The sequence below is a fragment of the Mixophyes fleayi genome, chromosome 2 (assembly GCF_038048845.1).
Source record: "Mixophyes fleayi isolate aMixFle1 chromosome 2, aMixFle1.hap1, whole genome shotgun sequence".
Lineage (NCBI taxonomy): Eukaryota > Metazoa > Chordata > Amphibia > Anura > Limnodynastidae > Mixophyes > Mixophyes fleayi.
The window spans coordinates 362559991-362681886 of record NC_134403.1 but is presented as its reverse complement, the minus strand read 5'-3'; the positions used below and the strand labels follow the sequence as shown (position 1 = coordinate 362681886).

Below are 121896 nucleotides of genomic sequence, written 5' to 3'. Positions count from 1 at the left end.
TGACAAATGTTGTATCTCTCGTTTATGAGACAAATCATCTTCAGCCATAGCATAAATTTAAAGTTTATCATCATTTATTTATATAGCGCCACTAATTCCACAGCGCTGTACAGAGAACTCATTCACATCAGTCCCTGCCCCATTGGAGTTTACAGTCTAAATTCCCTACTATAGACATACACTCACACACAGACAGACAGACAGAGAGGGAGACAGACAGAGAGGGAGAGACTAGGGTCAATTTTGATAGTAGCCAATTAGCCTACCGGTATGTTTTTGGAGTGTGGGAGGAAACCGGAGCACCCGGAGGAAACCCACGCAAACACGGGGAGAACATACAAACTCCACACACAAAGTTTTAAGGGGTTAACAAAAGTTATTATACTCTATGGGACAAAGAGGGGTTTAATGGAAAAAATTAAAAATTATGAACCATACTTCAGCCATATTGTGAAATAAGTTATATTCTTAAATGTAGCTTAAAATGCGCAATATTGAATATTACTGTTAAGGACTTTTGTGACAGCGATCACTATGCGATGGGGACTGACATATAGGCAATGCAAGAAAATCACAAGTTTTATCATCTAAGTCTGAAAACTTTTGCCCTCTGTGACATGAAACTAGCTCATGGATTTTTACACTTTGTATAGGAATGCATAATACTGGAAATACCATATAAGTACAAGTTGGCCATAGAAATCTGTGATTTACATCTGATGAACATCTAAGCTGTATTATACTCATCATGGGGCTGATGCAGAGTAAGTACTATGTAAGGCTGGTGTTGCATATCGTGCATGAAATCGTTCTTTGAATGCCCGTGCACAGTGGATGCATGCATAGCACTCATGCAGATGTGGATGTTTCTGCCACTTATGTCACCTGTGTCTGGATAGGTGGAACGGGGGAAGTCTACTGTAGTAACTGTGAATAGATGCAGATCGAGAAACGGGAAAAAGACGCAAACACGCCTGAGAAAGTTATTTATGGGTGGTTAGGTATGATAGCGGATGATGATTACATTCTCCATCACTTGCAAATTACTTGTGATTGGCTGTTTGCGATTGCACCAATGATGCAGATTATTGTTTTGTTTTTTTGTACATGAGATGGGGAGTGTTTCTGCTATATTCAAGAGTTGTTTTTTTTACATTTTATAGATGCCTAATGGCGAATGTGTTTGTTGCACATAAAGCAATTAAATAAAAAAAATGGGTATAAATGAATCATAAGTAAAAGCTCCACCAAGTATTCACCAGATGTATTACACGTTAATACTTTTACTCTCCATGTAAAAACCATTATATCCAGCACTGGCTTATATCATTGTGTTGAAGCCCCATCTAGTGGCCATCTGTTATATCACTTCCTAAAGACATGCTTTCAGTTTTATATTACAGATGTTCACTGACCCCCGTGTTTTGGTTTTGGTTTTTCGATCTGTTTTAACTTCGTGCTTTATTTTTGGTTTTGGCAAAACCACCGTTGCTTGTTTTGGATCTGGTCTTATTTTGGAAAATTGCTAAAATATGCTAAAATCACCCAATTTGGCTCTTTTTTTGTTCCTACATTATTATTAACCTCATTAACACTAATTTTCAATCATTTCCAATAAATTTTGAACACCTCACAGGTCACAATATTGTTTTCATCCACTTTCCACCAAAGACTGCAGTAAGCTGGCTGGATACTAAGCGAAGGAGCAACGGCACAAACACATGGCAGTTCAAAGCATATCTAGGAAACATTGCCATACAGCAGTGGCAGAAAAGAAATGTGGTGCAAGATGGAATTGTCGTTGGGCCATCCCACCCACCCATATGTTAAAAATGTTTTACAAACTCACACAGAAACAGGAGGGGTAGCAAATACAGTTTAACAAACTAAGCACTTCAGTGATAAGGAATGACACTTTTTGTGGCTGAAGTGCTTGGTATGTTTGAGCCCCAACAAAACAAGCTACAATGGGCTTAAGGCAGCTAAGCTAACAGTGCTGTCATTGAACTGTAAGACTACAGCGAGCTGTCTGGTTACTAATCGAAAGAGCAACGTTACAAACACACGGCAGTTCCTAGCACATGTAGGAAACATTGTCACACAGCAGTGGCAGAAAAGAAAAGTGGTGCAAGATGGGGTTCTCCTTGGGAACTCCCACCCACCCTTACGTTGGATTGACATAATATGATTGATGGGCAGCAGAGTAGACAAGGTTATAAAGTTGACAATATAATGACCTTGAAAGTATTATTAGGACATCAAGTGCAATGTAGACAAAGTTTATTAGGTTGACAATTCCAGTGTAGACAGTATTATCCATAACTCTATCCCTAGACCTGTCCCTATTCCTATCCTTACATCCCTGTCCCTAGACCTGTCCTTAACCATATCCCTAGCCCTATAAAAAATACTGTACACATTTGAATAGTCTACCTAATCATACTGTCCACCATGTGAATTTGGCGACCTAATAAAACAGTTCAGACCTTAATTTTCGACAATTATACAAGCTGATAGACCAAGCCCAAAATGTCAAACAGTGCAAGATGGAATTGTCCTTGGGAAATATGTTAAAAAGGTTTAACAAACTCACACAGAAACAGGAGGGGTATCAGGTACAGTTTAACAAGCCAATGAACTCTAAGACTGATGGCTTTTCACTCTTCCTCAACCCTCTGAAGAATATAAAGAGTACAATTCCACCTTGTTAACACCTCTTGCTCAAGTTGGTGTCAGGGCAAATTATATTGTTCTTGTAGCTGCTTCAATCTAATCGTCAGAGCAACAGCACAAACACACGGCAGTTCATAGCAATTCTAGGTAACAATGCCACACAGCAGTGGCAGAAAAGTAAAGTGGTACAAGATGAAATTGTCCTTGGGCCCTCACCACCCACCCTTGTGTTGGATCTCAAAAAGAACATGCACACTTTAACAAACCAAGCACTTCAGTGACAAGGAATGCCATTTTTGTGGAGAAAGTGCTTGGCTTGTTTGGCCCCCCCACAAAACAATCTAACAATGGGCTTAAGGCACCTGAGTTAACAGTGCTGTTAATGAACTCTACAGTAGCAAGATGTTCTTGTCATTATCCTCAGCCTCATCCTCACTCTCATCAGTGTGTACATCACCCTTGCACAATAAATGGACTACACCATTACAGAAGTCTCTGTACTTTGATGTAATTGCCGGAAAAGGCCTTCTTCTTGGAATTTGTAGTTCATTTTGATGAACATCATCTTTTCCACATTTTTAGGAAGTAGTCTCCTACGTCGATCGCTGACAAGGTTCCCGGTTGTGCTGAAAACTCTTTCCGAGGACACATTGGAGGGTGGGCAGCTTAGGTATTGCAAAGAGAACTTGTACATGGGTCTCCAAATTGTCTTTTTTTCCTCCGATTATGCAAAGGGTCTGTGTGACGTGTTTATTTGTACACTGTCATTAAAATAATATTTGACCCTCCTTTGGATGTTGATAGTAGGATAAGGTGGAGTTACGGCAGAGGTGTCACGTTTTTTGGTCAATTCTTGTAGACCAGACCAGATGTAAAAATGTCGTTCTGAGTCGCCTGCATCATCCCTGGGTCTCTTGGGAAAGTTAAGTTATTTCCAAGCAGCAGTTGTCTGAGAAACTGAAGGAGGAGACGTTGTCGGGTTATGTGCCACTTGAGCTATCATCTTGCTCAACAGGAGCTTCTTGCATCTCTTGAGATCTGGGTCAGTTGAAAACAAAGAGAAGACATAGCTCTTAAACCTAGGATCAAGCACAGTCGCCAAAATATAGTAATCAGATTTCAAGACAAGTTTCGAAGACAAGTTTAATTAAGGGAATCACTTGGCTCAAGCTAGCAATGTCTGAACTCACTTCACAGGTGACTTCTTTGAATGGTTCAGCACCTTGCACAACACAGAAAGTACTGCGCTGGACTAAAATACATTCCCCCTCCTTTCCCAATGTCATGGCTTGTGGAGTAAGCGTGGATGGCTTTCGCTGTTCCTCCATCCTCAGATTCATATAAAGGGTGGAATTTCACCTTGTTACCACCTCTTGCTTCAGTTGGTGGCAGGGCAATTAAATTGTTCTTGTAACTGCTGCAATTTCCTACATGCTGTTGCAGAATGCCGGAAATGTCTTGAAATGTTACGTGCCACAGACAGCATCTCCTGCAGGTCCCTGTTATTTTTCAAAAAGCTCTGCACCACCAAGTTGATTGTGTGAGAAAAAAGGGAATGTGATGGAATTCACCCAGCTGTAATGCTCTCACAATATTGGTGGCATTATCAGAAATGACATATCCTGAGGATAATCCAAGTTGGATAAGCCATGTAGCAATGGCATCCCTTAGTTTTTGTAAGATCATCAGCTGTATGCCTCTTAGTGAAGCTGGTTATACACAGAGTAGCCTGCCTCTGAAAAATGTGACGTACTTGGCAACATGCTGCTGTTGTTAAGGCGAATCACCAACCCAGTGGGCTGTCACAGTCATATAATCTTTAATTTGCCCAGTTCCACTTGTCCACATATCTGTGGTTAAGTGAACAGTGGGTAGAATGGTATTTTGTAGCCCCTATAATTACATTTTTACAAACCTTCTGGTAGAGGTGAGGAATAGCTTTTCTAGTAAAATGCTGTTGTTATGGAATTTGGTAACGGGGACACAAGAACTCAATTACCTGTCTAAAACCAGCTGCATTAATAATGGATATTGTACGCAGATCTAATACTAGCGGTCACGAGCCGCGGCGGTTCTCACAGCTGCCGCGGCTCGCTTCCTATGCTCCCGGGCGTCCCGGCCGTCACCATGATGACCGGGACGTCAGTTCCGCCCAACTGCCGACCGTTGCCAAGGAACGGTCGGAGGCCTCTGCAGCGCGGCGCCCCGGAAGTATAGGAAGCCGGGCACGCACGCGCATTTGTGAGGCCAGTAATTAGCTGCAGCCTATGTTGAATTAACAGGCATTAGCCTGCAACTGTATTCCTCAGGGATAAGCCCTGATTGGCCTGTTGGTATGGCAGGCAATTAGTCTGCAGTTGTGTATCTCCCAGGGGCAAGCCCTGATTGGTCTATGTCTGTATTTAAGGCAGTGAGGTCTGCAGCCTCACTGCCGGTTATAGCTTCTGTTGCCAGTCTGCTGACCTGCTCTGTGCCTTGTTCCTGTCCGTTGAATATTCTGCTGATTAACCGTGTATGACCCTTTGCCTGGATTTGGACTCTGCCTGTGTTTCTCGTGACCTTGACCTCTGGCTTGTTTACCGACCTTCCTGTCTGCTCGTGACCCTTGACCTCGGCTTGTTTATTGGAATTGCTATCTGCTGCCGGCCCTTGATCTCTGCTTGGACTTCACTCCGTTTGCCTGGGTTCTTCCCAGCCGGTACACACTTCACGACCCTCTGTCAGTCTGCAGCCCACCTGTCCCCACCATCAGGGGCTCCAGTGAACACCTGATTGGCAGAGTAGACTCCGGGTTGTGTTGTGCCGGCTGGAGGCGTTCCTAACATTATAACCGCCCCAAAACATGTACCGGAGACGAGGTTGAAATGGATGGAAGCAGAACTAAACCGTCTCCGGCGCAAGCCCTAGCGGGCCCTGTTGAGTCCCTATACCAAATGATCCAGGGATTGTCTGAGCGTCTGTCCGTTCAGGAAGAAGCTGCAAAAACCTCACAATCCACTCCAGGTTCCACCTGCGAACCTAAAATGAATTTGCCGGATCGGTTCTCCGGAAATAGATCGCTGTTCAGGAATTTCAGGGAGAGCTGCAAGCTTTATTTTCGGTTGAGACCCCGCTCCTCCGGTTCAGAGCAGCAAAGAGTCGGGATTATCATTTCCCTCCTACAGGGTGACCCCCAGTCCTGGGCCTTTTCCTTGCCACAGACCAGTCCTGCCATGCAGTCAGTAGACGCTTTCTTCGAGGCATTAGGTCTACTATATGATGACCCGGATCGAATGGCCTCCGCTGAGCCTCATCTACGGGCCTTGAAACAAGCCCGGCGGTCGGCAGAGGAATACTGCGCTGAATTCCGTAGATGGTCACCTGAAAGTGGATGGAATGACCCTGCCTTACGCAGTCAGTTTCGCCTAGGTCTGTTGGAACAGATTAAAGATTCTTTGGTGCAATACCCGACTCCTACCTCATTGGAGGATCTGATGCACCTCGCCATTAAAATCGACAGGAGAATTAAGGAGCAAAAGTCTGCGAAGGAGGCATCTTATCTTCCATCTGCCTTGATTCCTGTTACCACGGATGGTGAGGAGCCTATGCAATTAGGAGCGTATCGTCTCTCCCCTGAGGAAAGAGACTGGAGACAATCACAAGGCCTATGTCTCTATTGTGGCACTAAGGGCCACTTCTCCCGTTCCTGCCCTAATAAGCCTGGAAAAGAGCATGCCTAGGGAATGAGGGGAAAGTTCACCTAGGTCTACAAATTGTTTCCCCAAAAAATGCTGTATTGATCCCTGCACAGCTCACGTTCAGTGCTGTTTCTGTGGACCTGTCGGCCTTCATTGACAGTGGAGCTGCGGGCAACTTCCTCGACATTGGGTTTGCCCGCTCTGCTGGAATTCCGATGGTAAAGCTCAAATCTGCCATTACTGTATGTGGCTTAGATGGGAGTCCATTGACTGGCGGCAAGATTAACTGGGAGACCCCGCTACTACAGTTGAACATTGGAACTCTCCATTCAGAGTCCATAATCTTCTTCCTTATCGAATGTCCGTCAGTTCCTTTGATCCTGGGCCACCCTTGGCTTTCCCATCATAACCCTGCCATGGATTGGGTAAAAGGAGAAATTGTCCAGTGGAGCTCTTATTGTACACAGTCTTGCTTGACACTGCCTCTGCGTGTGATTCAGTCTATTCTGGAGCAGCTTCCCTCACAATATCATGACTTCTGGGATGTGTTCTCCAAAAAGGCTGCTGATACTTTACCACCGCACCGTGACTTTGACTGTGCCATCAAGCTTATTCCTGGTTCTAAGTTACCCAAGGGTCGCTTGTACTCCCTCTCTGGTCCAGAGACCAAATCCATGCAGGAATACATTGATGAAAACCTGGAGAAAGGCTTCATTAGGCCATCCAAATCTCCAGTAGGAGCAGGATGCTTCTTTGTATCAAAAAAAGATGGAGGACTAAGACCCTGTATCGACTACCGAGGGCTGAATCTCATTACAGTCAAGAACACCTATCCCCTTCCTCTCATCTCCGTACTATTTGATCAACTAAGAGGTGCAACAATCTTCACAAAAATCGATCTTCGTGGTGCATATAACCTCATATGTATAAGAGCAGGTGATGAGTGGGAGATGGCATTCAATACGCTTTCTGGCCACTACGAATATCTGGTCATGCCGTTTGGTCTTAGTAACGCGCCTGCAGTATTCCAGGACCTGATTAATGAGGTGCTACGTGAGTTCCTTGGAAATTTCGTTGTTGTCTACTTGGACGACATCCTCATATATTCGGAGTCATTATCAGTACATCAGGGTCATATCAGACAAGTCCTACAAAAATTGCAAGAACACCATCTCTATGCTAAATTTGAAAAATGCGAATTTGAGGTTCAGAAGGTGTCCTTTCTAGGTTATATAATCTCCTCAGAAGGATTCTCCATGCACCCAACCAAGGTCCAAGCTATCCTGGACTGGGTACAACCGAATAACCTCAAGGCGGTCCAGAGATTCCTGGGATTCGCCAATTATTATAGAAGATTTATTTGCGGCTTTTCTGATATTGTGGCTCCTATTGTCACTTTGACTCACAAAGGAAGCGATCCAGCTAACTGGTCACCCAAGGCAATAACTGCATTTGAAACCCTGAAGAAAGCCTTTGTGTCTGCTCAGGTCCTTAGACATCCAGATCCTAAGGTACCGTTTATTCTTGAAGTTGATGCCTCTGACGTTGGTGCTGGTGCCATCTTGTCACAGAAAGATTTCCATACTCACCGCTTACATCCATGTGCCTACTTTTCCCGTCAGTTCTGTTCAGCGGAAACCAACTATGATGTGGAAAACCGAGAGCTGTTGGCAATCAAATGGGCCTTTGAGGAATGGCGACATTGGTTAGAAGGCGCTGCACACCAGATCTCTGTTATAACGGATCATAAGAATCTGCAGTATATACAGTCGGCCAAACGACTGAACCCCCGGCAGGCTCATTGGTCGCTGTTTTTCACCTGTTTTAACTTTGTAATCACCTACCGTACAGGTTCTAAAAATGTCCGGGCAGACGCCCTGTCCAGAAGCTTCCTGGCACACCATGCTCCAGTTACTAGTCCGGAGCCTTTTGTTCCCTTGTCTATGATCCATGCTGGGTTAACTCAAGACCTGAGTTGTGCCCTAAAAAAGGTTTCAAAGACTAGCTCCTGATAATACTCCAGTAGGATGCTTGTTTGTCCCAGTTAATCTAAGGAAAGCGGTCCTTGATGAAGCACACGATAATCAGACTGCTGGACATCCTGGAGTTTTCAAAACATTGGAAATCCTTTCCCGCACTGTATGGTGGCCATCTTTGTCTGCTGACGTCAAGAGTCACGTCCTCTCTTGTGAGGTTTGTGCCAGGAACAAAATTCCCAGGACTCGCCCGGTAGGTCAGTTGGTTCCATTGGCCATTCCTGCAAAACCTTGGACACATTTGTCCATGGACTTTATTGTTCAGTTGCCACCCTCTATGGGACACAATACCATTTGGGTCGTGGTAGACCGCTTCAGCAAAATGGCACACTTCATTCCACTAACCAGGCTTCCTACCGCTCGAGATCTGGCCATTCTCTTCATCCAACATATTTTACGTCTCCATGGACTTCCTTCTGATATCGTTTCTGATCGTGGTTCACAATTCATAGCACAATTCTGGAAATCCTTCTGTACCCTTCTCGGAATCAAGATCAGTCTGTCATCTTCATACCACCCTCAGTCTAATGGGCAAACTGAAAGGGTTAACCAGTCTCTTGAACAGTTCCTACGATGTTATACTTCAGAATTTCATGACAACTGGTTCTTTTTGCTGCCCTGGGCAGAGTTTGCCTACAATAACTCATCTCATTCATCTACTCAAACTTCCCCGTTCTACTGTAATTTCGGTTTTCATCCCAGGTCCAATTCTCTATATTCTCTCAAATCTGCTGGTATCCCGAAGATTCGTTCCACAGCCGCTGATCTCAAAGTAATCTGGAAGAAAGTTCAGTCCTCCTTAAAAAGGTCCTCATTGTCTGCTAAAAAAAATTCGGATCGCCACCGTACCACCTGCTCATTCAAAGTGGGCCAGAAAGTGGGGCTTTCTACTCGAAATATTAGGCTCAGACAGCCTTTTAAGAAGCTGGGGCCTAAATTTATTGGTCCGTTCATGATTACCAAGCAGATTAATCCGGTAGCCTTCAGATTGAAGATTCCTGGCTCACTAAGGATCCCCAACACATTTCATTGTTCTCTATTTAAGCCAGTATTATACCTGAATCAATCCCAGCCTTCAGGTTTTTCTGTGAGAAATAGGAACATACCACAAAAATTTGTTGTCCAGAAGATTCTAGTCTCTAAAAGAGTGCAGGGTCAGGTGAACATCCTAGTACAGTGGAAGAATCGTGGGCTAGAGGAGCAGTCCTGGGTCCCGCGAAGATGACTGTACGCTTCAAGACATTTGAAGGAATTTGTCCATAGATTTCCTAAGAAACCTGGGTGTCGGGGTTCCTTAACCCCTCCTCAAGGGGGGGGGTACTGTCACGAGCCACGGCGGTACTCACAGCTGCCGCGGCTCGCTTCCTATGTTCCCCGGCCTCCCGGCCATCACCATGATGACCGGGACGTCACTTCCGCCCAACTGCCGACCGTTGCCAAGGCGCCCCGGCAGTATAGGAAGCCGGGCGCGCACGCGCATTCGTGAGGCCAGTAATTAGCTGCAGCCTATGTTGAATTAACAGGCATTAGCCTGCAACTGTATTCCTCAGGGATAAGCCCTGATTGGCCTGTTGGTATGGCAGGCAATTAGTCTGCAGGTGTGTATCTCCCAGGGGCAAGCCCTGATTGGTCTATGTCTGTATTAAAGGCAGTGAGGTCTGCAGACTCACTGCCGGTTATAGCTTCTGTTGCCAGTCTGCTGACCTGCTCTGTGCCTTGTTCCTGTCCGTTGAATATTCTGCTGATTACCCGTGTATGACCCTTTGCCTGGATTTGGCCCCTGCCTGTGTTTCTCGTGACCTTGACCTCTGGCTTGTTTACCGAACTTCCCGTCTGCTCATGACCCTTGACCTCGGCTTGTTTATTGGAATTGCTATCTGCTGCCGGCCCTTGATCTCTGCTTGGACTTCACTCCGTTTGCCTGGGTTCTCCCCAGCCGGTACACACTTCACGACCCTCTGTCAGTCTGCAGCCCAGTCTGTCCCCACCATCAGGGGCTCCAGTGAACACCTGATTGGCAGAGTAGACTCCGGGTTGTGTTGTGCCGGCTGGAGGGGTTCCTAACACTAGCATAGTCGCTATGGCGTCTGTGATCTTGCTTTGTGACTGGGTGACAGCTTTCATACTTGCTTCCTCTTGCAAAGGATTGTTTAATAGTCAATTGTTGTAAACTACTAGTAGTCTTCTTATTGGTCTGCTTCTGGGATGAAGATCCACCCCCAGCAGCAGCAACATGGTGACTAACGTTAAAGAATTCTTCTGAGGAATCCAGGATAATGAAGGAGTCATCTAGCCTCAGAAACTTGGATGCAGGACTAACTTCTATCGCTAGAGAGGATATTGATGAGAACGGTGTTGTGGGTATAGATTGCAGCTGCTGGGATCTAGGCGAGAGAAGGGAGCTAGCTAATGCTGGAATGTTTTTATTTTTTTAGCATAAGTTTCTGTTTTTCGCAAAAGCTTCCCAAGAACTCTCTTCAATGGCGTAACATGGATGAGGTTCCTAGATGGTTAACGTCCCTACCACTACTCACTGTGGCTTTACAAATGCTACAAATGGCTATACATTGGGTAAAAATAATTCCACACATAAGAGGTGGATTTTTTGGTCTTATGCCCAGGCATGACAATGGCCTTCTTCTTTTCACTGGCAAGAACTGCTTCCACTGGTGCAGGACTTACACAAACAACCATCGTCATTAACATCCTCTTTAGTTCTGTCATCAGCTATACAAATATCCCCCTCATCCTGTTGCAATTCCAAAGTGGCATCCTCAATTTGTGTATCACCGACTATACTTGGGCTGCTCATCCACACATCTGCAGAAATGCTGAAAGGAGCCTTCTGTATGAGTACAGTATCAGAAAGTTAAGGCTTACACAGAGCACTCGTGGATAGACTCTCTGAATCTGAACATACAGTTTCTTCTAATGCCTGTTTTATTCCAGCTCGGCTTTAACACTTAAAAGTATTTGGGCACTACTTTTTGAGTCTGAATGACAAGGTCTTGCATTGTCATGACTGACTTTACAAGAAGATGCCCCACTGACAGTTGCAGAACTAGCTCTCACACAAAGAGGCATGATTCTTTCCTTACCACTGCGTGTGTAAAATGGCATGTTGTCAATTTTATGTTTTTCTGTAGTTAACTTTGCCTTGATTTCAGGTGTTTTTTTCTTTACCAAGGTAAAAGCTTTTTTTTACATTTTTGTTTCCCTGACTTAAAACCACTATGCACCTGAACATAGCTTTAGCAGATGACATAGAGGGATTACTATCATCATGACTGGTGCCAGCAGCTGCTTGGTGCTCCTGGTATTCTGTGGACTGATGTGAATCCAGATCGATGGCAAAGAGCAATGTGACTGGAGAGTGAAGAAAACTACTACCCCTGTTTCTGTGTGACCAATGGTACGGAGACTGGAGAGTGACAAGAACATTGTGGGTATATGGGTGTCTGGAATGCCAAATAGCAGGAGGTTGCAGTATTCAAGATGGGAGATGATGGGAAAATAGATAAGAGTTTGGGTAGCATGTTGGATAAGAAAAGGGCATATTCTGGTAATGTTTCTAAGGTGGAGTCAACAGGACTGGGAGAGAGTTTAAGACTGAGACTGAGAGAGAGAGGAATAAAGCAGAGGACAGAGTCAAGAGTGACACCAAGGTAGCAGGCTTGGAAGACTGAGGAAATTGTGGTGTTATTGAAAATATTTTGAGGGAAGGTGGTGAAATTCCTTCTCCCAGCAACAGAACAGATGCTCTAGAAAATAAAGCCTACGAACTCTGTCGAAGTCAGCCAGACACAAGCTTTCAAGTATCCATTTGGAACTTGAAAGGCTAAAAGAAATGTACAAAGATCCTGAAAATAGGTCTTGTTGCAATAATATAAGGATTCACATCATTCCTGAATATTCAGATCCCTCAGCTCTACCAAATTTTCTTACCAATCTCTTCTAACAAATCCACCCCGATGCTTCAGACATCAAGCTGATAATGGACAGAGCTCATAGAGTTTTCAGGCTAGGGCAAAATCCACAAGATGTCATTGTGAGACTTCATTATTTACATTATTGACAAGTCAAGATATCCCTATGTGGACTTCCAAAATGCCCAAATAGAAGTCTTCCAGTGTCTCACTCCTTCAATTCTAAAAAGGAGGGTCCTACAATCAATCACTAAGACTTTGACTAAATAATTTTGAGTTAAATTGGTGCTTCCCTTTCCAGTACTTAAGAGAGCACAGTGCTGTTTGCAAACACTGGAACAAGGCCAAACGCTCCTCTCCAAGCTGGATATCCTCCCAGAACCCTCTTCCCCTGACCCTCCTCCAGCCAAACCCCCTCCTCAGAATGGCAGAGCGCAGAATCCCACCCCATGATAAGCACTCAGTCTACCTGACAGACTAGACACCTCTCAAGCTTGCTCTTCCTGCTTGCCTTAGAAGTGTTCTTTTGACCTGTCATGGGAAGAAAACTTACTGCCTAACCTTATATGTTGAGTTCATAAATTAGACCACAGGGCTCCATTTGTGAACCATTCCTTCAGCAAAGCTTATCACTGTCTGGCTGATTTTATTCTAAGGCTCTGCTCACACCTATTTGGAAAACTCCAACATGAAGGATCATTTGCTTAAAGGTTCCCCATGTTTTCTTTTTGTTGTCTTTCATATTAGTTACATTATGCCTCTTGTTGTCTGGACAGTCTTAGTCCATAAGTTATGCTATTCAGAGTTAGTTGTCAACAATATTTACATGTGTTCTCCTTCCAACTTCATCTGGTGAGTGCCTACCATTGGACACGAACATCTTCTAATGATGCATTCCGCCACTGAGGAATTACAACTGTTTGGCAATATTTATCCTCAGGATTTACTTCTGCCCTGTCAGAAATGATTCAAGTTTGACATTAGTTATCAATATACTTTCATTGAACATTTCTCTGCTTAACTTTGAAGTTTAGTGGATTGCTTGCCCATAAATTACATTGTCCATGATTCACCACATTGTAGAACATCGTACTCTTGACATGTGTTTATTATTTTTTTATTATTTTTCCTTGACCTACTGGAATTTTGAATGTTAAGTGAAATTTAGATAAACAACAGAATGTTTCTCTCTTACAGATCTTCTCATAATAGTCTCCTTATTTGTTCCTCTCCCTCCCACCTCTGGCACAATCTAAACATGTGAACTCCCTACATTAGCTAGGTGCCTTTTGAGCAAGCTCATCAGGACCCAATCAAAAGACTACCTCAACCCCTAAGCACCCTTGTTTATTTTTGAATATTCATCACAATAAGTAATTACCAAGATCATGTCTTCCACAGTAAGGGTTCTGACTCCTCGGGGGTCTCCCACTAGATCCTCCATCCCCCCCCCCCCCTCACCCCAAGTCCAGGTTGATTCCTTCTAACATCACTTTCAGAACATCTAGTAATTATACTCCACCACCAGCAATTAGATGTCACTGAAGATCCCATCAATGTAAATGGGTCAAAATCCATTGCTGAGCTATTTCACACAAGATATGGCATGTAAAGGGACTTCCATCTGAAGATGAATCAGGTCGAATAAATCCAGTAAGACACCATTTCCAAAGCAGTTATACATACGGAAAATTGATAAGTATCACCGTGGCAGCCACTCTTGAAACCAGCCTAGCACTTGTCCTCCTTATGATCTCTTCACTCAGCTAGACATGACAAAAGGCCAGCTGAACACTTTACTCTCCATAAGGGCTACTTCTACCTTGAAAAAGTTGCAAAAGCACTTCTACAATAAAGTTGATAAAGCTGACACAATGCTTGCCAACACACTTCCACAGAAAAGAGCTCGCGGCCTGACTGGGGAGACCAGACGAGAAAACAGTAATTCACCTATTTATGATCTGAGAGACATTGCTAAAGAATTTTAAAATTATTATGACAACCTAACCTCCATCCAACCTCACCTAAAATTTCAGATAGGGCTGATTGATGGTACAACTAAAGCAACTAAACTTTTTGTCATTCTGTTTTGTTCTGTCATGGTAGCAAGATTGTTTTGTCTTTTAAAGCAACTAAACTGTTTAAAAACCTCCTCTGCTCCAGGCTCAGAGAGCCTCACCTCTTAACACAATAAGAAATTCTCTGCCATACTCCCACCAAAACTTACCGACCTATTTAATTACATCCTACAGGGGGCATCTTTTGACTCAGTGATCACCCCACTGGCATCGTCGCTATCTCAACTTGGGACAGACCACGCTTATTGCACCAATTACAGACCTAGCTTTCTATTAAACACACATCTAATATTTTTTGCATCTGGTTAAATGTCCATCTCCTCCCCCTTAATTCACGTTGCTTTGTCCCAGGCCACCAAGCCCCAGAGAATATTAAACAATCAATCTCCTTTACTCTATAACAGGAGAGAATTTCTCCCCTGTTAGCTCTGGCCCCTCATGGTTTGGTCATTATCACATACAGACTTTTCTGAAAAATTCCTCACTGGTATCTTGGTGCTGTATCGCACACCTTCCGCTACGATGTGGCAAATGGCGTTGCCTCAAGCTATTTTTAAAACACTAATGGCACAAGTCAAGGCTGTCCCCTTCCCCTCTTATTTTTGTTTTGGTCATTGAAACTATTGCATTAAGCTTCCTCTGTAATAATAACATTACCAGCATCCAATCAGGGAAACAAGAGCACAATATCACTCTATAAGCTGACGACATTCTGCTCGCTGCCACAAATCTCGCACCCGACACTTCTGATGACAATTGAGAACCACAACTTGCTCTCAAGGGAACAAAATCAACACCCAAAAGACATAGGACTTGGACTTTTACCTCATCCCCCAAATTAAATCCACCCAGAATCTCAGTTTCCATTTAGATAGCATGTCCAAAAATCTTAGAAATCTTGTTGTGCAAATAACAAAAAAATATCATTAAACTGGAGATCTCTTGGTTTGGACACAAACACCATTGAGATGACAACCTCCCAGATTCTTATACCTTTCTCAAGCACCCCCGATGATTTAAATGTACCATATTCCCACTCCCTTTATCTGCACCCAAAAAATGCCCTAGAATTTGCATAAAATTCTACACTGACCTTCCCAGGGTGATAAGATAGGTGACCCAAACTTCAAAATGTACTACCAACTGCTGCAGCTTGCCCAGTGTGTCCAATGGAATATTCCCCCCCCCCCCCCCACCCGATGAAAGTGTGGATCTCTATAGAAGTAAATCCTATCTAACTACCATCAACATTTCCCTTCTTCATATGGCTAAACCCTTCTGCCTGTTCCAATTTAGCAAAAGCCCACCCAGTGCTTATCCTCTCCTTGTAAATTTGGGATTGAATCAACAAGCTTTATGCTTATGCTCAAATCCACTAATCCCAATTACTGGTAATCCTGCCTTTATCTCGGGCCTTAGTTCCTCATTTTCCGCTCCATGGCTGGCGGGTGGTGTTAGATTTGATAATGATTTAAATTGCTAAACCTAGTCAAGCAGACATACAGATCTCACTGAATATCTACATAAACATTTTTATAGATTAGGAATTTCCATGTATCACATGGACGTTGGTGGTCATAACTGCAACAGTGGAAATGTCGGCAGGCTAAATGTAGACACTTCCATTATGCTGACAGCTTAACAATGTCTAGTTTGATTGGCGACGTGCACAGTGTAGCCAATCACAATGTCAACATTAAAAGACCAATGCTGGCGGTTCCACCAGTTATAGCCGGACCAGACGGCATTGGTCTTTTAATGTCAACATTCTGATTGGCGACATTGTGCATGTCGCCAATCACACTGTTGACATTGTTAACCTGTCAGTATAATGGAAGTTTCGGCATTTAGCATGCAAACATTTCCACTGTCGCAATCATGTACCCTACTCCGCATGGGCCCCATCTAAAGATAAGGCCCCTTATAATGTTTAAATCACTCTAAGAGTAAGGCCTCTACCCAGGGCCGGTGCTAGGGTTCATGGCGCCCTAGGCAAAATCGGCGCACTCTCCCCCCCCCCCCCCCGCAAAAATCGGCGCCCTCCTCCCCCCTCACCCCGTCTTTTCTTACCTTGTCTCACCACCACCGCCTCTCTGCTCCGTCTCCTCCCCTCCACTCACTGACACTAGTAAGTGGAGGGGAGGAGACGGAGCAGAGAGGCGGCGGTGGTGAGCAATAGCCTCTTCCCACCCTCCCCGTGCATCTGAATGCTGTGCGGCGGCCGTGACAGGTATGGTCAGCGGTCGCCGCACAGTTTTAAAATTAATTTCCAGTTCTGTGGCGCCCTACAGGCGCCCTCCAGAGCCCGGCGCACTAGGCAAGTGCCTAACCTTGCTTAATGGGAGCGCCGGGCCCGCCTCTACCTAAGGACTTATCTCCACTTTGTATTCAGAGTTGTCTTTACCTGTGTTCCCAACAGGGTTCCTCATGAACTGAAGTCTAGGAGCACACCTCTTCCAGCTCTAGAAGATTAAGGAAAATGCATATTGTCCCACTAGATTAAGCAAAATTATTCCCGATACTTCTGATAGATGCTGGATGTTTTGCCTATCAACAGGTTCTGTTCTTCGGGGAACTGGTCTGCATTGAAAAACTTGATATGTTCTGTCATGCAAATCAACCTTCCACTCATTCCAGTATTAATTGCTTCACTTAGACTCCGTTTATGACATACGCCAAATCTTGCATCACTTAATTTCAGCTACCACTTAGACAGCATATGGCAGTTATTTATCAATAACCTGGCAAAGTAATTTTTCAAGATCTGGAAATCCTAGTAATCATATAATAGCATTAAACTTGCTCTTTTCTTTATAACTATCCTCCATCACTTACATAACTGCTTTATTTAGCGACCTTCCCCCTGGGCCTCATCTCCCCCAATTCCTTTTTCTACCCCTTCTTGCCTTCAGTTCTCCAAAAACCCTGGTTGACATCTCCTAGTGACCTCTAAGCTCAAAGACTTGTTGTTATACTTTTGTTACTTTTGTTTTTTATGATAAGTATGTCATATATTTTCAAGATTATCATGGACCTATGTTATCAATTCAATCTTTTGTATGATTGTTTGACCTTGAATAAAATAAATTTAATAAAAAGTTCTACCAGTTTGTTTCTGTACCTGGTATCATAGAGCCTACAGTACAGCCAATATGAATTTTTACCTCTTAGAATTAGATCCACTAATTCTACCCTACCTTTCAAATAAACCCTAGCTAGAGGAAGGGGGATAAGTGGAAGCGGAGGCCGGTGCACTGAGCACCAAGTCTACCCACTTCAGCATAAACCCTGGGCCAAAGAAGGGCTGTTATTCTTTCAACTGTTTTATCTCTCCCCAATTGAACAGTGCGGGGGAGGTGTTAATATATGAATATACTGATTTTTTTCTATACAAAATTTAAGTTTGCAAAATAAAACAAGGGTACCTTCTACATCTCTTAATGACCATTCATAGCCATATGCTTTACCCAAGGCAGGAACTTCCCCATGAGCCACTCTGAGACGGGCACCAAATTTTAGCACCCATCTGACTTTCCCCTGAAATGGGACCAGTACCTGTAACAGGAGTAAAGACATCTGCAAAGGAGCAGTCCATCTGAGGAAAACTGGCATCAGAATGCTCCTTTTCTCCACCGCCCAAACGCCTTGCATTTCCCACTCCTGATCTAAATGACAGGTAGAGGACGCTGGAATACAGAAACCTGGGCACAGAGAAAAAAATCTTTCTTGCTCCTTTGTTTCTGAGGTTTGCTTTGGGCCGTTAAGGTCAATACAGGAGATATGCCAAGAGCCATATTAACAGAGGACTGGCCTGTTCTTCTCTTGCAGCTTTTTCTTGATGAGACCATGACAAGTCCATGCAGGAACATTGAGTTGGGGATGGTGTGCTGGATCACTCCATCCTATGGCCCGAGTAATTTGTTAGAATAATTGCACAGTGGTCATACAAGGGCCTCAGGCCTTTCAGGCATAGAAATAAAATCATCTCTGAAGCAATTCTGGGGTGAGAAAGACTGTCGAATATATCCGATTTGACCCTTTGATACTCACAAGCAACTTTGGCTGCCACGGCCTCTTAGGCCACGTGTGCATAGGCTACTGGCAGGGGTTCCAGGTGTGTTGTCCAGAAACTCTCATGACAGGCCTGGGTCGAGGCCACTCTCTCAAACACAGCCACGAAGACCTCAGTATTATCTCCCTCCTTATCTTCGGTATCAACGACATCATCTGGGAAAACAAAGTTCTGATCTTTCGCACACCTTCCTGAAGAGCTGCCCTCTCCTTCTGGAACAGCGTGAGATCCAGGTCTGTTTGGCCACAAACTTCCTCTGTGCCTGCTGTAGTACATGATGTAGTCACAAGCACCAATCTTATAACACTTTCTGGAGCAAAAGGAGATGTTGGACAATGTCTCCATGATGGTACTTTTGAGTCCTAGAGACCGGGAGGTGGGTGCAACATAAAGCTCCACTGTGGCCTACTCTGAGTTGCTAGGGATCCTAGGAGCCCCAGGGACGGTAAGGGCTGGCTGATTTTTGAATTTACAAACAATGTTTAATTGCCAGTTTGATAAATTAATAAATGAAATTGGAAATAATTGGCATACAGAATATCTAAGGCGTATGGCACTTAGAAATGATTCCTATGGGCAACGGACAGCCTCTCACGTGTCATATAGATAATAAGAACCTAGGACTGTCTCCAGATTGTTTGGGGGCTACAGAACCTAAAGAAGAAATCGCAAAGAACGAGGGGTGCTCAACATAGTGCATTATTTGATTTCTGAGTGGATTTGATTAGGAAGGTCCATGACGAGTCCTCAGATCTTGATCCTGGGTCTGCTGGATTCTTACCCCTGCATGTCAACGAATTAAAATCAGCTAATACCCCATTCATACTGGTGCAGTATGAATAGTCCAACCACAAAATCCCGGGTCTAAAATCCCGGGACTTAGACCCGGGATTTTGCGAGGGGTAGTTCCCGTGTTGGACCCCGCTCGCCTGCAGTATGAATGGTGCAACCCGTGTAATTCCCGGGTCTCACCATTCATACTGTAAAAAAAAAATTGTGAAGTAGACAAAAAAGATTTTAATTAATAAAAAATACATAAGAAATGTTTACTTAACTTATTTTCAGCCAGCGGTGTCTCCGGTGCGTTGTCGGCTGTCAGGGAAACCTCTGGGTACTAAAATGACGTCATTTCTAATGGACTAGAAATGACGTCATTTTAGTACCCAGAGATCCCCCTGACAGCCGGCAACGCACCGGAGACACCGCTGGCTGAAAATAAGTTAAGTACACATTTGTTTTGTATTTTTTAGTAATTAAAATCTTTTTTTTCACTAAAACCCGGGTCGGGCAGGTGCAGTATGAACCCGCTCGACCCGGGATTCTTGTTATCTTTACTGCCCTGTGCCCCGGCAATATCCCGGGTTAACAACCTGGGATATTGCCGGGGCAGCAGTATGAAAGTGGTATTAGTCTATCTATTCTTTAGTAGGCAGCCTCCCTATCTTTATTGAAAAACTTTTTACTATATTACAATTACTACATGTTGGCTGCCCCTTGTTATTTGTGATTTGTTAAATTATGGTATGAGAAAGTAACTTGTTTGCATTGGGCTTGGGGTATCATCGGAGCTCTTTATTAGTTAGTTGAATAAGCAATGCTTCACTATACTGCTGTTTAATACACAAAGGAAAAAGATTTAATAAAGCTTCAATTGGTGCAATTACTCGACCTCAAAGTTCAATACTGTCACACTACTGTGCTTGTAATGGAAAAAGAGCAAATGCATAGAAAAGAATTAGAGTATTTATTGATTACCTTAAATCACTGTTGTCTACATTTTAAATACCACTTGAGTGATTAAAGTTTTCATGGGACATCTCCTCTATTTTATGCATATAAATGAATCAGTTTGGAGTGATTACACGGCCGTGGGACGTCACCCTTACAGTTAAAAAAAAAGTTCAGCACGGTTTCCAGACACAATATTTAGTCAGTATGGAGAACGTCTTCACTAAATTTACATATAAACATACAAACTCGTAAACAAGCCTAAACTATTGGCGAGATCTTATATTGTACAAAATACCAGACGTATTAGAAAGTTAGATATTTCTTCACAAAATCCCTGTGGTTTGCAAATTCAAAAAAAAATAATAAAAAAAAGTCTTTTCTTTGTCAGTCCATAGAATATACAAGAATATTTGAGATCTGTCTTGCTCAAATCTTCACAGATCTCATTCCTTTGCGTTTCTGTTTTCTGTAGTCATTTTCTAGATTTTAAACGTTCAGCAAACATCTGATAGGAGTTTAAATTTTAATTTTTTGGTAGGCAGCCGTCGATTTGGATTTCCGCTGGCCATCCGCCGTATCGGTTCTTGGAATTGTCCGAGTGGATGATCTGCAGTGGACAAAACAGAAACAACATTTCAGATTTCCAATTGTTGTTATATACAGCAGGTGTAAGGTATACACACACTGTGTGGCCTGGTTGGTTAATTTGATAATCATATTGAAAATATTGTTGTCCCATATACAGGTTACAAAACAATGGTTAAATAGAATTTCTATTGTATCAGATTTGGGTAGAACAGAAAAACAAGTACTGCGATAACACCCCTCTCTGGGTTTACAGTGTTCCCGGGTTCGTTGGAAGTGTAGGCATTCACGGTTTATCAACGATCAACCGTGTGTGTTGACAGATTGCTCACAGATATAGTGGGATGCCATATGGTTGGGTTGCATTGGATATAATAGCGCAATATGTGGCTTTTCTTCTATGCTTGATCTACAAGACTTAACATGGTCATCCAGAGTTAGAGACGGGAATACAGAAGTACTCTATCTAACGCGAGTAAATGCCTGGTTTTACCACTAAACTGTTGATTCTTTTTGTTGGAAAAGTCTATAACCCTTTCAAGAGATGAAACTGATCATACATTTCTGCCTAATGGACAAAGTGACTCCTGACTCACTAGTCACTATGAACGTCCTGCAGGACCTGTGATAACTCCAGAGTATAGAAATGCTCAATGCATCCTCATGTACCAGATTTCAACAAATAATTGGATTCTGTTTAAGCTCTAGAGCAATGTCTTTATAAATTTTGACCCGACGTTCAATATACTACGGTGGCTCAGTGGTTAGCACTTCTGCCTCACAGCGCTGGGGTCGTGAGTTCAATTCCCAACCAAGGCCTTATCTGTGTGGAGTTTGTATGTTCTCCCTGTGTTTGCGTGGGTTTCCTCCGGGTGCTCTGGTTTCCTCCCACATTCCAAAAACATACTAGTAGGTTAATCGGCTGCTATCAAAATTGACCCTAGTCTCTCTGTGTGTGTGTGTTAGGGAATTTAGACCGTAAGCTCCAATGGGGCAGGGACTGATGTGAATGAGTTCTCTGTACAGTGCTGCGGAATCAGTGGCGCTACATAAATAAATGATGATGATGGATGATGATAAACTATTCTTATTCACTAGATCCTTCGTGTACTACATTTATTTTTAAAAAAAATAATTCCCATTTCCACCACTGTGTATATGTATGTGTGTATATGGCGATATGGCATACCACCGTATACCCCCCCATTTCCACCACTGTGTATATGTATGTGTGTATATGGCGGTATGGCATACCACCATATACCCCCCCATTTCCACCACTGTGTATATGTATGTGTGTATATGGCGGTATGGCATACCACCATATACCCCCCCATTTCCACCACTGTGTATATGTATGTGTGTATATGGCGATATGGCATACCACCGTATACCCCCCCATTTCCACCACTGTGTATATGTATGTGTGTATATGGTGGTATGGCATACCACCGTATACCCCCCCATTTCCACCACTGTGTATATGTATGTGTGTATATGGCGGTATGGCATACCACCATATACCCCCCCATTTCCACCACTGTGTATATGTATGTGTGTATATGGCGGTATGGCATACCACCATATACCCCCCCATTTCCATCACTGTGTATATGTATGTGTGTATATGGCGGTATGGCATACCACCGTATACCCCCCCATTTCCACCACTGTGTATAATGTATGTGTGTATATGGTGGTATGGCATACCACCGTATACCCCCCCATTTCCACCACTGTGTATATGTATGTGTGTATATGGCGATATGGCATACCACCGTATACCCCCCCATTTCCACCACTGTGTATAATGTATGTGTGTATATGGTGGTATGGCATACCACCGTATACCCCCCCATTTCCACCACTGTGTATATGTATGTGTGTATATGGCGGTATGGCATACCACCATATACCCCCCCATTTCCACCACTGTGTATATGTATGTGTGTATATGGCGGTATGGCATACCACCGTATACCCCCCCATTTCCACCACTGTGTATAATGTATGTGTGTATATGGTGGTATGGCATACCACCGTATACCCCCCCATTTCCACCACTGTGTATATGTATGTGTGTATATGGCGGTATGGCATACCACCATATACCCCCCCATTTCCACCACTGTGTATATGTATGTGTGTATATGGCGGTATGGCATACCACCATATACCCCCCCATTTCCATCACTGTGTATATGTATGTGTGTATATGGCGATATGGCATACCACCGTATACCCCCCCATTTCCACCACTGTGTATAATGTATGTGTGTATATGGTGGTATGGCATACCACCGTATACCCCCCCATTTCCACCACTGTGTATATGTATGTGTGTATATGGCGGTATGGCATACCACCATATACCCCCCCATTTCCACCACTGTGTATATGTATGTGTGTATATGGCGGTATGGCATACCACCATATACCCCCCCATTTCCATCACTGTGTATATGTATGTGTGTATATGGCGATATAGCATACCACCGTATACCCCCCCATTTCCACCACTGTGTATATGTATATATGGCGGTATGGCATACCACCGTATACCCCCCCATTTCCACCACTGTGTATATGTATGTGTGTATATGGTGGTATGGCATACCACCGTATACCAGCCCATTTCCACCACTGTGTATATGTATGTGTGTATATGGCGGTATGGCATATCACCGTATACCCCCCCATTTCCACCACTGTGTACATGTGTGTGTGTATATGGCGGTATGGCATACCACCGTATACCAGCCCACTTCTATCACTGTTTGGGTGTGTATGGTGGACCTAGTACTGTGGGTTTTTGAGTTCATGCTTTATTATCTACTTAACCACATTAAGATCAGAAGTAATTTATACTTCTGTGACCAGGACCATTGTAATGTTTTTGCTGCGTAGGCTTTGGTAACATGTTGAATATTATCTAGGGAAAGCTAGAAAAACAAAGTCACAAAATATACACTTTTCAATACGGTTTCCCAAGCGTTCAGGCAAAACAATCCCATAAAATTAATCTGGAAAGTATTTATCCTGAGAATAGAAATATCATACATATATCCATGTGATCAAGGTCTTAGGGAGTTTATACTGTAGTGTCATTAACAGGTATTGTCTTTAAAGTGAAACAAATAGGGGGGGGGCATAGAACGGTTACACAGTAATGCATTTATTATTATTATTTTTAAAGCATACCTTTTCTCTTTCAATATCTTCAGGAATGTTACCACCTTTAAGAGCCAGGAAAACCCACTGTGACCGGAATTTTACATTCTGAATTTCTTTACTACCGAGATCTTTCAGGGCCTTCTTTGCGGCATCATTTAATCTGTAACCACAAAGACCACTTTATATTACTTTATAAATAATGTAGCGCCCCATAAAATATAAGTAAATGGAAATGACACAAAATGAGATGAGATTTTAACTTTAAAATGAGACAGACGAAAACATTAATGCATTATTTTACATTTAGGTCATTTTAACGCTCAAATACACTTACATTTGCAATACCTACATATGCGTATTTGGGGAGGAATGGAATCCGAAATTCAGCTGAATATAAAATATTTTTTAATTCAGCCTTTATTGGCCCAAAAAGTCCCAAATTAACAGGTCAGGTCCAAGCAGTGGTAAAACAAAAAGTATAATTACAATTGCTAGTGACTATGTGCAGCAGTTGCAGGAGGGTCATGGGGACGAACATTTACTTTATTCCCATGTCCAAAAATTATCAGATTAGGATGAAAATTTACTATTGAGCCATAAGCCTAAAACTGGCAAAGGCAAAAAGAGGCAACTGTGCTCAGACAACCACATATTACTAAGCGGCAACTGTGCTCAGACAACCACATATTACTAAGCGGCAACTGTGCTCAGACAACCACATATTACTAAGCGGCAACTGTGCTCAGACAACCACATATTACTAAGCGGCAACTGTGCTCAGACAACCACATATTACTAAGCGGCAACTGTGCTCAGACAACCACATATTACTAAGAGGCAACTGTGCTCAGACAACCACATATTACTAAGCGGCAACTGTGCTCAGACAACCACATATTACTAAGAGGCAACTGTGCTCAGACAACCACATATTACTAAGAGGCAACTGTGCTCAGACAACCACATATTACTAAGAGGCAACTGTGCTCAGACAACCACATATTACTAAGCGGCAACTGTGCTTAGACAACCACATATTACTAAGAGGCAACTGTGCTCAGACAACCACATATTACTAAGCGGCAACTGTGCTTAGACAACCACATATTACTAAGCGGCAACTGTGCTCAGACAACCACATATTACTAAGCGGCAACTGTGCTCAGACAACCACATATTACTAAGAGGCAACTGTGCTCAGACAACCACATATTACTAAGAGGCAACTGTGCTCAGACAACCACATATTACTAAGCGGCAACTGTGCTTAGACAACCACATATTACTAAGAGGCAACTGTGCTCAGACAACCACATATTACTAAGAGGCAACTGTGCTCAGACAACCACATATTACTAAGAGGCAACTGTGCTCAGACAACCACATATTACTAAGCGCATTGTAGAAGAATAACAGCAATGCTTGTGCCAGTGGGAATAAAGCAAAGAGAAGTAGGCAGATGCACCTCCATTCAAAATATATATGTTTTTAGCTTCCATTCTGCAGGTATACAAACATAGAAAAGCTTTCCAAACGCGTCTGGAGAGCACTACTTCTCCCACCCCAAAGCAAACATTATAGACTTGTATAAAAGTGTAATTATGCTAGCTCTCCATCACCTACAGCTCTTTAAGCAAGTGCTTAGGGTCAGTCAAGGGCACCAAGGAATATCAGTGCTTATCAAACATATAAAAAGCTATCAATTGAGAGAAACACACAAAACCTGACAAACCAGATGGCAGTTCCAGAAATACAAATTAACATATTAATTGTACATTTAGTGCTTTCGCCCTGATAATAGAGTGTTACGTTGAGGCTGAATCTAATGACAAATGTGAAGTTCTCAGTAGGTCACGATGACTAAGTTCTCAGTCATCATCACTTAATGTTTATACCAGTCTTATGAGAAAACTCCAAACCAGTCACAGCTATCGCCACCAATCATCACTGTTGTGATTATTGGTGGAGATAGCAGGGATCTCAAGGGAAAAATTAATCAACACCACAAGCACCTCAGAGCTTATTTAGTAACATGATTTAGTGCACACAATCATACCTACTGAAAATTCGCTTTCATTTTAGAAACTGCACTAAAAAAAAAAATGGCAGATTCAATCCATGCTATGGGTTATATAATCACTGCACCATGCTTTACATAAACCCCCTTATGTGAAAAGATTTAAGCGACCCTTTCCAGAACACATGCGTCAGAAGACAGAGGGGAAAGTACAGTAGGTCTCATCCTAGAGCACTCTCACTAAACGTGCACTGGGCAAGAATGAGAGATGGACTGTCCAAATGTCAAGCTACAGGTTTTTTCACCAACACCTTTGTCATCATCTTCTCTCATCACCACTAGATTCAATGCTTTTAAAAAAAATCAGTGAAGTGTTGCCATGCTACCTTACATTTTCTCAGTTCGCACTAGAAATCCATTGTGTGTTTTGCTCATATACTCAACCACATTGTACATAGATTCATAAGCAATTACTAAGACACTGAATGCATATGAGCAATATCAAAGAAGATCTGAGTCCATTTTAACATATCATATTGTGCAAAATGATGGTACCATTATTCCTATGCTTGTAATACCGTCAACGAGTATATAGATAAAAAAAATTGATGACTATGAGAGCGGCCTGGTTTAAAAGAAGACTTATATTAAAATAGAAAACATTTTCAAAGACACTCACATCTAGACTGGTAAAAATAGCGAACACTCTGCATGTCCGTACTTCACTTTGACGTCAGAAAACAGAGCAACATTGAGATTTATGAATTTAAAGTGGCAACAGAATTCCAAGTAAAATTGTTAATTAGGTTAAATTATATAAAAGGAAAAATTATTGTATGGAAATAAAGGAAAAAAATATATGTGTGCCCCAACTTTAATGTAAAATTCTCTTATTTACTTTCTTTCTTACTTAGAGCTAGCTTATAATTCTCTGTTGTGAATATGGACATTTCAGTCTATCACCTAGATATTTTTTAAAACACTTTAGATTTTTTTTTAATAAGATTTTGATATTATATAGTTAAAAGATAAAATAGGTGAATATGATTCACAAAAGGAGGATTGATGAAGTATAGTTTTGGCATAATAATAATTAGTTTGATGAATTATTAATAATTTAGAGAAATATTATGGGTTCAAATACATTCATATATTTGATAAATGAATGGATAGTTGGATTTCATTTAAATTAATGCCACAAGCCTTTAGCAAGACATAGGTTTAACAAGATGTAAAGGTAAACATATGCTATTTGACCTCAAGATATAAGGTGCCTGGCTGTTTGTAAAATATGTTAAAGTTTAGTTATACTTGACTATATGTCATCTGGTTTCCATTATTACAAAAGTATTGTATGATTAATGACATTTGTAAGATGGCTGGATATCAGAGTATAAATACGTGTAAATTTGAATTGGAAGTCAGTCTCATGCAAACCTCATGATATTACAGATTCGGAAACAAAATATTAACTTTATAAAAACAGTAAGTACAAAAAATAAGAATGAGTGATGGTGAAAATCGGTGCCAACCTGGACGTAACATTCATATGCAGTCTGCTCCAGATCCTACAACCAGGACCAATAGAAGCTCCAAGCGCAGCAGTGCATCAAGCCTGACAACAGTGAAGCGGTGGTATATTGAGGCTTCAGCAAGAGTATGGAACAGCAGAAAACACTCTGCTTAACAGTCTAATTGGTCAAATCAGTGCCTGAAAATACGTAATGAGCTCCCTCATCTACCGCAACCCTGGCTGCACTGAAGAGGATGGTGGACTTGAAGTCTGAGAACCCGAAGACGCATGTGTGCAACAGATTCAGAGCACAGTGCTTCTCAGCTTCACGTTCCATGGCCTGGAATCCCTCAGGATGTGTTCTACCTGAGTGCGGAGCCGTCCGCGAGGATCCCATTCACCAAAAGACTTTCTTAATATACACAGCATGGCACGGATACAGGGACCTGTTATCTCACTAGAAAAAGCCAACCCCACAAACCTGCTATGACCGTGTTTAGCCAAGTTGAGAGGTATAAAGACATTTATGTATTTGTTTTTCCCAGCGTGTGTGCGCACAATTATATTTTGCCTGGTTAAATTTCAACCCTTTGCCATAAAACGTATCTAAGCAGGAGGTCAGGAGCAACAGAATCAGCATTATTCTCACTTTGCTACCACCAGGCAGCCAAATTGAGTCAGTCCTTTAAACAATGACATCCCCTCCAAGCTACACTGTAATGTCCAAGCCCTCTGCAATATGCAACAATGAGTTGTCAATTAAGTGAGCAAAATCCTTATACTTACTTTGTAGATGCATCATCGTGACTGGCAACCAAAATAATTGAACCGACTGGGATCTTGTTGATAAAGTCGACCATTGGTCCAGAGAATTCTGAGTACGGAACAGAATAGAAGGACAAGGCTTAGCGAAGGCTGCCATGCAGATATGCTACCTCCACATCTGTCCAAGAGACCAAACAGACTTACAGCACATGCACATTTCAATAAATTTGTGTATGTGTTTCAGCTGACTAATAAGGCTGCATTGTGTACATAACATTGTGTGGGCACATCTGACCTTTAATTATGGAAAACAAACTATAATTGTCACACTCAACAGTGACCACTCGGCAATTAGTTTTACTTGTACTACGCAAGTTGGACAACAAAAGCACACGGTTGATTGCCCGCTTCTTTGTTAGCAAATAATACCCATCGTGGTGACTACAGTGTTCATTGGGAAAAGTTATGTGCATTATAAGGAATAATGCCTCTCCCACACACCGTGAATTATATAGATATTAGAAGTCATCACAGATATCTGTGACCTGTATAAAAACATTTGACCTACAGCCCGGTGTTTTATATGGTTACAGAACTCCTAAGCAACTGCTAATATTCATGTCATTCACAGAACGGGGTATATAAGACCATATATTTATACCAGTAATAATGTGTGGGTACAAAATATACCCAGTACCACTCTTTGCACTGGCCAAACGACTTCATCCATTTATTATCACATATATACAGCTTCTCAACACAGCATATGTCATTTATTACATAGTGAATAGTGAATTTGAATAGAAGCACCAAGTCTTTACCTCCTTCGTACATGTCAAATGTTTTAGTTTCTGTGACTTCCATGGTCTTATCTAAAAAACACAAAAACACACAACAGTCAGAAGACAAAACATTGAAGGCATTTAGGACTAGCGGTAGAACGCTGAAGTGTAGATCACATTGAATGAATATCACATGTTACTGTATAATAAATCATCTCCATTATGTCACAGATCTCCCAATAAAATAGTAATATTTGACCAAGATCACCACCAAAATATATTCTAATGTTATCCTTCACTTATTATTATTACATAGCAATGTAAACGGAGGAGGACATTCAATGGCTTATCGAAACAGATGGTAGAGATGCTTCAAAAGAGCTGACAATCCAAACCTTCGGCTCGCCAGCTGCAGAACATAGGATGTTTAGATCCACAACAACTTAAGAGCATTGGGTTTCCCAAGAGTCATCCAAAAGGTCATGCAGAGGGAGGTTACAGAATCCATTTATTCTGATCAGATTTTGTTTACATACATATTTCTATATCTGTATTTGTTTCACATACGCTGCAGAATTAGTGGCGCTATATAAATAGAGGATGATGATAACATGGAGATTAAATATTTTTCTGGTTCAAACTAGATCTTCGCTGCCACAATCTGGAGACAACTTTAAATAGAGACAAATAAATATTTTCAGGAAATTAACCTACGATTGACAATGGCAAAGTTTATTCCTCTGTCGCCGATTTGCGAAGCTCCACCTAATAATCTGAAAAAGGAAAAAGGAAAAAGGAAAAAAGAAAACGTAGTCAGGAACACAACAATAATAAGCTACAACTACCTTAATAAGGGGAATTGTGCACGAGATGCGTAGACCACAGTATCAGTCATACTATTGAATGTGCTGTTCAATCTATGGCCTGCCGTCAGCAATTTAATAAAGGGACGGCTCCGGGAACCCACAGGCGGCTGCTGGTAGAAAGGTTCATGTCAAGCTGCCGCTTGGAGAAAGGCGAGTAGCTGCTAACCGTTTGCTTTGTGAAGTAAGCATAGCCGGATACAAGAATTAACTGGGCACAGTTCCAACTGTATTCAAATACAAGCGGATCTCTATATACGTTTCCATTTAATTCTGAGCATAAATACACTCTGGCTAAATGTTACTTGTCCCTACAGGATACGCAAAAGCCTATGCGCAATATAAAATCTCATTAGAATGCATGCACAAAAAAATATTTTATAAAATAAAATTAACTTTATACTATAACCATTACCGTATTTATCGGCGTATAACACGCACTTTTTTCCCCCTGAAAATAGGGGGCAAATGATGTATGCGTGTTATACGCCGATATAATGTTAAGAAGCCATGTTTTTATAGCGTGTGGAGTGTGAGGCAATCAGTAGGCAACGGCAAGCCGCGCCTTCCTCACGTCTAATTCTCGCGGCCATCGGAGCGTAACCACGGCAATGCTCTGCACTGCGAGAGTTCGCTGTCTGAGGTAGGAGAACTTGTACCCGTCAGGTACAAGTAAAGTAGTGAAGTAAAGTGGGGTTTTGTGTACGGCGCAACAACGAACTAACAATTAAACAGATAAAATACGGTATATAGTCATTTTAAAATAATTATATAAAGTGCTAACATGCTAATTCCCATATGTGAAAAACTGGTGATACAATAGTGCCAGCATGCTGGATCCAATATGTGCAAGTAATAAATATTACTGTATGTGCTGAAAATATTCTAAAATTATTTCTATAATATATATATATTTAACAAAGTGCTAGTGTATTACATAGATGTTGTGCAGCAGTGTGCACAGATTTAAAGGAGACCAGAATGGCAAAATAAATCTTCCTGAAATTTCCCTCTTAAAATGAAGATGCGTGTTATACGCCTGTGCGTGTTATACGCCGATAAATACGGTAATAAAAATATTTGTAATAAAAAACAACTCATTTTTTTGACAGTAAACACAAATCTTAACGCGTGTTGTAGATATAATGCATTTTTATAGTCTATCTTACTTGCATACACTTGTGCTTTGCTATCTAGAGGCACGCATATGTGTAGGTTTTAAAACAAAGACTATCCTGTGTCAGCCATCACTATCAGTCGGCATTTACACCTGACCTGTAGTTGGTGCAAATGATACAGCTAAAAAAACATGTACTTACGGGAAGCCCAGGACTTGAATCGGCCACATCTGTGTTGGGACGCCCTTAGAAAGCCCTTACTGTACACTGCCCACGTTCCTTTCCTCCCCAGTTCTGACCTTCAAGTCCTAGGCAGTTGTGTCGCTTGCACTCAAACATGAATTGCAAGCAATTGCGTTCGTTGGCGCTAGGTCTGTTTCTGAGCACCAGCAAAGCTATTTCACGCAAGATACGACAAGCAAAGGGACTTACGTCTGAATCTGGCCCCTGGAGAGCTACAGGTTTGTTAGGCCTGGTACAGTATATAAAGTTAGTCGGGGAAATACAAACCTGAAATACAATAATGGTCTCCGAGCTTCATTTGGACAGCACTGCTCCAACATATTAAGAATTTAACCAGTGTAGCCACTTTTCCCAGTTACCGTTAAGTGAGAAAGAGCCCCTTTAACGGTTTGTATGTGTACTATATTCACACACATACAATGCTTTGAAAGCAGGTAGTATATAGGATATTTGTCATGCACAGTATAATAAACCACATGTACTAAAGTACCAGTGCCCTTTTAATTATTGAATGGTTGTTCATATACGATTTCTTTTAGGATCCTGCTAAATCCCAAAATCATATAAAAAAAAAATACCAATTACATATGCATTTTTACCAGCACTTTTTTACATAACTAGCACGGTGGCGTAGTGGTTAGCACTTCTGCCTCACAGCACTGGGGTCATGAGTTCAATTCCCGACCATGGCCTTATCTGTGTGGAGTTTGTATGTTCTCCCTGTGTTTGCGTGGGTTTCCTCCCGGTGCTCCGGTTTCCTCCCACACTCCAAAAACCATACTGGTAGGTTAATTGGCTGCTATCAAAATTTACCCTAGTCTCTCACTGTCTGTGTGTGTATATTAGGGAATTTAGACTGTAAACTCCAATGGGGCAGGGACTGATGTGAATGAGTTCAGCGCTGCGGAATCGGCGGCGCTATATAAATAAATGGTGATGATGATTAGAGATGGTCACTGACCCCCGTGTTTTGGTTTTGGATTCGGTTGTGGATCTGGATTACCGTTGTGTTTTGGTTTTGCAAAACCGCCATTGCGTGTTTTGGTTTTGGTTTTGTTTGGTTTTGTTTTGCTATTTTGTTGGAAAATACATGTTTTTGTGCCTAAAATAACCCAATTTAGTGCTCCAACTGTTTTAGAGATAAGTAATCTAATTGTTGAGGTAATAAATCATCCAAAAAAACTGTTTAATTCTTCGTTGGTAGGCCTATTCTACACACAAAACAGATTGTCTTCCTCTCCATCTATGCATATTGGCAATGCAGCCATCGTCTTTGAATCTATATTACACCCTACACTTATAGTTAAATATGTAAAGAAATGGAAAAAGACAGTTTGCTTTCTGTCTCTATAGCCCCCCCCTCCACTTTTTTAAAAAAACAAAAAATTCATGCGTTATAGACTGTACAATATTAATTGACATGGAGAAAGCCAGTTTGGTTTCTGTCTCTCTAGGCCCCCCTCCACTTGTATAAAATACTAATAAATTCAGCCGTTATATACTGTACAATATAAATTGAAATGGACAAAGGCAGTTTGGTATCTGTCTGCATCAGATCCTCTCTCCACTAGGAGTAAAATAGAAAACTATTCAGCCGTTATATAATCTAGAATATAAATAGAAATTGAGAAAGGCAATTTGGTATCTGTCTGCATCATAATCATCATCATCATCATCATTAGCGCCCTCGTCGCCTACACAAATCTCCCCCTCATCCTCTTCTAATTCCAAAGTGGCATCCTTAATTTGGGTATCACCGGCTACACTCGGGCTATTAAGGCACACATCAGCAGAATGCTCACGATTAGACATCCCACTGTTGGATGGACTCTCCACAGGGATTGTTGTCATTTGTGAATCAGAGCAAATATTCTCCTGTAATGCCTCACTATTATCTTGCAGCTCGGCTTTGACGCGTAACAGTAGTTGTGCACCAATTGTAGGCTGGGTAACTTTTTGGGATCTGCCACTAATAGCCAAAGGTGAAGGCCTCATTCTCTCTTTGCCACTGCGTGTGTAGAATGGCATGCTTGCAATTTTTTTTTTATCGTCACTTAACTTTTGCTCAGTTACACTTCTTTTTCGCTTCAATACAGTAAATTTTTTTTTGGTTTTTGTTTTTTGCACTAATTTGAAAACACTCTGTTGTTTGACATCGCCTTGGCCAGATGACGTACTGGGAACACTAACATCAGGACTGGTGACAGAACCTGGTTGCTCATTCAGATCATATGTGGACTGCTTTGAATCCATTCTGAGCTCAAACCACTGGGGAGTGCTAAAAATTATTTAGTAGATTCTGTTGACAGTTATGACTTTTGACAGCCAGAAATATTAATGCACAATTAGGGAGGACACCCCAAAAGCACTGAGGAGTGCTAAAAATTATTTAGTAGATACTGCTGACAGATATGACTTTTGACAGCCAGAAATATTTATGCACAATTAGAGAGGACACCCCAAAAGCACTGAGGAGTGCTAAAAATTATCTAGTAGATACTGCTGACAGATATGACTTTTGACAGCCAGAAATATTTATGCACAATTATGGGGGACACCCCAAAAGCGCTGGGGAGTGCCAAATATGAAGAAAAAATAATAAACCTCTATCCTCCTCTCTGCACTAGCGATTTTGGTTAGAGCAATTGCAAGAACAATATTGTATTCTCTGTCCCTGCTCTAATTAGCCTATGACTACACCCTGCTCTCTCCCTCTGTCAAATGGCGATGGATTGCTGTGGAGGCGTGTATTTATAAAGTTGAAGTATCGCGAGAACCGAGCCCCGAGATCCGACGACGTCACAATGACGTTCGGCCTCGATTTGGATTCGGAATGGGCGGGAGAGTACCGAGCTGCTCAGCTCGGTACTCGGATACCCAAAGTTCGGGTGGGTTCGGTTCTCGGAGAACCGGACCCGCCCATCTCTAATGATGATAACCAATTTTTATTTTTTGCAACTTGTCAACAATCACCATTTTCAAAATGTTCTTTTCCAGCGTACATTCAAATCGAAAAACATTAAAAAGGCAGCATCCTAGTGAGAGAAATCCTTAGGGAAGCAGATGGCCAAAAATTTTGTCCAGACCAAGCGAACAGTTTTCTCCCACCATCTGCACAGACCGGCCATTTTACTTTATTTTTGTTCGTGCTCATAGGCAGAGATTAATAAATGCTTGGGGAACATCAATCCCTCCCCCAACACTAACACTCTACTCTACTTCATCTCTCTGGCACATTTAAGATATCAGCCAATAGGCCGAAAGGTGGACCGTTCTGACACAGCGTCTCGAGGCCAGTAACCTGCACTGTTATTGGTTACAACACTATGATGCCTTCTTCTAAAGTGAACTCTAATTGGCTGCCTCAAAAGAAGAGCATATTTCTGACAATTAACTGATGTGAGGTGAGAACTGAACGATCCCCCCCTGGCTTTTCCATCTCCTTGTGCCCCACGCCCTTACATTTGTACCTTTGTACCCTACCATCTTTGTTCTTACTACTCACAATCAATGTGTGCAGCCATTTTGTTTGCAGGTTTCAAATGCCACAAAAAGACTTTCATTATATATTTGAAATATGAGTCCTATAAAACAATAAAAAGTTCATCTGCAGCTCTTGTACTTACATCTTATTTTCCAGGCAGACCTCAGGTAAATTGTCCTTTGAGGCCCCGCTCCGTATCCGATACACGATCTCAGAGGAAGAGCAGGTTTTCCAAACACCACACTTCTGGGTCTTAGGCGGTGGAGCTGTCATAGAAATGTATAAACATTGGTGACATAAGCTTAACTCTGGCTCAGTGAAGGTTTCTCTGAGCTGCCGTAAGAGATGACAACACTTTACCATATACACATTATAAAAAATAAAAAATAGCACAGAGAGAAATCGAATATTCTGTAAGATAAAAACAAGTGCGACACTTAAAATATAATTAAGAATTCCCTTTCCTCATGGAGCTTACACTCTAATCAGGGAGGAAAGAAACAGAATTGTTAGTTGATAATTTAATGAATATATTATTATGGACCCTATTTCCAGTGGCTAGCGTATAATATAGGTTCATATTATAATGGTGTTTTACCCAGGAAAGATAGCCTGAATTAATTTTTTTCAAATTGTGCATTAATTCCATGCTTAAGCTAGAGATGCTCAGACACTGTTTTCCGAAAACCGAACCCCCCAGAACATCTCCCATCCGAGTACTGAGCAGAGCCGGCTCGGTACTTTCCCGCTTCCTCGGATTTTAATTGAGGCAAAACGTCATCATTGCGTCGTCGGATCTCGCGGGTTTTGGATTACATAAGTACCTCCCTCCCCAGCAGATCCAGCGCAATTGCTCATACAAAAACAGGGGTAGCAATATTTTTGTCACTCTCCAGTCTCCAGTGACATTGCTCAGTGCCATTGCTCATACAGAAACAGGGGTAGCAGTGTTCTTGTCACTCTCCATTCTCCAGTGACATTGCTCAGTGCCATTGCTCACACAGGAACAGGGGAAGCAGTGTTCTTATCACTCTCCAGTCTCCAGTGACATTGCTCAGTGCCATTGCTCACACAGAAACAGTGTTAGCAGTGTTCTTATCACTCTCCAGTCTCCAGTGACATTGCTCAGTGCCATTGCTCACACAGAAACAGGAGGGGTTGCAGTGTTATTGCCACTTGACAAAAAATGACTAGAAATTAATGTTATAGAGGTTAATAATAATGTAGGAACAAAAAAAGAGCCACATTATGTAATTTTAGCATTTTGTTAAAAAAATACAGAACCAAGACATGAGAGGGATGTTTTGCCAAAACCAAAACACGAAGTTAATACAGAACCAAAACAAGGGAGTCCGTGAACATCCGTAGTGTAAACTAGATGTCATTTCTCTATTTCATTAGATCACACTGTGACCTCTTCAGGATAGAAACTATTTACTGGCTCAGTCACAGCCACTAGTTTCTCTTTCCTTTTGCCTATTCCTTCTCCTTAACTGACACAACTGCTGCAACAATTCCAGTTTAATAAATATACCCCACAGAGTTTGAAGGATTCGTCTCTCACCTAATTTATGTTGGAACTGTATAATCTGTGATAAACATGTGTCTCTCTAAAATTACAGCATGGTGGCGTAGTGGTTAGCACTTATGCCTTACAGCACTGGGGTCATGAGTTCCATTCCCGACCATGGCCTTATCTGTGTGGAGTTTGTATGTTCTCCCCGTGTTTGCGTGGGTTTCCTCCGGGTGCTCCAGTTGCCTCCCACACTCCAAAAAAACATTGGCTGCTAACAAATTGACCCTAGTCTGTGTGTGTGTGTGTGTGTGTGTGTGTGTGTGTGTGTGTGTTTGAGAATTTAGACTGTAAGCCCCAATGGGGCAGGGACTGATGTGAGTGAGTTCTCTGTACAGCGCTGCGGAATTAGTGGCGCTATATAAATAAATGGTGATGATGATGAAAAATGATTCCATCGAAACTGAATTCTGATCAAGCACACTGGGAACTTTGATTGGAAGATAACTTCTATCGGTCTGGGTGAGTGGTCCTCTTCTAAAACCATTGAGAGGCTCTTATGTGTTCCAGATTCCGAAAGACCTGATCTCATCCAATTTGGTCACCATACGTTTGCTCACTAGTTGGGCACTTAGCTGAACGGAGCAATTATTATTATTATTTTTTATTTATAGGGCACCACTAGCTATCCGTAGCGCCGTACAGGGTCAGACAGAAACACTATACAGGGTGAGACAGCATGGTACAGTTAACAAAAAGTACAGTAACAATATGGAACACAGAGCAATATTGTGTCAATGCATTTATACAATACACAATAGAAATGAAAACCTTGCACTCTTGCATAACAGATGTCTAGTTTTGAATACTTAATGGTAGTCAAAGTAATGTAGAATTCAGGATCCCAGTCAGTCACATTTAGAAGCCAGTGGGATCTTTTTTTTTTTTTTTTTTTTTTTTAACTCTTTATTTGTGCAAAAAACAGAAGTTCCACAAAGCAGATAGTAAAAAAAAAACCAAAAAAAAAAAACATTGGAACATAAAAAGGGCCAAAACATGCCAGTTGAAAAACAAAAAGAAAATCAGACATATGACATAGTATTACACGTATTTCTAAGCATAGAAAAGCAGTAAGTTAACCCATGGAAAGGAAATAGGCTGGTCCAGTTATAAATACTAGAAAACTCCACTGCCTGGAACTCTATGTCGATGCTGCTTTTATTTTATTTTTTAGAAAGAAAAATAGAGAAGAAAAAGAGGAGGGGTGGGGGGATGGGGGCTAGGACCTGGTAGGAACTTCTGAGAAAAAAAAAAATAGCCTTTTAAGTAGCGGGCGTAGTTGCTTGATGGGAGTACCAAAAGTTCCAAACCTTATTGCAATTTATAATTTTGTCGTGGAGAAGGCTGGGGATGTATTCCATAGAGGCCATGTACCACACGCGAGAGACTACACTTTGGAGGCTGGGTGGATGGAGGGACTTCCACTCCTTCGCTATCTGCAGGCGAGTAGCGGCACAAATGTGTTGAACAAGTCTATCTGCCTGTTTAGTTAGGCCTTTGACCCGGGAACATAGCAGCATAACCATTGGGTCAGGTAACACTTCAATGTCTAAGATTCTTGTTATTAGGTCGGCCACCTGGGACCACAAATTTGAGACACTAGGACACGTCCACCAAATGTGGTAGAATGAGCCAACCTCCCCACAACCTCTCCAACATGAGTCTGAGGTGCCAGGATATATTATATGAAGCTTTGAAGGCACTAGATACCATCTTGTATATACATTAAATGTGTTTTCTCGTATTAAGGTGTTAATGGAGATTTTGGAGATTCTCACCCTTAGCCGGGACCATCTCTCCTGATCCAAAACTCTACCAGTATCCCGAAGCCATGCCGCCTCAAACGATTCCGCAGTGTCAGTTTTTGGTTCCAGGAAATTATGATATACCAAAGATATTAGTCCTGGAGCTCCTGGCCTATTCACACAGCTCCTCTCAAAAGGAGTAAGGCTACGTAGCTTAGAAGATCTACAAAGTGATTGAATGAAGCCTCGAATTTGCGTGTAAGCAAAATGTAAGGACGAAGGGAGGCCCTTTTTTTCTCTAAGATCCGGGAAAGTCCGGGGAGCAAAATCTCCCAAATTGTGAGTAAACTGAGTGATACCCGCCTCTTGCCAGGGGCGCGAGAATGACTGCATGTTACCTGCCGGAAAATCCGGACATTGCCACAATGGTGTAAGAGGAGAAGGAAATGAGGTGAGCTCCCACTTTCTATGGAGCTTGTCCCACAAGTTGAGTGTGAACTGTATGGAGGGATGCGAATACACTGAGGCCGGCCTTTGATTTCTGGGGAGCCAGGGGAGCGAATTCAGGTTGTGATCTGGTGTATGTGCGTTCTCAAGGTCGACCCATCTCTTGATCCCCAGAGCAGACTGCCAGGAAATGATATGACTAAAGTTAACTGCATGAAAGTAGCGCTCAAAGAGCGGAAGTCCATATCCCCCTGACAGTGTGGATTTAGCTAGACAGGACCTTTAAAGTCTCGATTTTTTCCCTTGCCAAATAAATGTACCGCATGAAGATTGCAGGTTCGCTAGGAAAGTACCTGGGATTGGGATTGGTAAGGTCTGGAAAAGGTATAAGACTCTAGGCAAGACGTTCATTTTTATCACACTAATCCTACCAAACCAGGAGACAAAAAGCGAATCCCATTTGGCCAGGTCTCTTTTTATTGAATCAAATAAGAGGGTGTAGTTGGCGTGAAATAATTGTTTATATTCTTCTGTGATCTGGACCCCTAAATATCGTATCGCCTTTGGGCGCCATTGAAAATCGAACGAGGATTCGAGTATATTTTTGGTGACACTAGGGACTTGGAGCGAAAGGGCTTCCGATTTGGAATTATTTATTTTATAGTTTGATAAGGAACCATATTCTCTGAGTTCTTTAAGAAGATTTGGGAGCGAAATAAGGGGGTATGAGAGTGTTAGTAGTACGTCATCAGCGAATAAGGAAATTTTAAAGTAGCGAGGGCTATATCGAATCCCTGATATGTCCGGGTTTATTCTGATAGCAGCAGCCAAAGTTTCTATGCATAAAGAGTATAAGAGGGGAGACAAGGGACACCCTTGTCTGGTGCCATTGCCTAATGAAAAGGCCAAGAGCCCGTTGGTCAAAACCGATGAGGTGGGGCGATGATATAGGGCCTGAATGGCAGAGAGAAAGGCCCCGTTTAAACCAAAATGACTTAACGTGCTGAACATGAAAGGCCACGAGAGTCTGTCAAAGGCCTTTTCGACGTCTAATGCCAAAACCACTGACAGGATCTTATTCTGATTAATATGGGCAATAATGTCTATCGTACGTCTAGTGTTGTCTAAAGCCTGCCTGGTGGGGACAAAACCCACCTGATCCGGGAAGACCAGTGTTGGTAAATAGGCATTTAAACTATTCGCCAGTATTTTGGCGAAAAGTTTAATATCAGCGTTGTTTAGTGAAATAGGGCGGTAACTAGGGCAACAGGTTGGATCCTTATTAGAAAAAAACACAAAAAGAGAAGCGCCAAACATAGTGTGATAACATCAAGGCATGAGTCAAATCCAAACACTCTAGGGTTGATGAAATATGGAAAAGCGCTTGCAGGGGTCCCCTCAGAATGACTCTCTGGAGCTGGCACACAGGAACCTCCTTGCCTCCGCTTCCACCAAAGTACAGATCCTTTTGATAAAGTCTCGGCTGAGACAAAACACGTTAAGGAGGTTCAGAAGGAGGTCCTGTACTTTGGTGGAAGCGGAGGCAAGGAGGTTCCTGTGTGCCAGCTCCAGAGAGTCATTCTGAGGGGACCCCTGCAAGCGCTTTTCTATATAGATAAGCCTGTTTTATTGTACCCGATGTACGGGCATTTTATTGCTTTTTATGGATTTAGGCTATAATTAAAACAGATTTTATCCTTTAATAAGCCTGTCTCTATTGAGTCCAGCTGTGCAGCTTATGTTTAAACAGCTATTTTAATCTTGGGGAAATCCACCCTTGAGAGGCTAATCACTGCTTTATTTTAGAAATTGGTTGTATCCATCACACATGTGCTATATATTATATCTATGTATTCTATTGCCACTTATTACTGGAAAGGTGGAGCCTATTGAAATTAGGTGTTGATACATTTGAGGGAATTAACCTCTGACAAACGATTCATCATATTTCATCAACCCTAGAGTGTTTGGATTTGACTCATGCCTTGATGTTATCACACTATGTTTGGCGCTTCTCTTTTTGTGTTTTTTTACTTAGGTGTTACATCTGCAATCTGATGTTTTAGCGGAGCTGCCTACTGTATGTGATATACTAATTGTTAATCACGTTGTTACATGATACTTTTGATTGTTCACCAAGCGCCTGTTTGTCTTTTCACTTTTCTATACGGGTCCTTATTAGGTTTAGGAATCACCACTATGGTGGAACGGGTAGATTCCGCGTGAAATTTACCCCCCGTCATGATGTAGTTAAACAGCTGCGTCAGGTGGGGCACCAGTTCTTTGGAGAATGTTTTATAATATAGCATCATAAAGCCATCAAGGCCAGGGGCCTCGGAGTTCTTCTGTGACTTTAGTGCCAGAATTACTTCCTCGCTGGAGACAGCCTCGCTAAGAGTAGAGGCCTGACGGGAGGATAATGATGGGAGTGAGCAATTGTGTAAGTAGGTGTTGACATCTTGAGGAGAATCTGCAGGGGAAGTTTGGTCCTTGTGGAGGTTATACAAGTTTTCATAATATTTATGAAAAGTTTCATTTATAGTCCTAGGATCATAAGATAGGTCCCCTTTCTTATTCCTAATTGAATTGATTATTTGGGAGCCCCGTTTGACTCTCAGTCTCCTGGCCAAGAGTGAATCGGCTTTGTTGCCCTTTTTTTAAAAAATGTTTGGTTAAGCCATCTAAGCGGACGTTCCGTTCTCTCTGCGAGAATCGACTGGATTTCGCCTCTAGTCTTTTTAATCTCTTTCAAAACTGAATGGGAGCTAGACTCCTTATGCATTGTTTCCAAATTTTTAAGTTGGAGAGTTTGTTGAGCGTCTCGTTACATTCTTTTTTTCTGCGGGAGGCAAACTGAATGATATCCCCCCGTATAACTGCCTTATGGGCTTCCCATATAGTTGGGATCTGGACCTCTGGATCGGAGTTGATTTCAAAATATTTTGTGATAAGAGTCAGATATGAGATCCTTAAACCCCTGGAGTTTAAGAAGAGTCTCGTTCAATTTCCAAGAGGTTCTACCCTGAGGATTCTGAAAAAGGTCGACCGTTAATGATAATATGGAGTGGTCTGACCACGTATTGGAAACTATATCAGCCCTTTTTATATGTTGGAAGATGTTTGAGCAGACCATAAACATATCAATCCGGGAATAAGTTTGATGGGGAAAAGAGTAAAAAGTATAATCCCTCGATGAGGGGTACAACGCTCGCCAGACGTCAAATAGGCCGGCCTCAGTTACTTGTTTTTGCAGATGTTTTGTGTGTGAAGATGGGGGGGTAGGAGTGCCCAGAAGCGGATCTGTCTAAGAGAGGGGACATAACACTATTAAAGTCACCCCCAAGTAGAAGCAAAACCTTACGGAATTGATGTAATTCCGAGAAAAGGTGTGTGAAAAAAGCTGTCTGACCTGTATTTGGTGCGTAAACGTTGGCAAATGTTATATCTAGATGACCAATCTTTCCCGTCAAGAAGAGAAACCGGCCCTCGAGGTCGTCCTTAACTGCTGACAAAACAAACGGAACTGAACTGCAGAGAAGAATAGCAACGCCATTCCTCTTTGTAGAATGAGAGGAGTAATAGGCATCGGGGTATCTTCTGGAGGACAGGGAGGGATGGCCACCAGCCTTGAAATGAGTTTCCTGCAAAAAAAATTATATCACCATTAAGTTTTTGTAACGTATGGAATAACATGGTGTGAGGTGTGTTTAGCCTTTCACATTAAGGGAGAGTGTTGTAAAGGTCATGGTCGATATTCTAAGGAGAAACACTAGAAAATAAAAATGCAATCTCACAGACTGAAGTACCAGGGGGGAGGTTATGGGAGAGGGTAACGTGGGGTGAAGAGGGAAGGAAAAAAAAAAAAAGTAGGGGGAAGAAAAGATATGAGTGTCTAAAGAAGAAAGGTAAGGGAGTAGGTTCAGGCCTCAAAGGCAGAGGAGAAACCTACTAGGACAGTCCCTAAAAAGCTGTATTGACTTAAAAACTAGGCAAAATTTTGCCTGCTCAATTATCAAAACCAAGGCACAGAGTTCGGGGGTGCGTATAGAATATATACTACCAAATAAACATTTATGAAAATCCCAGTAAGCGGGTGCGTGGCTAGGAGGAAAGGAAACGTCCCCCGCCCGTACATAAATAAAATAGTAATGTTAAACCACAGCTAAACATGTAACCAGAAACATCAACATCTATGGTAATTAAGATACCAACATGAAAGTATTAACATTTGTTTGAAGAGTAAAACAAGATACAAAACAGAACAAGTAAAGACACAGAATTACTTCAAGTCTCCTCTATCAGAGACAGATTTGTTAGTCAGGGAGGTTGTTGCGAGGAGCTCTGGGTGTCACTGCCCCCGATCAGGTCAAGACGGGGGAGATGGAGCCTGTGAAGTAAGTCCCTTCCTTCGTTCGGATCGACTCCTGACGGCCCTCCACTTCAATTATCAGACGGAAGGGGAAACCCCAGCGATATTTGTATCCGTTTTCTCTAAGGGTGCGGATGACCTCCCTGAGGTCGCGTCTCTTGGCCATCGTTGAAGGTGCAAGATCTTGAAATACTTGAATGAAGGACCCTTTGTAAAGAGTGTAAGGAGAATTCCGGACTGCATTGGAGATAAGTTCCTTGGTCTTGAAGGATATTAGTCTCAATATCACATCACGAGGAAGTTCGGTGTCTTTCGGGCGTGGTCTCAGGGCCCTATGAACCCGTTTGATCTGCATCGGGATATTGGATAAAGCGGGGTCCAGGGAGGAGAAGAACCGACTCACATAGTCCTCTAGATCCTTAGGTTCCACTGATTCAGGGATGTTGCGTAATCTGAGATTATTGCGACGTTCCCTGTTCTCCACATCCTCCAGCTTGTCTCTCATGAAATCGTTGTCCTTTAACAGGAAATCCAGGTGTTTTGAGGCTTCACTTTGAAATGTAAGTGACGACTCCATCTTATTTTCCAGAACAGAGGTTCTTTTGGAGCTTGTCACCATTTCTGCTTTGAAATCTTCTATAGCCTTCTGAAGATCAACGGAAAGGCGTTAGTACACTCCACGATTAAGTTCCGTAATTCAGCAAAGTCCGCCTTGGTTGAGGGAGAAGCGGTAGTTAGAGGATCTTGGTCGCTTGGGGTCTCCGAGGGCGAATTAGGAGAAGATGAAGTATGTGCTTTGTCCTGATGGGAGAAGTGCTGAGTTATCTCTCCTGGCGCGCCTCTGCGGCCTCTACCTGCAGATTTATTCATGTTGAGTGCAGAATCTCTGGGAAACCGTTTGATGGTGTTGGGTATGTAGCCGACGGGCGGGGAACAAACCCCTGAGGGCTAAGTGGACATAGTAAGTTGTGGGAGAGTTAAATAGAAAGACAATATCTACTCTGGCGTCCCGCTGTTAATTTCCTCTCTGAGTGTTCCGATGACTCCAATGTGACTCCAGGAACCCCTGCAGACCAATCTTGTTATGGGGCTGGAATGTGTATATTTTCTATGGAGTAACTTGCCTTAAACACTGGCTGAGGGGGAACAGAGGTATAGTGTCCCACATCTGTCTTGAACACCAGGGAAGAGATGGGTAGAATGGAAACCGTCCTAGCTTGGGGGGCCCCTATTTCAGCGGGCGGGTGCTGGTAACAAGTGGGGAGGATAAGCAGCGGGGGAGCCAGCGAGACCAGGCACTCACCCCGATACGGCAGAGGACAGGCAGGTCCCTGAAGGAGCCAGAGGATTTGCAGTTTGCTGTTAGAGCAGGCAAGCGGGCCGCCACAAGGGGGAGTATGACCGCTGCTTTCCCCTAATCTCCTAGCCTCCAAGCCCCAACTCCTTCCCAGCAGGCACCTCTTTCCTGATGAATTCCGGAAGTGGAGGCGATGATGGCGGCCGTGACTTCCGGTTTTAGCGTGGCCGGGGCTCTGTAGGGAGACTCGCTGCCAGGTGCCTCTCTGGATGTGTGCCAAAAAGCCTCCGGGAACGGCGTCACAGGTCGCCGGAGCCGGGCTGAAGCCGCGGGGCAGTCGGGAGCAGCAATGGGCAGGGCAGCGAAGTGGACGGTGACCGGAAGGATCCGCACCCCGTGGGGTGGATTGCTGAGGGGAGTCCCTGGAGCTGGTCAGAGTCCGGCGGGGTCCGGTGAAAACAGCGGGAATCACCGCGCTGCAGCCGGCGGGGCTGGAGCAGGTATGGACGCTCCCTCAGGGCAAAGGTGGCACTCTGATAACCCGCCGGGAGGACAGAAGGGGATTTTGAGGGTATAAATTCCCGAATACTGGGTATCTCTCGGGAGCTGCACTGAAACGTGTCCTCTCGTTTAGGCTTCCAAGCCTAAACGAGAGGACATATATATAAAATATATACATATATATATATATATATATACACATATACACACACACACACACACATATACACACATCTATATACACACACATCTATATCATGGTCATGTGAACCGGGTTATTCACCAAGTGTTCCCAACATTCATAGTTGGATTATATTGCCTATGTTAGATAGCCATAGTGAAAGGTTTGGTGCAAGTAACTGTGGACCAACTGAATGAGATAATAAGGGATATAAATTTGAACAGCGTCAAGTCTACTCTACTTTATTAATTGCTATTTTCTCTAACCCTGCTCTACCAAAGTAAACAGTGATCCCCACAGGCAACCAAGCTTAGTTTGGGCATGGAGTGTTGACTGTCACAGTGGCAGGACTGTAGGAACATATAATCTGAATAGTGAGAGGTGCCTCATAGTAAGGAGATTGAGACGTTGCATTATTACCGAGATTGAGAGATATATTGGAGATTAAACTGTATATTGTATTTTGTACGTTCCAAACTGTTAAACCTTTGACTCCGGTTAAATTCCATTCTACTTTTCTATTACCCCTCCTCTATAATAAAACGCACAACGGTGGTTTTTATTTTCATGCTGCGTCATTTTATTCCTGAGAGGTCTGTGTGGATTCAAGGGGGTCTTTCCCAAGTCGTCCTCTAGTAAGGTAAGCTACCTACATCCTGTGTGCAGGATGTAGCATATCTATCACACCCCACTCAGGAGAGGAGTGAAGGAGTGTTACATATATAACATCTATTATTAAACCAATAGAAACACAAAAATAAATGCTTGACAGTTTTACAATAACGGATCAAGAAATAAATAACTTATGTTAATTATTAACAATGCATACAGATGTAGCACTAAAATGAAAGAACTATGAAGTCTGTCCCTGTAATGGGATACGCAAGAATAGGCAGTGCTGACGAATAGAAAATGTATCCGTTTACACGTATCCAGGATTACTGCAACAAAAGAAGATCATACGGAATCTTGTGACAGAGCCGCCGGGGGATAAAGCAGATATTCTGCTTGTGAGTCTCGGGCAGACAAAGCTGTGAGCAGGAACGAGTAAAATTGGCTGCATCTCAAATGTAGCATCATGAAGTGAATACAGAAAATAGTTCTCCTAGATATTGTTTACCTCCAAAAGATGACAGAAGTATTTTAACAATGCTCACAGTTTTAGGAGCATTTGTTAAAAAAAAAACAAAAAATGTGAAAAAAACGTCACTTTACACGTTTCTTAAATTTCACCTGGCGGCTAAGGGAAGGACTTTTTGTGGGCACAGGGGGAAGTAATACAGAAGGGACAGGAAATACTGGAGAGCTGGATACCCCGACATGTTACAAAGCATGGAAGGGGTTAATTCCAGGAGGGACTGGGTTCTACCTAGATCTGGAGATGGGGGAGGGTAAGATACAGCTAGAATTTGACGCTGGATATAAAGAGTTATTCCAGTTGGGTGGGGGTATTCATGCTGTGAACCGCTTCCTGGAAGGTGCAGGGCAGACTGGTGTTGAGTCTCTGCTCTCTACCAGCAGACCCGGTGATCATCACTGTCCTGTGTCCTGGAAAACAGGCTGCTACTACACCTTGGGACTTGTCATCACATCTCGCCAGGTTCTGGGTAAACTAGTGCACCCACAGGATACTCACAGCCCCACTACTCTGGTGGACAGTTGGCTAGGCTGGGAACAGCAAGATATCAAGGCTCCTTGGATTTTTTGTTTTAAAATAGGCTGCCGAGTCAAGTTTTGCCCCACCCCCCCCCCCCCCCAGGGGCCGAAACTTACCAGCCCTCTCCTGAGGTTAACTTAGTGAACTCCGGGTCAATAACCCCATATCCTCACACTAATTAACTAACTTGCATCAATTAATTTTGCATTTACACATCACCTTTAGAATTGTACACAGAAATGAACACAGACAGCAATGATGTACGACGCACAGAGGTGACTACAAGAAAATGGCGTCTGTGCGGAGGCATATGCAGCATTGGCAAAGAGATCAGCTGACTCTTTTCTGTGAGGAAATTCTAATCTGGGTGAACCCCAGATGTTTTAAATACAGCGAATTACTGGATATTTGTGAGCGGTACTACAGTACTGTAGATCACCAATCACAAACTTACTTCACAAAATTCCAAGTTCCACCAGACCTTGCATAGAGCGTACCTGCGTAGTCACACGGTGGAGGTAGCCATTTTGCAAGCTCAAGCAATATTCATGAGCATGCTGCCTATTCATTCACTTCCTGCCTCAGTGAGGTCACTGGTTCCCAGCAAGCGGACTGGCTGCATTCTCAATTATATTAGTGCCACCCACATTGCCCCAGTGTGTGTAGGCGACAGGTGCAATGAGCAACTTAAATGATCAAACTCCTTAAAACTAAATTGATAACACTTCTCTGACATACCCTAAACAACTTCATATATTAGTACGTACCTTTAATAACTGGCTTGACACCTATCTGCTGCATGCTTCCTAGAGCGGTCTTTAGAGAGTCTTCTGGTAATATCTCCGCAAAGAGATAGCCCATGTACCAGGCACACACGGAGGCACATATCAGGCCTATCAGCTTTACTGTAGCTGTGGATACAACAGGGGAAAAATAATCAGGGATGGGTAATATGTTGAAATCTGCATCTTATCACCCTTTAGTAACTCAAATATGAATTACACATTAATATATTGTATTTTACATACATAGAAAGCAGTCATTGTGGAGCCAATGATTCTACTCTATAGTTACTATACATGTATGTTTCCTATTCTACATTCCAAGTGTTCCCTTGCCCCCATCTCACTAATCAGTCCGGTGAATGACAAGTAGCGCTGCTACAGTAAGATAGGTTAGAGCGTTTTCTTGGATCAGCGCATCTGAACTTACGGGTGTGATTGGTTACAGGGCTAAACTTAAAGCTTCTTATAATGAACTCTAGCCAATCAGCATATGCTACACTTTTACAGTGAATGCTAATTGGCTGGAGTTCACTAAAGGAATTTCCTACCTAACCCTATAAACAATCACAGCCCTTATGGAGCGAGGCTTTGAGAGATGGATAATCAGCTGAATATGTTCGACATGGAGCTCTGTGGTATGTTGGATGTCTGGGTCTCACGCACTGAACAGACCCATCTTCCTGATTTTGCCACATATGGGTGAGGCCGAACCTACTATTGTCTGGGCACCTGTACACCTGTCTATCATCATCATTTGTATTGTAAACTGAATGGATGCCCTGTAGCTGTTTACAAATAGCTAGATTTGTTACCGCGTAGCGTGAGAATTTTTGCAGTAAGACACCTTGTGATGGCACAAGCCACCTGCCGCACCTCAGCGAACCCAGGGAGGAGAGATGCTCGAGCAGATGTGGAAAGACAGTTTGAAATAGAGAAACGTTTCACCAAAGGAACAGTCTGCCAAGGTCTAGAGGGTACAGAGGGTTAATGAGGGGAGAGAATGGGCCAACCAGTGAGCGAGAGGGAAGGCGCTTGTTATCCTGGAAACAGATGAAAAGGGGCCGGTCAATGTAAGAGAAGAAACAGAGGAGAAAAGTAAAGTGAACAGAGGAACAGAAGTGTGAACGTGAGGACCCAGAGACATTGTGTGCTTTAGTGAAACAAAGATGGGGCGCAGAAGACAGGAAAATAAAGAAACCAATGAGAGACTGACAGAAAAGAGACAGAAAAAATGTAGGAAGGACATTTAAAGTAGAGATGGTCACTGACCCCCGTGAAGTGGTTTTGGTTTTGGATTAGCTTCGCGTTTTGGCAAAACCCAAAAAATACTAAAATATGCTAAAATCACATAATTTTGCTCTTTCTTTGTTCCTACATTATTATTAACCTCAATAACACTAATTTCAAGTCATTTGCAGTCAATTGTGACCACCTCACAGATCACAATATTATTTTCATACACTTTCACACAAAGACTGCAGCGACCTGGCTGGATGGTAAGCGACAGAGCAATGACACAAACACACGGCAGTTCCTACCACATCTAGGACACATTGACACACAGCAGTGGCAGAAAAGAAAAATGGGGGTCTGCCCTCCCTCCCACCCACTGTTATGTTAGGTCTGAAACAGGAATCCAAAAATCCTGAGATCCGACGACGTAACAATGACGTTTTGCCTCGTTTTCAAATCCGAAAAAAGCGTGAAAGTACCGAGCGCTTGGCTCGGTACTCGGATCTGCTAAGTTCGGGTATGTTCGGTTCTCGGGGGACCGAGCCTGAGTATCTCTGATTTAAAGGAGAAAAGGGATAAAAAGACAGACAAAGAAACACATTAAGCATAAAGATGAGGAAGAGGGATCTAAAGATAGTGAAGTAACGTTGACACTAACCGAAAAAAGTTAAAAGAATTTTCTAAAGTAAGGAGATTAAAACAGATAACAGATAGGACATAGAAAAAGTGAAGTAACCAAGTAAGGGATTGTTAAAATACAAGAGAACGAATAAAAGAAGAGTGATCACATCTATAGTAATCACAAGGGCAGATTATAGTCAGGAAAGTGGTCCAGAAAGAGAAGTGGCAGACAGAGTAGCATAGTGAGCACTGCTATCGCCAGTGGTAAAAACCACTGTCAGCAAAACTTGCCGGCAATAGCTGCCCTATGCCCTTTGCATGTGGAAGCCTATTTAATAGACACACGCGGCAATACACGTACCGCCACAATGCTTGTTCTGTTATCGCTAATCGTAGAATAAAGCAATTTTTTCAATGTTTACAATTTTTTTTATAATTTTATAAATTTTTTTTGTTAACTCTTGGAATTGAAATCTCACATCTGAGATTTCAGCTCCACTGCGTAGAAGCCTCACCTCAGGAGTTCTGTATACCTTAGTAAGAGTGGTAGGTAGAGAATATTGTGGAAAATGTTTATTCAAAGTTATGGAAGAAATTGCGGTGTCACTCATGAGCTGTATCGGAGTTAGTAGCCCCATTGTTTGCTGTAACTGTATATACCCATCTGTCAATGGTAGATATATATGCACAAGAGTCTGATGCAAGTGACTGCAGGTGTGCAGAGCCAATGGGGTGTCCAGCCAATGAAATTGCAGAGGTTTCAGTTATGGAAACCTCAATAATTTCAAATAGGTGAAACAATAACAGAGGATTAAATGCTGAACTGACAACGGCTCTCACAACTCTGCGGGGGAAGATGCAGTACACAGGACACTAGTTGGACAGTAACAAATTAAATTACATTATACCGGTCACTCATACTTACCTACTTTTAAGACCAGCTTTCCGGGAGGGGGGTCCGTCGAGGGAGGCGTGGCCACGTGCAGTGTGCCGCTAGGCTCCGCCCCCTGCCAATCTTAGGAAATTCTGGGCAATCGTAGCAGGGGGCGGTGCCACGATGCCGCGGTTAGCCCCGCCCCATCTACAACAACGGGGAGATGCTGGTTCCGGGATTTTTGCCTGCTCTCTCGGGAGTCCGGGAGAACTCACAAAAATTCGGGAGTCTCGGACATTCCGGGAGAGTAGGCAACTATGCTGTCACCTGAACCATTATTTCTGAGAATGCAGCCTATCAATTCACTATGAACGGACGGCGTCACGGAGGTCCTTGGCTGGTTTTTACTGAATAGATAGGCTACATTCTGAGAACTATTGGTTCAGGCTACAAAATGCCTGCTTCCATTGTGTGGTGTCAACAATGTTTTTTTTTAATTAAAAATGTATTTATTTTGGAGGCAGTAAATACATTTTCACTGCATTCTCATACAGTACATTCTGTTCAAATACAAAACAAAACTAATATTTGCCGATATGCACCTACAATGGGACAATTTTAAACAAACTGATATAACAGCGCATCAACCATTTACCAAACTAGTAATACAGTAAGAGCCATTTAATAGAAAGAATTTGTTGCCGTCTCATAGCTAACAAAGACTGAAATCACCATGGAGGAAGAAAAGTGAATTATTTCAATTACAATCAATGAAGCAGCATTTTTTACAGTTTCTTCTTATTTTTTATTTTTTTTTAAATGCTAAATTTATTAACGATATTCAAAAATATCAGAAAAGCTCAAACCTCTAATGCTGCTGGGGAACTCTGGGGACATCTGTTACGGCTGCAATTTACAAATAAAATCTTGCCGAGGTAGCCGAGTATCGTCAATATTGGCCCGGAGCAGTAAGGGTTAATTTAACACTAGAATTGGGCTTTCAGTTGCACCAAGCAAAAAAAAAAAAATATTAAAAATATATTGACCAATGGGGTAAAAAAAACAAACATAAAGCATTTTTTCCAGTTATTTTCTTCTGGTATTGAATAAGATTATATTTAATCTATTATATATATATCCTATGTTCCAGGGTAATGAACAGAGCCCAGGACTCTCCTCACCCACTTGTCCAAACTAGGAGTTGTTAAACAAGTTTTATACTAGAGATGCTCAGGCTCGGTTCCTCTAGAACCAAACACACCCAAACTTAGGGGATCCTCAACTTGGTACTTTCGCGCGCCCTCGGAATTGAAAAGGAGGCAAAACGTCATTGTTACGTCGTCGGATCTCGCGATTTTTGGATTCCTTTTTAAGATCCAAAATAACGGTGGGTGGGAGGGAGCCCGGGCCCAAGGACAATTCCATCTTGCACCACTTTTCTTTTCTGCCACTGCTGTGTGCCAATGTGTCCTAGATGTGCTAGGAACTGCCGTGTGTTTGTGTCATTGCTCTGTCACTTACCATCCAGCCAGGTCGCTGCAGTATTTGTCCGAAGTGTATGAAAATAATATTGTGATCTGTGAGGTGGTCAAAATTGACTGCAAATAACTTAAAAATAGTGTTTTTGAGTTTAATAATAATGTAGGAACAAAAAAAAAAAAAAAAGCAAAAATATGTGATTTTAGCATATTTTAGTTTTTTTCCTAAAAAATCCCTAACCAAAACACAAAGCTAATCCAGATCCAAAACCAAAACCAGTTCACGGGGGTCAGTGAGCATATCTATTTTATACTAAAGACTTTTTAGGTTTATATGAACAGGCCTGGCTTACAACCCTGTACAGGGGCTACGCTTACAGAGGACTTTGTAACGAACATCTCTTAAGACAAAGGTACTTTTGCAGAAACACTGTAGTGAGACACACATACATTCACTCACATGCCACACCATGCACCCGGCAAGAGGAAACTTTCGTAAGCCATTCTGAGGTAATATTTGATCATGAGGGGAAATATGACGGTTAGATAGGTGTACATGTTCAGTGTTTACTGGTAAATTGTTTTAATAGGAGTAGTAGATCGTTTCTGTGGCTATAGTGACTTGGTATATTAGAATGTTTTTAGTGTTTAGTAGTAAAGATTTATTAGGCGTTGTAGATAGATTACTTGAAAGATTAGAATGTTGGTTTATATTATGAAGTGATATTGTTACATTGTACTTTAGAAGTTTGAGTGTGCTTATAACAGAGCTTGTATTATTGTTGCTATTCGTTGCATTGGTACTGTTGAAGATTCAGTTACATAGTTGCATATATAGGATCAGTGATATACTGTACTTGTTTTATAGATTATTACTGCAAAAGGCAATTTAATTTATGCCCGGAGTGGTATAAAACAGGCAATTACGATTAAACAGTATATGCAGACAATAGACGAGATGCTTACCATTGGGCCACATGTTCTCAAGATGGCTGATATCATACTTTGTTAAACCTTGTAAGGCTGTATAATTGTGGGACTGTGCATAGGATGCATGAATGGGAATGCAGATGATAAATGTACATTAAGTAGTGACTTTGCACTGGGAAGTTTTACTAAGCAGTGATGTTGTATTGGCGAGTTATTGCCTGTAAGATAAGTTTTACTAGGCAGGGACGTTTTACCGGGAAGTGTCTACTGTGCTTAACAAGAGTTGAAATCAAGTTAGTAGTTGTATGTGTAGGAGTACTAGAATATATGTATTGGAACAGTGACATATATGTATATATAGAGTGCAACTAGGATTTATGGATATTGCTGCACTATATGCTAGGTAGAGATAATGCAGCCAACATGGGAATTGTAATGAATTCTGAGATACATGCACACACCTACATGAGGAAGATAGACACAATTAGCAAGAAATTAATATTATAACAGTTACTGTACCTACACACAGATTGTCATATATGTTGAACTATTATATGTACCGTGTGTGATGTTATTGAAATTAAATTAAAAAAGATATTTTGGAACTAGAAAGGGTTTGGAGAAGGGCGACAAACTTGAAAGGGTATGGAGTCATTAAGTTATGAGGAAAGGTTAGTCAGGGGCATGTTTACTTTAGGCGTCTAAGAGGAGATATGATTACTATGTACTAATACATTAAGGGTCAATACAGAGAACTTTCATGAGAACTTTTTACCCCAAGGACCATACACAGGACACGCGGTCACCCCCTAAGGTTAGAGGAGAAGAAATGTCACAACCAGCAAAGGAAGGGGTTCTTTACAGTAAGGGCAGTCAAGATATGGAATTCATTGCCAGGGAAGGTTGTGATGGCAGATTCAATAGATATGTTTAAGAAAAGGTTAGACAAATTTTTAGCGGAAAAGTGTATCCAGGGATACGACCGTTAATTAAAATGAAGGATATAGAGTAAAAATAGGACTGCAATATTGGGTCTGGGGGGGATTTTCGCAATTGAAACAGATTGGCGGTTGCTTACTCTGGATCAATTTCAAATATAAGTGAGAGAGAGATCGCAGGAGATCCAAAATAGGTTGAACTTGATAGACTTGTCTTTTTTCAACCTCATCAACTATGTTACTATGTTACATTGTTTCTCATAGGTGCCTCACAGCACTAGGGTCATGAGTTTGATTACCGACCATGGCCTTATCTGTGTGGAGTTTGTATGTTCTCCCTGTGTTTGCGTGGGTTTCCTCCGGGTGCTCCGGTTTCCTCCCACACTCCAAAAACATACTGATAGGTTAGTTGGCTGCTATCAAAAATTGATCCTAGTCTCTGTCTGTCTGTCTGTCTCCCTGTCTGTGTGTGTGTCTATATTAGGGAATTTAGAGTGTAAGCTCCAATGGGGCAGGACTGATGTGAATTGAGTTCTCTGTACAGCGCTGCGGAATTAGTGGCGCTATATAAATAAATGATGATGATGGTTTGTTTGAGCCATTACAAGTTATGTTCGATGTGTTCTGAGATGATGAGGGTTAGTTCTCCTCTCGCTCTCCTGAGTCTCTGTAGGATATCTGGTGCAGATGAGGCTTTATGCTGGGTTTCTAGGTCTTGAAGTTGTCTAGTTGGCCCTATTGTACTATCTAGCTTATCTTTCTTAGCTTTATCAGCTATATTTATTAAGTGCCTCCTTATCACAGCTTTATGTACCTGCCATGGTATCTAAAGGCAACAATTTATGAAGAATATACTAACAATTAATTTAAACATAAAACTGAATAATACAATGTAACATCCTAACCTTAGAAACGCATAAGGGAAGAAAAACTCTTATATGATGGTTCACTGAACCAATTAGTCATTTAGCTGTTTAGAGACCCCTCATCCTCTCTACGATATTCCAAAATATAAGATGTAAAATAATAAGTTGCTTTTCCATAGTGAAGAGCAAATGTATATCTACAACTGTTAGACCCTTCCCTCTGCTAGAGGACAGCAGACAGATATTAAATTTGGACAAGGAGCAAGGTGAGCCGAGACGAGGGGTCTCTAAACAGCTAAATGACTAATTGGTTCAGAGAACTACTCACCTCTACTATGGGATTATTCTATACTAGATTTGGTCGGGAGCAAAAAGAGCTGACCCCTCACCTTTACCTCCACAAAGTCCTTTTTCCGTTATACTGACAGTTTTGTTAATTTAAGACTCTATGAAATAACACTTTATTTCCACATGAACCACTATATGTCGTTTTGTACATTTAGAGAATATATATATATATTTTTTATTCAATATCTCTGTCTATGTAGCTCCGTCTCTCTCTCTCTCTATATATCGCTATCTCTGTGTCTCTCTCTCTCTATATATCTCTGGCTCCCTCTATCTCTCTCTCACATATATACACATCGCTCTCTCTCTCTCACATATATACACATCGCTCTCTCTCTCATCGCTCTCTCTCTCATCGCTCTCTCTATCTCTATATTATCGCTCTCTCTATCTCTATATTATCGCTCTCTCTATCTCATCGCTCTCTCTCTCTCTATATAATCGCTCTCTCTCTATCTATATAATCGCTCTCTCTCTCTCTATCTATATATATCGCTCTCTCTCTCTATCTATATATATCGCTCTCTCTCTCTCTATATATATATCGCTCTCTCTCTCTCTCTCTATCTATATATATATCGCTCTCTCTCTCTATCTATATATATATCGCTCTCTCTCTCTATCTATATATATATCGCTCTCTCTCTCTCTATCTATATATATCGCTCTCTCTCTCTATCTATATATATCGCTCTCTCTCTCTCTCTATCTATATATATCGCTCTCTCTCTCTCTCTATCTATATATATCGCTCTCTCTATCTATATATATCGCTCTCTCTCTCTCAATCTATATATATCGCTCTCTCTCTCTCTCATATATATATAGCTCTCTCTCTCTCTCATATATATATAGCTCTCTCTCTCTCTCATATATATATAGCTCTCTCTCTCATATATATATAGCTCTCTCTCTCATATATATATAGCTCTCTCTCTCTTATATATATAGCTCTCTCTCTTATATATATAGCTCTCTCTCTCTCATATATATATAGCTCTCTCTCTCATATATATATAGCTCTCTCTCTCTCATATATATATAGCTCTCTCTCTCTCTCATATATATATAGCTCTCTCTCTCTCATATATACACATACATGTAGGATTAGTTTTTCTTTTGCGTTGATGTTCTTATATCCTTAATAAATTGTGCATTTTGTTCCAGCTAGGAGCCTATTGTGTTTATTCTGGTTTTTGTTACCCATTATTCAAATTGGCGCTTCATATTGTTTGATACTATACTAAGGGAGGAGACACCCCCTTATAAAAAAAAAAAGCAACCAATATATATTTATTTTTTCTAAAGGGATATTGATTTACACTTTTCTTAGTGCCTAGGAGACTTTTATGAGTTCTTCAGGCTAAACTGGATAGACTGGTATAGATGTGTGTGGGAGGGGCGGGTGGGGGCATTTTTTTAGGGCCAACTCATTGCTAAGTAGTTTGGCTATCTTTATTAAAGTGTTTTTTCACCCACAGAGGACTTTGCCTTATTGACCTACAAATACCCTACAGAAACGTTCACTAAGTACATTGGGTTTTTCTTTCCAACTTCTGTGTGTTACAGCCAACCATTTAGATCAGCCAAGAGCATTATTTTTGGTGCTCTGGGGTAAGAAGTCACAGGAGAGCCAAGTTGTATCCCAGGACACCAAATATAATCTACTCAGCTTAATTACATAAAGTCTAGAAGGAAAAATCAATCGACTCAGTAAAAGAAAATATATTAGACGTCATCGGCAGGTGACGCAGCCTTTAATATTACCTGGTTCCTGGTAGATCAGAGCAGTTTGCTCTTTTCTATGTTTACTTATCACCTTGACTTGTAAGACAGGTTAACCTACTTTTTCACTGACAGAATGCTGCATTGCTGCCAGGGCCGGATTAACCCGAGGTCTAACTGGGCTATAGCCCAGGGGCCTTGGGCATCCAGGGGGCCCTTCAAAGTCCTCAGCAGCATTATTGATCGGTCCGGGGGCGCCCCCAGCCCGATCAATGCTGCTGAGCACTGTCAGTGCAGTCATCCATCCCCGGCGCTCAGTAATCTGCTTACTGAAGAGATCTCGCGAGAGTTTGTGAACTCTGGCGAGATCTCCTCAGTAAGGAGCTTACAGCGCGCTGCGGAAGGAGGACTGGACTGTCAGGTAAGTGCTTGGGGGGGCCTCACAGGGGGCGGCTCACATTGGGGGCCTCACAGGGGAATGGAGGGCCCCTTAGCCCAGGGGCCTCCATTCCCTTAATCCGGCCCTGATTGCTGCCCACAACACCAAGACCTTGGGATGAAAACAGATCAGGGGAACATCAGCTTGTGGTTTGTATGTCCTCCTCATGTCTGTGTGGGTTTCTTCCTGGTGCTCTGGTTTGTTCCAAAGCTCCAAAAACATACTGGTAGAGTCACTGGCTTCTAACTAGATTGGCTCTAGTGTGTGAGTGTGAGTGTGTCTGTGTTCTTGTGGTTATGGAATTAGATTGTAAGCAACTAGTACAGGTACGTACGGCGAACAGCGATACGTTCCGTATTTTGCGTTAAATCGCCCTGCGCAAGCCCAGAAACTAACCATATGCCAGAGAATGCAGGAATATCTTATTCATCTTCAAAGCACCCTTACCACGATTTCATGGGATTGGCCGTATGCACAGTCAGTGTATGTACAGTAGACATTTATAACCTCTGATTAAAAAAAAAAAAATCCTTTTTGCCCCATAAAATTTTTTTTTTTAAATAGCTTTTTTAAATGTTTTGGCATTAATAACTATGGGACCGATTCATTGAGAAACTTTAGGCAAGAAATTTCTTACTTAAGTCTCCTGGACAAAAACCATGTTAAAATGCAAGGGGTGCAAATTAGTTTTCTATTTTGCACATAAAGTTAAATACTGGCTGGTTTTTCATATAGCACACAAATACTTGATAGCTTTATTTTTACACAGAAATTTAAAGTTGATAGTTGATATTTGTGCGCTACATGAAAAAAAAAACAGACAATATTTAACTTATGTGCAAAATAGAAAACGAATTTGCACCCCTTGCATTGTAACATGGTTTTGTCCAGGAGACTTAAGTAAGAAATTTCTTGCCTAAGTTCCTTAATGAATCAGGCCCTATATTCTTAACAGGTAACATTATTTATTTTTTCTATTCGCTCTTTTATAAATTTATATTCCTCATATGTATCGGACATATCCTACAGTGTATTGTCTGTTAGAGCAGAGCGCACCTAGACCCATATTCATCAACAGACTTTACATTAGCTCTTTCTTAAATACGAACGTGCATATTTAACATCGCCAACTATCAACGCACGTATCCCACTGTGCCGCATTGCTGACTATCACTGTTCCTATGCAGGAATGCAGTACTCCAAATAGGCTCTAAATAAGCCAGCTCTGATTCAAGCCCATATCTGTTTTAGATGCGTCTGTTATGCCAGTCTGGTTCCTCTTTACCCCACCTTACATGTCTTCCCTGATTTCATTTCTACTTTGCCAATTTCCTTTCCATCTCTCATCTCAAATCTATACCCCTTGCTGCTTAACTTTACCAAACAGAGTTCTGTCGGAAGAATCTAAAGATATTTTAAAATTCCTCTTTGGAACGGAAAAATCAACGTTCCCATCAACAACCGCTGCATCACCACGAATAAAGAGAATCAAAAGTGTACAATCGTAAGAAGGGGCAAGAGAGGAGGTAAAAAGAGAAATCTTAACATCTCACGCACATCAGAAGTACCCCATGGAGGAATATTCTACATAAGCAGCAAGACTTTGACTGAAGTACAGGTCAATGTGCTAAAAAAAAAAAAAAAAAAAAAAAAAAATGAAGTTTGCGCCACAGTCTAAATCTAATAAATTTGACGTTTACATCGATTTACGTTTCATTTGTACATACCAACTTGCGGATGCAGAGTAATTTTTATCCTAGTTTCACCAAAGGCCACCTCATAAAAACTTTTCAACGATTAGTTTAGAAAGATATAGATGAGTTCTCAGAAAAAAATGAAGACTAAACAGAATATCACACCAAAAGAGCATTAAGCCCTAAAAGAATTGAAGGAAGATAATGACGTCATAATTAAACCTGCCGATAAAGGGGGTGGCATTGTCATTATGGATAAGCTCAAATATACAGAAGAATTGGAACGGCTATTGGCGGATACCAATACCTATCAACAACGGACCAAAGATCCGACTATCCAATATCAAAATGAACTTCATGATTTACTGGAAGAGGGTTTAAACATTGGTATTTTATCTAAAAAAGTTTGACAATCTTCACATTAAAAACCGTAATGTACCGGTATTCTACCACCTTCCGAAGATACACAAGGGCACCAGTAACCCCCCCAGGTCACCCAATTGTAACAGAAATTGATTCTAACACGTCAAATCTTTCAGGTTACGTTGATTTCTCTTTACAAGAATTGGTAACTAAAACAGAAGAGCCACTTAAAAGGACACCACAACAATTCTCCAAATTTTAGAACATATGGATTGGAAGGACACATATCTTCGGGACATGTGACGTTAGATTACTGTATACGTGTATAAGTCATGCGGATGGGTGCTCTCATTCTTACCATTATTTATGCAACAACACAGATTTAAAGAACGAACAAGTCAACTTCATTATGAGCGCCAGAGAGTACATCCTTCAACATAATTACTTTTGGTATGATGGGAAGTTCTACAATCAAATTGCAGGAACTGCAATAGGGACACACTTTGCCCCAAGTTATGCCAACTTGTTTGTGGCTAAGTGAGAAGATGAACACATATGGACAAATAACCCCTTTGAAAAGAACTTACAATGGTGGAGATATATAGACGATATATTTTTTGGTTGGGACGGAAGTAATGATGGACTTAGTTCCTTGACTATATTAATATGAATATATTGAATATGGAATTCTCAGCTGAAGTTAGCCCTACTCAGATTAACTTGCAACACGCCGGGCTATGCCCCAACATGCCCACCTCTCCTCCCCGATCTCCCGGAGCAAGCCTTGCCAAAGTTGGCAAGTATGAGTAAATCTTATTGCTATGCATATTTGCATTTCTTCAAGGGCTTTGTACACCTATTACAGTATAAGCAACAGGTTCTGCGCTGTAACAGAATTTAATTGCTCTGCGCCACATGAAGCACAAATATCAAAGGTCGTACAATGACATTGATACGGGCAATAATCATAAAAACACTGCTTAAGAGAAGTCTGGAAACATTTCCCTGAACGCCAGGAGCCAACAATCTGTCAAGAAGCACATTCTACAAAAGCATACCAAACATTTTAATTGCTTGGAATATTATACTGTACATAGTCCAAATGTCCTACATATTATACCAGTAGATTTCAATTTACTGTGCCAAACTCATTACACCATCAGAGTCTGCAGAGCTCCACCTCAATACACCATCAGAGGCTGCAGAGCTCCACCTCAATACACCATCAGAGGCTGCAGAGCTGCACCTCAATACACCATCAGAGGCTGCAGAGCTGCACCTCAATACACCATCAGAGGCTCTAGAGCTGCACCTCAATACACCATCAGAGGCTCTAGAGCTGCACCTCAATACACCATCAGAGGCTGCAGAGCTGCACCTCAATACACCATCAGAGGCTGCAGAGCTCCACCTCATTACACCATCAGAGGCTGCAGAGCTCCACCTCATTATACCATCAGAGGCTGCAGAGCTCCACCTCATTACACCATCGGCTGCAGAGCTCCACCTCATTACACCATCAGAGTCGGCAGCGCTCCACCTCATTATACTATCAGAACCTACAATGTCATACCAGTAGTGACAATTTCAGTTCACATGGAGCCTATTTTCTAGCTCCTGCTATGTAGAGTATAATCTACCAAATTCTACTTTCAGTGAGAATGAAGGGGGGGTAAAGCAGAAAGAGATGAAGTCAGAATAGTGAAACCTGTCTGTCTTTTAGGAGAGGTCTGAACCGATGTATAGAAAATTAGGCAGTAGGGATGTGGTATCTAGGTATACGACAGAAATGTTTGTCACATACCGTGTGGACTGTAGTGGATTCTCGGAAATCACCTAATCAGATTGTTGAAACCACAACACAGCTTTATTTGGTAATGGTGGTAGAGTTTATGTGGATATACAGATCACCAGATAGATGCATAAAAATCTGCACAGAGTTAAGCATGCAGTCGCAGGTTCTTCCAATGACTCTTCCATGGATCCCGAGCACTTGGCCAGAGAGTTACCCCTCTGCTGAAAGTCAGGGTCAGCGCAATAAGCATTTTGGCAGGTACATATAGTCACAAAGCCACAGGCTCCTATCGAATGACGGTCACAGCCTATACCTGGGTTGGAAGCAAAGTTCCTAATCCCCGAGCCACACACACTTCCAAATCCCAATGACAAATTATATTCCCCTAAATATTCCCATGGTGGAGGGGCAAAGGAGGGCAGACTGGGGGAGGTAGGTCTTATCACCACCTATCATACCAGACTATTTCCTAGGCATCCTCCCCCACAGTGATTGTGGGCCATTGAATCCCTGTTGAGTGGGTATCCATGAGTCTAATCCCTGTTACTGTTTGAACAATGACATTGTTGGCTAAACACAGACATCTCTTCTTCTCCTATCTCTAATTTATTAACAACCCACCTGGTGACAATTAAGAAAAACCTGTCTGGATTATAATTGAAAATTTCACTATTAACAAAAAATACGCAAGGCATACAATAGTGTATGTTAATCAAATGCACAAGAGTAACAAATGATAATAAAATTTGTAAGGCAGCGAGAAGGTAAAAGATTTTAGGCAGATGGGAAGATAGGAAGTAGGAACATCATATCTCCGGTAGACTCAAGAAGTTCTCCCAGACGACCATCCCGGATCCAGTTTAACCTTGTTGTAAAAAAGGGCCGGAATTAGTGGCATCAGGCCTAGACGGTCAAATCCTGATGACGTGTTTCGCAACCTGCTGCGTATGACGCAACAGTCATCACACAGCACGAGTATCCAGATTTAACCTATTCAACACAAACAGTTTGTGTCAAATTCTGTTCTCTTCAGAATAGAGCTTGTAGGGATTAAAGGTTGACATGGTCTCAACAGATTTATTCTTAGTGCAGAAGAGCAAATTTATTTACCTCTAGGTTTAAAGGACAAGAAGAAAGGTCAAGGTAATTAAATTAGAGAGATTTACAATGTCACCAGCTATAACAATGTTGATGTATGTTGTTTATCTCAAGGTAGCCAATGTGTATCAGAAACGTCGTTATCATATTAATAAACTGTAAATAAGAGTATAAATCCTTAAACTGTATAACAGAGGCTGTTAAGAGGTATAAAAGGTTGTATTTGTCTGCACAAGGACACACTTCTCTGAGTCGAGAGGTGTCCACGTCTGATGTGAATGCGATAAAGGCTTCACGTTTACTTCAGAAGACTTTGAATATACTTTTTGCCATATCAGTGTTCATTAGAACTGCTCAGATATCGGTGACCTACAGCCTTGTGCTTTTACATGGTCATAAAACTCCTCTGTAATTTATATATAATAAAAAGGTATATTATTTAGAACAAGTCACGGCATTTGATGACAAATGCCGTATTTTTGCAGATGACACTAAACTCTGTAAGGTAATAAAATCAGAGCAAGATGTACCTTCTCTACAGAGGGACTTAAATAAACTGGAGGATTGGGCGGCCAAATGGAATATGAGGTTTAACACAGATAAATGTAAGGTTATGCATTCAGGGATCAAAAACAAGAACGCAATCTATAAATTAAATGGAATTAATTTAGGAGAATCTAATGGAAAAGGATTTGGGAGTGCTCGTAGACAGTAGACTTAGCAACAGTGCTCAATGTCAAGCAGCAGCTGCAAGGGCAAACAAAGTATTGGCATGCATAAAAAGGGACATAGATGCAAGGGAAGACAGTGTAATTTTGCCACTGTATAAATCATTGGTAAGACCTCATCTTGAATATGCAGTACAGTTCTGGGCACCACTCTATAAAAAAGATAATTTGGAACTAGAAAGGGTTCAGAGAAGGGCGACAAAATTGATAAAGGGTATGGAGTCATTAAGTTATGAGGAAAGGTTAGCCAGTTTAGGCATGTTTACTTTAGAAAAGAGGCGTCTAAGGGGAGATATGATTACTATGTACTAATACATTAGGGGTCAATACAGAGAGCATTCATGGGAACTTTTTACCCCAAGGACCATACACAGGACACGCGGTCATCCCCTAAGGTTAGAGGAGAGGAAATTTCACAACCAGCAAAGGAAGGGGTTCTTTACAGTAAGGGCAGTCAATATATGGAATTCATTGCCAGGGAAGGTTGTGATGGCAGATTCAATAGATATGTTTAAGAAAGGGTTAGACAAACTTTTAGCTGAAAGGTGTATCCAGGGATACGACCGTTAATTAAAATGAAGGATAGTAGTGGATATAGGGTAAAAATAGGACTGCAATATTGAGTCTGGGGGGATTTTTCACAATTGAAACAGATTGGCGGTTGCTTACTCTGGATCAATTTCAAATATAAGTGCAGGATTGCAGGAGATCCAAAATAGGTTGGACTTGATGTACTGGTGTCTGTTTTCAACCTCATCAACTATGTTACATTGAAACGGACTTTAGATCATACCAGCCATCTCTCCCGGAATGTCCGGAAGACTCCCAGATTCCGGGAAGGCTTCTCGGACTCCCGGGAGAGTATGGCAACTTCCCGCATCTGCCCACTTCCTAGTGAAGTATTAGATAAAATTAGATAAGAATTAGATAAAAAAATGTGAATTGCGGCACTTGGCCCCCCCCCCCCCGCTTTAAAATTACGCGTTTGCGTCATTATGTCGTGGGGACGGGGCCAAATGGTGTGCTCTGCATGGTCACGCCCCCAAAACGCCTACGTCCCCCACGCAGCTCCCAGGCGCCGACGTTTGAAAGTCGGCAAGTATGCTTTAAATACAATGATTAACATGAAGCATATTAAGGCACAATATTCCATATTTGCACCTACTTAGAGCAAAAGGTCTTTGTTGAAATTTTTTGTGGAATTAGGATCCCCCCATATAGATATACACACAAAGGTTTAAAGTTTAAACTGGTTCTGTACAGTATAAGGAAACAGGAAAGTGAATTTATTTCAGCAGCTACAGGAGCGGCAGATCTTATCTGTTGTTAAACTACTTGTGTTTTCAGTCAAATTATTTCAACAGCAGTTAGAGTCAACCATAGTACGTGTGTATGCCATAAATAATTCTCTCAGCAGTCATAACAGTGTTTCTCAAACCCAGTCCTCAGGACCCCTAACAGTGCAGGTTTCCAGGTGACCAGTGATATAATTACACCACCTGTGGATCTGTTACATTGTGTCAGTCAGTAATGACTACACCTGTGCTAGAGGAGATAAGGAAAACATGCACTGTTAGGGGTCCTGAGGACCAGGTTGAAGGTATAGCACACTTGCCTACTCTCCCATAACCTCCAGGAGACTCCCAGATTTTGGGGTGTCTTCCCAGACAATATGTGACCTCCCCCCCGGATCCCTCTTCTTGTCCTTGTAAAGCAGTTCTCAGTTTTGCCCGGTGTTCCAAAGTGTCATCAGAAGATCACTATAAGGAACACATTAAGAATACCAGGCTAGAGGTTCATATATTTTTGGTATGTCCGGGCGATTGAAGTCAGTACAGCAATTGCTAGAAGGGTGGCTTAAGAAACGCAAAAGTGTAAAAGCACAAAGCAAATGCTATTTTGCAAGGTCCTATAATTGCACAGTTGCGCCATTCTAAGGGGAGGAGCCTGGATTCGCCAAAACAAGAGTTAGTGGGAAAGGATTATTGAAATGAGGCGAGACGGTAAATTTACCCCAGGGATGTTTCCTGCTTTGTAGGGGGGGGGGGGGGGGGGCGCGCTGAGGCGGGAGGTGAATGGGTTTATGGACTGACAGAGAGCAACAAGAATGGACTAGAGATTGGGGTATAGGGGAGTGACATAAAGATGATAATGGAGAGGATGATAGTGGAGTATATAGAAGGGGATCTGTAGTGGATTGGAGGGGGTGTTATGTCTAAGAGGGGTGTGATGTATCAAAAGAGGGCGTGGTCTATGTGTATAGTCTATTTATTCCAATGTATTACTAATAACCCTGTATATGCACTTTGTGGATCAATTAAGGTATAATTGTTTGTTGTGCACATTATTTGCCTAATTCATGACTGTGTACACTATATATTTGGAACTTCCCCGCTACTTTATTTATATGTATTATTGGGAGCACTTTAAGAGATACTCTAATATCGTTTGGTCCGGACCCGCTGCTGTTGGTGGAGGCCAGTCTAATGCTCACGTGATCTATACAGCCTTCATCCTGGAGGTGCCATATATTTATGTGTACTTTACTAAATTAAAGATCACTTGATCTATTGCCAGCTCCTCTATTTTTGTCTAGCGCTCTCCTACCCTTAACATAATATCAAAAACGTTGTGACATTTTCCTGGCTCCTAAATTCTAAAATATTTGTTGAGTCCAGTGGCAATATACCGTGATAAAGACGACTGAAGTGACTAGGAATTTTATTTCCTTTTCAGTGATGATTTCCATCCTCCCATACCGGTCTATTCTCCCTGAATTTCTGAGAGGCTCCCGAATTTCAGCAAGTCCTTCTCGACCCTGGAAGAGTAATCTTCCTCCCGAATCCCCGCGGGGGCAGGGCTTAATAATGCAATTTGCATAATCAGGTCCCGTCCCACCAATATGCAATGCCGTGAATATCAGCATTTCATAGGGGGAGAGGGGGGGGGCCTCATCCTGAGATTTCGCTGTTATTCGGATCTTTGGAGAAAGGGGGGGCATGATAATCAGATAGGATGCCTATTCCATGAAGTCACAGAATATCCTGATCGTTTGCTGTTACACAGCCTTAAAAGAAATATAAAAGAGAATTACTCTACTTACTAAAAAAAAATCCCAATCTGATAGAGACCTCATTGAAACATCACAATGTTTAATCACAAACCAAAGACATTTTCAATATTTTACACAAGTACTGTAATAATTTTAATGAAAACAGATACTGGAAAAATTGCAGGGGTAAATTTGACAGCACGGTGGCTCAGTGGTTAGCACTTCTGTCTCACAGCGCTGGGGTCATGAGTTCAATTCCTGACCATGGCCTTATCTCCCACACTCCAAAAACATACTAGTAGGTTACTTGGCTGCTATTAAATTTACCTAAATCTCTCGGTCTGTGTGTATGTTAGGGAATTTAGACTGTAAGCTCCAGTGAGGCAGGGACTGATGTGAGCGAGTTCTCTGTACAGCGCTGCGGAATTAGTGGCGCTATATAAAAATAGTTGCTGATGATGATGATGCCCCCAGTAGATTAAGACCATATTATGGTATTTCTACAAATATTTTATGGATGAACACAAAAATGAAATATGGTAAAACCGATCTATCATTTCACTGCATCAATATCACCTTCTCATCACCCCCTAAATAAGTGATGGGTAACCTGATACACTTCAAGGGCCACATGCGAGTCCCTGTGGCCTTCAAGAGGGCCGTGTACCATTAATCTCAGTAAGATGTTAAATCAGTAATTTTAATGAAAGAAAGATACCCATCTGTAGTAACAAATATATCTGACATAAAAGCAGGAAGGAGCGGGGGGGGGGGTGCAGTCGAGGGTCCAGAGGGTCACATCCGGCCCTAGGGCCCCCTGTTGCCCATCACTGCTCTAGATAGATAGATAGATAGATGGCTTTACAAAACCCAATCAATTGTTCAATGTCACTAATGTGTACGTCCATCATTTATAGTCAGCAACTTTTAATCAGTGCACGTTCTCTTACTAAGTGGCATTTCAATTACCAAATCTGTTGTTGCAAACTTTATTATACACCACGCCCAACCAATTATGTGACGCCCAACCTCATTCCTCATCTAGCACAATCATTATCACATGAAATTTCCCTTTCCACTTTCTATTCAGTAACACTCCACCTCAACTATTAAACACCAGACCCAGCAACCTGCCGTCTTTGCTCTGGACACCCATTTCCGTACTTTACTTAGTATTTTTGAAGGGTTTGACATCATCATCATCATTTATTTATATAGCGCCACTAATTCCGCAGCGCTGTACAGAGAACTCACTCACATCAGTCCCTGCCCCATTGGGGCTTACAGTCTAAATTCCCTAACATACACACAGATTAGGGTCAATTCGTTAGCAGCCAATTAACCTACCAGTATGTATTTTGGCGTGTGGGAGGAAACCGGAGCACCCGGAGGAAACCCACACAAACACGGGGAGAACATACAAACTCCTCACAGATAAGGCCCTGGTCGGGAATTGAACTTATGACCCCAGTGCTGTGAGGCAGAAGTGCTAAACACTTAGCCACCGTACTGCCTTTAGATGTGACTTAGGTAGCTATTCTCAATTCTTTCCTGTTCCTCCCCAAAAATTAAGAGAGCTAATTCCAAATAAATGTTTCTCAAATGATTTTTCTGTCTCCAAAATTTCTGCATGTATTTAGCTCCAGAGTCTCTTAGGGTTTTTGATTCGCATTATCGCTGATACAACAGATAAGACAAGAGCTGTCCCTTTCAAGCCTCCTCCACTTTGTTTTCGGACTTCTAGGAGACGATTAATTAGCCCTACAAATAAATCTAATAGAGCTACGGCCAGTTAAACTGATATTCATGGGCTTATTTCCCAAACAGGTTCAAGGGGTCTCTTCATAAACAGGACAGTGGTTTCTTATGTCAACAGAATGAGAGGTACATTCCATATCGATCTCCAAGAATCTCTACTCACAATGTATTCACCAGGGGAGGTGGCAGATTAGTTAACTCACCATTCCCTAGACACAGCGGTGCTAAGAATCCTTTTTCAATCAGTCTATTGTGGAATTGATCAGGCACAGGATACGGAGGAGCCTAGTATGTCTGTTTTCCTGTCCGCGTTATCTTAATCCAGTAGCCTGTCTAAAATAGGACACCTCACAGACATTTTTGTGACCTGCCAGAGACCATTTAAGAATTTAAGATAGCACGGTCAGAAGTTGGATAATCCCTATTTTGACTAATTCGTGGGGACACTAACTTCGAGTACACATACTGCTTGGACTTCAGCAAAACCTGACTGATGTGAGTTCTCTGTACAGCGCTGCGGAATCAGTGGTGCTATATAAATAAAGGATGATGATGATGATGATGATGTCTGCATTAGGAGCAGAAGAGAACCAGAAGAGCCAAAAATGAAGCACCATTTCGCAGTCCAGCTTGAGCCACAAGGGTGGAAAAGGCTAAGACAGCTTCACAGCCTTACATTTTTTAGGGTTCCAGCGTTACAGATCCCAGTGAGAGAGGTTTCCTTGTCCTTCATCCCTCAGCTACTGTTTACTTTTTTTATTTTGGTTGTGTCATTGTGCCATCTTTATATGTCATATTTCAAGAAAAAATTCCAGCAGCGGTTCCAAGACACTTCATTACAATTGTGTCCTTCTATGCTCATGCGCTCTCCCGTTCCTTATTTGCTTTGCTTCTCTCGGAGCTGAAGGCCGTCAGTGAGCGCCCAAAGACGCACCGAACGCCTGTGTGATCGCAGCCCTCTCTCCGTGTACGGCAAGGAGCAGTGAAGGTTTTCTTGTTCGTTGTCTCTCGCTGCTGCAGAATTATATCATCATATATTTATATAGCGCCACTAATCCGGGCATTTGTCATCTATGCATCCTATTTCCCTAAAACAAAGGAAGTTTTCGGGTCACAGACTCCTGCAGCTTGTACTTACTCCCTCTCATACTTTCATTGTTGTACCAATTTTAACCTACTATTGTTATGTTTTGCTTTATACTTATTTGAATCACTGCATGTCCATTGTATTTGAATGATTTAATGTTAAAATCATTGTATTCAGTCGGACTGTCAGACTACATTCAGCCTGTTCTTTCTCACTGTTAAAATGCCTGATGAATAAGCTACTGTAATTCATTACCAGGTAAGATCACTGTTGCCGTATTGAACGGGACAAACCTCCTAACCCTCCAGCCCTACTGGGACGAAGTGATAGAGCCCTCAAATTGGGAAAGTTAGGAGGTATGAAAATAAAGGACCCCATAGCTTACTGGTGAGCAGACCCAATGCCAATATAAGGAAAGAGCAGCTTGCGTTTTGAGGCTAATTGTACTCATCCCAAACCTCACCCTTTGCTAGTCAGCTGGGGGTAATATATACCCAGCCTAGAGGACAAGACAGCACCAAAATTGCTCAGATGCGCTCCAAGGTGGGAGACGATTTTCAATATAATCAAGACTCTTTCCTAACAGTATATATATATATATATATTTGTATTTTGTTCATGGAGCATCACTTTGGTTAGAATAATGAAAGTACCCCAGAAACTCTGCCTAGATATGTAGCAATACAAACATTAGCACTTAAACACTAAAAGGGGGTCAATTAGCTTGACGCAATGTACTCCTGCTCGCACTTCTGCAGGATCGCTCATTCTTTTGCCCGCATATTTATAGAGGTGCAAACAAAATTTAAAACAGAATATTTTCAGGCTGACATTGAGGGCCTTAGAATTGAATCTACCCCTATAAATATAAAACTGTGTGCAAAAATATATCTACAGAAGATTGATAACTACGCCCTGCTTAAAGCTATGATTTTACAGACATATAATGTATTTTACAGGTAAACCAGCAGGATTTACGGGAGTGGTTTAGACAGAGACAGGGAAGATGAGTAACAGAAATAAAGCAGGTATCACATTGAGATTTCACTAACAATGAAACAGGTTTTGCTGCCTGCTCTGTGCTATTTATATAACGAACACACCTTTACCTGCTTGGATGTAAGAATGCAAATCAACTATTATATAAAATAATATTGTCTCTTTGGCACTTTTGGAAAAGGGTTCTGCAACTGATGCAAATCCTATCTAGAAAAACATAGGTAGGGGAGAGGCAGTAAACATCAGCAAAACTTTTCAGCAACGTTTGAGCTTCTGTAAATTGACATGTTTCACGGCTAATCATCATTTTGTGACGTTGAAATGAAAAACTATGAAGGTGTATTTTAATTTATTTAAAAAAAAAAAAAAAATACAAAATTGAAAAGATTTGTAAATTGCTTAGACAAAAAAGGATTGATGAGCAAATTTTGGAAATCCCCAAAAGCAAGATATCTTTCAGCTGCTTACTTTTAACTTTTATAGCATGCTACTACTGAAGAGGGAATCATCATTCCTGAGACACAGACATCCACATTTTGAATTCTAAATTCCGTCCAGTCGGGTGTATCCAGGCAACCGAGAGAGTGACGATCGCCCCCCCTAGCAGGGGCTTGCTGCCGGTGGCTGCACACTGTGCAGGTCCGTTCAGCAGTGACAGTGTGCTGCCCGGCTGCTCTGGTTGTGTTTTAAACACAGTCAGAGCAGCGGGGCAGCACACTGTCACTGCCGAGCGGACCTGCACATACTGTGCAGCCGCCGGCAGCCTTAGAAATTAGAAAGGGGGCGGGGCCTAAATTGCCCCCCCTAAAATCGCCCGGGGTATAGCAATAGTCTGGATCCGCCCCTGATGAGAGGCCAACTTGAAGTCAAACATAGTATAAAAAAAAAATTTGCTCCATCATAAAACGATACCTTGGGGAAAATGTATCAAGCCGAGAGTTTTCCGGCGGGTTTGAAAAACCAATCAGATTCTAGCTATCATTTATTTAGTACATTCTACAAAATGACAACTAGAATCCGATTGGTTGCTATAGGCAACATCTCTACTTTTCAAACTCGCCGGAAAACTCTCAGCTTGATACATTTACCCCCTAGAGTCTAAGGGGCGAATTCAATTGTTGGCGTTACTGGCCAAAGTAGCATTGCGCACGCACTATTACCGTCAATACGGTAATAGTGCACGTAAATACTGTTATTACGGTACCTTTCACACTGGATTTCAGCTCACGGCTCAGGGAGTTGCAAACTGAAATCCGGCTTAGTATTACCGTAATAACGGTAATACTTTACGCCGCGGAAAACAGGAACAATTGAATATGCCCCCAAGACTGAGCATACTAATTGTTTTCATAGCAATCTGACACAGTACTATACAAATCCTTTTACTGCCTGGATAGTCACGCTGATCTGCTCCTAAAAGTATATTTCTTACTTTGGGTAGAGGTCATATTGAGCTGCTGGGTCACCTAGTGGTATTTGGGGCTGCTATGATTATACATTTGCCAAAGCAAAATTACATTTCTGCTGATGAATTGATGGAACATATAAGTGGAGTTTAATCACATGCATAGTACTACTTCCTGTGTCCTGCAAATGTAATCACCGTGTAAGCAGAAGTAGCCACACAACAAGCCCTCGATTCATGCAACTGTAGTTTCCTTTTGACTAAACGGTTGTTGTTACCACACCAGAAGCTTATCCCAAACTAAGAAACAAAACCCTTTCTTTGGTTGAGTCAAGTCTGCTGCATTAATTTGCCCTATAAGCATAATATATCTTTTGGAAATTTCAAGAATGTAACTAACTGTATCTATCAACCAGCCAAAATATTCTAATAATGACAGCAGGCTGTTAGATATCAACACTGGTTTGTGCTATCATTGTACCGTCGGTTTGCCCGATTGTCATTATTATATATGGGATTATGTATCCCTACTGTACATTATAAGAGTATAAGAAGTCACAAGGAGTTATGCAACCATATCAAAGCACAAGGCAGGTTACTTTTATACAGATTATGGAATACCAAGATGACTTGTGATATCCTTAATAGCTTAAGAAATTATGCTACTCCGCATATAAGATTTCTAGGCGCATCAGGAGTGTTGCATTATGGGAAGTAAACAGCATGTGTTAGAGATACCAGATGGTATGTAATAAAAAAAATCACATCCTGATAAACTGGGACATAAGCTTTCTTACAACTTCCTTGTGAGATTTAACCATATGATATTCAAACAACTTCAAGGTAACCGACCTTAACACAGGTATTAGCCATACCCAGTCACCAGCATGATATTTCAGAAGGGATGGGGTAAAGTCAAGTTGAGTGTGACATATATAGTAATAAACGAACCGCTGTCCCATTTTTTCTGTTTGGCATATAGTAGTGTGTAAAACAGGTTACGCAGGGCTCCTATGTATTCTCTTTCCCCCCCTCAGGACAGTCCCACTTTTTCCCAGCCGCAAAATTATAACGTTTATTATCCCCATCATTCAGAAGCCAAATGGCTACAGTGAAGCCACAAACATACAATATAGAATGTGATACATGCTCCAGCTTATAACTCCCCCCCCCACCACTGGCCCAAACCATTTTCCCCTACTGACTCTATGAGGGAGATTCAATTCAGCGCGAGGTGCCACCGAACATCGCCTAGATGTTCCGATGAGCATACTCCCCCATATTACTTCTGCGCCCCACTATGGGACGTGAGGAAAAGTGAGTGGAGATTCCAGCCTGAACATTGAGGCGCATCTAACCCTTTATATTTATAATAAAGACAAGTTATGAATACATTTTTTATATATATATATATATATATATATATATATATATATATATATATATATATATATATATACACACACATACACACACACAGAGACAGATCACATATGTATAAATAACATATGGTGAACAAGCTTTAATTAAATATCACTTATGGCATTATATGTAAAACCATTAAATGGGGGGGGGGGGGTTCCAAATTATTTGGAAACCCCCCTTTAAAAATCACGTGTTAGCCATCGATTGGTCCATCCTCACACAATGCATAAAGTGATATATGGTCCAGAGTGGTAAGATATATACAGGGCTGGGACCTATATAAAGTACACATCGTGATCTACATGACAGCTGATTTATAGTCCACCACAGAGCACATATAGACTGTGATATATGGCCCATCCTCACACAGTACAGTCAGCCTCATAGTGCATACACTGGGATACATGGTAACGTCTGATGCAGTATATAATAGAAGGTACAGCCCCATGTAGTGTGGACAGTGCAGGAACCTATATAAAGTAATCATCATGACTATATCCTACGGTACATACATTACAGATCACATATAGTAGGTCTCTTACTAGTGGACAGGAACCTGCAGTTCACCATGGCTCTGTGTACTTGGGCGGCCGCTCAGTGTCCGTGGAGCCCGGCAGGAGGACACAGGTGAGTATCGGTGAGCACAGATCTCTCGGCTGCTCTGCGCATGCTCGGGGAGTGTATTACATCCCACGCCCTGGAGAGACAGGTGTGACGGCTCCTGTGTGCGGACAGGTGACTCCCTCCCCCTCCGCTCTCACCCGCAGCCTCCTCCAGTAATGCACCTAGACTATCGTGATATAAGCCAGGTGCTGCTCCCACCCGCAGCCTCCTCCAGTAATGCACCTAGACTATCGTGATATAAGCCAGGTGCTGCTCCCACCCGCAGCCTCCTCAAGTAAACCAAGACTATCGTGATATGAGCCAGGTGCTGCTCCCACCCGCAGCCTGCTCCAGTAATGCACCTAGACTATCGTGATATGAGCCAGGTGCTGCTCCCACCCGCAGCCTCCTCCAGCAATGCACTTAGACCTGCACTATATCGTGACATGAGCTCCCACCCGCAGCCTCCTCCAGTAATACACCTAGACTATCGTGACATGACTCAGGTGCTGCTCCCACTCGCCGCAGCCTACTCCAGTATCGCACCTAGACTTGCACTATGGTGACATGAGCCAGGTGCTGCTCCCCCAGTAACCTGTATATCTGCTCTCCCTCCAGATCACCGACTCTGAGCTCCGCAGCAGTGACATGTGCTAAACTGTAAGTACGTCTCCATGGTAGGAACTAATCCCACCCAGTGAAAGCGCACACATCCCTCTTAAAGGGCAACGCTGTGATGTGTGCATGAGGCTAATTCGTTGTTCAGCCTCCTCCTAATGTTCATCTGCAACTACAATTATAATTAAATATGTCAGTCGGATTGACTAGACGGATTGGGACAGGCTCAGCACCCGTCACCCCCAATACAGCGCCGGCCCCTGAACCATCATGAAATTAGGTGCTTAACTGTTTTTAGAGTGCATCTAGCCACCAGTTATAGGAAAAAAACACTTCCATAAATAGCATCATTTATTATTTGTTGGTGCCTCTACTTGCATATATATAATAACATGGGCACCTCTGCTGTCTGAAAGGGTAACATGGCAGTGAAGTGCTGTGGAATTAAGTGTAGAAAAAATACTAATTAAATAAAAACTGATTGCAAAAAATCAGCTGGTTTCACAGATAAACCAGTTTTGTTTTTTCCTTCAGATACAAGAAGTTCACAATGACACATGGCAGCTAGTTATAACTAGGGATGAGCGCACTCGGATTTATGAAATCCGAGCCCACCCGAACGTTGCGGATCCGAGTCGGATCCGAGACAGATCCGGGTATTGGCGCCAAATTCAAATGTGAAACTGAGGCTCTGACTCATAATCCCGTTGTCGGATCTCGCGATACTCGGATCCTATAAATTCCCCGCTAGTCGCCGCCATCTTCACTCGGGCATTGATCAGGGTAGAGGGAGGGTGTGTTAGGTGGTCCTCTGTCCTGGTAGATCTCGTGCTGTGCTGTTTAGTTCTGTGCTGTGCTGTTTAGTTCTGTGCTGTGCTGTGCTGTGCTGTGCTGTGCTGTGCTGTGCTGTGTTCTGCAGTATCAGTCCAGTGGTGCTGTGTGCTGTGCTCTGTCCTTCTGAGGTCAGTGGTGCTGCTGGGTCCTGTGCTGTGTCCTGTTCAGTCCAGTGGTGCTGTGTCCTGTGCTCTGTGCTTCTAAGGGCATAGTTATTTCCCCAATATTCCCCTGTGTTTAAAAAAATAAAAAAAAGTTTTTTTAAAAAATACCAAAAACTACTTTAATTTTTTTTAATTACCACAAAATTTGCACAACCAATCCTGCAGTATAAGCCCATTGGTACTGCAATATTACCAAGTTCACACATTCAGCAGTAAAAGTCCAGTGGTACTGCAATATTACAAAGTTTACACATTCTGCAGTATCAGTCCAGTGGTGCTGTGTCCTGTGCTCTGTCCTGCTGAGTTCCGTAGTGCTGCTGGGTCCTGTGCCGTGTCCTGTTCAGTCCAGTGGTACTGTGTCCTGTGCTCTGTGCTTCTAAGGGCATAGTTATTTCCCCATTATTCCCAAGTTTTTAAAAAATAAAAAAAAAGTAAAAAAAAAATAAAAAATTTTAAAAAAAAATAAAATATATAATAATTATAACCAAATTTGCAAAACCAATCCAGCAGTATAAGTCCATTGGTACTGCAATATTACAAAGTTCACACATTCTGCAGTATCAGTCCAGTGGTGCTGTGTCCTGTGCTCTGTCCTGCTGAGGTCCGTAGTGCTGCTGGGTCCTGTGCCGTGTCCTGTTCAGTCCAGTGGTGCTGTGTCCTGTGCTCTGTGCTTCTAAGGGCATAGTTATTTCCCCATTATTCCCAAGTTTTTAAAAAATAAAAAAAAGTAAAAAAAAAAAAAAAAGTAAAAAAAATAAATAAATAAATATAATAATTATAACCAAATTTGCAAAACCAATCCAGCAGTATAAGTCCATTGGTACTGCAATATTACAAAGTTCACACATTCTGCAGTATCAGTCCAGTGGTGCTGTGTCCTGTGCTCTGTCCTGCTGAGTTCCGTAGTGCTGCTGGGTCCTGTGCCGTGTCCTGTTCAGTCCAGTGGTGCTGTGTCCTGTGCTCTGTGCTTCTAAGGGCATAGTTATTTCCCCACTATTCCCAAGTTTTTAAAAATAAAAAAAAAGTAAAAAAAAATAAAAAATTAAAAAAAAAAAAAATATATAATAATTATAACCAAATTTGCAAAACCAATCCAGCAGTATAAGTCCATTGGTACTGCAATATTACCAAGTTCACACATTCTGCAGTATCTTGTGCTACATATAATGGAGACCAAAAATTTGGAGGATAAAGTAGGGAAAGATCAAGACCCACTTCCTCCTAATGCTGAAGCTGCTGCCACTAGTCATGACATAGACGATGAAATGCCATCAACGTCGTCTTCCAAGCCCGATGCCCAATCTCGTAGTACCGGGCATGTAAAATCCAAAAAGCCCAAGTTAAGAAAAAGTAGCAAAAAGAGAAACTTAAAATCATCTGAGGAGAAACGTAAAGTTGCCAATATGCCATTTACGACACGGAGTGGCAAGGAACGGCTTAGGCCCTGGCCCGTGTTCATGACTAGTGGTTCAGCTTCACCCACGGATCTTAGCCCTCCTCCTCCTCCCCCCCCCTACAAAAAATTGAAGAGAGTTATGCTGTCAGCAACAAAACAGCAAACAACTCTGCCTTCTAAAGAGAAATTATCACAAATCCACAAGGCGAGTCCAAGGATGTTGGTGGTTGTCAAGCCTGACCTTCCCATCACTGTACGGGAAGAGGTGGCTCGGGAGGAGGCTATTGATGATGTAGCTGGCGCTGTGGAGGAACTTGATGATGAGGATGGTGATGTGGTTATTGTAAATGAGGCACCAGGGGGGGAAACAGCTGATGTCCATGGGATGAAAAAGCCCATCGTCATGCCTGGTCAGAAGACCAAAAAATGCACCTCTTCGGTCTGGAGTTATTTTTATCCAAATCCAGACAACCAATGTATGGCCATATGTAGCTTATGTAAAGCTCAAATAAGCAGGGGTAAGGATCTTGCCCACCTAGGAACATCCTCCCTTATACGTCACCTGAATAACCTTCATAGTTCAGTGGTTAGTTCAGGAACTGGGGCTAGGACCCTCATCAGTACAGGGACACCTAAATCCCGTGGTCCAGTTGGATACACACCAGCAACACCCTCCTCGTCAACTTCCTCCACAATCTCCATCAGATTCAGTCCTGCAGCCCAAGTCAGCAGCCAGACTGAGTCCTCCTCAATACGGGATTCATCCGAGGAATCCTGCAGCGGTACGCCTACTACTGCCACTGCTGCTGTTGCTGCTGTTAGTCGGTCATCTTCCCAGAGGGGAAGTCGTAAGACCGCTAAGTCTTTCACAAAACAATTGACCGTCCAACAGTCGTTTGCCATGACCACAAAATACGATAGTAGTCACCCTATTGCAAAGCGTATAACTGCGGCTGTAACTGCAATGTTGGTGTTAGACGTGCGCCCGGTGTCCGCCATCAGTGGAGTGGGATTTAGAGGGTTGATGGAGGTATTGTGTCCCCGGTACCAAATCCCCTCGAGATTCCACTTCACTAGGCAGGCGATACCAAAAATGTACAGAGAAGTACGATCAAGTGTCCTCAGTGCTCTTAAAAATGCGGTTGTACCCACTGTCCACTTAACCACGGACATGTGGACAAGTGGTTCTGGGCAAACGAAGGACTATATGACTGTGACAGCCCACTGGGTAGATGCATCCCCTTCCTCAGCAACAGCAACAGCTGCATCAGTAGCAGCATCTACAAAATGGCTGCTCCTGCAAAGGCAGGCAACATTGTGTATTACAGGCTTTAATAAGAGGCACAACGCTGACAACATATTAGAGAAAATGAGGGAAATTATCTCCCAGTGGCTTACCCCACTTAGACTCTCATGGGGATTTGTGGTGTCAGACAATGCCAGTAACATTGTGCGGGCATTAAATATGGGCAATTTCCAGCACGTCCCATGTTTTGCCCACACCATTAATTTGGTGGTGCAGCATTACCTCAAGAGTGACAGGGGTGTGCAGGAGATGCTTGCGGTGGCGCGCAAAATTGCTGGACACTTTCGGCATTCAGCCAGTGCCTACCGCAGACTAGAGGCACATCAAAAAAGCATGAACCTGCCCTGCCATCACCTCAAACAAGAGGTTGTGACGCGCTGGAACTCCACCCTCTATATGCTGCAGAGGATGGAGGAGCAGCAAAAGGCCATTCAGGCCTACACAGCCACCTACGACATAGGCAAAGGAGTGGGGATGCGCCTCAGTCAAGCGCAGTGGAGACTGATTTCCGTGTTGTGCAAGGTTCTGCAGCCATTTGAACTTGCCACACGAGAAGTCAGTTCCGACACTGCCAGCTTGAGTCAGGTCATTCCCCTGATCAGGCTGTTGCAGAAGCAGCTGGAGAAAGTGAGGGAGGAGCTGGTAAGCCATTGCGATTACACCAAGCATGTAGCTCTTGTGGATGTAGCCCTTCGTACGCTTTGCCAGGATCCGAGGGTGGTCACTCTTTTAAAGTCAGAGGAATACATTCTGGCCACCGTGCTCGATCCTCGGTTTAAAGCGTATGTTGTGTCTCTGTTTCCGGCGGACACAAGTCTACAGCGGTGCAAAGACCTGCTGGTCAGGAGATTGTCCTCTGAAGAGGACCGTGACATGCCAACAGCTCCACCCTCATTTTCTTCCACATCTATGGCTGCGAGGAAAAAGCTCAGTTTTCCCAAAAGAGGCACTGGCGGGGATGCTGATAACATCTGGTCCGGACTGAAGGACCTGCCAACCATTGCAGACATGTCTACTCTCGCTGCATTGGATGCTGTCACAATAGAAAAAATTGTGGATGATTACTTTGCTGACACCATCCAAGTAGACATGTCAGACAGTCCATATTGTTACTGGCAGGAAAAAAAGGCAGTTTGGAAGCCCCTGTACAAACTGGCTCTATTTTACCTGAGTTGTCCCCCCTCCAGTGTGTACTCAGAAAGAGTTTTTAGTGCAGCGGGGAACCTGGTCAGTGAGCGGCGAAGGAGGTTGCTTCCTCACAACGTTGAAAAAATGATGTTTATAAAAATGAATAATCAATTCCTCAATGAAGTACAGCACTGCCCTCCAGATACTACAGAGGGACCTGTGGTTGTGGAGTCCAGCGGGGACGAATTGATAATGTGTGATGAGGAGGAAGTACACACTGTAGGGGGAGAGGAATCAGAGGTTGAGGATGAGGACGACATCTTGCCTCAGTAGAGCCTGTTTAGTCTGTACAGGGAGAGATGAATAGCTTTTTTGGTGTGGGGGCCCAAACAAACCAATCATTTCAGTCAAAGTTGTTTGGTAGGCCCTGTCGCTGAAATGATTGGTTTGTTAAAGTGTGCATGTCCTATTTCAACAACAGACCTCTCAACTGCAGCTCATCCCTCCTCTGCGGGGATAATGTCTCCTGTGCTCTGACACGTCACTCTGTGTACTCTCAGCCTCAGGATCTGACACTACAGCTACCATGCCTCTTGTAGCAGCCCTCACTCCAGGGCCTCTTCCATGTGCAGTGTCCCCCTCTCTCTTGGGTTCACTATAGTGGCATGGAGTTCTCCCCCTCATCCAGGGCACACATTCCTTGCCCTGGCTCAGTCACCACGCTCAGACTTCCAGGCAATGCTGGGGGAGCCTGGGAGCTTCCACCCCAGGTCCCCAGCTACAACTCTCCTCTCCTGTGTCTTCTCTCTCTTTCTGACACTTTAAAGATCGTGCCTTTAAATGAAAAAGTCAGTCTTCATTGCACGACTATGTGCAAGTGCAACAGTGACATTTTTTTGGGTTTACAAAGTCAAACAATAACACTACGACCCTGTCTGTCTGGGGTCTGTCAATGACGAATTGTCTGGAGCATGTTTTGAGGAGGTATTGTGGCCCCGGTATCAAATTGGGTACCGGGGCCACCCCACTATGCAGTCCAGATACTTGTTTGGTGGAATTCCGACACGTGGAGGGTTTTTTAATTATATTGTGGCCTCGGTACCAAATTGTGTACCGGGGCCACCACACTACGCAGTCAAGATACTTGTTTGGTGGAATTCAGACCAGTTGAGGGTTTTATTATTATATTGTGTGGACCACTCTATCTATACCACACTACAACTCTATACCACTCTATTTCCTACTTTAATTCTATTTAATTCTATTTCCTACTTTAATTCTATTACTAATTAATTAACATAAAGAGGAACAAAAAAAACCAATTTTACCAAAAGTATAATATGACTTAGACTTACAAACACTACACTTGAAAGATCGTGCCTTTAAATGAAAAAGTCAGTCTTCATTGCACGACTATGTGCAACAGGGACAGTTTTTTGGTTTACAAAGTCAACCAATAACACTTGGACCCTGTCTGTCTTTAACATACTTGATGGGATCTCAATGACGAATTGTCTGTACCATGTTTGGAGGAGGTATTGTGGCCCCGGTATCAAATTGGGTACCGGGGCCACCCCACTACGCAGTCCAGATACTTGTTTGGTGGAATTCTGACACGTGGAGGGTGTATTTATTTTATTGTGGCCCCGGTATCAAATTGGGTACCGGGGCCACCCCACTACGCAGTCCAGATACTTGTTTGGTGGAATTCTGACACGTGGAGGGTTTTTTAATTATATTGTGGCCTCGGTACCAAATTGTGTACCGGGGCCACCACACTACGCAGTCAAGATAGATAGATGCGTATCATAGATAAAGTACATTCAGTGGTGTGGGGCAAATTGAAAAATATTCAAAATGCACTGACATTATCAAAAACAAGAGGTTGTCACACGCTAAAACTCCAACATGTATATGATGGAGAGGATGGAGGAGCAGCCGTATGTGTAGTGTAATGCAGACCTGTTGAAGGTTTTTTATATATTTTATTGTGGTGCCCAGTGCCCACTCCTCTAGGCAGTCCAGGTACATTTATTGGTGCGATTCATAAAAGTTCAGGGTTTTTAATATATTGTGGTGACCCACTCCTCTACGCAGTCCAGGTACATTTATTGGTGCGAATCAAACAAGTTGATGGTTTTCTTATTATATATATTGTGGTGACCCACTCCTCTAGGCAGTCCAGGTACATTTATTGGTGCGATTCATAAAAGTTCAGCGTTTTTAATATATTGTGGTGACCCACTCCTCTACGCAGTCCAGGTACATTAATTGGTGCGATTCATAAAAGTTCAGGGTTTTTAATATATTGTGGTGACCCACTCCTCTACACAGTCCAGGTACATTTATTGGTGCGAATCAAACAAGTTGATGGTTTTCTTATTATATATATTGTGGTGACCCACTCCTCTACGCAGTCCAGGTACATTTATTGGTGCGATTCATAAAAGTTCAGGGTTTTTAATATATTGTGGTGACCCACTCCTCTAGGCAGTCCAGGTACATTTATTGGTGCGATTCATAAAAGTTCAGGGTTTTTAATATATTGTGGTGACCCACTCCTCTACGCAGTCCAGGTACATTTATTGGTGCGAATCAAACAAGTTGATGGTTTTCTTATTATATATATTGTGGTGACCCACTCCTCTAGGCAGTCCAGGTACATTTATTGGTGCGATTCATAAAAGTTCAGGGTTTTTAATATATTGTGGTGACCCACTCCTCTACGCAGTCCAGGTACATTTATTGGTGCGAATCAAACAAGTTGATGGTTTTCTTATTATATATATTGTGGTGACCCACTCCTCTACGCAGTCCAGGTACATTTATTGGTGCGATTCATAAAAGTTCAGGGTTTTTAATATATTGTGGTGACCCACTCCTCTACGCAGTCCAGGTACATTTATTGGTGCGAATCAAACAAGTTGATGGTTTTCTTATTATATATATTGTGGTGACCCACTCCTCTACGCAGTCCAGGTACATTTATTGGTGCGATTCATAAAAGTTCAGGGTTTTTAATATATTGTGGTGACCCACTCCTCTACGCAGTCCAGGTACATTTATTGGTGCGATTCATAAAAGTTCAGGGTTTTTAATATATTGTGGTGACCCACTCCTCTACGCAGTCCAGGTACATTTATTGGTGCGAATCAAACAAGTTGATGGTTTTCTTATTATATATATTGTGGTGACCCACTCCTCTAGGCAGTCCAGGTACATTTATTGGTGCGATTCATAAAAGTTCAGGGTTTTTAATATATTGTGGTGACCCACTCCTCTACGCAGTCCAGGTACATTTATTGGTGCGAATCAAACAAGTTGATGGTTTTCTTATTATATATATTGTGGTGACCCACTCCTCTACGCAGTCCAGGTACATTTATTGGTGCGATTCATAAAAGTTCAAGGTTTTTAATATATTGTGGTGACCCACTCCTCTACGCAGTCCAGGTACATTTATTGGTGCAATTCATAAAAGTTCAGGGTTTTTAATATATATTGTGGTGACCCACTCCTCTACGCAGTCCAGGTACATTTATTGGTGCGAATCATAAAAGTTCAGGGTTTTTAATATATATTGTGGTGACCCACTCCTCTACGCAGTCCAGAAAGATACCTTGTTGCAACGTTTTGGACTAATAACTATATTGTGAGGTGTTCAGAATACACTGTAAATTAGTGGAAATGCTTGTTATTGAATGTTATTGAGGTTAATAATAGCCTAGGAGTGAAAATAAGCCCAAAAACTTGATTTTTAAACTTTTTATGTTTTTTTCAAAAAAAATCCGAATCCAAAACCTTAAATCCGAACCGAGACCTTTCGTCAAGTGTTTTGCGAGACAAATCCGAACCCCAAAAATAACGAAAATCCGGATCCAAAACACAAAACACGAGACCTCAAAAGTCGCCGGTGCACATCCCTAGTTATAACAACACCAAACATCTTGATTTGGTTGCAAAGCGGGTGTGTCACTGAAAGTACATATATAGTAGATGTGTATGTGTGCGTATGTATATATATATATATATATATATATCTAATATATAAATGCTTAGTGGTGTCTGTGTGTAAGAAAAAAAAACCAAGTTGCAGCGCCACCTGCTGGGCAGAGTTATACACTGACCTACTAAATTCTTAGTGTGTGTGGGAAAAAAATTTCAAAAAGGGCTGAAATTTGGTAGGGCTCAAACTCATTTTCGTGAGGTAATTTTACCTCATAAACACACATGTGTAGAGGCGTGCGTTAGTGTGTGTGTGTGTGTGTGGAAAAAAACTATTTTCTCAGAAAGGGCTCATCCAATTGACCTGAAAATTGGTATACTGACATTATTTGACAAAAAAATTAGAATAGTCAAGTCAGTTAACGTCCATCATCCCCCCTTCCCCCCGTGGGAGGGGTAGTAAAGGCTAAATTTACGAGTTGAGGGGTCAAACTCATTTTCGTGAGGTAATTTTACCTCATGAACACATCAAAAAGGGCGCTTGCATCGGGAAGTAACGATCTTCCCCTGAGGAGGCCTGGGCTAGGCCCAAATGCATGACAAGAACCTTTTTAAGACCTTAAGTATCTTGATTTGACTAGAATGCATGAGTATCATGCACGGGTTAACTTGTCTATAATATAAATGTCTAGTGGCGTGTGTTAGTCTCTCTGTGTGTGTGTGTAAAAAATAAAACCAAGCTGCAGTGCCACCTGCTGGGCGGAGTTATACACTGACCTACTAAATTCTTAGAGTGTGTGGAAAAAAAAATTCAGAAAGGGCTGAAATTTGGTATACTAAGATGTTTTTAATTTGTTAATTTAATTTGTTAATTGTTAAAAGTGTTTATAAAGATTTAAAAAATATATATATATATTTCTTGAAGGAGAAGTGACAGTTGGGAGTGGTTGCCGGGGGTGACAGTGGGGAGTGGTTGGTGGTTGCCGGGGGTGACAGTTGGGAGTGGTTGCCGGGGGTGACAGTTGGGAGTGGTTGCCGGGGGTGACAGAGCGAGAGGAGTGTGATACACAGGGCCGCTGAGAGAGATCCCTGTGTCTGGATAGATGTGGCGATAAAGATGAAGGATGAGGTGATGGAGAAGAATGATGAGGTGGTGACATGTGGACAAAACCACGTTAAAAAAGGGCGCTTACGTCGGGAAGTAACACTCTTCCCCTGAGGAGGCCTGGGCTAGGCCCAAATGCATGACAAGAACCTTTTTAACACCTTAAGTAGCTTGATTTGACTAGAATGCATGAGTATCATGCACGGGTTAACTTGTGTATATATATATATATAGTGATAGGCCAGCAGTCAGTGACCTCACTGACTGCCAACAGAGGTCCAAAACTGGCATCCCGTTGCCTAGCAACAGGACACACTACTGAGCATGCTCCTGAGAGTCATCAGATGGTCGGGGGAAGCAGTGTCGACAGGCAGCCATCCCTGCTCTATGAACACGATGCAGGGCCGATGCCTGACAGCCAGGAACCAATGTGTGACCCTGGCATTCACATCTTTATTCGTGTGCATCCACTATAATGGGGGGTGGTCGGTAACCAGGTTACAATCATTACTGAGTAGGTAGTACTGTAGTGCCGCTACTGCCCACTTAATGGCCAAACATTCCTGTCCCACTGTGGCATACCTTTTTTCTCTCAGGTGGAGTGTACGACTAATTTTTAGGTGCTTGTAGGACTGGTTCAGCGCACAAGGCTTCTTTCAAGTCTTTCCAGGCAGCTTCCGAAGAACTCGGACCAAACTTACTTGTCTGGGTTATTCTTTTTAAGAAATTCAATCAATAGGGTGGCTCGGGTAGCGAAGTTTTGAATACACCATCGGTAGTACCCGAACAACCCCAGGAAAGTCCATAGTTGAGACTTTCTCCCTGATTTAGGCCAATTCCTCAAAGCCTCTTCCTTATCCACCTGGTATTTTACTTTCCCCCAATTGACCACATAATCCAGATATTTAGCCTCTGCCATGGCTAGCACACACTTCAGGGAATTTGCCGTATGGCAGTGACACTTTAACGACTGCAAAACCGCCTCCACCTTGGGAAGATGGGACTCCCAGTCCTGACTGTGGTTGACTATGTCATTAAGGTAAGCAGTGGCGTATTCCCGGTGAGGCTTCAATAGTTTGTCCATTGCCCGCTGGAATATGGCTGGCACCCCATGCAGGCCAAATGGCAATACCATGTACTGAAACCCTTTGGCCGAATCTAGGGTAGTCAGGTATTTACTACTGGCCAGATTCTCCACTAGCTCGTCTACCCGAGGTATTGGATATGGTGTCAAACCTAGACACCTTATTCAACTTCGTAAAATCATTACAGAAGCGAATGGCCCCTGAAGACTTTGGCACAAGGACTAGGGTTATTCCACTCACTGATGGACTCCTCCATTACCCCGAGTTGCAACATGTCCACCACCTCTTGCTTTACTTCAGCCCTTGCTTCAGGTATTCTATATGGCCGCTGGTTAACTATAAACCCTGGTGGGGTGACAATGTCGTGTTCAATTATTTTGGTGCACCCTGGAATAGCATAAAAAATGTTTGTATTCCGAGCCCCGATATCTAATGCCTCTCGTCTCTGAGACAGTGTCAGGGAAGACTTAATGGGGACTATGCAGTCCTTAGTTTTTACTGCTCCCAACGTTAATGTCGGCATTTTCTCCCACCACAGCTCTAACAAAGTTAACATGATAGACTTTTTGCCATCTACCGAGCTTCCGCACTCAGTAATTTACTTGCCCTATGGGCTCTATCACCTCATGAGAGTCTTGCCAATGAGCATACAACTTGCTTTCCTGAGTAGGTACTAGGACAAGCACCTTGTCACCTGGGTTTAAGGTGCGTGAAGTGGCTCGGATATCATAACCTTTCTTTTGCCGTCCCTGTGCTTCCGTCAGATGTTTTACCAACGGGCCGATTTGTTGCAGTTGATTGTATCAATGGGCCACAAACTGTACTATATTTGGTTCTTTGGGACCTTGCTGTTCCAACCCTTCTTTGAGGATTTCCAGAACTCCGTGGGGTTGTCTTCCAAACAGAAGCTCAAAGGAAGTAAACCCTGTTGATGCCTGAGGCACCTCCCTTATCGCAAACATGAGATACAATGTCCCAGTCTCTCTTATCCTGAGCCACAGCTCGTATAATCATTTGCTTAATTGTCCTATGAAACCACTCAACCAACCCGTCGATTTGTGGATGATAAATCGAGGTCTGCAGTCTTTGTACCCCTAGCAATTTATATAACTTTTTCATTAATTCCGACATGAAGGGAGTTCCCTGATCCGTTAGGATCTCTTTTGGGATTCCAAGCTTAGTGTACATCAAATCTTTATCAATAGTGCTTGATTTAATATTCCGTAGTGGAATTGCCTCAGGGAATCATGTAGCATAATCAAGAACTACTAATACATATTGATGCCCTCGGGCAGACTTCTCCAAGGGACCCACTAAGTCTATGGCAATCTGCTTGAATGTAACTGGAATTATAGGAAGAGGTCCCAGGAGAGCTCGACAGTCTGATTTAGAGGCCGTCCGCTGGCACGCTAGGCAGGCTTGACAGTATCTTTTGACTGCCATATGGATTCCTGGCCAGTAAAACCTCAGGAGCACTCGATTTAGAGTCTTCCTCTCTCTCAGATGCCCCCCAAAAGGTGTGTATGGGCTGTTGTTATTACCAAAGGAACTGTCACGGGCACTAGGAGTTTCTACTCAGGATTCACCAGGTGTGATTATACTTACCAGAGGGACGGACTATATCACAGCGATCCTCTGGGCAGTATGGTGAATGGTTGGAACAGTACAACAACTTGGGATAAGAAATGTCAATGGAGAGTCAGCGACTTGCAGCTATGCAGCAGGAGAGTCAGCGACTTGCAACTATGCAACGGAGGTAGGTATAACAACTGATGTGCAGTGAAGACTCGTGTCAGTGCAGGAGGGTAGCGGGGAGAGTCAGTGGTCTGCGGATAGCAAGTTGTACCACTGCTGTGATGGGAAGACTTGTCCAGGTTGTCACGGACACTAGGAGTCTTTACCCAGGGATCACCAGGTGATAGGCTTACCAGAGCAGTATAGGTGGTAATATGGTACTCTGGTAGCAGGGTGATCACGGAACAGGAAATAGCAGGTGATGAGATGCTCAGGAAAGTCTATGACTAGCAGCACTGGCAATATGGAGGTAGTAATACACGAGGAACTGTATGGACAAAGGACACGTGAAGGTAGTCAGTGGTCTGCGGTAGCAAGTTGTACCACTGCTATAGTGAGGAGGAATGTCCAACAGAAACGAGGGGGTGATGAGAGTCAGCGGTCTGCAGATAGCAAGTTGTACCGCTGTCTGAGTGAAGGAGTGGAATCCAAGTGGAGGTATCCGGGTAGTCAGTGGTCTGCGATAGCAAGTTGTACCACTGCTATGTGAGAGGATACTGGAACAGGTGATACAGGAAACAGGGATCAGTGGTCTGCCTTCAGCAAGTTGTACCACTGAATATATATGTGAGGAGGTGCACGGGGAGAGACTGCAACACAAGATATACACGGGCACCTTGACTTTGAACCACAGTGATATGCACAATATAAATGTATAGATGACTGAACAATACTGCCAATATAGAAAGTCTCTTGAAGTAGTCCAGCATAAGATAACACAGTCAATGATGGCAATAGACTCAGCGGATAGCACACTCCAGAGGAGAACCAACACAGTCCAGCAAGGTATGCAATACACAGCACAGTCAATGAGAAGTATGCATACCGTGGTTCAGGAGGCAGTCAGACAGGAGTGCAGAGATACCTGAACGGCAGGAGGCCGGCAGGATGCGAAGTCCCTGGATGGGTGAAGCGGTGGTCTAGTAGGTGCAGCGCACGGGTAGGTAGACCAGCAGGGAACACAGGAAAGCGTGGAGAGCGGATCAGCAGTAGATGGATGAGTAGTGCTGAGGAGTAGCAGCAGCGGGTCTCTGCGGGAACACGGAGGTAGCCAATAGCAACCAGCAGGTGCAGTAACGATGGGACACGGGAGAGCAGAGTTGAACAGGCACTGTTGATCACGGAGAATAGCGGGTAGCAATAGTGGAGGCAGACTCAAGGAAACACGGGAGCGTTGACAAGGACTGAAGACTGAAGCGCACAGAGGCAGCGGATAGGAATCAGCCAAACAGTCACGATGAAACACAGACGGGTTGCAGGTTGAAGACTGTAGTGCACGGAGGCAGCGGATAGGAATCAGCTAGCAGTCACGATGATGAAACACAGACGAGTTGCAGGTTGAAGACTGTAGTGCACGGAGGCAGCGGATAGGAATCAGCTAGCAGTCACGATGATGAAACACAGACGAGTTGCAGGTTGAAGACTGTAGTGCACGGAGGCAGCGGATAGGCATCAGCTAACAGTCCCAATAATAAATGGTAGAGTAGAAGTGGTTAGAAGACTGTAGTGCACGGAGGCAGCGGATAGGAATCAGCTCACAGTCACGATGATACAGTAGATGGTAGAAGTGGTATGGGAACCACAGTAGGAGAAGTGGTTTGAAGACTGTAGTGCACGGAGGCAGCGGATAGGAATCAGCTCACAGTCACGATGATACAGTAGATGGTAGAAGTGGTATGGGAACCACAGTAGTAGAAGTGGTTTGGAAACCACAGAGGTAGAAGTGGTTTGGAAACCACAGGAATCAGCTGGGCTGAATAAACGAGGAAACACAGGAACACCTTCAGAGACTCATGGGGAATGAGACTCCAAGATCAGGCAACGTGGTGTTGACCACAGGTGCTTAATATAGGGAGGTTGCCTGATCTGCCAATTAAGTTAAAGGAACATACACTGAAGGTTTGGAAAGGGCTGCGCATGCGCAGTCCCTCAGGATAGAGGACGTCCACGGTTCCTAATAGTCCGGGAAGAAGCACTCACAGTCCGGTGAGTGACAGTACCCCCCCTTTTAAAGGTGGGCACAGAACGCCTGGAACCGGGCTTGTCCGGATTTTTGGAATAAAACTTCTTCAGAAGGGCAGGAGCATTAAGATCTTCAGCTTTGATCCATGAACGCTCTTCAGGACCAAAGCCCCTCCAATGAACGAGGAAACGGAGGACTCCTCGCGAAATTTTTGCATCCAATACCTCAGTAATCTCGAAATCCTCCTCCTGATGAACTTGAACTGGCTGCGGTGCTGAGGGAGGAGTCGAGAAACGATTGATAATAAGAGGTTTGAGTAAGGACACATGGAAGGCATTGGAAATCCGAAGATTCTTAGGAAGAAGAAGTTTAACACATACTGGATTGATAACTTGAATGATCCTATATGGACCAATAAAACGAGGGGCGAATTTCATAGATGGAACCTTCAAACGAATATTTTTGGTGGATAACCAGACACGATCTCCAATTTTTAGTGGTGGAATAGCCCGCCTCTTCTTATCTGCGAAAGACTTATATTTGTTAGATGTCTTCTTTAAACAGGTTTTGACCTGAGACCAGATATTTTTGAAAGTCTGACAAGCAGTCTCCACAGCAGGAACTTGGGTGGGCGGGAGGGCAGGAAATTCTGGAAAAGACGGATGGTGACCGTAGACCACAAAGAATGGAGTTTTGGATGATGACTCATGGTACATGTTGTTATGGGCGAATTCAGCCCAAGGAAGCAATTCTACCCAGTTGTCTTGGTTGGCTGAAGAGAACATCCTAATAAAGGTCTCAAGATCTTGATTGACTCGTTCCGTTTGTCCGTTAGATTGCGGATGGTAAGAAGATGAGAGTGCTAATCGTATGCCCAAGGTTTTACAAAGGGCCCGCCAGAATCTGGAAACGAATTGTACTCCTCTATCCGACACAATCTCAGACGGACATCCATGGATACGGAAGATTTCTTTAATGAAATGTTCAGCCAGAGTAGACGAGGAAGGTAAACCGGACAGAGGGACGAAATGGGCCATCTTCGAAAATCTGTCTACCACTACCCAAATAGTATTGTGATTCTTACTTGGTGGCAAATCAGTAACGAAATCCATACTAATATGGGTCCAAGGCTTGGACGGAATGGGTAGTGGTCGCAGCAACCCTGCTGGAGTTCTGCGGGAGGATTTGAACTGAGAACATAAATCACAGGAAGCAATAAACTCTTTGACGTCTCTCCTCATTGAAGGCCACCAGTAACTTCGAGAGAGAATCTCAAAGGTCTTGTGTTCACCGGCGTGTCCAGAAAAACGAGAGGCATGGAACCACGAAAGGATTTTCCTCCTCAGAGTAGGAGGCACGAGGGTCTTCCCAAATGGTAGCATTTTGGTGGATGAAGCAGCCAGAGAAATACATTTGGGGTCGAGAATAGTATGGTTGGGAACCTCTTCTACATCAGAGGACGTCACAAAAGCTCGAGATAGAGCGTCAGCTTTCTTGTTCTTAGCGGCTGGTTTGAAGGTTATAATTAATTCAAAACGGGAAAAGAAAAGAGACCATCTTGCTTGACGAGGGTTCAAGCATTGAGCAGATTGCAAATATGACAAGTTCTTATGATCCGTGAAGATCGTCACCGGATGGCGAGCTCCTTCCAACAAGTATCTCCATTCCTCTAATGCAGCTTTGATGGCCAGCAACTCCTTGTCCCCGATAGTATAGTTTTTCTCTGCGGGCAGAAGACCCCGAGAGTAGAAGGCACAAGGATGTAATTTTTGTTGCTCCGAGCGTTGGGAGAGAATAGCTCCTAAGCCCACATTAGAGGCATCTACTTCTAGGAAGAAGGGGAGTGTCACATCAGGTTGTCGCAGAATGGGAGCAGACGAGAAGGACTCTTTGAGGATTTGAAAGGCTTGGAGAGCCTCAGATGACCATTGCTTAGTATTAGCCCCTTTCCGAGTTAAGGCCACAATGGGAGATGCAATGGATGAAAAGTCTTGAATGAAGCGTCTATAGTAATTGGCAAAACCTAAAAAACGCTGGATGGCACGAAGAGTAGTTGGCTGAGGCCAATGTAGTACAGCATTTACTTTGTCTGGATCCATCTTCAGGCCAACTCCGGAAACTATATACCCCAAGAATGGAATCTGGGGTAACTCGAATGAACATTTTTCCAATTTACAGAACAACGAGTTTTTCCGTAGTCTGGAGAGGACCTCTGCCACATGTTGGTGATGAGAAGGCAGGTCCTGTGAGAAGATCAATATGTCGTCCAGGTAGACAACGACACATACATATAATAAGTCCCGAAAGATCTCATTGATGAAACCCTGGAAAACCGCGGGGGCATTACACAGCCCGAAGGGCATTACTAAATATTCGTAATGCCCATCTCTGGTGTTAAACGCGGTCTTCCATTCGTCACCGGAACGGATTCTAATTAAATTGTAGGCACCACGAAGATCCAACTTAGTAAATATCCGAGCTCCCTTGATGCGATCAAATAGCTCAGTGATCAGCGGAATGGGGTACCGATTCTTGATAGTAATGGCGTTGAGTCCACGAAAATCTATACAAGGGCGTAATGATCCATCCTTCTTTTTGACGAAGAAGAACCCAGCTCCAGCGGGAGAGGTGGAAGGTCGAATGAACCCACGCTGGAGATTCTCCTGTATGTACTCAGATGTGGCTTGAGTTTCAGGTAACGAGAGAGGATAGACCCGACCCCTGGGAGGAGTCTTGCCAGGTAGAAGGTCGATCGGACAATCCCAAGAACGATGAGGAGGAAGACGTTCAGACTGAGCCTTATCAACCACATCGGCAAATGAAGCATACTGAGGAGGGAGTCCCGGGGAGGAAGATGAGATGGAAGATTGCTGTACTTTAAGAGGAATAACTTGAGAAAGACAACGCTGGTGACATTCAGACCCCCAAGACATAACTTGAGGAGTGCGCCAGTCAATCTGGGGAGAGTGACACTGAAGCCATGGAAGGCCTAAGACAATCGGACTTGTCGTAACTGGAAGAATTAAAAACGAAATTTCTTCATGGTGTAGTGCACCAATCTGAAGGGTTACTGGAGACGTACTCTGGGTGATGAGACCGTTGATGAGACGTGATCCATCTATAGCCGTCACAGTAATGGGTGTTTTTAAAGTGATCACTGGTAGGGACCATTGATTCACTAGTGATTTAGAAATGAAATTTCCTGCTGCTCCGGAATCAATCAATGCCTGGGACTCAAAGGATTTGGTAGCAAAGGAGATCGTAACCTCAAAAGCGCAGACTTTAGATTTCATAAACGATGGAGAGGACTCCAGGGACCCTAACTTCACCTCTCCAGAACTAGTTAGGGCCTGGCATTTCCCGATCTCTTAGGGCAAGAGCTGAGCATATGCGTGGAATCAGCACAATAGATACAGAGTCTATTCTTTACTCTTCGTCTCCTCTCCTCTGAAGATAATTTGGAACGTCCTATCTCCATGGGAATCACAGAGGATGGAGCTGGACGAAATTGAGGGTTTGAACGAAGAGGTGCTTTGACAGCCGTTGTTTTCTCAGACTCTCTTTCACGAAATCTCATATCTACACGATGGCAAAGAGAGATCAAATCTTCTAGTGACGAAGGAAGCTCTTGGGTAGTCAGTGCATCTTTAATTTTATCGGAGAGCCCCTGCCAGAAGGCGGCAACTAATGCTTCAGTGTTCCACTGAAGTTCAGAGGCTAGGATCCTAAATTGAATGACATACTGTCCTACTGTATGGGAGCCTTGTCGCAAACGAAGAATGCTGGAAGCAGCGGAAGTCACACGACCAGGTTCATCGAACACACTTCGGAACGTGGAAATGAATTTGGCACTATCTTGTAGAATTGGATCGTTTCTCTCCCACAGAGGGGAGGCCCAAGCCAGGGCTTGTCCAGAAAACAATGAGATAAGATAGGCCACTCTGGAACGATGGGTAGAAAAATTTTGAGGTTGGAGTTCAAAATGGACTGAACATTGGTTAAGGAAACCTCTACAAGTTTTGGGGTCCCCGTCATATTTTGACGGAGTAGGCAGGTGAAGCGTAGGAGCTGTAGACACCTGGGATGGCACTGGGGAAACGGAGGCAAGCACAGGAGCTTCAATATTAGCTGTAACAGTCTGTCCAGATGTTCCTTGGGAGGTTAACGATTGGTAACATTGAAGTAACAGCTGTTGGCGAGCATCCTGTTGCTCCACACGGCTGACCAGATGCTGCAGCATCTCCTTAGCGGTAGGTTCCGTATCTGGGTCTGTCATGGCCTGATCTTACTGTCACGGGCACTAGGAGTCTTTACCCAGGGATCACCAGGTGATAGGCTTACCAGAGCAGTATAGGTGGTAATATGGTACTCTGGTAGCAGGGTGATCACGGAACAGGAAATAGCAGGTGATGAGATGCTCAGGAAAGTCTATGACTAGCAGCACTGGCAATATGGAGGTAGTAATACACGAGGAACTGTATGGACAAAGGACACGTGAAGGTAGTCAGTGGTCTGCGGTAGCAAGTTGTACCACTGCTATAGTGAGGAGGAATGTCCAACAGAAACGAGGGGGTGATGAGAGTCAGCGGTCTGCAGATAGCAAGTTGTACCGCTGTCTGAGTGAAGGAGTGGAATCCAAGTGGAGGTATCCGGGTAGTCAGTGGTCTGCGATAGCAAGTTGTACCACTGCTATGTGAGAGGATACTGGAACAGGTGATACAGGAAACAGGGATCAGTGGTCTGCCTTCAGCAAGTTGTACCACTGAATATATATGTGAGGAGGTGCACGGGGAGAGACTGCAACACAAGATATACACGGGCACCTTGACTTTGAACCACAGTGATATGCACAATATAAATGTATAGATGACTGAACAATACTGCCAATATAGAAAGTCTCTTGAAGTAGTCCAGCATAAGATAACACAGTCAATGATGGCAATAGACTCAGCGGATAGCACACTCCAGAGGAGAACCAACACAGTCCAGCAAGGTATGCAATACACAGCACAGTCAATGAGAAGTATGCATACCGTGGTTCAGGAGGCAGTCAGACAGGAGTGCAGAGATACCTGAACGGCAGGAGGCCGGCAGGATGCGAAGTCCCTGGATGGGTGAAGCGGTGGTCTAGTAGGTGCAGCGCACGGGTAGGTAGACCAGCAGGGAACACAGGAAAGCGTGGAGAGCGGATCAGCAGTAGATGGATGAGTAGTGCTGAGGAGTAGCAGCAGCGGGTCTCTGCGGGAACACGGAGGTAGCCAATAGCAACCAGCAGGTGCAGTAACGATGGGACACGGGAGAGCAGAGTTGAACAGGCACTGTTGATCACGGAGAATAGCGGGTAGCAATAGTGGAGGCAGACTCAAGGAAACACGGGAGCGTTGACAAGGACTGAAGACTGAAGCGCACAGAGGCAGCGGATAGGAATCAGCCAAACAGTCACGATGAAACACAGACGGGTTGCAGGTTGAAGACTGTAGTGCACGGAGGCAGCGGATAGGAATCAGCTAGCAGTCACGATGATGAAACACAGACGAGTTGCAGGTTGAAGACTGTAGTGCACGGAGGCAGCGGATAGGAATCAGCTAGCAGTCACGATGATGAAACACAGACGAGTTGCAGGTTGAAGACTGTAGTGCACGGAGGCAGCGGATAGGCATCAGCTAACAGTCCCAATAATAAATGGTAGAGTAGAAGTGGTTAGAAGACTGTAGTGCACGGAGGCAGCGGATAGGAATCAGCTCACAGTCACGATGATACAGTAGATGGTAGAAGTGGTATGGGAACCACAGTAGGAGAAGTGGTTTGAAGACTGTAGTGCACGGAGGCAGCGGATAGGAATCAGCTCACAGTCACGATGATACAGTAGATGGTAGAAGTGGTATGGGAACCACAGTAGTAGAAGTGGTTTGGAAACCACAGAGGTAGAAGTGGTTTGGAAACCACAGGAATCAGCTGGGCTGAATAAACGAGGAAACACAGGAACACCTTCAGAGACTCATGGGGAATGAGACTCCAAGATCAGGCAACGTGGTGTTGACCACAGGTGCTTAATATAGGGAGGTTGCCTGATCTGCCAATTAAGTTAAAGGAACATACACTGAAGGTTTGGAAAGGGCTGCGCATGCGCAGTCCCTCAGGATAGAGGACGTCCACGGTTCCTAATAGTCCGGGAAGAAGCACTCACAGTCCGGTGAGTGACACAGGTGCAGGTAGGACCGGAAGCGTCAGTGGTCTGCGGATAGCAAGTTGTACCACTGCGGTGATGGGAAGACTTGTCCAGGTGCAGGTAGGTAGCGGGAGCGTCAGTGGTCTGCGGATAGCAAGTTGTACCACTGCGGTGATGGGAAGACTTGTCCAGGTGCAGGTAGGTGGCGGAATAGTGGGTAGTCTGTAGCGGCAAGTATACCACTGATGAGCAAAGCAGGCTTGTCCAGATGCAGGTATGCAGCTGAATAGCGAATAGTCTGTGGCGGGTACGTTACCACTGATGAGCAGAGCAGGCTTGTCCAGGTGCAGGTATGCAGCAGAATGGCAAGCAGTCTATAGCGGGTACGTTTACCACAGAAGAGCAGATAAGGCTTGTCCAGGTGTAGGCATGCAAAACCGATCACACGAGCAGAACACAGGAAACACCTAGGAGTCTCAAGGGAATGAGAACAAGAACAGGCAACGATACTAAGGACACAGGTGCCTTAAATAGTGAGTGGTGATTGATTCACCAATAGGATTAAAAGCAAGGTTTTAAGTTCAAGAGTCCTGCACATGCGCAATCCAGTCAAGATGGCGGACGGCCGCGGCTTAGGACAGGCGCCGGCAGGAATGAGAGAGAGCCACGTACCAGACCAGAGGCACTAACCGTCCGGTGAGTGACAGGAACGTGTACCTGTGGCACCAAGAGATGATGAACCGTTTTCTCCTGTACCACCGCCACCCTATACAGCAGATCCCTTTTTTTTATTGTAAGCTTTCTTAGACTTCCAGACTCCATTCACCTCCACCACATATGTATAAGAATTTTTCACACTATAAGTTGGTCCTTTGCAAAGTCCTGGAGTGAAAGAGTCCTGGATATTGGGGTCCGATACTCTGGCAGGGCTTCTGTTCTCTCCTGACTTTCTCAAGCTAGGACGTTTCACTCCCATCTTTTGGAACGTTGGCTTACTTGCAGCCAAAGCTCCAGGTTTTGCGGCTTCTCAGCCTCTATCTCCAGTTCCGGGGTATGAAAGACAGAATCAAGTAGGGTCACAGGTCCAGCCAGTGAATCAGTTGCCGGCATATCCTGACCGATCCAGTCGGCTATAATTTCCCGGAATAGGGGAAAGTCTCGCCCCAGAATAAGGGGGTATGGGAGTCTTAGGACTATCGCTGCTACCACTTGCACTGTTCATCCATTCACAGTAATGGGAAGATTGACACGGTCATATTCCTCAGTGACCACGTGAATGCAGAGGACTTTCACTGATGGTAGCCGGGTCGACAGGCCTTCTGGAACCACAGTGCTGGATACCAAGGTGATTTCACTACCTGAGTCCACCAACGCTAACACCACTTGTTGCCATATCAGGACGTTCATCGAGGACAGCAGTGCATTCCCTGTGGACGAGGACATGATGAAACAAACAGGAAACCTGTGGTTTAGTTGAACCACCGAACAATCCATTGGTTATGGACAATTTGGACAATTATTCAAGAAGTGGCCCTGCTTGCCGCACTCAAAACACCTCGCTGGGGTCACTTTGCGGACTGATCCCACCTCTGGTGTTTGTTTCGGCTTGAAGTCAGGCCTGGCAACTTTCTCAGCTGTCCCGACTTAGGTTCCACTCACAATCATTGCTAGCCAGGATCTCTATCATTCTGACCATGTATTACGGTTGGGCTCCAACCAACTTTTTGTTAGCTTAGCCAGGTCTGCCAGCTGAGCACGTGTTGCGGATCCCAGTCTAAACCACCAGTTATGAAATCACTGCGCTTTCTCTGGCCCTGTCACCCCTATCCGCGCCAAAACAGCTAGTTACTGAAAGTCCACTGCCTGGTCCTCGGGCACATCTATATAGGACCTCTGGGCTTCGTCCGTCAAATAAGTAGCTGGTTTCTCCTCTCATTCACCTGTTGACCACTTAAGATGTGTCGTCGTCCTTTCAAACAATAACAAAAATGCCTCAACCTTGTCAGAGGAGGTCATCTTTTGCAAGACAACAAGTTCGTGCTCACTTTGTCTGAGCTGACTGAGCTCCGCCCGTAACAGTATGTTACTCTCCACGGCGAAGGCTAGCATTTGGATTTCCTCCATCTTGATATCTGACCTGGCACAGGGGCGGATCTAGAAAAGTATCCTACCCGGGGCGATTTAGGGGGGGGGGGGGGGGGGGGGGATTTAGGCCCCGCCCCCTTTTTGACTTCAAGGCTGCCGGCGGCTGCACAATATGTGCAGGTCCGCTCGGCAGTGACAATGTGCTGCCCGGCTGCTCTGATTGTGTTTTAAACACAATCGGAGCAGCCGGGCAGCACACTGTCACTGCCGAGCGGACCTGCACATATTGTGCAGCCGCCGGCAGCAAGCCCCTGCTAGGGGGGGCGATCGCCCCCCCCTGGATCCGCCACTGACCTGGCAGGATAGCAAAACCGCACCTGCCTTAACATACACTGACGAGCAAAGGAGAAAAAAGCAAATTTTTTTTGTTTTTTTTCAAATGTCAGCTAGCAGCTGCTACATTTTACCTCAAAGGAGGAACAAACAAACAGAAGGAAAACAGAGAAAACACACAAAACATTTTTTTCCCCTGAATATCAGTCAGCTTTTGTTGTCTGGATGGCTGGGTGGACAGCTGTGTTTTTGACTCCCATGATCACACTACTTTGTAGAAATCACCAAATAGGAGACTCCTCACTCCAGGCTTCTTAAGCAGTAGCTGTTTTATTTCAGCATAAAACAGCATAACACAAATTTTAAAGATTCCACGGCTTCCTGACACACCCACAATCCCTCACTATTGTCAGTCTGTTAATCAGCATCGGAAGCCCTGCCCACCAAATCCCACAATCCTTTTATACACACACACCACAGCCGTCACACCCATGTAATGCACCAATCTGGGAACTCCTTTCTCCAGGTAACGGCAGGATCATTAACCCTGTCTGTTATTCTCCCCTGCTGGACAAGTCCTATTCTGGTTACCTTTTCCACTATATATATATGTGTAGAAATGGACAAGCGTAAAGATCTGAGCATCTCCAAAACAGCAGTTCTTGTGTGGTGTTCCAGGTATGCAGCTGATAGTACCTACAAAAAGTGGTCCAAGAAAGGACAACTGGTCTGGTCCAGTTCCACAGAAGAGCTACTCTAGCACAAATTGCTGAAAAAGTTAATGCTGGCTATGATACAATGATCTATGAGGCTCTGTAGCCACAGAACGCTCAGTGTCCTCATGTTGACCCCTGTCCACCGCTGGAAGCACCTACAAAGGGCACGTGAGCACCAGAACTAGACCACGAGGCAATAGAAGCAGGTGGCCTGGTCTGATGAATCACGTTTTCTTTTGCATCATGTGGACGGCCGGACATGGCATGACAAAGAGTTCAAAGAGTTTATGTGGCCTCCAAATTCCCCAGATCTCAATCCAGTTGAGTAGGATGTGCTGGAAAAATAAGTCTGAGCCATGGAGGCCCCACCTCACAATTTACAGGACTTAAAGGATCTGCGGCTACAATCTTGTTAGAGCCCATGCCTCAACATGTCAGAGCTGTTTTGGTGGCACGAGGGGGCCTACACACATATATATATATATATATATATATATATATATATATATATATATATATATATATATATGTAACCCCCTGTCACTGTATGTAGTATGAGGTGCAAAGGGTACACAGTGCACCTCCTTCTCAAGCCCTGGCTAGCTGATGGGCATGGGTGTAAATGATCAGGGGGTCCCTGCACATGCAGGTGTTTCTCTGTAGTTAGTGGGACACAGGTAATGTCACTTTGTAATGCAGTGTAAAAGTCACAATAATTTGGGCGCCAGACCATTTCTATGATAAACTCAACTCTTTATTTACACTCCTCTTCCTCCAGCACGATAATCATAATGGTTGCAGCAATAAAGAAAAAATATATACATCTCCTTACTCTCTCCAGCACAGTTCTTAATGAGCAATACGAACATGGTTGCAAATATCTTATCACTCCTCCTGCACAGTTCTTAATGTTATCCAGATGTTAAATAACATAATTTACATGTCTCTTGCACTCCATACTCACTGCAGATCACCCTCCTCTGCAAGGGCACTCACATGGATGCTAACAGGCAGGCAGCTTCTCCTCCATGCAGCTCTGACACACTCTGTGTACCTCTCAACTGCAGCTCATCCCTCCTCTGCGGGGATGATGTCTCCTGTGCTCTGACACGTCACTCTGTGTATTCTCAGCTTCAGGATCTGACACTACAGCTACCATGCCTCTTGTAGCAGCCCTCACTCCAGGGCCTCTTCCATGCGAAGTGTCCCCCTCTCTCTTGGGTTCTCTATAGTGGCATGGAGTTCTCCCCCTCATCCAGGGCACACATTCCTTGCCCTGGCTCAGTCACCACGCTCAGACTCCCAGGCAATTGCCGGGGGAGCCTGGGAGCTTCCACCCCAGGTCCCAGCTACATCTCTCCTCTCCTGTGTCTTCTCTCTCTCCCCCTATCCCACCTTCATGACAGCCCCTCTTTCCTCTCACTCAGTCTCACAGGCTGGGCTGGGTTATCACCATGGTAACCTGTTTATGTAACTTTTCATAAACTATTAGCTTACCCTCTAGGTGACCCCTCCTGAATTCACTGAGGTGCAGGGTTTTACTAACACGCCACTAGGGGCAGTACATATATATATATATATATATATATATATATATTGGGTGTCCATGACTGAGCAGTCACACGCTGGCCTCAGAGCACCTTGCACAACACCAAACACTAACTGGAGATGTGTAAAGTACGCAGCCATTGGAATCTAGAGCAGTGGAAACGGGTGTTCTGGAGTGAAGAATCACACTTTATCATCTGGCAGTCTGAAGGATAAATCTCGATTTGGTAGATGCCAAGAGAACGCTTCCTACCCGAATGCGTACTAATGCTGGCCACACGTTTTGCCATATCACAAATGAGCAGCATGTGTGGTCCCAAAAAAAGAAAAATTCTATTGATCATTATTGAACATGTTGGTAAATGACTTGGAAGTTATCCACAAAAGCCTCTATTGTTCTGTGTGTACAGTCTTCTTCTGAACGTACTAACAGGCCTCAATGAGGATGGAAGAGATCCAGACACTTACATGTGAGACTAATTCCGACTCTGATCCTGTTGCTCGCCGCACAGGCTATGCAGGATCGTAGTGTCTGTGGTCAGCATAATTTACTAGCAAAAGCTGATTGGGATCTGTTTTGCAGTGTTAGGTGTGTTAAATGCAGCATGAATAAGTGCTTTATTTCCACCATATGTCTGAGGACAAGTGAATAATTTGCAAATTATAATATTATAAATGTGTGCGTGTGGGACGGATTTCCATTTCCAGCTGTTGATTGTTTGTTTTAAAGGAGACATTATTACAGCTATTGTTTGGATAAATGTGTTAACTAATGATAAAAAATGGGGAAAATAAGACCATTTCAACCGTTATTAGTAAAGTGTGAAAGGGGGTATTTCTTGGACTCAATGGATCTTGATTACTTCTTGATCAAATGTGATATTCTGTGAAGTAGGCAACAGGTGACATCCCAGCATGCTGATACTTGTAGTTCCACAACAGCTGTAGAGTACCGGGTTACTTAAGCGAATCACGGTGGCTCAGTGGTTAGCACTTCTGCTTCATAGCACTGGGGTCATGAGTTCAATTCCCGACCATGGCCTTATCTGTGTGGAGTTTGTATGTTCTCCCTGTGTTTGCGTGGGTTTCCTCCGGGTGCTCCGGTTTCCTCCCACACTCCAAAAACATACTGCTAGGTTAATTGTCTGCTAACAAAATTGACCCTAGTCTCTGTGTGTGTGTGTGTTAGGGAATTTAAACTGTAAGCTCCAATGGGGCAGGGACTGATATGAATGAGTTCTCAGTGGCACTATATAAATAAATGATGATGATCATCACAAATGTTGCTGTCCTTCCAACATAACTTAACACAGCAGAACATTTTATACCGAGCGGGATGGTTCATATTAGGGGGCTCTGGTGCTATACCCCAGACTGATTGGATCATTGTTCTAGATTACAAGGCCCTCGCCAACTCCACTGCTCCCTACATCTCTAACCTTCTCTCTATTCACACTCCCTCCCGCTCACTGCGATCGTCCAACGATCGTCGCCTCTCTTCCCCTCTGATTACCTCCTCTCACGCACGTATCCAAGACTTCTCCCGCGCCGCTCCCCTCCATTGGAACAAGCTCCCCCGCTCCATCAGAACTTCCCCTAATCTGTCCTCTTTCAAACGAACATTAAAAACCCACCTTTTCCTTAAATCCTTCCAGTCTCATGCCTAAAATCCCACCGATCGGCTACCTCTCTTTCTCATCCCTTCTTCCCTTCTCCCCCTTCCTCGACTCCGTCTCCGTTTCTCCTGTCTCTCCATCTCATCCATGTGTCTGTCTGTCTTCCCCTCCCTTTAGATTGTTCGCTCCTTTGAGCAGGGCTCTCCTACCTTCTGTTTCCATCACTTTTAACTGCGCTCTCCAGCTACTCAGCTCACCTCCTATCAGTCCCTCTGCCCTCTGTCTCCTCTCGCTTCTCTCCGCTCCCCTCAGTGACTCTCAACCTGTCATCCGTGCCCACCCTCTTGGGCCATAGTTACCTGCCTATACTCACTTTTCCCCTCCCTCCCTCTCTTTCATGCTGTGCCTGAGCCCCCAGAGTTATAGTGCTTACTGTTACTTGTACTGTGCTGTTTCACCTTGTACTGTGCCATTGTTTGTCCTTGTACGGCGCTACGGATACTTTGTGGCACCCTATAAATAAAAATTAATAATAATAATAATAATAGATTGTAAGCTCTGGTGAGCTAAGCTCTCTCCACTATATTCATTTTGTTTTTGTTAACCTGCAGCTTATTATATAGTTCATACAGCTTTAAATTCCTTTTGTCTGTGTGCTCCCTCTTTTACTACATGTGGCAAGTTCTACTGCCAGAACATTAGTAACTGGCAAGAATTTTGTAACTCAATTTAACCTTTGTTCTAAACTTTGATTTAAATGCCAAAGTAAACAGATAGAGCTAGTGAGTCATCAAATTGTATTCCCCATTCCTATATAAAAATGGGAGCTAAATATAGGGATAATAATACAGGGATGTGGAAGCTAAGGAATATAGGGACTTGCTTGAAACATCTTATAATGCGAAGGCCTAAAGTTACGAACCCGCTCTCATAAGTTTGATTCCACCCCTAACCACACTGACTGTGTCTACATGGTGGAAAGAGATCTACATAGCCAGACCTTCATCAGTACAAAGAGTCCTAGAAGGGAAATAGAAAGAAATTGACAAGAAAAGGAATGTGTACATGTGTCACATTATCAATACTTGTTTCTGTAAGATAAAATGTTGTTGCATAGGGGATTGTGCTTAAGTAGATACATGATCGTTTATGTAGAAAACATTGTCCTCAATATTCAAGATGGTTTAGTTCTCTCCAAAATATTATTGCATATTGTGCAAGTTTTTTTTATTGTTTACAGTAAAAGTACCATTGTAAAAGTAAACAGGGCCTGGGCTTGCCTTGGGACCTCCACCTGGTGTGGCTTCACCCCTTTCAGGGACTATAGTAGGGGCCCCAAGAAGTTGCTGAAATTCCTCTTTGCAGCCCTGTGCATTACATAACCATTGTGAGATTACGTGGTCCACTGAGAATCACAATATTAAATCAAAGGTTCAGGTAGCGTAAATTCTGGTGTTATAGACACAAACCATATTATGGACATCACGCATTTCAGAACTCAATATGCCTCTAATCACACCACTATCCTCGCCTCACTCCTGCTATCTCCTCCTGCTTAGCCACTGTCCCATCCTCTGGGTCCCTCTCTCACATAGTAACTATTCCATACTTGCTTACTCTCCCGGAATTTCCGTGAGTCTCCCAAATTTCGGGGAGTCCTCCTGGACTCCCGGAAAAATAGGCAAAAAAAAATGCCAATATTCGCAGCATTGAATACCGGGGGTGGGGCTTAATCGTGAATTTCGGCATTTTATTGTGGGGGTGGGGCTATGGTGACGCAAGTACGTCACCATGCCCCTTCATACCCCTGACACATGACCTGTCCTCCCAGGGGACAGAGTCAAAAAGTCGTCAAGTATGTACTATTCCCTCCGCTGACCCTCGCTCTCATATTGGTGCTCTTTCTTACTCTGTCTCCACTGCCATCCTGCATTGTAAATTAAGGATATATTAAGGGTGTCTTCGGGTGTGTCGGATGTGGCCTGCTGTTTTGTGCAATGTGACTGTGTGCAGCGTGTTCTGTGAAATATGGTTGGGTGTCATATGCAAAGTTGCTGTGGTTTCTGTGCAATGGGGGCGTATTGCATTATACCTGCCAACAGGAGTTTGGATTATTTTGAGCCAACCATTTACCTAGTCACATATACTAGTTTATAATATGTAGTTACCGAGCATAAAAAATCCAGTTTGTCAACTCTCTATTTCCAAGTGACTCTGTTTTAGTTGTGATCTGTCTGGGACAGTTGGTAGTCTGAATATGTAGAACAGGTTTTAGACAAGTTCATTGAGTTGTATCTAGTTATCAGCCCAGTGAGATGACAAGTCACCAAAGCTTTCACTCTGTGAGTGGCCCCAGAGACACCTATCAGCGTCAACATAACTGCATCTGGGGCCCTTGTGTGTACTGAAACTATATACATCCATGGCCAAGTGGCTGTTTTGCCTCTAAAATCTTTAAATCCTCACTGTAATTCATACACTTCCTTATTGTTTGTTTCCAGACCCATGACTTACTCATGACTTACCAAAATAACCTTATAACCAGTACACACATCCTCATACATGGGAGCAAGCAGTCATACGACAGCACGTGGTCAGATGCACACGTCCAGGAAACGGTTCCTTCCTCACTACTTGGTAGAGAGCACAGCACATGCAGACCACGTGACTTCTGAATCCCAGTTATATTAAATTCCATTCACTTACATTTTCCATAGCACCACTTCTAAATTTCAACCACTGTGTATATGTGTATATATATATATATATATATATATATATATATATATATATATATATATATATTGTGACAGAAGCCCTGGGAAAGTTGTTAATAGGTGATACATATGGGTTTCTGTTGAATATGTTTTAAAACCCTAGGGAGTGTATGTATTTGGAAAGGTTTTCAAACAGCAATCTGGCTTCAGTTATCCGGTGCAAGGGTCCCTGGGGTTATGAACGGAGAGAGAAGGGTGGGGTCCAATTACTAGGCCGATTTTGGCTCTTCCAACCTGCTAGCCAGTTGCTAGTTAAGTAAGAGTTGCACCTGTGAGGTGCTGATAAAAGGCTGTGAGGCTGTTCTCTCACTGCCTGGGGGAACAGGTCAGAACCCCGCTGAGAGACGCTTCCATGGTTACCTGTAAGTTCTGTTATTTTGTGTGTGTGTGTGGGGCATTAGGTCCCGTCACCTTAGTGAGGGCATTCTTTATTGTGTTAGTTAGAGACGGACAGGATAGGGTTTGTGCTATGTTTTGCTTATTTTATGCTGCTAAAGAAACAAGCTGCGGCTACTTGTACCGAAGCACTGGACTGGTGTGCTGTTACTTGGCTGCTACATGGGAAGTGACGGCACCCCTAACCTGACCCTGTGAAAATATAGAGTGAGAGAGAGTATTAAACACAATAAAAAAATTGCTCTAACGCGTGTATATAGATTACGTCAAGGCCTGCCTATTGCAGGACCAAAATTGTGGCTTTATCTCACAAAAGATTGGGACTGCAGTTGGATACGGAGCACAGTATATTGTGGCACATAGCATGCTGGGAGATGTAATTAAACAAGCAATTTCTGCTAAGCGATGTAGATATTTTAGTGAATACAGAAAAACCACCCCAATCATTTAAACAACTCAATAGATGTCATGCTTTTTATTTATTAACTAGAGGAAGTGAAAGATCCCCTGCGCATGTGTGAGCCAAATGGCGCACGCAGAGAACGGAAACTGGTTCGGTGCAGCAGTAACGCTCAGCTGTCTCAGTGATATTTTTTCCATACATTTGGGCAATAAATTACTTTTTTGTTGCTGTAATAAAAATGTTATACTTATCACCATAATGGGGGAGAGAAATATTAATAAATAGGCCCCTATGTGTACCGTAAAATATCAAGAAAGCCATGAACCAATATTTAAGAATGCAGCCCGCCAATTCACTAGGAGCCAGAGACATCCAATCTGAGTGCACTTGATGACGTGAATCGTGTCATTAAGCCCCGGCCTCCACCAAGACGTGGGAGGATGCCTATTTTTCCGGGAGTCTGGGAGGACTCCCCAAAATTCGGGTACCTTCTGGAAACTCTAGGAGAAGACGCAAGTATGGAAAAAATAGCTAAACTGTACTAAAAAAAATATTATCCTTTGTTTACTGTGTATTGTGTCAATATATTCAACAGCATTGAACAAATAAAAAATGCAGGACTAATAGAGCAGGCCTGGCCAACCTGTGGCTCTCCAGGTGTTGTGAAACTACAAGTCCCAGGATGCTTTGCCAGTAGATAGCCAGCCGATAGCTGTCAAGGTATTCTGGGATTTGTAGTTTCACAACAGCTGGAGAGCCACAGGTTGGCCAGTCCTGAAATAGAGAATTAAGGGGTCTTTTTAACAAACCACAATGTCAGTGTAAACATCCGGCAAGAGACTGTTTCACCACTTTTTTGTTGCAGATTTCGCCTCTTGCATACACTGTCCATAGGTACACACTGAGAAGTTCTTCATGGAATAATAACTTTATATTAAACTGGGTAGTTATATCAGCAAACAGACAGAATGCATTTTGCATGTAACTCCAACATGAGAAGAAACTAGAATATTCAATGTACAATAGAGTACATTACTTTAATACAGAGTGACAGCACAGTAACACATTTAGGAACAGCTCCACTTGTAGTCCCTCTGCTATAATCACTCCAACAACATTAAGTCTGAATCTGTTGCAGCATCTCAATACCCCTTCTCAACAGATGAGGGTTAATCCACTATACCAGCGGCACGGCTTCCAGGGGTGCCACGGCGCTGTCACAGGGGTGCCGTGGCCAGGAAGAAAAGAAAAAAAAAACTTACCAATTTGACGGCACCTGAGACCCAGCATTCTCCTCCTTCCTCGCTTCTCACTGAATGTCGGGCGTGACGCCTCATGGATGAAGGAGGGCACAGAGTGTGTGGATGAAGGAGGGCACAGAGTGTGTGGATGACGGAGAGCACAGAGTGTGTGGATGACGGAGGGCACAGAGTGTGTGGATGACGGAGGGCACAGAGTGTGTGGATGACGGAGGGCACAGAGTGTGTGGATGACGGAGGGCACAGAGTGTGTGGATGACGGAGAGCACAGAGTGTGTGGATGAAGGGGGCATGTGATGATTTTTGTGCATGTTGTTTTATTTTGTTTGCTCTTATTCCTCTTAGTATTAGCTGTAAATTATTCTTTGACAGGAATATAATTAAAAAAAATATATAAAAATATTCTTTTCCCTTGGATTTATGTGTATTATTTTTGCAAACAAAAGTATTTCTATCCTGACCTAAGTACTTATTACGTTATTTCGACCCAACTACTTATAAAACAGGACTGCTCTGTAATTATTTTGGAGGGGTGTCTTGAAAAAATTGTTGAGACTCTAAGGGTGCCACAAACTGAAAAAGTTTTGGAACCACTGCACCATACTTACCAACTTTCTGTTGGTGAAATCCGGGAGCCTGCAGAGGAGGTGGGCGTAACAGGGGGGCGGGGCTCCAAGTGGCGTCATTTTGGACCTGCCCCCATGACGTGATGACGCAAAATGCGTCATTTGACAGCGGGGGGCGGGGCCAAACGCCGCGATTCACCGGGAATCGCGGCGTTTGGGACTTAATTCTGCCCACTTCACTAGGAAGTGGGCAGAATTATCCAGATGCGGGGGATTGCCACACTCGCCCGGGAGCCTGGGAGACTCTCGCAAAATGCGGGAGTCTCCCGGATATTTCGGGAGAGTTGGCAAGTCTGCACTGCACTGGACCCATCTTTGTAGATAATCTGTGATTCTTTCTCCAGCTCAATGCACTAGTCTCTCTGCCCTTTTGCTACCACGTTCCAGCACTCTTCTCTAGGAGCTTCCAATCTGTCTGGGCGTAGGCTGTACCCCTTCCCTCTGTGACCGCTTCCACGTCCACTTATCAGCTCCCCTTCCTGGTAACTCAGCTATTTCTTCCCAGGATGTTGGCCCACCTATATTGATTGCTTTAGCTCTATATGAGAGACACACAGGTGCTTTCCATTTGTTTCTCTGGTTGAGCGCCTTCCTTCATCTGCCTGCACTCCTGTGATTCTTCACCTTTGGCATCTGGTTTCCAGCTGATTTCAATCCCTTGTTCAGTAGCTGCATTGCCTGTGTCTTTGGAGTTAGTGCTCTCTTCTATATCCAGATCTGCTGGGATCATCACTTAATTTCTCAGTTCCTCAACAAATGTCACACTATTGCTTACAGTTACTTTTTCTGTTTTTGGATTTAAGACTCTGGGCTAGATTTACTAAGCTGCGGGTTTGAATAAAAAAAAGGGGGGATGTTGCCTAGAGCAACCAATCAGATTCTAGCTGTCATTTTGTAGAAGGTACTAAATAAATGAAAGCTAAAATCTGATTGGTTGCTATAGGCTACATCCCCCCCATCAGATTCTAGCTGTCATTTTGTAGAAGGTACTAAATAAATGAAAGCTAAAATCTGATTGGTTGCTATAGGCTACATCCCCACTTTTTCAAACCCGCAGCTTAGTAAATCTAGCCCTCTATATCTTTTGGAACTTCCGCTGTACCCAACAAGAAACCCTTCCACTGCCCAGTTCTGAGTTTACTCCACTGTTCTGGTGAATAGTCTGTTCTGTAAATAAGTGGTTGTCATTGCGGCTTTGCCCCAATATTTTTCAGATAGTCCTGAATCTGTTAACATGCATCTAATCATTTCAGATGGTTTGTAAAGGCAAATTTGCTTTTTTAAGACATCGCCGCTTTAAATTTTCTCTGCCACAGTCACTGATTTCCGGGGACTTGCTGAAATCGGAGGTTCATACGTTTACCCCCAAGTGGTCTCAATGATCTGCTCCCACTTTGTTTTGAGACTGTAATTCTTGTGGCTTTTGCTTCTATACAGCAGTCACAACTCATGGCTGTTGAACAGTCTGATACTGTGAGATCCTTTTTTAAATCTCTCTTTTGCAGTTCTTTAATGCTGTCTGGGTGTCTGTGCCCTAGTTGTCTGTGCGACACATGAATACAGTCATTGTGTCTGTGTGTGCTTAAGCTCACCTGTTGTGTTACAGTGTCAAGATGACACAGGTATTCTTCTGTGTTGGCTGTGACTAATACTTTTCTTCCATTCTGGATAATGCACATTATCTTTGAATTTGATATTAAGTCCTTTAGCCACCATGCACCTTACAGACAATAGTCCGCCTTCCAATCTGGAAACATATAACACATCTTTTATAAGCACTGGTAAATTACTGACGTTGGCATTGGAGCATATGAGCAGTCTTTGCCCTATACTGCCTGAAGTGATATTGGCCCCCTTCCCTCTGTGTGTGTGTCAGCCTCTGCCCCCCCCCCCCCCCCCCTAACCACAGATTACCAGCGTTGGGCTCTGCCCTCTGTCCCCACAGCATCTGATGTCACGACGCTGCTAGTGGGTTTAGAGGAGTAGAGAAGAGCCGGGAGCTACAGCACAGTGGCGGCTGGACTGGGAAGGTAGAAGAGGACTGTCTTCAGACAGCAGAATACAGAAGAAGGATAAAGAAGAATACAGAGGTATACAAGAGAAACTGAAAAGGTAAATATGAAGCAATATATTGTTCACAGTCACATATGCAAAATCTGGAAGATTTACTATACTATATACTATACATATTAAGATCTTTTAGTCTTGTGAGAGTAATATGTATATAAAGAGGCTACACTGTCTGGGATTGCTATATTATTGTTATTATTGCTTTAAGACAATTTTTTGGGAACCCCTCTCTAGAGTGCCCTACCCCAGTGCACGAGACTAGGACCAGGTACAAAAACTAGAGAAGGAGAAACACGCCACCTGACCTGTCTCAGGACACAGTGGACGGACCAGTTTTTCATTTGCATCTCATCACTGAGAGAGGGATGGTAGGTCAAATTCTTATATAGAACACATAATTACACTGAGAGAGGGTTTATTAGTTTATGTATGTATATGCATGCATGTATGTATGTGTGTGTGTATATATATATATATATATATATATATATATATATATATATATATATAGTGTAATGTGTATGGGTTGTCTTATAGATGCAAATTTTTCCACCATCATTGCTTTTCTTTACAGTTTTCAGGAATGTCAGTGAGACACATAGAAGGAAAAGTGCTAGCCACACCCCTACAGTAGGTTGGCCACACCCACTCGACAAATGTCACTCCCATTAAGATGGGGGGCGCCGGTGCCCTGTCTCGCCCAGGGCACTAAAATGCCTAGTTACGGCACTGTGGATGAGAGACACAGATCTTGTGTAGAACGGAGGTGTGGAGTTGGGAGATATTTTGAGACAAGTAAGGAGATGTATGTTGGTGGAGTTTTGTTGGGTGGTAATCATTTTCCTAATTACCACAAACCCGACAACCAAGATTCCTACAAAGAAAATCCGACTGGCAAAAAAAACAACTGGAATATAAACAGACTTGCCTAAAAACCGAATCGGCACATTTCCGATCCACGTAAACTGACAGCAACTAATCCGAATACACAGCTTCCCGGCAGTTGAGTTTCACGTCGGCTAACAGTGCGACCTAGATAAATGTTAATTTAAAGCGACAATGTCGGGACCCCGCAGGTTAACTGTTTCATTAAACACTTAAACCTCGGGGTCCCGACATTGCACTATTAGCTGACGTGAAACTCAACTGCCGGAAAGCTGTTTATTCGGAATTAGTTGCTGTCAGCTTGCGTGGATCGGAAACGTTGTTTTTTTGCCAGTCAGATTTTCATTGTAGGGATCCTGCTTGTCTGGGACTTCACTCGCGTTGAAATCAAGGAAAATGAGGGAGAGAAGTCCCCATCTTGCTGACACCAGTCATGCAAGCTGCAGTGGAACTTCTCACAGAGAAACATGAAGAATGTGGAGTGGATATCCAAAAATGTCTACATTTTTGGCAGACCAGCTGCCTTGTCACACTTCAGAGGCTCTGATTGCATACAACTGTTTGCCCAAGAGTGTGTTGCCAAACATCCCTACATGCTGTCTTCCACGAAGCTTCGAAAGCATGTTCTACTCTCTCAAAGGTCCTCAACCTAAACGACACAGAACTGGATGAGTTGGCAGACTTCCTTGGGCACGACATCAGGGTGAACTGGCAGTATTACTGACTTCCAGAAGGTACCCGCCAACCCTCCAACTGTTAATGGCTCTCAAAAGTGGCAGACTGTCCGAATACAAAGGAAACAATTTGGACAAGATGCACATTGATCCGGACAGTAAGTAGGAAATCTCGTGTCTGATGTCTGCTTTTGACCTTTACCTTGGTCATTTACATATCTGTTTCTTTTCAGAACAGGTCCAGCTACTGAGCGACATGTAGGATGATCAACAATCCCCCATGGCAGAGGGACAAGTGGTCAAGCATTCAGTCGACACTTCCATGTCAAAAGAGACGTGGTGTATGGACCTGTCAACACGGGACCAGTGGCCAGGCATGGCTTCCACAGGTAGGTGTAGCACACAATTTCGCTGTATTTTGCAGAGCCGTAATGGACCACTCTACTTCCTTTCAGATTGCAAGAGTGCGGAGGAAAGCCTGGGACAGAGAGGTGGTCCAGGCAGTGGAGAAACACCTCATAAAGTTTATAAAGACATGCCAGGTGCCCGGAAAGCGTGACAGTGTTGCGTACCTCATGGCTGAACCATCCACACTGAAAGACCAGAACTGGTGAGCGGTCAAATGCTACATAAAGAACCACATAACAGCTTTCATGAGGGATCGAGCTTGTTGAAATGATACGCAGTGGTTGAACGGGGCTGTAACCTCCATGGCTAGGTTTTGGTGTATGCGGGCATGTGGATGTCCTCAGACGTGTGCGTGGGTGTTATTTCAGAATAATGTAAGATGGTGATTGTGGTGGAGGAACTTCCTGTTGGTTCACCTACTGCAGATTACTACAGATAGGAGAAGTGTGCGTTCAGCTGCAAGGCAGAAGTAATCAGAAAGTGTAACATATCGAGTGCTGTCCGTGCATGAGGACATATTTATATTTTCAATCATTCTTTTATCCAAGTCTTAATTTCCTGCATTTTCCATTAATGCTAAAACCCCATTTGCAGGCAGGGCTTCCCCCCCCCCAACCCACACAGCAGGAGAGCTGTGAAGAACACAGGAAGCCAGGCTAAGAGCAAGTCTCCGTATTCCCCGGTGGTCTAGTATAACAGGAAGTGGGGCACAGACGTGACTTGTCCACATGACGCTACTGCGCATGCCCGAACCGTATGTTTTTCTTCTCCCACGGTCCCTCCATGAGGAGCATTGTGAGTAACGCTGTATAATACCCTGGAGCAGTGTATATAACTGGAGACACTTATAACTGCACTACATGGCTGTATAGTACATCTCATAGTTAACTACTCTCCCGGAACTTCCGGGAGGCTAAGAAATGTTTGGGAGTTCTCCCCGACTTCCAGGGGAGCAGGACAACCTACTGCAGCCTGTCCTCTTCGTTGGTGAAGTAAGTGGGGGCAGGGCTAAATGTGCCATTCTGACCCCGCCCCCCTGCTGTGATAGGCCGATATTGATAGCGTTTTACAAGCGGTGGGGTCACACCCCCATGACAGAGCCCCTTCCTGGACATCATTCTACCAAAGTTGACAAGTATGGTGCATCTACTACAATAGACTGTTCAATACCTGTGTACAAGCACCACTATCATTAACCCTGTATGTGTATAACCTGCATTACCGCTGTGTACCATCAATAAACCGATACAATGGTTAAGTTCAACGCTGTGTGGACTAGCATCCATATCCAACACATGCTGGCACCTTTACAGACACAATAAGGTTCTGCAAATATAGAAAGGGCAGAATAATTACTTAATGAATACAAATACTGATTATAAATAAGGCCAGATTTAAATGTTCAGGTAAATCTCCATATACTTAACGCATTCCAACTTTCACGACTGTTGATTTTTATTGTATTACAGGTTTTTTCATTCAACTTAATTTTTTTTTAATTTTTTTGCAGATAAGGTAAGTTTGCTATACATGCTGCATTAGAATAAAGCTGCCTCTTCTTCTCTCTCCTCTGCTTTGTGAAAGTGTTATATCTGAAATAATAGGATATCCGCTCTATAAATGCATTTTGGAATTTATAAAGGTCTTCTTTGTAAGAAGACTTAAAGAGAACCTGTCACATTTTTTTGCTTAACTACCTAGTGGCTTGTGCATTATGTAGTGAGCAGAGCTTTCTCCAGGTAAAGGCATACTTGCCCACTCTCTTGGACTATCCCGGAGCCTCCTGAATTCCAGGTAAGTCTCCTGGACTCCCAGGAAATTAGGCCATTCTCCCAAATTCTGCCTATAGCTTAGTGAAGTTGGTGGGATGGGGACCTCCATGATGGTATTCGCCCCTGACCTGTGATGCAATGACACAATCATGTTACCGTGTAGCATGGAAAGTAACACCGAAATGGGCCATAAAGTCACACAATCAGGAAAGGAGCATGTTATAGATGCAAAAAACAGGGACACTTGAAGAAAGAAGTCTCAATATGGACAGCAGTGCTACAGAAGAGAAGGGTCCAAGCAGAAAGTTAAAACCACACTCATTGGGGGCGTGGCTTGACTGCCATAGAGAGAAGTTGTGTCTTTGTGTATCTCTAGGGCATGAACGCCTAATTGTTCTCAAATTATCCTCTTCAAACCCCATTATTATCTCAGGGGGTTACCCGAATGCACAACTTATCTTTGAGCGTCTGTTGCACTAGCTAAACGGCATGAATCCCCACGTTTGACCCGATATTAGATTCTGGGCCCGCCCCGCGGTGCCGCCATTACTGGCTTCCGTCCTTCCAGTGGTGCCTCCCTACCGTCCTGGACCTTGTTGCCCTGCCGGACACTGCATCTGTGCCTGCGGCTCATCTTACAGGAGATGGGTCTTCGGTTCTTCGGGCTGCTTCACCCTCCAGCCTGCTGTCGGACACGGCTGCCGCGGAGTAGCAAGTAGCAAGATGTAACAAATAACAATTCAATAAATAAAGTACAGCCGATATATACGCAAGCGCTCTGGATCCAGAATATAGTCATTCAATCCTGAAGTCAGTGGTCAAGTAGACTGTATAGTGGTCCCAGAGCCTGGTTTACATAAAAAAAAAAACCCAGTAGTTATGTCTTGGCATGTTTCCATAGATTAGTGATGGCTAACCTGTAACACTCCAGGTGTTGCAAAACTACAAGTCCCAGCATGCTCTGCCAGCTATCAGCTAGTTATCCACTGGCAAAGCATGCTGGGGCTTGTAGTTTCACAACACCTGGAGTGTCACAGGTTAGCCATCACTGCCATAGATTCAGGTCAGTCCAGTATAATGCAGGTCATAGGTCGGTTCAAACAATGCCTTCCTAAGGTGGGGGTCAACTCTCCAACAGCTGCATACGTGTCTTCCCTCCGAAAAGCTGGTTTAACTGGTCTATTTGCATTACACACAATATCATTCTGATCATTATTCTTCTATCATCCATAACTTGCATACACAAGATGCGACTGTTTAGCCATTAGTAGCAGATGTCTGATGGTGAAAAGTGGGTTAGAGTGACACTAAACTGATTGACCCTAGACTTGACAGATCACTTGTCCCTAGTCCCTCAGCTCCCTTGACCCCTGCCAATCCTTTGTTAGCATTTGGGAGACTCCTAGCGAACATGGGCTCTATGGTGTATGGAGGGTAGCTAACCCAAATGAAAAAGACTATACTTATTTCTCCTCAGTACACAATACATACTTCAGAATAGATCAGATCCTGTCAGACAAATGGTCGCTTCAGAACACCCGTAGGGTACAGATCCTCCCCCTCTCGTGGTCAGATCATGCGCCGGTAGTCTGGTCCTGGAAGCCTACGGGACAGCCCCTTCCTTTACGCTCATGGCGTCTATCTGCCCACTTATTCTCTTCTCTAGAAACCAAAAAAAGCAATTAAGGAGGCCCTCTTGTCATATATACAAACTAATGACCATAAGTAGACCTCTATCTTCACCTACTGGTGTGCCCTCAAAGCTGTCGCAAGAGGTACGGCTATCCAGGTCGCTTCCAGGATACGGAGAGCTAACCTCCACCATCAACTGGAGCTGGAAGCTAAACTGAAGCTCTTATAATTGCAACATAAACAATATTCCATCAGATCCATTGACTCAGAGATATCTTTGAGCAAAGCTGAATGGCATAAACTATGTATGGCCCATACTCTTTTGGCACTGTCTAGACCAGTGATGGCTAACCTGTGACACTCCAGGTGTTGTGAAACTACAAGCCCCAGCACGCTTTGCCAGCTATCAGCTAGTTATCTACTGGCAAAGCATGCTGGGGCTTGTAGTTTCACAACACCTGGAGTGTCACATGTTAGCCATCACTGGTCTAGACTGCTACAGAAATTTTATGTGCCAGGTAATAGAGTGGGTAGGCTGTTGGCGAGGAAACCAAGGGGGCTCCAAGCACGTAACCGTATTAAATACATTGTAAATATTAAAGGCACTAAATGTTCCAGCCCACGTGAAATAGCAGATACCTTCGCATCCTTCTACTCAAGCCTATATAACCTACACCTTGACCCCTTCACCCATGGGTGTAGTACCTATTAACGGTACAGACTACCCCAACAGAGAAGACAACGACATGAGGAGTCCGATTGAATAGTACACTGACCTGCCAAAAAAACTACTTACCGGGCTGCAGATTACTTCATATCACGACTCTCTCTCTTGCCGACTGTAGAAAATGACGTCATTACCAACCGCGACCTGACTTAAAGTGGCGATGGATGGACCCGCCTGTCATTTATGTCATGTATGTACTATTTTAGGGGTGATAGGGTTAAACCTAACTCCTAACACCGTGAAACTGACTACCACCGCTACCCATCACCCAACTGAGAAGAATATATCCTCTTTTCCAGAGGGACTCCCTCTTCCCTCAATAGACCCCACAGAAGGAGTGGAACTGAATGTTCCGTGGTCCCAGGAGAAAATTAGTAGAGCTATTAAAATCTCCCCAAAGACAAGGAGCCTGGGCCAGATGGTTACAATAATGACTTTTTCCACCACCTTTCATGAGGAACTGGTTCCTATACTAGAGCAACTATTCAATGCTGGCACAGCAGCAGGGAGTTTCCCAGCTGAAATGTTGGATATTCTAGTAATCCCAAAACCAGGAAAAGACCCTTTAGAATGTAAAAACTATACACCAAAAACCCTATTAAATTCGGACAAAAAAAATATTTGCAAAGCTCATTGCTAGCAGGCTCTGCTCTGTTATCCCCAATCTAATACACCCGGACCAAATGGGGTTTGTCACAGGTAGACAACCTCTTGACAATTCCAGGCACATTTTCCATCTCATACAACAGTCCCACAAAGTGGAAGCTGCATTGCTCCTGCTCTCATTAGATGCCGAAAACCCGTTCGACAGACTCCACTAGTTATAGATGACATGGGTTCTTGAGAGTGCTTATATTATTAGTAGGCGATATTCATCCAATATTTCTTTTCTGTGTATTGTTTTGAAAATGTATATTCCACATATGTATTGAACATAACCTGCTGTGTCCTGTGTAGTAGAGCAGACCTACACCCGTATTTATCACCAAACATCTTCACATCCGTCCATTGTTAAATTTTTGCATGTGCCGACCTGATTTACGAAACAAACATACATTGCGCTCAATGTGCGTGGCTTGACGAATCAGACCCATAGTTCTTTCCAACTGAAGACATTGTTGCAGGCATCTTTACCAAGCCTCTGATCGGGAAAAGGAATCACTGGCTATTAAAGGACAATTAGTTTATGGACTAAGCCTCAGCTTTTCACATGGGGTGTTGGAGGATAACAACAGCTACAGGCTAAGTATTACTTGAATGACTACACTGTAGGGACAGTAGGTGCCGATGTATATTAAGTTGTGCATCCTCTCGTCTTTCTCTTCCATGTTGCTTCCTGTACTGGTCAGAGTAAAGTTTTTCCCACAATCTTTCCCTGTGTATTGATCCTTAAACATAGAAGCATAATATGCAACAGAATTACTATTTGAAAAATCTAGCAAGCGAGATACTGGTGAAAACCCCCCCGATCCCAAGCACATAGTGCTCACTCCCCTCGTACTCACAGGCCCGATACTAAGTGTATCTACCTCTATCTTGCCCCCACCCTCTACTGCCAAATATGTACCTGGACTACACTAACCTTCCAGCATAATGAGCAGGGGGGGGCGCCTGTTGTCTCCAACCCCCAAATGCAGCAGCCTTACACTTAAACACGACCACAAGTACTCAGAGATACTCTTCTCCGTACAGATCCTTAATGCAGCCAGTAGCTAAACACCGGAAATATCCAGACCTCCCCCCTCTCTCTCCAGACAGCACCTCCTTAACAATATTTAGTATTTTGCATCTGTGGAAAGAAATTCTATTTAAATAACAAGACCCATAAATTTTCCCAAGTCTGGTGTAAAAGGTTTATCTATAATAGCCCCCTACCCCCCAACGCTCTTTCTCAAGACAATTCAGATCTTCTCCTTTAATCTTAAGTGTTTAGTTTGGTTTGATTGTTTGTACAGCACCAATCTTATTTCCTCATTGGGTGCCGGATGTCCCACCTCTGGATTCAGTTATCCCCCCTCCCTCTCTCTCTCCAAATTAAAATTACACTATTTCTTGTCTCACTCACATTTGTTATAAGTGTACTTCTCTCTCATCTTGCCCAGTTATCTGCGACCACTACTGTTTATTTCAACGCACTGTATATTGCCTGCGACTGCTTGGTGACTTTCGTTGGCTTGTTATCTACGGTTATGGTGACTGATAATTGTATCTTATTTCTGTGCATTATTTTTGAAAATAAAAACAACTTTCTTAAAAAAAACACAAACAAACGAAAAAAAACACACCACAAAGTTACATCTGGCGAGACCAGGACAAGGAAGCTTAGATTCTTTAAAACTTAACCTTTATTCAACGTTGTTAAAAGATGCATATCTTGTACTGTCAAATTATATCATTAAAAACCATTGAAATGTTAAAATAAACAGATTGTGTCAGAGAAATAAAGAATGTTAAACCTTGCGTGCCTACAGTATTACTGCTATACTTATTTCCGTAGGTGATTATCACACATAAACGGTGGTTATTATAGATTACACAGTTTAACAAGGATCTTCTATTAACACACAACTGTATCTTATAGAATTTATATTAATATTGGTTGCTGTATTTGCCGATTGTATCTCCTCAATAAATCTCCTTTAAAGTGCAGTAGGTTGTTTGTTTATTTAGAAACAATGTTCCCAATTAACACCGATTGTTCCTGATCGTGTTCAGTGGCCCACAACAGACTCTACCCACATCCCCTTTCCAAATCACACAATGAAAAGATCCTTCTAATAATAAAGATTTATAACATTTTAGCAGACTGCTAACTCGGACACGCGTTTCGCTGAAATGCTTTCACAAGGCACAAAATATTCACTTTTGTTTTTAAATACTTCATTGTCTTTTTCAGTTCAGGGCTCTGATAATTCTGATGAACATTATTTTAAAGTAACAATAAAAGATTAGTTTTCTTTAGGTCATGGTCATATTACATCCCTGAGTGTCAAGTACTTGAGTCCAAGCAAATTGTCCTATAATCACTAGTTAATAGGAGAAGTATCTCCAGAATGGAACGGGTTCTCCCCTAATGCTACATGATCGATAATCATAAATCAAGCCAGGGAATGACTGGGTCATTGCTGCAAATTTACTAGAAATGCCACTTTGGCACAGATGAGGTAGAGCTTAAAATTGAAAGACATTATCATTGGTTCTCTGCCTCACCAGATAATATTATTTCACATTTGTGAATACAAATATTTACAACGCACCTATATTATGTCATTTTTCAATAGAATGTCTATTTAAAGAGTATTCCCACGTTCATTTTTCTAATATTGTGTGTGTAGTGCATTGTTTCCTGTTTGTACAGTATGTGCTTAACCGTTTGTGTTGTTGCCGGATTGTCTATGAAGATGAGCCGGCAGTGAGGACACTGTCAGTACGTCTTGCAACGCCCCGAGGGACACATTAGAGTGCCCTCAATACAAGGAGGATAGACCAGTTGTGTGAGAAATACGTGCTCTTCAAAACATGAAAACCGAGCCATACAAATAAAATGACGTCCGCAATTATTCGGCTTACAACGTCTCAAAATAAAAATCACAGTCCCAGCCTTCAAAATCCTAAAAATAATGGGAAGACTTGAGAAACAGACAAAAATAATCTTGGTTTAATTGTGTATTTAGGTTAATTTTACGATTTAGGATTACAAGAATGAAAAGTAAACATTATCCAGGTGTTCGATTGTGGTGGAATCATATCTAGGAGTATAAAAGGAACCAAAAGTAACGCAAAAAAAAAAAGTAAAAAAAAATACATGCTGGAATCACAAACGGATCAATAAAAATATATTGTAACCAAGTGTTTATTGATTATGTTTATCCCCAATGTTTTTAGTGTCTTTGAATAATGACATGAAAAGATCACCAAGGAACCAGAGCAGCAAGAAAAGGGGCGACACCAATTATCTAGTGCGATTCGTACCAAGACAGGAGTAACCCAACGTGGTCTGACCTGGGATTGTTGGGCTACTTCTCCCACCGTCACTGAACTAAGCACAGTCCTGATGGAGCCCGTCATTTTGCACAACCAGAAAGCAGCCATACTGCACTGAATCTATGCAACAATGAGGGTTTCGTACATTTAATTAACCGCTGTGCAGGACTTGTAAAGGGGCGATACGTTATAACAGTACATTTGTCACAAACACTGTTTTCACACCCACCATTAACATGAAATTGTACAGTAACTGTTATATTTAGCCCCAAAATCGTGCCCGCCCACAGAGAACACCAAGTTAGTTCCATGATGGATCTCATTCACAAACGGTTAGTAACCGACGTTCCAAGCAGTAACTCTGTAAGACATATGATTCCATATCGGCTCGTTACTAATAGATATGTTAATATTGGTAATCATCCAACATCTGCTCCCCCCCAGACTAGATTATTAAGGAGATAAGACATTTTTAAAGGAGATCAGACGTAGCCCATTTTGAAGTGTGGTTAGAATTTAAGTAAATATTCAATGAAGATTTCATGTAAGACTTTCGGTAAGGCACATACAGGTGAGAATTTATAGATGATTAGCAAACATCACATATTAGAAACTAACAAAAACCTGCAAGAATTGAGTCCATCTGGAATGGAAAGTCCCCCTCCCCAGCCTGAGTTTGATTTCATAAGTGCATATTAGTCTTGAACCCCCTCGGCTGCAATGTCACCGGGGCGGCTAAGTGGTCTTGACCTATGGCTTTCAAAGAGAAATATGTTTGGGGTTTGTTTGGTTGTTTGTTTTTTTAAAGTATAATAAACATCAATACATACAGTGCATCAAGTCAGAGAATCATTCAGTACAGTAGTAAACTAAGACTTTGCCACATTACTTTGGAATTTGCATGGTTTGGAAAGGTAATAAGTTATAAAGACAATGCCACATTGCAGGAATGGCTTTGGTTGCGATTGTGTCCTAAACAGAGTTCTCAGCAGCAATGATCGAGCGCGTGGGTGAAATAACACCAAGTCCAGTCCAGTCACTGCAGCAGCTCATATACTGGTTACCCACAGCCCTGTAGATCATTTCCAACGGTGGCGCACCAGAGAGGACTCGTCGTTGACCAGCTCGGGGTCGTCGTGGTGACGTCTGTTGGGAAGGAGCAGTAAAACCACCAGCACCAGCAAAATGATGCCACAGAAGCTCATGAGAGCGTAAGATATGATCCACATGATGGGTTCCCGGAGGGGGTTGCTGGTTATGCAAGTGCTGGAGACATCCGCAGTACTGAATGGACCGGAGATCTCAGACACCCTCACGCCACTGACCTCTGGAGTAACAGAATTACAAGTGAAACACAATTACAATATGTCACAATGGACCTGTCATCATCATCAGCTATTTATACAGCACCAATTCCCCAGTGCTACCTGTCCACTGCATACAATGGAGGTCGCCATTTTGTCAGCCGAACCAACGGAGGCAGTTCATTAAACGGCTGTAGTCTCATGAATATTGACCACAAAATGTCTGCCTCCACTGTCTGTAGGCACAAGGTGCAATAAACTCCACTTTCAAACACTCTTCTCTGTGGTTCTCCATTCCCAAGTAGCATTTTTTCCCCCAAGGAAAGATGATTTTTTTTTCCCCTCTCATATATTTTTAAGAATTAATTAATTTCAAGTGTTCAAAAGGAACAAAGATTTTGTGAAAAAAAACAAAAAAAACAATTCTGCAATTATACAACTATCCACTAGATGGCACCAAATATCCGTAGAAGACAATAGAAAAACAGGTGAAAGGGCTTAATAATAAAAAACCACAATATTAACCACTTCCTGTTCCCTAATGCCTTTCTAAGTCTTAAAAGCAGGCCTATATGTACGATGGGGATTGCTTTACATGTGAGGTTTTCCTTTCATAGTGCAGGGAAGCTCCAGATTGGATCTCCGCAAACACAAATTCTGTCAACTTTAAGCTGCAATAGGATCCACATAAGGCTGGATCCAGTAGGGTTAGAGAAAAAAAGAAAAAAAAAAAAAAAAAAAAAGATTGCAAAAATTTGCCTGGTCAGAGGGGAGAAAAACATCCAGCCAAGAAGTGTAGAAAGTCAACACCCCTGCACCTCTATATAAACAATTATATAGAACATAAATCCTTTTAACATCTACACAAACATGAGACAACGGCAATGACATCCCCTTAAGGACATGTTTAAGGCTATGAAACTGTGGTGACATAAGGAGGAGAGTTCCAGAGAAAAGGTGAAGCACAAGAGAAGCCCTGGAGGTGAGAGTGAGAAGAGGAGATTGAAGGAGGTCACGTGTGTGGGGGGGGTCTGTTGGGGAAGGGGGGTCTGCACGGAGAGTAAGAAGGTGTAAGACTGCAGAGAGCTTCGTATAACCAGAATTTTGAACTGCATTTTGTGACCGATAGAAAGTCAGTGTGGGAGCTAGAGAAGCAGAAGGGTTATAATGGTGTAGGAGTCACAGCAGATTGGAGTGGAGTCTGTCTGTTCAGTGGTAGACACCACAGAAGAGTGTGTGTCAGCATGGTGACACAGTGGTTAGCATTGCTGCCTCACAGCTCTGGGATCATGGGTTCAAGTCCAACTGGGGCTTTATCTATGAGGAGTTTGTATGTTCTCCCCATGTCTGCTGGGATTTCCACCCAAAGTCCAAAAACATACTGGAAAGATAATTGGTTTCAGACAAATGGACCCTAGTGTAGTCAGAAATATAGACTGTAAGCTCCAAAGAACAGGGACTGATGTGAATTATTAAACATTCTCTGTAAAGTGCTGAGTAATATGTAGGAGCTGTTAATACATAAATAATAAGAGTCCAGCTGGGATATTATAGCAGCATGCACCAATGTTGTAGTTGTATTGCGTAGGAAAGGGATGGATACAAGAGATGTTTATAAGATAAAGATGGACCGGCGATCATTACAGCGTAAATGTGAGACGTAAACAACATCCCCTAAACAGCAGGACTGGAATATTACACACTGATTGTTATATGAGGATAAGGAATAGGATTAGAGGACAGGGTGATTAGTTCAGTTTTATCCATATTCAGCTTGATGCGGCATAAGAGACAGCGGTCAGGAACACAATGCGTTAGTGATGAGACATCGGGGCTGAGTGTGAGATGGCCTCATGTACACACAGTAACACTGTGCAATATATCCACAACTAACTACCATCCTTCCAGAGACTGCTCACCGACATAAAGACCCTTATGGGTTCCACTTTCGGATACCTCATATAATGTCCCTAAATCCTTCACCTCCCAATTTCAACAACTCTGACGGATATAAACATATAGTTAAAATGCACTGAAGAAAGCAATGTACTTAGTAAAGGTTGCAGGATGTCATGTGCAAAACAGTATTTATTAGAGCGCAACCAAATCATTCAACAGAAACTAGTAACATCACGGAGGCTCTGTGTCACCAACTCCTGGGGACCAGATAGGAGACATACCCAGGAATATGAATAGGTTTTAGTGTGGCTGCCTCCACTGTGAGTCACTCATGTCCAGTTATAGTGCTGGGGATTACAATGACGTAAAGCGTACGCGTCTTCTACTATGCACCAAGCCGCCAGCAACCAACACACACGTCTTATACTATGCACCAAGCCGCCAGCAACCAACACACACGTCTTCTACTATGCGCCAAGCCGCCAGTAACCAACACACGCGTCTTCTACTATGCGCCAAGCCGC

At 43.1% G+C, this 121896-nt stretch overlaps 2 protein-coding genes across 3 annotated transcripts in view; both read right to left on the bottom strand.

The window, feature by feature from the left end:
* Nucleotides 1-20097: 20097 nt before the first annotated feature.
* On the bottom strand, nt 20098-73036 carry FAM3B (FAM3 metabolism regulating signaling molecule B). Of its 2 annotated transcripts, none has more exons than XM_075197275.1 (8): nt 72691-73036; nt 47275-47418; nt 34880-35003; nt 29744-29802; nt 29069-29119; nt 28269-28356; nt 23980-24112; nt 20098-20800 (listed from the first exon to the last, which is right to left on the bottom strand). In XM_075197275.1, exons 1-8 carry the CDS (start codon nt 72716-72718, stop codon nt 20717-20719), a joined length of 711 nt encoding a protein of 236 aa, XP_075053376.1. In that variant the 5' UTR covers nt 72719-73036; the 3' UTR covers nt 20098-20716. The 2 variants fall into 2 exon arrangements, with proteins under 2 accessions (XP_075053376.1, XP_075053377.1); XM_075197276.1 differs by lacking the exon at nt 72691-73036 and adding an exon at nt 72661-72685.
* Nucleotides 73037-116512: 43476 nt separating this feature from the next.
* The window catches only part of BACE2 (beta-secretase 2), a 53212-nt gene continuing 47828 nt past the window's right edge, over nt 116513-121896 (bottom strand). Inside the window, exon 9 of the mRNA XM_075197273.1 lies at nt 116513-119496. Within this exon, the coding sequence (XP_075053374.1) occupies nt 119249-119496 (248 nt within the window). The 3' untranslated portion in view covers nt 116513-119248. The remainder of the gene's footprint in view (nt 119497-121896) is intronic.

Excerpts from the sequence above, each read along its gene's own strand:
- FAM3B (XM_075197275.1), bottom strand. The coding sequence starts at position 72,718 with ATGGTGAACTGCAGGTTCCTGTCCACTA. Across the intron at positions 47,419-72,690 it reads CTGCAGGTTCCTGTCCACTA|CTACAGTAAAGCTGATAGGC; the intron begins GTAAGAGACCTA and ends TTGTATCCACAG. Across the intron at positions 24,113-28,268 it reads CACGATGATGCATCTACAAA|ATTAAATGATGCCGCAAAGA; the intron begins GTAAGTATAAGG and ends TTGTGGTTACAG.